The sequence below is a fragment of the Vulpes vulpes genome, chromosome 9 (assembly GCF_048418805.1).
Source record: "Vulpes vulpes isolate BD-2025 chromosome 9, VulVul3, whole genome shotgun sequence".
Lineage (NCBI taxonomy): Eukaryota > Metazoa > Chordata > Mammalia > Carnivora > Canidae > Vulpes > Vulpes vulpes.
In genome coordinates this window covers 104,134,805-104,274,339 of record NC_132788.1, presented here as the reverse complement: position 1 = coordinate 104,274,339, position 139,535 = coordinate 104,134,805, and the positions used below count along the sequence as shown (strand labels likewise).

Genomic DNA, 139,535 nt, shown 5'->3' with positions numbered 1-139,535 from the left:
TGGAAGGGGTCTTGCTGGGAGGTTGGGAGGGGCTGTGCTCCTTCGGGAGCTCCAGGGGGGGATCCCTTCCTACCTCTTCTGGCTTCGAGAGGCCACTTGCACTCCCGCCTTCTGTCTCCAAAGCCAACATCACTCTCTCTGACCTCCTGCCTCCCTCTTATAAAGGCCCTTGTGATGACACTAGGGAATCTGGGGTCAGCCCCCATCTCAACGTCAGCTGACCAGCAACCTCTACTCCTCTTTGTCACACGAAGCTCCAGGACTAGGATGTGGGCACCTTTAGGGGTCCTGGGTAGGCTTAATTCCACCTACCACGTTGCTGGACATCGGACATGCGGCTGCTCTGGGGACAGGCAGTGACCAGAGGGGCCCTGTGGGGTTGCCTGAGGCTGGCATGTTCTGTCTCCTGATCCAGGTGCTATTCTGGTTGAGAAAATTCACTGGGCTATGCATCTATGATGCGGGCCCTTCTCTCTGCAACTTAAAGCGTCTGCATTTTTATTTTTTATTTTATTTTTTTTAATTTTTATTTTATTTTATTTTTTTTTGCGTCTGCATTTTTAAAGTCTACAATTCCGATTCCATTTCCCACGGGTGGGCCTCTCCCCGACCCCACGATGCCAGCCGGCTGTCCTACAGCTCAACTCAGTTCTGACATTCTACCTGGACACAGCATGGGAGTCCCCAGGTTAAGGGCTCAGTCCTCTGTCACTGGCCAGCTGCCACTTGTGTCCAAATTAAGTCGTTGTCACCTATGTTTCTGACCAACTGGGTGTCAATCAGGGGTTCCCAGGACCCTCTCCTTGGGTTTGAGTACTTGGCTGGAGTGGCTCACAGAACTCAGAAACATTTCACTTACTAGATGATAAAGTTTTTTTTCTTTTTTTTTTAAGATTTTATTTATTTATTCATAAGAGACACACAGAGAAGTAGGCTCTCTGTAGGGAGCCTGATGGGGGACTTGATCCCAGGACCCCAGGATCACGACATAAGCCAAAGGCAAGACACTCAACCACGTTGCCACCCAGGCGTCCTGATCACAAAGTTTTATTACAAAAGGACACAACTCGGTCAGGAACAGCCGATGGAAGAGACGTAGAGAGCAAGGTGCAGGGGAGGGGTGCTACGTCCACACGTATGACTTGCCCCAAATTTCCATGCGCGCACCAACCAGGAAACTCTCTGAACCCTGCCCTTTGGGTTTTCAAGGAGGCTCATTACGAAGGCAAGCTTGATTCAATCATTGATCACTGATGATGAAGTCGACCTGCAGCCCCTATCCCCTCCCTGGAGGCAGGAGGGGGTGGCACTGACCGGTTCCACCCCCTATCCATGATTGCTTTCCCTGATGACTGACCTGCCCTCTTCCTCGGGTGACGCTGGGCCTTTCCAAAAATCACCACCTTGCCCTAACAAAAGACACCTTGGTCACTCTTATCATGGGAAATTCTAAGGGTTTCAGGAGCTCTGTGCATGACCAGGGACAAAAATGTATTTCTTATTCTACATTGCACTATCACAAGTCAGATACAAAAAAAAGAATTCCCAGAGTCCAAGTCTCAGAGCCAGCATGTGGCCGACGTGCAGGTCCATGGGGATGTGTGGAACGGCCCAGGGAAGCGTGGGGGTGAAAGAGCAGCCCGCAGACCATGCCGTGGGGCCTGTGGCAGTCAGCGAGGTGACTACAGTGGCAGCAGCTTGACAAATGGTCCAGGGTGTGTGACCGTGGCTCGTCTAGAGCCACAAGGCTCCGATGGCCCAGAGAGAATGGACAGATGGAAGCAGGGACTCCCGCCTGGGTGGTTGATGGCTCTAGGAGAAACCGTCCTCGCTAGCAGGCAAGGATGGCTTGATCCCATGTGCACACACACGCCCAGCCTGGCATTCCCGCCTCCCAACCAGAGCCCCACCCACTGCAGGGCATGTCCAGCCTCCTCCTCAGCTGCCCTCCCGCTCACCCAGCAGACCTTCCTTCCCCCTCCCCAGGCCCAGCGCAGATGGAAACACGCGGGGAGCCCCAGGAAAGCCCCCAGCCAGCCAGAGCCCAAGCAGGTCCCCAGGGATCCAGGCCCCCAAGCCCATGTTTGTCCCTCCAACTCCAGGGTGGTACTTCCAAATCATGATGAGCTTCAGAGACAGGAGGGAACACACGGGGGCAACGGCATCTTCCAATCTCGGGCCTCTGCTGATGTCACAGCTTCCAAGCCCACCATCTACGGCCTGACACCGTCTGCTCCCGCCACACCGTAGGGTTTCACACAGCCAGCTTCTCCAAGTGTGCCCTCTGCCCAGAATGCCCGTATCCAATATTTATTGTCCTGTGCTGGGTGCTGAGGACACTAAACGGTGAGGGCAGCAGGCAAGGGCTCAGTCTCCACAGGGCTCACACTCCTTCCTCGGCTGTCTGGCAAACTCCCATGCATTCTTCAAAACCCAGTTCATTTTGTCACCTCCTCCAGGAGGCACCTCCTGATTGCCACTACCTTGGATTTAGTTTAAAGCACACTCCCCCAGCCCTGCTTCACTCACCGTGAGGTTGGGAGTGAGTCATGAAGTCTTTTGTGGAGACTGTTGGGGGGGTGGGGGTGGAGAAGGAAGGAAGCATGACCAGCCTGGAACCCCAGTCCCCTCAGCTGAAGCAAGCCCAGCCCTTTCTGACATACCTTGACTGCAGAGATCTCAGCCCTGGAAGCTGTTCTCTGAGCTGTCTGTCCCCTTCCCAGCCAGTCACCCTCTTTTTTTTTTTTTTAATTTTTATTTATTTATGATAGTCACACACACAGAGAGAGAGAGAGAGAGAGGCAGAGACACAGGCAGAGGGAGAAACAGGCTCCATGCACCAGGAGCCCGATGTGGGATTCGATCCCGGGTCTCCAGGATCGCGCCCTGGGCCAAAGGCAGGCGCCAAACCGCTGTGCCACCCAGGGATCCCACTCACCCTCTTGACAAAGAGACACTACGGGGTGAGAAGAAAACGGGGTCTGAGGCCCAGCAGACAGGCCGAGTCCCAGCTGCAGGACTCCCAGTCCTGGGGTGGAGGTGGGCCTCACTTTCTCCACCCACATGTTGGTGGGACAGGTGCCTGTCCCCCTCACAAGCCAGAGGCCCTGCATAAGGAGCGCCTAGGCGAGGCCTGGCACACAGGCGGGGCTCAGGTGCGGCTGTCACCAGGCACTCATGGCCAGCCAGGACCGAGCTTCCCTTGCACGCCCATGTGACCCCCCAACACACTCCCCCCCCCAGGCCATGGGAAGGAAGGAGGTTCAGGGTGCCATTCCTCAATTTTCATTTTGCTCTTTGGAGGCCCCCAGCTCCTCTGCTCGCTTCCTGTGGCTCACTGCCACCCTGGGCCCTGGCGGCCCCGTCTGGAAAACAGGTACAGGCGCACCGCCTGTTTTTCCCGACTACCGGGTGGGCCCAGGAGGCCAGGCCAGCTCACGACACCGCACGCTGGCATCGCAACTGTGACTCCTGCGTCCCCCTTCCCTGCTCACCAGCCACGCAGCCTCAGGCAGGTGACCAGGCTGCTCCGGGGCCTCTGGTGCCTCATCTGTAGGTGGGATAACAATGACCCTCTCCCCATGGGGTGGGGTGCTGAGCACTAACTCAGACCCCACTTACATGTCGTCAGCAGCAGGGAGGGCAGGGTGGGAGGAGGGGCATCTGGGGAAGAGGGATGCTGGCCCGCAGCAGGTTCTGGATGGTTCTTCCCAGAACCTCCCTGACCTCGGCTGTAGCGAATGAACTCAGGCTGGGCTTGGCCAGGGCCACCGAGGGGTCGTTCGGAGAGTCCCCAAGTGTGTGAGTGGCTGGTCCAGCCCAGCCAGCCTGAGCCTGAGCCTACATCCCCATCACCCCTGCCCTGCTCCCAGTCCCCCTGCGAGGCCACTGTGTCTTGAAGCCTGGCTGGCTGGCCCCATGCCCAGCCCTGCCTCTGCCACCTGGGAGCCAGACTCTGATAATCCTTCCTAGTGGCTAAAAATACCCTCAGACCGGGAGAGGGAGATTAGAGCTTTGTGTTGATCTGGGGAGGGGGGATGAGCAGAGGATCGCTGTCCCCCTCAGGGGCCCGAGTGAGCGCGCTGGACCCCTGCTGCTCCCCGAATGCCCAGCGCTGCCACCCAGCGCTGCCGGCAGAGCAGGGCTGTGCACAGAGGTTTGTTTTATTTTAAATCTAGCTGGACGTTGCAGGCCTTGCCCGAGGTTGAGGAAAAAGGAAATAAATTCAGACTCCACATGTCTGGGCTGCCCAGGGACGGACAGGGACACACGCATGCACGCACACACAAGCACACACTCTCCGGGCTCCTGCAGCCTGGCCTGCTGCCGGGGGTCACCTGACTTCTGCGGCTGGAGGCCCAGGCAGGGAACACATGATGTGCTAAGTGGGGTGTGTGTGTAGATAATCACAGCCACCCCTGCACCGTCTGCCCCGGATGGCCGTGGCTCCTCCACCGAGCACCTCTCTGAGCAGAGGGCCGACGGGGTGCTAACGGCCAGAGACGCAGCAGGTCTGGGAGACGCTACCCTGCTGCTCCCTGTGAAGAGCCCAAGGAGGGCCCCGGGTCCAGGGCTCTGCCTCACACCCCCACCCCTCATATTCAGGCACACTTCTGGGGGCGTCTGGGTGGCTCAGTTGGTTACGACTCCTGATTTAAGGCAGATCATGATCTCAGGGTCGTGAGATCAAGCCCCGTGTTTGGCGTGGGGCTTGCTTAAGATTCTCTCTTTCCCTCTCCATTCTCTCTCTAAAAACACATATAAACATGTCATTAAAATTTTTTTTTAATTAGAAAAAAATAACTTAAAAAACCTACAAAAATAGACCTACCTCTGCCATCCATACTCTGGTTCTGCTGATAAACCCTCTCACACCCCACCAACTCAACTCACTGCAATGGCTGCTTGCTGGTCTCTTAATTCTCCGAGCTCATTCCTGCCCCAGGGCCTTTGCATGTGCTGTTCCCCTACATAGCCCTGTGCCTAGCTCTATCTCATTATTCACATCTCAGCTCACTCTTCGGAGAAAGCTTCTCCGATCACTACCAAAGTAGCCTGTGTATTATTCCATCTCCTCACTCTGTTTTTTTTTTTTTTTTTTTTTTTTTAAGATTTTACTTGTTTATTAATGAGAGACAGAGAAAGAGAGAGAAAGAGAGAGAGAGAGGGAGATTGAGGCAGAGACACAGGAGAGGGAGAAGCAGGCTCCATGCAGGGAGCTCGATGTGGGACTCGATCCTGGGTCTCCAGGATCACGCCCTGGGCCGAAGGCGGGCCCCAAACTGCTGAGCCACCAGGGATCCCCGAGGTCAGATGTTCTTTTTTTTTTTTTTTTTTTTTTTTTCAGATGTTCTAAAAGAAGCCACCACTGGGTCTCCAGTCCGGCTCAGATGGTGGAGCCTGGGACTCCTGATCTCAGGATTGTGAGTTCAAGCCCCATGCTGGGTGTGGAGCCTACTTAAAAAGGAACCACCTGGGCAGCCCCGGTGGCGCAGTGGTTTAGCACCGCCTGCAGCCCAGGGCGTGATCTGGAGACCCTGGATCGAGTCCTGCATCGGGCTTTCTGCATGGAGCCTGCTTATGTCTCTGCCCCTCTCTCTCTCTCTCCCTGCATCTCTATGAATAAATAAATAAAATATTAAAAAAAAAAGGAACCACCTGTCTTAACAGGCGACATCAGCTCGATCCCCATAAAGTGGATCCCCTGTGGCCCTGTTTCAGAACTGAGAAGCCCAAGGTTTAGAGCAAGAAGCCCCTGGTCATCCAACCGGCAAGAACTGGGAGCTCACCAGGGCAGAGAGGGGGCTGCTCCAGACCACCGGTGGGCTCAGGGCTCACAGGACCCGGTGAGCAAGCTCTGACCCCACCCCTCTATGCTTTCAGGGAGCTAGTGGCTCAGCCCAGGATTTTTTTTTTTAAGATTTTCATTTATTCATTTGAGAGGGAGAGAAATAGTGCTTGTGCATGTGGAGGAAAGAGCTGAGGGAGGGGGACAGACTCCACACTGAGTGCAGAGCCCGACACAGGGCTCGATCCCACGACCCTGAGATCATGACTGGAGCCGAAATCAAGAGTCGGAGGCTTAACCGATGGAGCCCCCCAGGCACCCCTCAGCACATGATTTCTTCACATCTACACCCCTTGGCAGACTCGGGGGCTTAGGTGAGCTGGACCAGGTTCCCCAGTATCTCCAGCCCACTGGCCGTGCTCTTTAGCACAGCAAGCCCCCCAAACCCCACTGGGCTACACCTTCTCAGAATCACCCCTGTCAGTGCCACCACCCCCCAAATAGAACACCCACCAGTGGGGCCATGAGGAGCATTCTGCAGCTGCCTTGGGCCCCCCAAAGAATCTGCTCCCTCCTGCAGCCCCACCGGGCCCCTGCACCATCCCACATCCAGACGCTGGGATGCACTGGGATGCGTGGGAGCCTCCCCCATCGGACCAGCCTCCGGGACCCCGCACCCGCCGTGTCTTCTGCCTGAAATGCCTCCACCTGCTTCTGTGAGTCCACTTCTACTGGTCTCTCAAGGCCTGGGTCAGATTCCACTTCCTCCTTAAGACACATGCTCCGCCTTTCCTGCACCCAGCAGAGCCCCCTCCCCAGCCTGGTCTGCTTCCCCACACCCCAACCCTAGGTCTTTCTTCAGCCCGGATCTTAGCGAGCTTGCTGGCTCTGAGTGCCCCCCTGGACAGGGAGGGACAGGGAGAACCAGGGAGAGCCCTCTGGGTCCCCAGCATCACCTAGTCTGGGAGCATGTTTCGGAGGGGTGTGTCAACCAGGGAGGTGTCAAGGACCAAGAAAGGAGAGAGGATCGGGTGTCTTGGAGTTTGAAGGGGAAGTGAGCAGTTGTCAGTCCCAAAGGCAAGCAGGGGCGGGGCGGGGCGGGCAGCAGGATCTGACTATTACCTGCACAGGGGCTGATCAAGCATACAGGTGGGGGATGAGGGGAGCCCACTAGGGCTATTACACTAAAAACAAAAATACAGCTCCGCGGAGGTCTCCTGGACATATAAGAAACAGCACGTCTAAAGTGCCTGATTCGATGTGTTCCCACATATGTCCATTCGTGTGAAATCGTCACCGCAACCTAGATAATGAACACGGCCACTCCTCCCTGAATTTCCCTTTCAGAGTCCATCCATCAAAAAAGAAAAAAAAAAAAAAAAAAGAGTCCATCCATCTCGATGTCCAACAGTTGGGGATCAGAAGGCTCAGGACTCCATACGACCAAATCTCACATGCCAGTCTGAAAGGCAGAGGGAGCTACACCACGATGGGCCCTGAGGACAGGACGTCCAGTTGAGGAAGCTAGTCCTGCACTGTAGGAGTCAGAGTCGGCTCCCGGGAGGTCCCTAGCGGAGCCCCGTCCATAGAGACAGGAAGTAGATGGTGGGTGCTGGGGGTGGGGGGAGGTGGAGGAGGAGTCTGTGCTGCCTGGGGACAGAGTCTCAGTTTGGGCAGCCCAGAAACTTCTGGAAGCAGATGCACAACAATGGGAATATATCAATACCGAACTGTGCACTTAAAAATGGTCAAGATGGTAAGTTTTAGGTTACGTGTATTTTACGACAGATTTTTTTTAACGGGGGGGAGGAGGGGGGCCAGAGGAAGAGGGAAAGAGATCCTAAGCAGGCTCCATGCTGAGCGTGGAGTCCAGCGCTGGACTCATTGTCATGACCCTGAGCTCATGACCTGAGCTGACATCAAAAGTCAGACGCTTAACCGACTGAGCCACCCAGGTACTCCTAGTTTTTTTATTTTATTTTTTTCAGTTTTTTTTTTTTTAATTTAAAAATTACCAAAGGGTGGCACAGTCAGTTAAGCAACTGACTCTTGGTTTCAGGTCTTGGTGTCGTGACATCGAGCCCCCCCATGGGGCTCTGCAGCCTTGGAGTCTGCTTGTGATCCTTTCTCACTCTCCCTCTACCTCTCCAGCTCATGCTCTTTTTCCCTCTCTCTAAAATTAATCAACTTTTTAAAATATTACCAAAGGGGAGAAAAGAGATGGAAATATTATGCTTATTGACTTGGGTGGGCGGGCCAGTGTGGTAACCAAAGAGTTAAAAAAAATAAAAGCAAATGCAGGAGCCACTAATGGCCTCATAGTCATTTACGCAATGGAAAACCACCAGGAGAGCTCAGCTTCCGCTGAAGGCAGGGTCAGCCCCGTCACACCAGCCCCCTCAGAGGCAACCAGAAACTGGGGACGACATAAACACAACTACCTGAAAGCCCCAGTGCTGTGATGTCCCACATGGTAGCCACCAGCAGCATGCGGCTATTTCCACTGCAATGAACTGAACTGAAATACAATACCAGATTCAATTCCTCAGTTGCACACGGCAAAATTTCTCTACTCAACGGCCACACGTGGCTTGTAGCCACCAGAGTAGCACAGATAGGGAACATGTCCATCCTTGTGGAAAATTCTACTGGGCAGTACTGCTCTGGGGTCTAGAGCGACCCCAAATAGGCAGTAGTTGGAGGGGAGTCTATATACCTGGCATAACGGAGCAATACAGGATGGGCTTCCCATTTGTACTGCTCTTTGCTGGAAATAGAAACTGGCTTGAAAAATGAGAAGAGACCAGAGAGATCACAATCGTTCAAGAATGGGACAGGACATGGAGGAAAGGAGAGAGCCAGAAAAAGGAAGTTCCAAATTCTACACAAAAACTCTGTGTATATCTCTTGTTCAGCCCTGAACCATGCGTGAGCAGGGTGGACTCCAACCAGCCCAGCTAAGGCGAAAAGAAAGGAAGAGAGATTTCACCTGCCACCCACCACGAGGAAAGCAGACTTTGGAACTTGAATCTAGACAGGTCAATTACCTGATTTATTTATTTATTTATTTATTTATTTATTTATTTATTTATTTTCAGTTACCTGATTAAAAAAAAAAAAAGAAAGAAATCAATCAGGGCAGCCTCGGTGGCTGAGTGGTTTAGTGCCACCTTCAGCCCAGGGTGTGATCCTGGAGTTTCCGGATTGAGTCCTATGTCGGGTTCCCTGCATGGAGCCTGCTTCTCCCTCTGCCTGTGTCTCTGCCTCTCTCTCTCTGTGTCTCTCACCAATAATAATAATAATAATAATAATAATAATAATAATAATATCAGAGGCACCTGCCTGGCTGTTGGTTAACCACCTACCTTCAGCTCAGGTTATGATCCTGAAGTCCTGGTTTTGAGCCCCACATCCAGCTCCCTGCTCAATGGGGAGTCTACTTCCCCCTCTACCTCTGCCCCTCCCCCTGCTCGTGTTCTCTCTCTCTCAAATAAATAAAATCTTTTAAAAAAAATCAGTGCTCTGCAGAGGAATACAACAGAATCCAGAGTCTCCACGATACATCTTGACAATGTCCAGAATACAACCTCAAATTACTTGATCTTCGGAGAAACAAGACCACATGACCCATACTCAAGACAGAAGGAAATTAATGGGGACTAGCCTGTGAGGTGACCCAGATGAGGCGACCCAGATGTTGGAAAGAGCAGCTATGGACTTTGAAGCAGGTATTACAGTCTATTCAAGGATGTGAAGGGGAAAAAGAAAAAAAAAAAAAAAGCTTCTATCGAACGAACAAATAAGAAACCTCAGCAGAAAAGCAGAAAAACAAACCAAATGTAAACTCTAAAACTGAAAAATATAATGCCTGCAATTACAAAGTCATATGTGGGCTTGATAGCGACTGAAGATGATGAAAGAGTCAACAAATTTAAAGCTATCTTAGATACTAGTAAACACTCCAATTGAAGAATAAGAAAAAACAAAGGTTGAATAAAGATGTGCCATCTGGGGGCAGCCCTGGTGGCCCAGCGGTTTAGCGCCACCTTCAGCCTGGGGTGTGACCCTGGAGATCTGGGATCGAGTCCCACATCGGGCTCCCTGCATGGAGCCTGCTTCTCCTTCTGCCTTTGTCTCTGCCTCTCTGTCTCTCTCTCTCTCTGTCTCTCTCTCTCTCTGTCATGAATAAACAAATAAAATCTTTAAAAAAAAAAAAAAAAAAAAGATGTGCCATCTGGGGGATGCCCAGCTGGCTCAGACAGAAAAGCCTGCAATTCTTGATCTGGTTGTGAGTTTGAATCCCATGATGGGTGTAGAGATTATTAAAAAAAAGAAAAAAATAAATAAATTGCCTTTGGGGTACCTGGCTGGCCCAGCCGGTAGAGCCTGTGACTCTTGATCTCAGGGTTGCAAGTTCCAGCCCCAAGCTGGGTATAGAAATTATTTAAAAATAAAACCTTAAAAAAAAAAAAGTACCATCTGGAAATAGACAGTGGTGATATTTGCACAACACTGTGAATGTACTCAGAGCTACTAAGTTGCACACTTCAAAATGGCTAAAATGCTGAATTTTATGTGTTGTATGTTTTACCACAATTGGGCCAAAAAAAAAAAAAAAGTGCACAGTCTCAGTAACCTTTGGGTTGTTATCAGAAGATCTAACAGGCATGTAATTTGAGTCCCCAAAGGAGAAAGAAACAAGATTGGGGCAGGAAGAATATTTAAAGTAATACAAAAAGACTGTAGTTTCTCCCACGTCTACATATATCCAAGAAAACTCACGGAAATTGGCCATAAAGATACAGTTGTGCTCAGGAGAGTTATTATATCAGGAAGTTGGGGGAGGAAGGAGCTGGTCTATTTGTTTTGTGATTCACTGATTTTTACGAGGAATGTTTCACAGGGACTTAAATTTTTTAATTGTGGTCAAATACATATAAATATATTGTCTTAATTATTTTTAAGTGTACAGCTCAGTGGTACTAACTATAGTCATATTGTTGGGCAACCATCACCACCATCCACTTTTTCATCTTCAAAACTGAAACTCTGTTCCTGTTTTTTTTTTTTAAGATTTTATTTATTTATTTATAAGATACAGAGAGAGAGAGAGAGAGGCAGAGACATAGGCAGAGGGAGGGGCAGGGGGGAGCCTGATGCGGGACTCGATCCCAGCACCCTGGGATCCCACCCTGAGCCAAAAGCAGATGCTCAAGCACTGAGCCACCCAGGTGTCCCAAAACTCTGTTCCTATAAAAAGCTAACTCCCTACTCCTCCACCCAGGACCCCTGGTAACCTCTACTCTGCTGCTTTTTTTTTCTTTCTTTCTGTTTTTAATATAGTATTTATCCTACTGTGGCTGGTGTCTGTCACTGAGCATAATGTCCTCATGTTGTAGCAGGTTATCAGAATGGCCTTCCTTTTAAGGCTGAAGAAGATTCTAATGAGTATATATATTTAAGGTGACTTTTTATTTTATTTTTTTTTTAATTTATCTATTTGAGAGAGAGTGGGAGAGAGCATGAGCTGGGGGACAGGCAGATGGAGAAGTAGACTCTCTGCTGAGCTGGGAGCCCGACCCGGGGCTTGATCCCAGGACCCTGGGATCCTGATTTGAGCCAAAGGCAGACACTTACCGGACCAAGCCACTCAGGCGCCCCTAAAGGTGACTTTTTAAATAGAAAATCATATTAGCACAAAAGGAAAATAAAGGTTTCCACTGAAGGGGTGGGTGGTTGGCAGAGGAGATATGGGCTTAGAGGGGGGCATTTCTAGCTGTCAAGGAGCTCCCCACCCTAGCTCATCATTAAGAAACCAATTCCCAATCAAGCTCAGCCCCTGCCACTACCCACCCAGTGGAGGGAACCGTGGGTTCCAGGTTGTACTCTGCTGGCACCCCTTCTCCACCCAACCTGGTCTAACATCTGCTCGACTTCTCCCACAGCTGGCCACTGGGCCCCTCTGCCACTCCCTGGTGACAGCGTACATGGACACAGGTGCAGACAGGGCTGCTTTCCGGGACAGCAGGCCTTGCCCATACCCATACCAGGGACTGCCCAACATACATGCGATGCTGGTACCATGCCAGGTGTTACCAATACAAGTTTGCCCAGGGCAGGCTCTGTGCCAGGTGCTCTGCCCTTCTATCATGGAAATGCTGTCAACATCCATATTTCCTTTTTTTTTTTTTTTTTTTTTTTACTGAGAGAGTGTGTGCATAGTGGTGGCAGGGAGAGGCGGGGACAGATGGAGAGGGAGAGAATCTTCAGCAGGCTCCATGCCCAGTGTGGAGGCTGGTGCGGGGCTTGTGATCACGACCCTGAGATCGTGACCTGAGCCCAAATCAAGTGTCAGAAGCTTAACCGACTGAGCCACCCAGTGGCTCAGTCACCAGTGGCACGAAAAAGCCCCAGCATCCCTTTTTCGTGGCTGAGTCTCAGGGACCCTGAGTCATCTACCCAGGGTCACACAGCTGGCACCTGAACCCTGCTCTCTATCACTGGGTGTTCCAGACGGGCGAGGGCGCACGGGACCTTAGCTCGTCAGCAGCAGCCCTGGCTTTCTTGGAAAGCAGAATCTGCCCCTGGGCCCGCACTCTACGCCATCTCCACCTCTCTACTTTGGACTCTGCCTAGGGCCCCAGGGACCCCCCCCCCCAACCACGTCCTTGGCCAATCGCAGTGGCCGATCTATATGTTCACGACCTCCCACTGTGTATGGGACCCTCCGTCTGCCCCTCCTTCCAAGCACTGTGGCATCCTGGCTCCCCTCCTCTCTGCTCTTCTGTCTCTAATCCACGCTGCCTTGCCTCCCCTTTGGCCCCAAATCCAGTCCTGGGCCCCCACGGTCATCTGCTGTCCCTGGACATTGCACTCACTGGGGAGCGGCGATCAGCACAGGCGCACTGTGGGTTTCTGATTCCCGGGGCTCCCAGGTCTCTCCCCCAACAAACCTGCTAGGCCAAGAGCACCTGACTGCTCCTTGCCCAGGCGCGCACCACGATCCTCCACCCCAGTGTGTGCTCTTCCTCCCCAGGATTCTTGGCCAACGTCCCACCTTCCACCCAGTCTTTGGGGACAGGACTCTGGGAGTCATCCCAGATTCACACAGCCTGGCCTCTGGGCCCCTCCTCTGGTCCTGCAACGGCATCTGTCTGCCATGTGACCATCGAGTGGGTCCCTTCCCACTCACGTCCCACAGCTACGCCCTCCTCTCTCATGTAGTAATGGGGCCTCCTCCCTGGGCTCCCTGCCTCTGGGTTTTGCCTAGGCCGCCCTTCTAATTTGGCCTGAAATGCCGCAAATGCTCCTGCCCCCAGCACTGTGCACCTAGGCACACCTCTGGGCCTTTGCACGTGCCGTTCCCCTTACCAGTAATGCCCTCCTTGCTGCCTGCCAAATGCCTTCTGCTTCTTCACGACTCTGCTCTCAGACTCGTCCACCAGGAAGCCCTGCCCAGCGTCCCTGGGCTGGACTGGGGGGCCCTCCCCTCCGTCCTTCCCACAGCCCTGTCATGCTTGGGCCCCAGCCCGCTCCCATCTGTGCATTATGCACTCGCCAATCTCCTTCAAAAGGCTCACTTTGTTTTTCAGTACATTTATTTTCAGAAGAAACTTTGCCTCCCTCCCCTGCTGAGAAAGCCAGCATCAGTGTCACATGCAGACAAGTGGCCATGAGACAGAGACAACGAAAACAAGACATTGAGTCCTGGCCAGTGCTTGACACTGGTGAGGCTGCCAGTCCGGGTCCTGGCTCTCCTCGTTCAAGCGGAGGGTGGCGAGTGCCTGTCACCTGGCCCTCAGTGATACAGGGGCAGCGTGGGAGGCTCGGGCTCGAGGTCGCCCCAAGGGAGCGAGCCTGTGACCCCCTCCTTGCAAGCGGGCTGTCCTTGGGGTTTCACAGGCGAGGGAAGTGCTGCCCAAGAGACCCTCAACAGCTGACATGTGGGACGTGACAGGGGCTGGGACAGGACTCGGTAGGGACGTCTTCAAAGAGTGGGGGGTCGAGGATGTTGGGGTGGGCAACCACCCCCCTGGGCAGGAATGTGGGGACACACAACCCAGCGGTGGGAGGGGACAAGAGCTGTTTCAGGCAAATTCCAGGCGCAGGACTCAGAGAAGATGCCTTCTGAGTGCACAACGGGGTGATGATGGGGAGGGGCAGGGCCTCGAGGCCTCTGGAGCCCCAGCACCCCCAGGCACTGCCTCCCTGCCCCGACTGTCTCGCACCTGAATGTGAGCTCACACACTTGTCCGGGTTCCAGGTCACCTGGGGGCGAACCGTGAACTTCAGAGCCCACATGCCTGTGCAGATCTGCTGCTCCTGCTGGGTGGTCTCAGGCCGGCAGCACCTCCTGTGAAATCATCACCACCCTGTCTGCCTGCCTAGGAAGGGTGGGGAGCCCGAGCAGGGCATGTCCTCTGGGTGCAGGGCTGGGCTTCCAAGCCCCACGGGGTGGGGCAGAGAGGGGTCCCCGCCGGAATGCCAGGCTGCCCATGGGCCCTTTAAGGACCAGAGGTGTTTGCGTAACTAGAGGCCAAGCTGCACTTCCTCTTAGATGACCGTTGAGGGCTCAGAGGGGATGCGCCCAGATGCAGGGCTGCTCACCGATGGAGGACAAGGCAGGGGTGGGGGATGGAGGGCATGCTGGGGCGTGCAGGCCGCTGCTCTTCCCCACCCAGCCCTCAGCAGCACACAGCTCAAAGTACAAGCCTCTCCCTCCCCCGTCCCGTCCCCCCTGGGGACCTCCTGCAGACACCACCCACCCCCACCCGTGGTTCTCAGCCAGGGTCCGTGGCCAGATTCCCAGGATCTGGTCAAATTTCAGAAACATCACTCTCATGCAATACCCGGATGTCCCCTCGGCCTGAGTCACTATTCACCATTCCTCCCACCCTTCAAAGTAAGCAGCGTGCCCTGTTGCTGCTTCCAGGAAGCCTTCAAGACTTCCAGGCTGCATCATGGGCCCTCCATCGGGTTCACTTTATTTTGCCTTATAACTGCCCAGGGGGTTATTGATCTATCTCCCCCAACGAACAGGGTGTGTGTGGGGGTTCTGGGAGGACAGTCCTCAGGATCCGATTCCTGCCTCTGTCCACTGTCAGCTCCAGCTCAGGCCTCAGTGTCAAAATTGCCTCCTCGGAAGAGCCAAGTTACAACAGCACAGGTAAGGCAACGAAGAGTGACTTAGCAGGCGACAAACAAGGATGCTGCTAAAATTTACAGAGGGTGATGCCTCAGTAATAATAGAAGCATCCAGGCTCCGCGTCCTGGGCGACATGAACGACTCTAAAGGAGAGCCAGTGGCTGCAAAGGTCCACGTCGTAATGGTTTCTAAACAGTCGGTGCCCGATCGGACCGGCAGGCAGTATTTGAGCAATGCTTGTGTGCAAGTGACTTATGTACTTGGATTTCCCAAGGTCCCAAGGCGCGACCTCTTCACCTATTTCCAGAAGTCGAATTGGTTGTGCTCACTCTGGGTGATTACTGTTCAAGGTTGGAACACGTTGAAACAGGTGAGCAGCTCCTGCCCTCTGGCTTGCTCCTGTCTCAATCCAGAAGTTACTGCAAGCATCTTTGACGTTTCATCAATGCAAGCGCCACGGCGCCAGCTGTACCTGCCCGCCCCCCACGCCCCCGGAAAGTGCTTTGAAAATCTTCCACCCTGGGACAGCTGAGTGGCTCAGCCGTTCAGCAGGTTCAGCATCTACCTTTGGCTCAGGCCATGATCCTGGGGTCCCGGGATCGAGTCCTGCATCCGGCTCCTCCATAGGGAGTCTGCTTCTCCCTCTGCCTGTGCCTCTGGCTCTCTCTGTGTCTCTCATAAATAAATAAATAAAATCTTAAAAAAAAAAAAAAAAAGAAAATCCTTCACCCTAACAGCCAACTTCACTGAGAAAGTAGGACCGGTAACTCAGGCGCCTAAGAGATTTTGTTCCCTGAGCTCGTCCTACAGGCTCTTAGGTTTGTACGAACACATCCTATTCCACAAATTTCAGTCTTTCTGTGGAGTCATGTACATTTCCTTGCATGAAAATGGTCACAAGCTTCAAAATTCAAAATCAGTCCTTTGCCAGTGAGAACTACATGAGGGGAAGCATGTTCCCATGCAGTCATGGGTACAGCCTGACACCCTCCCCCCCGCCCCGAGAAGCGCCCCAATCTGCAGACCCGGGGAAACCTCTCGACTCCTAGTGCCCGTGGAAACGTGACCTGGCAGCGGAGGAGCAACTGTACTTTATTGTTAGGCACGAGCCATCTGGAAAACAGTACTGGAAACACACATCCTAAAGGGTCAAGGCATTTTCCCAGGATAAGGGTCTATCAAAAAAAAATTTTTTTTTTAAGATTTTATTTATTTATTCATGAGAGACACAGAGAGAGGCAGAGACACAGGCAGAGGGAGAAGCAGGCTCCCTGTGGGGGAGCCAGATACAGGACTCGATCCCAGGACCCTGGGATCATGACCTGAGCCGAAGGGAGATGCCCAACCACTGAGCCACCCAGGCGTCTCCCCCCTAGTTTTATTTTTATTCAAAAGCGAAAGATTCGAAATCTATGAAGAGGGGAAAGAAGTGATCTCCTTAGAGAGGCTCTGGCCTCCCTTATGCTCAACATGTTTGTGGGAAATCCTAGGAACACGTGGGAAAGTTCTAAATGTCCTGACCCAAAGTCGAAATTGCCACCAACTGCTTCCAGGCTTTGGGGAGGTTCCCCAGGAAGCTCCAGCGGGCGTCCAGTGCCAGGTGCTTCTGTGATCCGCATTTTGCAACCGAGGCACAGGATCACCCAAGGGCACAGAGCAGGAGGCAGAGGGCTGGTATTCAAATGTGAGCCTGTCTCCAAAGGCTGCCACCTTGTCATCACCACACAAACGTTTATTTATCGTGTGCCAGGTGCTGGGGTCCTAGCAGGGGACAGACTGGTGAGGATTCCAGCCCTCGTGGAGCTGTGGTCCTGCAAAGGGGGAGGGTTGGGGGCAGCAAATACTCTACATTTTATTAATTTATTTCATTATGCTGAGTAGCGGAGAGAAACCTAGGGCAGGGCAAAGAGATCAGGAATCGGGCAGCGGGAGCTGCAATTTTAAAGAGGAAGGTCAGGATGGTCTCCTTAAGAAGGTGATGGCTGAGAAAAGGGATGAGGACTCCATGGGCATAGAGCTTTCCAGGCAAAGGGAACAGATCGTGCAAAGGCCCTGAGGCCGGGCCATGTTCAGTAGCTTCATGTTACGGGGACAAAGCCTGCGGGGCTGGAACAGAGGGGCCTGTGGGAAGAGGCGAGGGCAGGGAGGCGACCGCCTTATATTAGGGTCACCCCAACCAACCTCTCAGATGGAGAAATGAGATCCAGAGGTAGCCGTTTCCAGAGCTTGTCCTGCCCACGTTCCCCTTCAGTCCCTGTCCTTGTCCCCTGCCATCTCCAAAGAGTTTAGTTAGACTCACTCGCTCCAGCTGTAGCTCCCCGGCACCTGCCAGGATCACTGTCCTACAGGAGCCAGGGCCAAAAGGAGCTGCCCTCGGACGCAACCACCCCCAGTGTGGAGAGGGATGGGGGTGGGGAGGCCAGCTGCGGCCACAGGGTCCTGGCGCAGCAGGACCACCAATCGACGTTCGAGTCCAAGGGTCCGAATCCCCTCGTTAAAGCCTCTGAAGCTGCTGAGATGTGGGGCAGGCCTGGGTAAGTGGTGGGGGTGGGAGGGGTGACCAGACCCAGGGGACCGGGCCCCTGTCCCCATGCACTAAGGGAAGGGGGGCCGAGTTCTTTCTCCTCCGCCTGCAAAGGGAGTGACGGCAGGCTGATGGCGGGACCATCCTCAAAATACAACCTGCTTCGGTTTCTGCTGCCTGCCCTCCCGGATCTGGGTTCCCTCTCTCAGTGTATCCTGCTCACACCCAGCTCTGTGCCCTGCCTGACCTGCCCGCCCGGTCACTGCCACTGCTCACCGCCCCCCCCTGCCTCCTCCCTGCCTCCACACCCCCTATCTGTGCCGTCTCCCGGCTACTTCACTTCCTCCGGGAAGTCTTCCAGGTCAGCTGAGCCCCATCACATGCAGGAAGGCTTGCCCACCGGGAAGAGGGGTGGATTCTCTTCCTTCCTCCTGCCAGCCTCCTCGGCCATCAGGGTTCCAGGAGCAACCCGTGCACAGGGGACCAAGTACCCTGCCAACTGCAAGAGACCCAACAACCTCTTACCCTCCAACCAAGGAGGCTCCTGGGGGCTGCTGTTGTTGGACTGAGGGACCCTGAGAACCTTCGCTCTCTGCGGCTGCCCCTCTGCCCACTCTGTCTCCCTTGCTCCCTCGGAGCCAGCCACACTGGCCTCTGACATGCCAGGCCTGGTCCGGCCTTTGCACATGCTGGTGCCTCTCTGCTTGGAACGCTCCTCTCATCCTTTGGGTTGCACACCCATGGCCCGACTCCCCGAACACCAGCTCCGTTTTGTAGTGGGCAGCAGGGGAGCTTCCTTTCGTTCACCGCCCAGCCCAGATGCCTCCCACTGCAGGCACTTCATAAGTATGTGCTGGATAAGTACATAACAGACACGGGCGGGGGACGGGGGGCGACAAGCACAGGATAGAGGGGTTCTCCAGGCAGGGGCTTGGCCTCTCCTCAGATACACAGTCATGGGATCCTGGGGCAAAATATGGGGTTGGGACCCCACGATGGGGTGGGGAGAGAGCTGAGGTCCTGCCCATTCATTGCGGGGAACTGGTATGATGGTCTCATATTAACAAAGGTATGAAGCCGAGATCGAAGGAGGGGAAAGGCCTCCTTTATACTGCTCTGATCAGAGCCTATTCAAGTGTGGCAAAGAAGAGTCCATTCTGAATGGCTTGGGGTGGGGCGGGGGTGGGAAAGACAGCCACGTAAGGGAGTAAGATCCCTACCACTGAATTATTCAAGCAGAGGATTCAGAAACTCAGCAGAGCTGACCATTTCCCCCTGGCTTCTGGCTTGCCACCGACCCTGTTTCCCTCTGCCCTCTCTCTGCTCAATCCCCCCAGGTGGGGATGTCTCCCAAGCCCCCAACTTGCTTCTTCCAAGCCCACCCTGCACCTCGCCTTCACCTGGGGGTCTAGCAGCGTCCCAACTTCCAGATGCTGGACACATGGCCGGCTTGCACCTGAACCTGCTCCCCCAGTGGGTGGTTGCTCCACCAACCCCCCTTCAAATCTCTCCAGGGTCCATGCATTCCTCCCTCATCCCCACCTCCATCCAGGCTGGTCTCTTACTTAGCTCCTGCACCCTGCGGATCCTCCCCTCCACCTCTCCCTCCACCTCTCTGAGCACTGCTCTCTCCACCCTGTTAACTCTTCATCATCCTTGTTAACCCACCAATGATCACCTCCTCCAAGAAGCCTTCCCTGGGGAGGGCCCCAGGGTAAATCAGGCTGCTCCCCTGGGCTCCCTCCCCCCAGACATCCAGGCATCTGTTGTTTCACCAGGTGCTTATTAGCATCTGGGCGCTGTGCTCACCTCTGAGGTGATGACTGCTATTAGTCCCATTTTACAGGTGAAGAAACTGAAGCAAGAAGGAGGTGAAGTCACTAGCCTGAGGGCACCGAACTCCCAACAGGCAGGACAGGTCAGAGGCAGCCTCCAGACAGCCGGAGAGAGGGCAGCCCGCAGTGCCCAGATAACAGAGGAGCCTGTCCCCAGGCACCTGCTTTCCCATGGGCATCCCAAGGGGGGTGGGAGGCCCGTTCCTGCTCCCCCCTGCCAACTAAGGAGCCCAGTGGCTCCTGAGCGCAGCGATCGCTCCAAGCCAGGCACTGGGCCAACTAAACACTTTACACGCCTGACTCACTCAATCTGCAGAAGGCCCTGGGTCTGGAGGTGGGCACGGTTACGCAGCGCTCCCATTTCTCAGAGCTGGAAATGGGGGCTCATCACGCTGTGAACTCCCCCTGGCTCTGGCGTCCTCCCCCATCCCCATTCCCTTGGGCAGCAGGCTGGGATCAGCCAAGCCCTTTCCTAGCCAAGGCTTCCTTTGATCAGAACACCACTCCTAGGCATAGGTACTACTGATCCATTTTACAGATGGGCAAACTGAAGCTCAGAAAACTTTCCCTGGGGCCACAAGGCCAGTTCAATGACCAAGTCTCCCAGTTCATTTCCACCGCCTCTTCCCTCCCCTGTCAAGACGCGGCCGCTGGGAGGAGGTGAGCTGGGAAAGCAGGCAGCAAAGGTCCTGGCTTAGCCTGCCGGGGCTCAGCTGTGCTGAGTGAGGATCCTGGCATCCCCCCTGCCACCTCAGCCATGTTCATACGCAGCAGCTGCTCTTGGAAGGGGAATGAGTCCAGACTGGGGGCCTTGGGAGCTTCCAAAGCAACCCCATACTCCAGGATGTCTTTTTCGAGCAGCCTCCCTAGAAGAGATCCAGGTCACGGGAGTGGGGCGAGCTTGGCTCCTGCACTGAGCCGCAGGACACCCCGCCTGGGTGTGGAGTCAGTCTCCGGGAGCCTCCCCCATCAGGTGGTATTTCACGGTTTTGCAAGTCAGACTCAGCCAGACACAGCCCCACCCCATCTGCTTCTCCCTCAGTTTCCCCATCCCCGCAAGGAAAGGCCCCTGCGCACTCCCAGCCGCCAGCGCCAGAAATCTCCTCGCAGGTTCCTTTCACGCCCCACTTCTGAGCAGGCAGGGGAGGCAGACGACGTTCTTCTGCCAAAATGCACCCCCTCCTCCCCGGGTCACCCCGTTTTCCACCACCCCTTCCGGTGGGGTCCAAAGCAGCAGCCTCCTCCAGTCCCCCCATCCCGCCCGCGCACAGCGGGGGACCGTCCTAAGCCGCACCAGGGCCGGGCTACTCACTTCGGTCTAAGCCTCCCGTGGCCCCGCCAGGCCGGAGAATGGAATCCACGCACTCCCCGCCATCTCCGAGGCGCGGGCCAACCTCTCCCCACCCCCGAGCCTCCCCTACGGCGCTTCGGACACGCTGGCCTCTTTTCTGCCCTGCAAGCACACCCGGCGGGGCCCTGCCTCCAGACCTGGCTGCCGCGGGTGCGCTCGGGCCCGGAGGACCCCCTGCGCGAATCGCTCCCCGACCCTCACTTACTCCATCGCCCCGAGGCGCCGGCCTCCCGCACCGGCGCGGGCCGAGCGGCCGCAGGCTGCTTACGCGGTCGCAGCCGTCTACGCAGCCGGGCTGCGAGGCCGGGGCCCCGCTGCATCCCGGCGCGCGCACGTCGGTGGCGCCCCGCGGGCGCTCGGCGCGGTCTCCCGGGCGTCTGACCCCCGCCCCGCCCCGCCCCGCCGCGCCGCGCCGCTCGCGTTCGCGCGTCCGCCTCCCCCGCGCCCCCCGCTCGGCTGGCGGCGCGCGGACCCTCGGGGGACAGCGCTGTCTCGGGGCGGCGGCCCGGGCCTGGGACCGGATGAGGAGCCCCGAGAGGCCGCCCCGGGCGGGGGGATGGGGGCCGGGGCCGCCATGGCCGCGGGGGCGGGGCCGGGGCCGGGGCCGGGGCTCGCCGCCAGGGTGGCGTTCGGGGCGCGGGGCGCTCGCTTACCTGGGGGCGCGGGCGGCGGGGCGCGCCGGGGGCGGGCGGCGGACGCGGAGAGGGAGCACGCGCAGCCCGCACGCGGCCGCCGGACTCTGCTCCCAGCGCCGCCTCCGCCGTGGGGCTCGGCGGTAGGCTGGGGGGCCGCGGGGCGGGGCGGGCCGCGGGGCGGGGCCCGGGGGCGGGGCCGAGCCGGGGCGCGGGGTCCAGGCGGCGCCCGGCCCTCTCCGCGGACCGCACGGCTTCCTGCGGACCCCCGCCCCGCGCCGCCGGCCCGGCCGGCCCCGCCCCCGCCTGGCCCCGCCCCCGCCTGGCCCCGCCCCCGCCTGGCCCCGCCCCGGCCACACCCTGGCCCCGCCCTCCCGCGCCCAGGCCCCGCCCCCGCCCCAGGCCCGCCCGGAGGCGCGCTTGGCCTACATCCAGCTGCAGGTCCTTAGCCTGCGCCTTCTCTCTCGCGTCCGAACGCAGCGCGGCCGCGCTCGGTCCGGCCCGCGGTTCTGTTCCGTTCCCCGCACGTGCGCCCGGTCCCCTCCCGGGTCCCCTCTTCCGGCCTGGCTCCGACCCGCGCATCTGCATACCCACTGCGGGCGCCCTGGTCTGCTGGCGTCGCTGGGGAGGCCGGGACTCGGTGTCAGGCCTCGGAGGCCACCTCGGGTTGCCCCGAGCCTGGGGACCTGTCCCAGCTGGCACACCGAGCCGCTCCAGGTCGTGGTTGGGTGGGGCCGAAGCGCGCGGGAGCCGAGCGCCCGGTCGGCAGGTCGGGAGTAGTGGAGGGCGGGCGGGCGGAGGCTGCGATTTTGTGGGGGCCCGGGTCAGGAGGCAGAGCCGTGGAGGCGGCGGCGGGGCGGGGGCAAGTTGCTTCACATCGCTGAGATTTGATTTCCACACGTGGGAAGGGAAAGGGGCCAGAGAACCTGTGCCTCCCAACCCGGCTCCAGGGCTTTGCACCTGCTATTCTTCTACGAGACTGTTTTCCCTTTTCAAATGCGTGCATCCTTCTCCCTCAGACCTCAGGGCCCTCTGCAGAGCCCCCCTCACTCCTCTACCCCCAAAGCTCCTCTGTGCATGGTGGAGAAGGAAGATCATAAAGCCACTTTCTCGAGTATAGCTGCTAGGGCTGCATCCCCTTGCCCCTGGGGGTGCTCAGAGCATAGCAACCATTTGTATTAATAGTTATGGGAGACACTGGAATGGGGGAGACCAGGCCCCAGGGGAGAAGCAGCAGATCCCCCAGAGAAGTGGAGGGGGGGTGCCAGAGGATATGAGTGTGCCAGGGTCAGAGACAGATTTCAGGGGGGTAGGTGGGGTGGCTGGAGGAAGGGGTCAGCCTGGCAGGAAGAGATGCAGCTGAACTTTCTGCAGTTGGGCTGCTTCTTGGCTGCCCTCTGCCCTCCTTCTCCCGCCCCTACTCCCTGTGTGAACATGGGACATTCAGGACAGGCTTCCTAGAGGAGGTGACATCTGAATCTGAGAGGTGAATGGATGGGGGCATTAAGCTGAGTTAGGATCCAGAGGTGAGTGAAGAGCCACAGCCGAGTGGGGCCAGCCACTTGAAGGCCCTCCAAGGCTCCCCGGGGAGTGGCACAGACTTAAAATTAGACTCTGCATTGGGTTCTTCTGGAGCCTGGTGGAGGGGGTGCAGACAGGAGTGAAGGGAGGGACTCCAGAGGGATCTAGGGGTTATGTGGCCCAGCTCTGGGCATCAGGGGAGGCCAGGACCTAGCTGGTTGGTGGGAGTGCAGAGATGCAGTCATTTCTCAGCTGGCAAGCCCAGCGCAGACCCTAAGGAGGCCCAAAGCTGGGACCTGAGGGAGAGAGGGGGAGCTCCTTGCTTCTTCCTCCCCTCCAGGTTTTCACACGTTTTGTGCCCATAGGGGGGACACATTGTGCCTGGGGAGGCCGGTAAGCCCTGATCCAGGTGGAAGATGCTATAGTTTTGATTTGGGAAAGCGGAGATCAGGGGGCCAGGAGCCAAAGAAACAGGTGCCTCTAGAAGCCAGAAACACATTCTCCCTGAGAGCTTCCAGAAGGAATGAGCCCTGTGGATACCTTGATTTCAGTGCAGTGAGATCCGTGTTGGACCTCAGAGCTCCTGAACAATCAGATAAATAAATGTGTGTGTGTGTGTGTTTAAAGATTTTATTTATTTATTTATTCATGAGAGACACTGAGAGAGAGAGAGGCAGAGACACAGGCAGAGGGAGAAGCAGGCTCCACCCAGGGAGCCCGATCCCAGGTCTCCAGGATCACGCCCCGGGCTGATGGCAGGCACTAAACCACTGAGCCACCCGGGGATCCCCCTAAATGTGTGTGGTTTTAAGCCACCAAGTGTGTCATCATTCATTCCTGCAGAACGCGAAACTCGCACAGACCCCCCATCCTCCCGCCCAGACACCTGTTCGTGCTCCCGGGAACCCCCTCCTCACCCCCAACACACACATCCGGACCCAGTTTCCAAACCAGCAGCCGGGAGCCCCATCCAGGTCAGACCCACACCCCCTGCGGGGTGCCCCCCATCACCCACCCCTCCGGACCTCTGGCCCCCTCCCGTGGTCCCCGGGGCTGCTGCTCCCTTGTTCTAGCGGGGTGAGGACTGCCATCCCAGATGCTTGCCTGTCCCTGCCTCTCTCTGCCCAGCACTGCCCGGCTCACGCCAGGCCTCTTGTCCCCGACCTGTGGCCGACTGTCCTTCCTGGCTCAGCCTTTGCCAGTCAAGACTTCTGGCTTCATGGGGGTTGAGGGGGCTCCAATTCACAAAGACCTGGGCCTGTGTTTGTGCTGTGTGACCTCGGCTGTGTGACGCAGCCTCTCTGAGCCCCGTGGTGTCATCATCTGGGGAATGGAAGATAACCAGGCCATCAGGTGTGGGGGTTACCTGGAGGGACCTCTGTCTCCGTGCTTCCCCATCCAAAGGGCCTGAGTCAGGGCTGGGGAGGGTTGGGGCAAATAGAATGGGGAGTGGAGAAGCCTTTGCACTGGCTGTTCCTCCTGTCTGGGACTGTCTGCGAGTCCACGCGGCCCTTCCCCCATCCCTTGGGTCTTTAGTGAAAGGTTCACCCCATAGGACCCATTCTCCTCCCCCTGCCTGTCCCCCTCGCCAGCTCTCTCTCTTCAGCCCTCCTCCCTCTCGGTTTTTAGACCTGTGCCTGCCAGCCTCCCCCTGGAAGAAGTTCACCCCTCAAGGCTAGGGGGTTCCGCCTTGGTCCCCCAGTGACCCTAACACAGGAGACGGGGCCTGGTACACAGTGAGTGTCTCACGGATGTTCTTTAAGGGTGCAGAGAATGGGGAGAAATGAAGCTTGTCCAAGAAAGGCTCAGAAGAGGGGGCCTGCTGGGTATACCCGCAAGTCTGTATGTCTCCTTGTCGGGGTGTCTCCGGGTCCATCTGGGTCTCTGTGCATTTTTGTGTTCCTTAGTGTGTTTCTGGGGTGTCTGTGTGCAAGCATCTGAGCATGGACATGCGCAGCCTCAACTTCTCTGGCTGCGTGCAGGGGTGGGGCGGTGGGAGGAGGGTGCTGAGCTTTCCTCCCTGGAGCGGCACTGCCTCCCCCAAGGGCCCTCCCTGCTCCCAGTGGGGGCGGGCTAACCGCCTTGGGTGGACCATGCCCACCCCCTAGCCCAAGGTTCCCTGCAGCCCGGCAGGGCACCCACACTGGGAACTTTACAGAGCCCAACATATCCAGCCCTGTCTGTGAAGCAAGTGCATTTAAAATTCCCACTTCAGGGGCACCTGAGTGGCTCAGTTGGTTAAGTGTCTGCCTTTGGCTCAGGTCATAATCCCAGGGTCCTGGGATCAAGCCCCGCATTGGGCTCCCTGCTTGGCAGGGAGTCTGCTTCTCCCTCTCCCTGCCACTCCTCCTGCTTGTGCTCTCTCTCTCTCTCTAATAAATAAATAAATAAAATCTTAAAAAAATTAAATAAAAATGCCCATTTCATAGATGAGGACACAAGCCCAGAGGGGTGCAGTCAGCTGCCCAAGGCCACACAGCCAGAGAAGAGGCAGCTTTGAACTCAGCTCCTCCTGACCTCTCACCTTTTGTCAGCACCCTGCTTTCTTTCTTCTTTCCCTTTGCTGGATTGGGAGGCTCATGGATGGGGACACAGAAGGTCTGCACCTTCCCTCGGCCTTGGCAGACTCACCCCCCCCTTGCTCTGAATGTCCTTACTCACCTATCCCCAGGGCTGGCCTGGCCCCCCCTGCGGGTGATGGGAAAGGGCCCCGACACCTATTGTGCATCTGTCCCTACCTTCCTGCTCATAGGACGTCCTTCCAGGTTCATTGATTCCCGCCTTCCACCCCGACACTCCACAGGCCATCCGGGATGCTCTCATTTCTCCTCATCCCCACCTGCATGCCCGCGACTTCTGCACGATCTAGCAGACAAAACATCCGGGGCCTAGAGGTACCGTGACCTGTCATCCAATGTACCTGGGACATGGGACAGTCCTGAGCAAGCCATGGCAGTTGGTCATCCTAGCAGGAGGTAGGGTCACTTGCCCTCGGTGACACAGCAAGATCAGGAGCCCCCATGTCAACACCTGCTGATCCAAGATACCATCCCCTCTCCTAGATTTGACTAGGAGGATACTGGGTCCTATTTTTTTTAAAGATTTTATTTATTTATTCAGGAGAGACACAGAGAGAGGCAGAGACACAGGCCGAGGGAGAAGCAGGCTCCCTGCGGGGAGCCCAATGCAGGACTTGATTGCCATTCAATATCCTAATTTACAGTCAAGTCGAGGGTTTTTAAGATAGTCACAGGGTTGGGCAGCTCTCACCACCTTGTTTTTTGTTTTGTTTTTAATAAGCTCTATGCCCAACATGAGGCTTGAGTTCATGGCCCTGAGATCAAGGGTCGCATGCTCTAACGAGTGAGCCAGCCAGGTGCCCCACCTGGCTTCTTCTTTTTAAGGGAACCAGTCCCCTGATCTGAGGAACAGTGTAATGAACACCCTGGTGCAGACCCAGAAGTACAATAGCCAGTCACAGGGCGTGCACAGGTAGAGTGTTTTTTTTTTTAAGATTTTATTTATTTGACACAGAGCACAAGCGGGGGTAGGGGGAGTGGCAGGCAGAGGGAGAGGGAGAAGCAGGCTCCCCGCTGAGCAGGGAGCCCGATGTGGGGCTCCCTCCCAGGACGCTGGGATCATAATCTGAGCCAAAGGCAAATACTTAACTGACTGAGCCACCCACGTGCCCCTAGAAGCTCTTAAAACAATTTATTTAAGTAATCTTGACACCTGATATGGGGCTTGAACTTATGATCCCGAGATTAGGAATTGCACATTCCCCTGATTGAGACAGCCAGGTGTCCCAAAGCTCTTTTTAATATTAAGGAACTTACTTCTTATTCTCTGACATAAGCTGTAGTTTTCTCCCCCCTCCACTCCCACCCAGTTTGTTGTATTTTTACCTTGTTTATTATTGTTTTCTCCCCATGTGGATTTGGATTTCTAAAAATCCATTTGGATTTTTAGGAAGCTGGACTCCCCTTTTTCTTTTGTGGCTTTTATTTTTTTTTTTTAATTTTTATTTATTTATGATAGTCACAGAGAGAGAGAGAGAGAGGCAGAGACACAGGCAGAGGGAGAAGCAGGCTCCATGCACTGGGAGCCTGATGTGGGATTTGATCCCAGGTCTCCAGGATCGCGCCCTGGGCCAATGGCAGGCGCCAAACCGCTGCGCCACCAAGGGATCCCTTTTGTGGCTTTTATGTTTAATTATTTTTCTTAGGAAGACCTTAGCTATTCTCAAATTTTTAAAAGGCCTATTTTTAAAAGGCCCCATTGTGTTTTTTCCCCTAGTACTTTTATGATTTTATTTCTCACGTGTCAAACTTTGATCCAGCAGGAATTTGTATTGAGATAAGGTGTGAGGTAGGGACCTGACTTTTGTTCTTTCCGTTGTCCCAACAGTGTTCATTGCATCATCCACCCTTTAGATAGTGCAGCGCTAAGGCTGTCACGTCTACAAGGAGGGTAGTTGTAAGGTGTGGGGGGAAGCTAGACTTGACACAACATGAAAACTGTTTGCTACTAAATTGATAATTTAGGTAATAAGACCCTGCTTTAATCTCTGGGGTTGTTTCAGCACTGAGCTGCACCCATGGAACATGATTTTTTTTTTTTTCTTTTTTTGGATCCGTTGTTCTCTGGTTGTGGAATGTTGTAAACATTCTCCCAAAAACAATGTCAGCACAACGCAAAATGATTCTGCAAAATGTCTGTTGCAAAATGATACGACCAACCTGGAAACTTGGGGGATTTCATGTGATGGAAGAAAGAGGCTGTGGACAGGGACTAAAATGTGGGTGAGTTATGGACAGAGGAGGAACTGATGGTCAGTCCGAGGAATAGTTAGTTAAACATGGAGAAAGAGCCCGTTGGTCGAGGCAGGACAGGCTGCTCCAGGGACGGTGAGTCAACCATCAAATGGGTCAGATGCAGACCCATGTCTGGTTTCCTGGGGCCACCATCGCAAAATACCACAAACTGGGCACCTTGCACAAGTTCTGAAAGTTCTCACCATTCTGGAAGTTCAGTGTCCAAAATCAAGGTGTTGACAGGGCCGTTCTCCCTCCGATGGCTCCAGGGAAGAATCTTCCCTGCCTCTTCTGGCTTTCATGGCTGCCAGCAGTCCTTGGCATTGCTTGGTTTGTAGACACATTGTTCCAGTTCCTGCGCATAACCAATCTTCCTTCTCTGTGTGTGTCTGTGTCCAAACTTCTCTTATGAGGTCATTGGATTAGGGGCCCACTGTACTCCAGGATGAGCTCATCTTACTTTGATTGCATCTGCAAAGATCCTTATTTCTAGATAAAGGTCATATTCCCAGGTACTGGGAGCTAGGACTTCAACGTATCTTTCTGGGGGACGCAATTCAACCCACAATGTGTGTGTGTGTGTGTGTGTGTGTGTGTGTGTGTGTTTATTTTCTCCCCCAATGACTCCAGAATCTGATTGAAATATTAAATGTGAATTATTAAATACAGCTTGGTGGTGGTAGTGAGGGGGATAAGTGACCTTCCAACCCCTCCATGAGTTAATTTATTTTTCTGTTTCAAGAATTAGCCTGTAGTTTCAATGGCAGCTCACATCTTGTTTACTATAAAGCAGAATGAATTCCTTGTCATAGTTTGTGCTCTGTTTTCGAAGGACACGGTTCCTTCCAATCAACCCTTTTGTTTCTTGCTCTGGCCTTTCGCTGCCAATGTTAATTCGAGGGGCTTTTCTCTGGGACCAGTGAGCCAAAGCTGATGAAGAGGCCTCTTGGTAATTCCAGGTCAATGTGCTGGGCGTGTGATGAGGGAGGTTGGGTGAGCACAAGATGTTCAGGACGTGGGTAGGAGGTCAGGGTGATCTTCCCAAGGACAGAATGTCCGTCAGCTGCAGGGGCAAGGTGGGCAGGGATGCAGGGGGCCAGGGAAGAGGTGGGGGGGTCCCCTGAAACAAAAGTCCAGTGTGACCTAAGGGGGGGCAGCATGGCAGAAACTGTTCATTCAAGCCTGGGGGGCCCCGGGCTCACCCTTCATGAGTCACAATTGGGTTTTTATAGGAGAGTGTCATACTCTGATCTGCAGTCTGAAAGGTCACAGGGCCTGTGGTGTGGGAGGTGCAGGGAGGGAATAGGGAGAAGGAAGCTGGTTTCCCAGCCGAGGGTGTCTGGAGGCTGATGGGATGGATGGGGTGGGGGGTAGGGGGTGGGCAGGGGTGGAAGGGAAGGACAGGGAGCCAGCACGGAGGTCTCAGGGGCAGGTCTGCAGCGCCTCGCATGATGTCCCTCTCTAGCTGGGTGGCCAGGTGGGTGACCCTGAGTGGCGGGCATAGGGCAGCAGCAGGCTTGGAGGGACAGTGCCCGGTTGCACAGGAGATGTCCTGATGTCCGTGAGAGGCAAGCCCTGGAAGCTCATGTGTCTGTCTGGGCTGGGGAGGTGGGGTCCCTGGTGTCAGCCCCGGGTGGTGGCGTGGGGTGGCAGGCGGCCTCGTGGGTGACACTCCCCGTGGGTAAGAGTGACAGGAGGGGCTATGGGGAGAGGCTAGGCCAGACTGCAAGGGGGCCAGCCAGCTGGGGCTCGTCCTGCCTCTGCCCTCAGGCAGGTGCAATGGGCCTCCCTCTGCACCCAGGCCGCAGAGGCCACCAGCAGCCTTGCTGGAACTTGGCCTCTAGACCATCCTGGAGCAAGAGTGGGATGGAGGCAGTCCGAGGGGAGGAAGAGGACGAGGAGGGGAAAGCAGCATTTATTGACCACTTCCCACATGCAGGGCATGTCCTCGGTGTCTTGCCTATTAAAAGTAACAGCAGCCGCAAAAAAACTGTCACAGGGCGCTTCAGTGCCAGACAGTATTTTAAATGACTCATTCGACCCTTCCATGGCCCTGTGGGGTAGGCACCTTTATCTCCTTTCATGGATGAGGAAACTGAGGCACAGAGACCTTAGGGCCCCAGCTCAAGGTCACAGAGTGTGGGAATCCAGCGAGTCACCGGTGTCAGTGCAAAGCTGGCCGCCCTGCGAGAAGCCTGCGGGAATTTGTTTTGGGGAGGACGGGGCTGAGGCAGGAAGAGCTGAGACAGGCTGCACTGAATCCCCCAAGGTTCACAGGAGTGCGGGGTGGGAGCTGGGAGTGGGGCTGACCTGACTCCACCTCCCTGGAACCCCCCCCCACTTTCCTTTCTGAAATGGCTGCAGGATTGGGGGGGTTGGGGGGCTGAGTGTATTGGGGGCAGAGGCCTTTGGAAATGGGAGGAGCAGCAGGGAGCAAACACAGGCTGAGCTGGAGCAGGGGGCTGGAGGTGTGGGGGCTGCTCATGCTCTGGGGTCCCTGCCTTGTCCTCCTCCACGGGAAGTGGGCACAACCCTCCTGCAGAGACCCAGGGTTTCTCAGTTCTTCCCAGCCCTGGAGTCCCATCCCCCACCCTCCATGTGGGGGTGGCTCAGAGGATGGGGGGGCCTCCCTCTCCGAAGGAAAGGACCCTGGGGTGAGCCACTAAGCTTCTGCATATGACTCAAAGCCTTCTCTTATATTTTACAAAAACCCCGTGTGTGCGTTGGAGCTGAACCTCAGAGGCAAGAGTGCGTCACGTCACGCCAGCCAGGCGATCTGGCAAAGAGGAAAGCAGGTGCCAAGGCCTGGAGGTTTGAAGCAGCATATTTGGGGCTGAAGGTTAATTTGATGGTGCAAGGAACACAGAGGGTAGGTAGAGGTGAGGCTGCAAAAGAAGCAGGACCAGCGCCAAGAAAGTCCTTAAAAGGCTTGGCTCTAACCTTGGGGGCCACAGGGAGCCATGGAAGGGTTTAGAGCAGGGAGGACACAGTCTCACGTGTGTGCCCTAGAGATCCCCTGGCTGTTGTCTGCAAGCGGGCCGGGGAGAGGGGAGAGGTCAGAGCAGTTGCTCAGGGTGGAGTTGAGTAGGGCAGAGGGGTAGAAGGGGAGGGTTTTTAACTTTTAGGAGCTTTTATTTGAATTAGTGCACACACACACACACACACACACACACACACGTCACAAATGTTTGTGCTCATAGAGCCAGGATGCGGATCTAAGACGGAAGCTCACCAGCCCCTGGAAGCCCCTGCTGTGCCTCCTTCCTGTCGCTCCCACCCAGGGTAACCCCTCACTTGACTTTGAATAGCACACACTCTCCCTGACAATTGGACTTCCAATAAATGGAAGCCGGTGGGGTGTTCTTTTTTTTTTTTTTTAAGATTTTATTTATTTATTCATGAGACACATAGAGAGGCAGAGACACAGGCAGAGGGAGAAGCAGGCTCCCTGCGGGGAGCTCTATTTGGGACTTGATCCCAGGACCCCAGGATCACGCCCTGAGCCGAAGGCAGATGCTCAACCACCGAGCCACCCAGGGGCCCCAGTGTATGTGTTTTATATGAGTTATATAAATAGTATCACACTGTATTATTATTGCACGAGTATTTCACTCACAAGTATGTTTTTGAGACACATTTATGTTGAGATGGAGATGAGAGGGGAAGCTACTCATGCCTTCTTCACTCCTCTATAATATTCCACAGGACCATCCTCCTTTTCATTTCTCTACTCCTCCACTGATGGACATTCCAATGGCTTCTAACTTTTCATTCTTCACATTTCAAAATCCACTGTCCACTTTTCCGGCTGCCTCTGCTGTATATGGTTCCATTTCTTTCCATTGGCCATTTGGAGATGACCTTTTGTGAAGGGCCCATTTTTCTGTTGGGGTTTCTGCCTTTTTCTTTCTTTTAAAGATTACTTATTTATTTATTCATGAGAGATACAGAAGGAGAGAGAGACAGAGACACAGGCAGAGGGAGAAGCAGGCTGCATGCAGGGAGTCCAGCTTGGGACTCGATCCTGGGTCTCCAGGATCACGCCCTGGGCCGAAGGCAGCACTAAACCACTAAGTCACCGGGGCTGCCTGGTGTCTGCCTTTTTCTAGTTGATTTGTAGGAGTTCTTTATGTATGCTGAGTACAAGTCCTTTGCCGGATATTTTTACAGCAATTTTGGAAGAAGTCTTGGGAGGCATTCAGAAGGTAAGGTCAACAGATCTAGGTGGCTCAGTGGAGAAGAGGGAGAGGCGGGAGTGGAGAATGATGCCCCAATCTCTGGGGCCAAGTGTCAGAGTTGACTGATGGGGCCATTGCTGAGGTGGGATTCTAGGAAGAGTCACAGGTGAGGGAGGTGCTGGTGGATCTGCAGTCACCAGAATTTGTCCTGCAACTCCACCGACCATATGGGGCTCCACAGGGAAGGACCCTGGGTCAGCCACAGACCTCAGAAATCATGTTCAAGATAGGGAGCCTTGGGGCACCTGGGTGGTTGAGCATCTGCCTTCAGCTCAGGGCGTGATCCCAGGGTCCTGGGATCGAGTCCCACATTAGACTCTTCACAGGGAGCCTGCTTCTCCCTCTGCCTGTGTCTCTGCCTCCCTCTGTGTGTCTCTCATGAATAAATAAATAAAATCTTAAAAAAAAAACCCATAAGCATTCTTGTGTGTTTTTCTCTTCTTTTCTTTTTTAGAGTTTATTCATTTATTTAAGTAATTGCTACACCGTAGGTGGGGCTTGAACCCTCAACCCCAAGATCAAGAGTCACAGCTCCTCTGAGCCTCCTGTGGCTTGCAGCATGTCCAGGTGGACCACCTTTTGACTCGGAGCACCAAACAGGATGGGGTCTTGTGGGCCAGCTGAGGATGGCTGAAGATCTGACACAGCATTTTCTTTTCTTGCATTAAAAAAAATCAAAGAATAATTAGCATGAAAAACTACCTTTTTCCTTTGTTATGCAGCTCTGTGAATCTTAAGCTGTGCAGAGATTCGCATAACCACCAGACTCAGGACACAGAACAGTTCGATTCCCCCCCCCAATTCCCTCACCCTGCCCCTTTATGGACTCCCCCAGCCCCTCCCCACAACCACTGACCTGTTGTTCTGTATCACGACAATTTGTCCTTTGCTAAGACTGTTGTATATAAGTGGAAACGGTTTGTAGCCTTTTATTTTTGTTTTGTTTTGATTTATTTTTGGTTTGTAGCCTTTTTTTTTAAGATTTCATTTATTTATTCATAGAGATAGAGAGAGAGGCAGAGACACAGGCAGAGGGAGAAGCAGGCTCCATGCAGAGAGCCTGACGTGGGACTCGATCCAGGGTCTCCAGGATCATGCCCTGGGCTGCAGGCGGCGCTAAACTACTGTGCCACCAGGGCTACCCTGGTTTGTAGCCTTTTGAAGCTTGCTTCTTTCAGCATGAAGGACAACAGGATTTTATTATTATTATTATTATTATTAATTATTATTATTTTTTAAATAGACTTCATTTATTAGGTTCACAGCAAAATGGGGTGAAAAGTACAGGGAATTTCCCTTTGCCTCCTGCCCCTGCTATGCACAGACAGTCCCTCTATCCACACAGCAGAAGGGACCTTACTCACCATCAATGAACCCACATCGACACATCAGTATCACCCAAAGTGCACGGTTTACACTGGGGTTCACTCTCGGGCCTGCACGCTCTGTAGGTGTGGACAAATGGATCATGCATGTATCTGCCATTTTAATATGGCACAGAATAGTTTCACTGCCCTAAAAACCCTCTGCCCTCTGCCGTCCATCCCTCCCTCCCCCCTGGCACCACTGCTGTTTTTACTCTCTGTACTTCTGCCTTTTCCAGAATGTCACGGAGTTGGAATCCTGTGGCGTGTGTGGCCTTTTCAGACCGGCTCCTTTCACTTGGTCATATGCATTTAAGGTTCTTCCGTGTGTTTTCGTGGCTTGATGGCTCATTTCTTTTTATTTTTTTTATTTTTTATTTTTTTTGGCTCATTTCTTTTTAGCGCCCAATAATATTCCATTGTCTCGGACCTCCCATAGTTTATTTATCCAACCACCTACTGATGGACTTCTTGGTTGCTTCCAAGTTTTGCCAATTATGAATAAGGCTGTTATACGCATTCGTGTGCAGGTTTCCGTGTGGACATAGCTTTCAACACCTTTGGGTAAATACTGAGGAACGCAGTTGCTGGATCATATGGGACCCGTATGTTTAGTTTTGGAACAAACTGTCAGACTGTCTTCCCAAGTGGCGGCACCATTTTGCATCCCCAGCAGCAGTGAACGAGAGTCCTGTTGCTCTACCTGCGACTGAAATTTTTTTTTTTTTGGAAAAGATTTTTTATTTTTTAAAAAGATTTTATTTATTTATTCATTCATGAGAGGCACAGAGAGAGAGAGAGAGAGAGAGAGAGAGAGGCAGAGACACAGGCAGAGGGAGAAGTGGGCTCCATGCAGGGAGCCCAATGTGGGACTCGATCCTGGGACTCCAGGATCATGCTCTGGGCCAAAGGCAGATGCTAAACCACTGAGCAACCCGGGGATCCCCGATTTTTTATTTTTTAAAGATTTTATTTATTTTTTCATGAGAGACACACAGAGAGAGGCAGAGACACAGGCAGAGGGAGAAGCAGGCTCCCTGCGGGGAGCCCCATGTGGGACTCAATCCCAGGACCTTGGGATCACGCCCTGAGCTGAAGGCAGATGCTCAACCGCTGAGCCACCCAGGTGCCCCAGATTTTTTATTTTTAAATGATCTCTACACCCAACGTGGGGCTTGAATTCATGACCTTGAGGTCAAGAGTCATATGCTCTTCCAACTGAGCCAGGGGGGCACCCAGCAACAGGATTTTTTTAAAACAAGCTTTAGTTCACTTTTCTCTTTCTTCTTTCTTTCTCTTTCTTTCTTTCTTTCTTTCTTTCTTTCTTTCTTTCTTTCTTTCTTTCTTTTCTTTCTTCTTTCTTTCTTTCTTTCTTTCTTTCTTCTTTCTTTCTTTCTTTCTTTCTTTCTTTCTTTCCCCTTCCTTCCTTTCTTTCTTTCTTTCTTTCTTTCTTTCTTTCTTTCTTTCTTCTTTCTTTCTTTCTTTCTTTCTTTCTTTCTTTCTTTCTTCTTTCTTTCTTTCTTTCTTTCTTTCTTTTTCTTTCTTTCTTTCTTTCTTTCTTTCTTTCTTTCTTTCTTTCTTTCTTCTTTCTTTCTTTTTAGATTTTATTTATTTATTCGTGAGAGACACCAAGACAGAGGCAGACACAGGCAGAGGGAGAAGCAGGCTCCCTTGGGTGATCCTGATGTGGGACTCCATTCCAGGACCCCAGAATCAGGCCCTGACCTGAAGGCAGATGCTCAATCACTGGGCCACCCAGGCACCCCTCACTCTGTTTTTCTTGTATAAAACTACGTGGAGCCTGGCTCCTCTGCACAGAGACTGGTGTGGGTCCTTACAAGATGGTCGGTAAATTCCTGATAGGGAGGCTAGGTGAACACCGTCCCTCTCCAGGGGTCAGGGTGAGATAGCTGTATGTCTTGGAGACAGCATCAAAAGTAGCCTTGGCAAAGTGCCCCAGGGCAGCAGAGCAGCCCCTGGCCGAGGGGTAGCAGTGGTCAGTACCGGCCATCATCAGGAGCTTCTTGGGCACAGGGGCTGAGACGATGCCAGTGCCTCTGGGCGCAGGGATGAGACGCACCAGCACAGAGCCACAGAGGCAAGTCACCTTGCACCGGACAGCCTGGGACTTGCCGATCTCATCCCGCTAATAGACTCACCCACACGGGGATGATGGAAAGCTTGGCCAGGATGATGGCCCCACGGGTGGCAGTGGCTGCCTCCTTGGAGCACTTGACACCCAGACCGACGTGTCCATTGTAATGTTCGATGGCAACCAAGGCCTTGAACCTGGTCTGCAGGCCAGCACGGGGCTGATTTTGCACAGGCCTGATTTTCAAAACCTCATCCTTGAGGGATGCCCCCAGGAAGAAGTCAATGATCTCAGATTCCCTGTTGGGCAGAGACAAGAGATAAATCTTCTCCAGGGACTTGATCTTCATGTCCCTGACCAGGCGGCCCAGCTTGGTGACCGGGATCCACTCCTTGTCCTCTCTCTGCCTTGCCTCTGTGAGCTCTGCGGCCTTGGCATCATCCGCCATTTGGTGCTCTCTCAGAGAAGCAGCCAGCAGCAGGATTTTGAATCACAGAAAAATCCAGACAAAGAATTGGGTTCCAAGTGGGCTCCAAAGAATTGGAGCTTTTTCTTAGAATATTACATGAAAACACTTTCTACTTTGTTAAGGGAACCCTTCCTGTATCGTTAGGAAAGCCTTCCCATGTTGTTAAAAATGTTCAAAACAAAACAAAACAAAACAAAAAAATGTTCAAAACATTTTTGATGACTGCATAACAGATTTCATCGTATTATTTTTTAATTTTGTTTTTATTCTCATTTGCTTATTTTTAAAAGGATTCATTTATTTATTTGAGAGAGAGAGAGAGAGAGAGGGAGAGAGAGAAGCCATGAGAGGGGGGAGGGAGAGAATCCTATGCAGACTTTGTGCTCAGGGCAGAGCCCTACGTGGGGCTCAATCTCACGACCCTGAGATCATGACTGGAACCAAAGCCGAGAGTCCAATGACAGAGCCGAGCCACCCAGGTGCCCCTTTATCTATTTTTTAGGTTCAAGCCCAATGCGGGGCTTGAACTCACACCTTGAGATTCAGACCTGAGCTGAGATCATGTGTGAAGGGTTAACCGACAGAGTCACCCAGGCGCCTCTGTATTTATTTTTTAATTGAGCTTTTAATTTTAATTCCAGTACGGCTACCACGCAGTGTTATATTGGTTTCAGGGATGCCCCGTCACACCATTGTGCCGAGGCTGACTTACCTGTGTACCCAGGCTTTGTGCTACCTGAGTACTGAAAATAACACTACCACCGAGTATTGTTATGGGTAAATATTTGCCTACTTCTCATATTTCTGCAGAGTGAATTCTCAGAAGTGGAAATACAGGCTTGAAAGAGGCAAACAGTTTATGATTCTTGGTACACGTTGCCAAATGCTCTCCAGAAGGCTGCAATTTATGCTGAAAGCAGCAAGCCAAAGCGAGATTCTGTAAATAAATTTAAAAAAAAAAGTCACTATTAAAACAGACAACAAGCTGTCTCATTTTTTCACCAGCGCCGAGTAGCTGTGATCACTCAGTGGTTGGACGTGTTTTCCTCGTGTGTTGGCACAGCCGGTCCGCTTGTTTCACCAGGATATTTGTGACTTCATGGTCTTCTCCATCTCCTGGCTGGAATATTAATATGAATCGATTTGTGTGAGCTCTTTAAATTTTAAAGAGAGACAACCCAGTACATTCCTTTCCCGTTTCTTCCACTGCTCTTAAGCTTAGAAAGAGCTTGGAAATCCATTACTTTTATTCCTTTCTGTTTTCTTCCAGTCACATGGGAGTGTGTAGTTTGATATTTAGATATTTAATTCTTTTTTAAAAAAATATCTTATTTATTTATTCATGAGAGACTCACAGAGGAGGCAGAGACACAGGCAGAGGGAGAAGCAGGCTCCCTGCGGGGAGCCGGATGCAGGACTCGATCCCAGGACCCCAGGATCACAACCTGAGCCAAAGGCAGATAGATGCTCAACCACTGAGCCACCCAGGCGTCCCTAGATATTTAATTCTTTTATTTTTTATTTTTTATTTTTTTAGATATTTAATTCTTGAGACCACTTTGTATTTTTTAGCTATTGTTGCTTAACTAATGACCCCAAAACGTAGTGGCTGAAAAGAGCAACACTTTTTTTTTATTATTACTTTCCCGATTTTCTGCAGATCAGGGTGGAGGGGGGAGGTGGATTTAGGATCGGTTTGGTTGGGAGGTCCTGGTGAGGGTTTTCTCGGAAGGTTCCAGTCAGATGGCACCTGGGACAGGATTCATTTTGAGGATGGCACGCTCACGTGGCTGGCAAAGCTGGTGCTGGCTGTTGGCGGGGAGGCCTCAGCCCCCCCATCACACGGGCCTTTCCACGGCGCTGCTTGAACAGGTCAAGCAATCCAAAAACCAGGGGTGGTCAAAGCATAGGCCGTGGCTCAAAACTGGTCCATTGCCTGTTTTTATAAATAAGCTTCTGTTGGCACATGACCACGCCCACGTGTTGACACGTTGCCTGTGGCTGCTTCTGCACTGCAAGTGCAATGCATTAGCAAGTGGAGTCGTTGTGACCAAGATTACATGGCTCGTGACACATGAAATATTTACTGTCTGGCTCTTTACAGGAAAAATCTGCCTCGCTCTGCAAATGACCGAGGCAGAAGCTGCAATGACTTTCGTGACCTAGACCTAGCCGTGGAACTCACCTACTGCCCTTCCATGGAATCCCATTGAGCACTGGGGGTTAGACTATATGTTCGCAAATTGAATGTAAATTTAAAAATTTTAAAAAGAGGGATGCCTGGGTGGCTCAGAGGTTGAGCGTCTGCCGTCGGCCCAGGGCGTGATCCTGGAGTCCCAGGATCGAGTCCCACGTCGGGCTCTCTGCATGGAGCCTGCTTCTCCCTCTGCCTGAGTCTCTGCCTCTCTCTCTCTCTCTGTCTCTGTCTCTCATGAGTAAATAAATAAAATCTTTAAAAAAATAAATAAAATAAAAAATTAAAAAAGAAATTAATTAAAAAAAAGAATCCCATTGACCACACGGGTCACCCCATCTCTGATCTAATATAGGAGAGACTCGAATATCAGGAGGTGACATTCAATCACAGGGAGGCCACCATGGAGGCTGACCTGCCACATGCTTGGGATTTGTTTGCGGGTATTTTTTCAAAGATGCTCAGCTGCTTGCCTATTTATTTTCCCTTCTTCATTACTAAAAGACATCGATTTTGTCTGGGACAGCAATATGCTCAGTGTAAAACACAAGTGTCCCCGGATTCCTTTATAGTTAGAGGTGGCCACGTGACCTGTTTGTGGCCAATGAGATGCACAGGGACATTGACGATAGGAAGTGTCTGGAAAACTTCTGGAAAGCTCTTGTTTTCGATTAGGAGGGAAAACTTTTTTTTTTTTTTGAAGCACACAATCTTTCCTTTTTCTTGCTGCTTCCCAAAAAAATGGAAAAATGATCATGATGCCTGGAAGCACAGCAGCCACTTTGAGACCAGGAGGACAAAAGTCACACGGCTAAAGATGGTGATGGAAAAAGATAGAAGGAACCCAGGTCCCAGCAGGCATCACGGAGCCTCCAAAACAGTGCTGGGCTCCTTCCTGCCTTCCAGACTTCATGTAATATGAGCAATAACAAACTTCTCCCTCTCTATTTCAGCCAGGTTTTTTCTTTTTAATTTTTTTTTAAATTTTTATTTATTTATGATAGTCACAGAGAGAGAGAGAGAGGCAGAGACATAGGCAGAGGGAGAAGCAGGCTCCATGCACCGGGAGCCCGACGTGGGATTCGATCCCGGGTCTCCAGGATCGCGCCCTGGGCCAAAGGCAGGCGCTAAACCACTGCGCCACCCAGGGATCCTAATTTTTCTTTTTGATCATGCATAGCCGCATGCAATTCCAGTGTGATTCTGATGTAGCGTAAGGATTTTTTTCTCCTGGATAGTTAACTAATTGTTTTATCACCATTTACTGATCTATGATACCACCTGTATTATGCAAAACTCACACACGCGCGCACACACACACACACACACACACGGATTTGGTCTCCAATCTTACTGGCTAGAGCAATATTGTTTTCATGGTTCTCACTGTATGTTGTGTTTTCATGTCCAGTAAGGCTTCCTTCTTCCTTTTCATTTTACTTCAATTTGTCTTCACCTCTTTATCCTTCTTGGGAACTTTTTTTTTGTTTTTAAAGATTTTGTTTTTAGGGGGATCCCTGGGTGGCGCAGCGGTTTAGCGCCTGCCTTTGGCCCAGGGCATGATCCTGGAGTCTTGGGATCGAGTCCCGCGTCAGGCTCCCGGCATGGAGCCTGTTTCTCCCTCCTCCTGTGTCTCTGCCTCTCTCTCTCTGTGTGTGTCTATCATAAATAAATAAATATTTATTTATTTAATTTTTTATAAATAAATAAATCTTTATTTATTTATTTTTTTATAAATAAATAAATCTTTATTTATTTTTTTATAAATAAATAAATCTTTATTTATTTTTTTATAAATAAATAAATCTTTAAAAAAAATTTTTGTTTTTAAATCATCTCTATGCCCAAAGAGGGGCTCAAACTCACAACCCTGAGATCAAGAGTCATATGTTCTACTGACTAAGCCCACATTGAGCCAGCCAGGTGCCTCTCCTTCTTGGGACCTTTGAGTTGAGGTGTCAACGCCCCCACCTCTGCCCCACAATACTTTAAGTCAGTATTTAAGGACAGCTTCTCAGGTTTGGTGCAGGTCAGCTGTCACTTTCTCTCACTGGTTTTATTTTCTCGACTATTATGGTGTCTGCAGTGGATCATGCCAGACGCTGCGCAAAGGGTTACCCCACCACTGTCTGGCTTAATTTACCCAACCCGTGTTGGAAATAGGTACTACTATTTCCTCCCTTTTACAGATGGGAACCCTGAGGTCCCTAAGTTGCCCAGTGTCATGAGGCTATAAAGGGCCAGACACATGATTCAAACTTGGACACCCAACTCTGAAGACTAACTCTATGTGATCTTGCCTCCTCGTCATGGTGTCATTGCCCCAGGAAGGCAATATTCTCACTTAGAGTTGACTCGAGTGGTGGCAAACAGCTTCTGCCAGTCCTGGGAGGCTGCTGAAATCCCAGAGAGAATAATAATTCCTGTGAACCCCCTACCCTTCCCCAAGCAGACCGGAGGTGGCTCTGGCGGTGGCCAACGCTCTCAGATGGCCACGGAAGGAAATGCAGAATTTTCCTGGGCAGAGAGAAATGTCAGGATCCAGTAGGTAGACAGCAGTGGACAGGACCAGTGAGGGCCCTGCTCTCCGGAGCTGAGAGTCTAGAAGGCAGGGATAGGTAGCTTCCTCTCGCTCTGATCATTGTGGAGGCCTAGAGGCTCCCCTGGAACTTTCTCAACAGTGTGTATGAGACATACACAGGGTTGTATGTCACTGCTATCCTCTCTTGAGTTGGCTGAGTCTGGATCATTCCATCAATGCATCCATCAATGGGAGCATCTGGCAGGACTCGGGATCCCCTGAGGATGTGACTGTTGGCAGGTTGGCTGACTGCCCATCTGGTCCAGTCTCTGCCCAGCTGTGGGTCCCCGAAGGGGCACAGATTCTGGCACCGTGTAGCCCTCAGTCACCTGGATGGCTTTGCAGGGCTGGTCTGTCCCTTAGGCACTGGGCCCAAGGCCCATGATACTTTTAGGGGCTCATGAAAATGTTTTCATCTTCATTTTTTTTTAAAGATCAGAAGTAAATATGTGCATAGAAAATAATGAATACATAATAATGAATGTGGCCTGAATCACATTCATTTTTATACCCATGCAGGTCTCATTAGAATTACTACTTTTATTTATTTATATATTTTTAAAGATTTTATTTATTCATGAGAGACACACAGAGAGAGAGAGAGACAGAGACACAGGCAGAGGCAGAGGGGGAAGCAGGCTCCCTGCAGGGAGCCCAATGCAGGACTCGATCCCAGGGCTCCGGGATCACACCCTGGGCCAAAGGCAGACGCTTAACTGCTGAGTCACCCCGGGTCTCTAAAATTACTGCTTTTTTAAATAACGAAGGGACCCATGAGGGTGAAAGTGCCTATGACCCACAAGAGTCATACTACAACCCTTGGGCTCTCCTCCCAGGAAAGCCCCAGCCCTACCTGTCTCCCTACCCCATTAGGGGGACAGGGGCTCATCTTGCCCCCTGCTCAAAACCCTCATGTAGCTTCCCAGCACACTCAGAGTGTAGCCAACAAGGCCCCTAACACCTCCCTGCTACTCATCCCTTTGCTCTCTTTACTTCAACAACACTAGCTTCCTTGCTATTCCTCAGACACCCAACATCATTCCTGCCTCAGGGCCTTTGCACTTGCTCTTCCTTCTGCCTGGAACCCTGTTTCCTAGTTTTTTTTTTTTTAGATTTTATTTATTTATTCATGAGAGACACACACACACACAGAGGCAGAGACACAGGCAGAGGGAGAAGCAGGCTCCACGCAGGGAGCCCGATGTGGGACTCGATCCCGGGTCTCCAGGATCGCGCCCTGGGCCAAAGGCAGGCGCCAAACTGCTGCGCCACCCAGGGATCCCCTAGCCAGGCGGTTCTTGCTTGAGGTTTCTGACAGTCGGGGTGGTACTGGAGTGATTTCCAGGCTTCCTGGCTCATCTGTGTGGCTATGGATGCTGGCTGCCAGCTGGGTGCTCAGCTGGGGCTGTCGACTGCACCTCCCTACCTGTGGCTTCCCCATGTGGCTTGGGCTTCCTCACGTCATGGTGGCTGGTTCCCAGAGGGAGCGCCCCAAGGGGGACCCAGATAGGACCCGCAACACCATTTATGAGCCAGCCTTGGTACAGCGTCATTTCCACCACACTCTGTTGGTTGTGGTAGACACAGAGCTCTGCCCTGCTTCAAGAGGAGGAGACCTAGACCCCGGCTCTTGCCAAGGGGGTGTCAAGTTCACGCTGAAGAAGAGCAAGTAGCGTGGTAGAGATTGTTACAGCTGTTTTTGGAGAATTCAATCTGCCCCATCCGCCACCGGAATGTCATGTTCGAGAGGGTTTGAATGGTTCACTGCTGTGTCCTCAGGGCCTAGAAAGTGCCTGGCACACAGTAGGTGCTCAGCACACCAGGTGCTTCTATTGAAACATTCTAATGCTTTCCTGAAAAATCCTGTGTTCTGAAAACTCACATTTCAAAAATGACAGGATATTATGTATATATTTATATATTATACTATAAATAATATATTACATTACGACAGGATATTAATTACAATACATATATTAAGCATAAATTAAATATTTTTATTTTTTATTTTTTTAGAGATTTTATTTATTTATTCATGAGAGACACAGAGAGAGAGGCAGACAGAGAGAGGCAGACATACACAAGCAGAGGAAGAAGCAGGCTCCATACAGGGAGCCCCTGTGGGACTCGATCCTGGGACTCCAGGATCATGCCCTGGGCCGAAGGCAGGCACTAAACCGCTGAGCCACCCAGGGATCCCCTAAATATTATATTTCATAACAACAATAATTGGGGGGAAATGGGGTTGAGGGAAGAAAGCAAAACTCATGACACTCTGTACTCAGAGCGCTAATAAAACCAGCTGGCGTCCTGGTCAAACGCCTACCCCAGGGAACCCTCTCCTGGCATTTGAGCTTTTCCAAGCTCAAATACCCAAGGCCTGCTTCCTCCTTTGAGGTGAAGGCATTTGTTTCTAAGACCACGTTTAACCAAATTTAAATCTGATCTGACCTGTGGATGTCCTTTATTAATTTATTGTTTCAGAGTAGGGCAAAACGTCTTTGCAACGTCTTCACCTTGAAATTTCCCCAGGCAAGAGAGCAGAAGGCGTCAAAGTTCCCAAAGCCCTACCAAGCCATAGAACCAAGCCACAGAACCTAGCTGTGAAACATGGCCACAGAACCCAACACAAAACCCAGTCATGGAATCCAGCCATAAAACCCAACACAAAATCCAGCCATGGAACCCAACACAATACTAAGCCATAGAATCCAGCCATGGAACCCAACTATGAAATCTAGCCATGAAGCCTAGCCATGGAACCCAGCCATGAAACTCACCCACAGAACCCAATACAAAACCCAGCAATGGAACCCAAGATAATACTCAGCCATAGAATCCAGCCATGGAACCAACCATGAAATCCAGACATGAAACCTTGCCATGGGGATCCCTGGGTGACTCAGCGGTTTGGCGCCTGCCTTCGGCCCAGGGCATGATCCTGGAGACCTGGGATCGAGTCCCACATCGGGCTCCCTACATGGAGCCTGCTTCTCCCTCTGCCTGTGTCTCTGCCTCTCTCTCTCTCTCTCATGAATAAATAAATAAAATATTAAAAAAAAGAAAAGAAAAGAAATGAAACCTCACCATGGAACACAGCCATGGAACCCAACACATAACCCAATCACAGAATCCAGCTATGGAACCCAGCCATGGAACCCAGTGCAAAACCCAGCCATAAAACTTAGCTGTGGAACCCAACAACAACAACAACAACCACCCTGCCATGAACAGAGCCATGGAATCGAACACAAAACTCAGCCATAGAATCCAACACAAATTCATCCACAGAGTCCAGCTGTCGAATGCAGCCACGAACCCTACCCACAGAACCCAACACAAAACAGCCACAGAATCCAGCCACTACTTGCCGTGAAAGAAGGCATTTTTATAGCTCTTCAGTTTTTTCTTTTTCTTTTTTTTTTTTTTTAAGATTTTATTTATTCATGAAAGACAGAGAGAGAGAGAGGCAGAGACACAGGCAGAGGGAGAAGCAGGCTCCATGCAGGGAGCCTGATTCAGGACTCGATCCAAGGACCCTGAGAATCACGCCCCAAGCCAAAGGCAGACGCTCAACCGCTCAACCGCTGAGCCACCCAGGCGTCCCATTTTTTCTTTTTAAATAAGATCTTTCGTATATTGTTCAGACTTCTCTTTAACTGTGAAGAAGTGCTAGGAGAAAAATACACGTGTGAACCACCCCTGCTAGGTTATTTTGACACCAGCCCCCTCCCCATCAACTCAAACAGTCAATTCACATTTACGAAAAGCAAAGCCCAGGTAAGGAGAAGAAGCTGATGGTGTTGAGTCTGCCGCCAGGGACTGGGTGCCTGGGGGGACTGCAGGACTTTATTCTAGCCTCTCAGATGCAGCCCAGTAGGGCGCTGATGAGGGACAGGTGGCGGGGCTCTGTGGCTTCCCAGCTGGGTGCGCTCAGGCAAGTCGGCGCTCTCTGTAAACCCGAGATCACACACAGCTTTGCATGTGTGATCTGTGCGGTGGCTGACAGCCCCGCCGTCGGAAGGGCCCTGCGCTTGGTCTGATGCTCTGCAGGTGCCTTCTGGAATCCCCCACCCCACCAATTACTGAGATATAATCAGCACATAACACTGAGTAGATTTAAGGGGTGCCATGTGTTGGTTCGATACACGTAAACGCTGCGGAATGATTAGCAGCATAACCTTAGCTACCGGCTTCCATTGTGACAACAGACTTACCATTTCTTTTCTTGTGGTGAGAATGTTGAGGATCCACTCCTTGGCAACACTCAAACATATGCTAGCTGTAATCAGCCAGGTTGTACATTAGATTCCTCAAGCTTTTTTTTTTTTTTTTTTTTTTTTTTTTAAGATTTATTTATTCAGAGAGTGAGAGAGAGAGTCACAGACACAGGCAGAGGGAGAAGCAGGCCCCATGCAGGGAGCCTGACGTGGGACTCGATCCCGGGTCCCCAGGATCACACCCCAGGCTGAAGGTGGCGCTAAACCACTGGGCTACTGGGGCTGCCCTCCTCAAGCTTTTAAAATTGTAACTAGAAAAAAAAATTAAAAAATAAAAAATAAAATTGTAAATAGAAGTTTCTGCCCTGTAACCAATAGCTCATGACTTTCCCCATCCCCAGCCTCTGGTAACCACCACTCTCCCTCTGTTTTTTTTTTTTTTTTTTTTTTCTGACTTTTTAAAGACTCCATATATGTATTTATTTTATTATTTTTAAAATATTTTTATTTATTTATTCATGAGAGACACAGAGAGAGGCAGAGCCACAGGCAGAGGGTGAGGGAGGCTACTTGCAAGGAGCCTGATGTGGGACTTGATCCCTGGACTCCAGGATCACGCCCTGCACCAAAGGCAGGCACTCAACCACTGAGCCACCGAGGCGTCCCATATATATATATTTTTTTAAACACATTATTTATTTATTCATGAGAGACACAGGCTGAGGGAGAGGAAGCAGGCTCCATGCAAGGAGCCCGATGCGGGACTCGATCCTGGGACTCCGGGATCACCCTTAGCGGAAGGCAGGTGCTCAATCTCTGAGCCACCCGGGCATCCCAAGGCTCCATATATTAAGTGAGATCATACAGCCTATTGGTCTTTCTCTGACTTATTCCACCTAGTGGAATGCCTCCATCTGGAAGTTCTTAAGCATTTTACTTTTGAGCTTGCACTTTGGACATGAAGTGGGTGGGACAATGGAGCCCGCGCTGGCCGGGGAGGCCTGCTTCCAGCCCTGGCGACAGGTTCAGAACTCCGCTGACCCCACCGCATATGCCGACTCACCGACACTTCAAATTGAGCATAAAGGGCAGTACGGGTGGCTCAGCCGTTTAGCGCCGCCCTCAGCCCAGGGCGTGTTCCTGGAGTCCCAGGATCGAGTCCCACGTCGGGCTCCCTGCGTGGAGCCTGCTTCTCCCTCTGCCTGTGTCTCTGCCTCTCTCTCTCTCTGTGTCTCTCACGAATAAATAAATAAAATCTTAAAAAACAAACAAACAGATTGAGCATTAAGGGTGTAGGACTGAGCAAGGGGGGGTGCTCACCGCCTCCTGCTCAGCACCTTGCCTGCGAACCAGCACTGGCCTCCAACTCTGAAAGCAAGCAACCCTGTTCCAAGAAACAAGCACGAAACCCTAAAGTCTCCTTTGTCACCGGCATGGCTGCTAGCCAACGACTCATGTTGAAGATGGTGACACAGAAGAACAGAGACGAGGGCAAGCTTGGCTCCTCTCTGCCAGGCCGGGCTGCCTCGCTGGGGCTTGTGGGTGGAGGGTGTTAGCGGGACCCACGCCTGCAGCCAGGAGGGACCGGCTGGCAGGTGTTTCTGTGCTTCTGGTCAGAACGAGGTGCAAGGGGTGAACGCCCTCCAGGAGCCCAACCTTGTAATGTAGGGGATTTTGCGAACAAGCACCATGCTCTTCTATTTGCATTTAAAAATAATTACGTTGCTATCAGGCCATAAGAGATGAATTGTAGAATCCATGCTAAGAATTTAACGTTTTGATTGCCTGTTTACTTAGGATGGCGTGGGACATGCCAGGTACCATAAGTCGAGGGAGAGACTAGGGGAGGAAAAGGGGGAAAGCTTTGCATTTCCTGTTGTTCTTTTTTTTAAACTTTTTTCCTTTTTTTTTTTTATTGGAGTTCAATTTGCCAACATATAGCATAACACCCAGTGCTCATCCCATCAAGTGCCCCCCTCAGTGCCTGTCACCCAGTCACCCCCACCCCCCGCCCACCTCCCTTTCCACCATCCCTTGTTTGTTTCCCAGAGTTAGGAGTCTCTTATGTTCTGTTTTGTTTTGTTTTGTTTTGTTTTGTTTTAAAGATTTTATTTATCCATTCATGAGAAACACAGAGAGGAGAGAGAGAGGCAGAGGGAGAAGCAGGCTCCATGCAGGGAGCCCGACATGGGACTTGATCCCGGGTATCCAGGATCACACTCTGGGCTGAAAGCAGCACCAAACCGCTGAGCCACCCGGGCTGCCTTCATGTTCTGTTTTTTATTTTATTTTATTATTATTTTTATTTTTTTATTTTTATTTATTTTATTTCATTTTATTATTATTATTTTTTTTATCATGTTCTGTTTTTTAACAGAGGACCCCACATTTTCATTTCACGCCAGGGGCTGCAAATTATGTAGCTGGGCCTTGTATAGAGCCCACCCCATTAGTGGGGTTGTGAATGGTCATAAGGTGCTTGGCCCAGAGCTTGGCCCACAACAGGGCTTCCTAAAGCATGAGCCTCACCCTCCTCCTCATCCTTGGGCCTCAGGGACCCCCCTCCATGACCCCTCTGCCCATCCTGTCCCACCACACCTTACCTGTGTGCTGTCACCAGCCCTTCCATTCGGCCAACAGCTGCTCCGAGGGGCACAGTCTGGGTTGGCTGGACCCCAACCCTCTCCCTAATCAGATCTTCTACCATTTGCTCATCTCAGCACCCCCCTCCCTAAAATCTCACCATCTCTTCCCCTGGAGACCCAAAGTGAAAACAGACAAAAGGATTTCCAAGGGTCCGGAGAGTCAGCAAGGACGGGTGCTACAGAAGGTCCTTGCTGACTCTCTGGACCCTTGGAAATCCTTTTCTCTGAACATGTACCCAGATTTGTGTAACTGGGCACGGTGAGACATGGGGACAGGGAAAGGGAGAACTTTATATTTGCAGTCCCCTAGGAGTGGGACGCAGGGCACGCCCCACAGGGCCACGGGGAGGTGGGGGGGAAGCCCCAGGGTCGGGCAGGAGGCAGAGGGACTGAGGGGGAAAAGAGTAGAGAAAGCCTTTATTGCGATTTCCGAGGGAAGAGCAAGTCGGGGCAGGGGAAGATTTAGGGTTGGCTAGTTTGAATAATTTCAGAAGACTCCGGAGTGTAGGTGTTGTTTCTTGGTTGCCTGTGTACAGGGCCCTGGGGTGGTTGGACCAGGGGAATATTGGCCAGGGGTGCAGAGCCGGATAGAGGCGGGATGGGTGGTGTGAGTCCTACCCTGGCTGACCTGGGCAGGGAAGGTGAGCCCCGTGGGAGCCCCAGCACTGTGGCTGGGAAGGAGCTAATCCCGCCAGGGGCGGTGCCTCCAGGAGGAGCCCGTAAGGGCCCAGGATGGCAAAGCCCCAGAAAACACAGAACACAAAATGTCATGGTGAATATGCTCTTCCACCTTGTAACCTGCTCACCCTTTCCCCGGTATCTCCGCACTCGTCCCCCCGAGGCCGGCCTGTGCTCCCTGGCCCGGGTCCTGACTCATCACACCCATCCTGGGCCTTCTGTCTCCCTGTCGTGTCTGTCCGCAGCAGGGGCTTCTCAGCTCCCCCCGCCCGCGATCATGGGTCCATTTGCTCCCCTAGACATTTCCCCGGACCCCATCTGGACACGGTCCACCCCTCCAGGTAGGGGCCTGAGCAACATCCCAGATGCTGCTTCTCCCTCAACCCCTGCAGCCGGTTGATCATCCAGCTCTGATGGTTTCACCTCCTTAATATTTTCCAGAAGCCCCTCTTTGCCCACCACCCCCCAGCCGCACTGCCCACTCTCATTCACGCTATCGACAAACACTTAGTTTATTGTGCGCACCAGACCCTGGTGCAGCGGCCCGGTGTGGGTGATGCCCACCCTGTGGGCCCTGGGAACAATCTGGAGGAGGGCGGTTGGACTCCAGCCGTGAACCGGGGAGATGCGCCTGTCTTTTGGGGACCATATCCAGCTGAGAAACTTGCAACACAAATTCACTGGAGGTGGATCTGGGATCAGCAATGATCCTTGTGGCAAAACCTAAATGTCTCTCCCTCGGGAGCCAGCTAAATAAAACCTGTGGCCCCCCTCTGAGAAATGGGACCCTGTGTGGCCATTGTTGTTGATGCCACGCTTGAGGAGGCAGGTCGGGACTGGCTAATAAAGCAGTTTATCTACTTATTTATTTAAAGTTTATTTGCCAATCAAACATTTCTTTTATTTTTTAAAGTAATCTCCACACCCAGCATGGGGCTCAAACTCATCACCCCGAGATCAAAAGGGTCATGCTCCACCTACTGAGCCAGCCAGGTGGCCCCAAAGCACTTTAGGTGCACTGCACTGTGATGAATGCTTTACCTGCATTTATGCTTCATATGTACTGAAATGCCCGTCACATTTGTATCTAGAAAGTCGGTGCTGTCTCTCCCCTCTCCCTTTAGGACAAGGAAGGAAACTGAGGTGGTATTGAAGGGTTAGGTGACCCGGCTGGATTCGGGGAGGGAGAAGCCACAGACCCAGAAACTGAATCCAAAGAATCCCTGTGCTAGGATACCTCTGCCCCCTAATCTGGAAGGACATCAGCATCCATCGTTTGTTTCTTTTTTAATTTTTTTAAAGATTTTATTTATTTATTCATGACAGAGAGACACACACACACAGAGAGAGAGAGAGAGAGAGAGGCAGAGGTACAGGCAGAGAGAGAAGCAGGCTCCATGTAGGGAGCCCCACATGGGACTCGATCCTGGGTCTGCAGGATCAGGCCCTGGGCCGAAGACGGTGCTAAACCGCTGAGCCACCCGGGCTGCCCCCATTGTTCGTTTCAAAAGCAAGGAACACATTTGTAAGATGTTGACATTTAGCACTGGGTGTTATTCTGTATGTTGGTAAATTAATTGAACACCAATAAAAAATAAATTTATTATTAAAAAAAGCAAACAAAAACAAAAACAAAACAAATAAATGATAGTACAAATTAGAAAAAAATAATAACTAGAAACAAATTATAATGATTTTCATCCAATCTAACAGAAATAGGAACAATTGTCTTCTGAATCTATAGCTTGTTCAAATAAAATAATTTTGCTATAAAAGTAAAAAAAAAAATAAAATGGTACAGCCAAAAAAAAAAAAAAGATGTTGACATTTAGGAAAAGATGAGTGGAGGGGATTCAGGAACTCTCCTCACTGTCTTTGCACCTTTTTCTGTAGACCTAAAATTGTTTCAAAACAAAAAGTTTATTAAGAGGAAAAAATGTCTCTAAGAGACACTTGTACCCCTGAGTCCACAATAACCAAATAGCAGCAGTAGCCAAAGGCAGAGGCCACTTAAGAGTCCATCAGCAGATGAGAAGACAAAGAAAATGTGGTCCAGCCGCACCGTGGAGTATTATTCAGCCTTAAAAAGGGAGAGAAAGAATCCTGACACCTGCTACATGGATGAGCCTAGAGGACGTTATGTTCAGTGAAATAAGTCGGTCACAAAAGAACAAGCGCTGTCGGATTCCACTTCTATGAGGTCCCTGGAGGAGCGACATCCCCCAGACAGAAAGGAGATAGTGGGAGCCAGGGGCCAGAGGAGGGAGATGCTGCGGTAGTGTTGAATGGGGATGGTTTCGGTTTTGCAAGACCTAAAGAGCCCCGGAGACAGATGGGGGTGACAGTTGCACAACCGTATGAATGTACTTAGTGCCACACAGCTGTGCACTGAAAAAATGTTCCTCCTGCCCCGGAGTCGGCTCCATCCCTGGGAGCATCGGTCCATATTTGCCAATGACATTATCTACTAGGGCATCAGTGGGGGCGTTGTTGGTTGATGTTGGGGGGGTGGGCGGGGGGGGTGCTGGGCACAGAAGGGGGTGACTTCTAAGACACCGGGTTCATGCAATTCAGCTGGCGCTCAGGTCACACACACAGCTCTTTTCCCCGGGCACGGATTTGCCATGACAGAGAAACCTCAGTGTTGGCACAGCTGCAAGTAGCCTGACGAGGAAAGGAAAGCAGTTTGGGGTTCCTGAAACGGGGTATAAGGTGGACCCGGTCAGGGGATGCCTGGGTGGCTCTGTCGATTAAGCTTCTGACTCTTGATTTTGGCTTAGGTCCTGATCTCGGGGTCGTGGGATCGAGCCCTGTGTCTGGCTCCACGCTGAGCACAGAGCTTGCTGAAGATTCTCTTTCCTTCTCTCCCTGCCCACCTCTGACTCAAAAAAAAAAAAAAAAAAAGTGACCTGGTCAGAGGAAGAGCCAGGAGGCCGGGCCCACACTCCCAGGGAGGAGTTTTGCCTGTGACAGCTCCTCTCCCATCTTTGCCTTCCTTTCATCTCCCGCAGGGCAAACTAAGGAGAATTTTTTTTTTTGGCCAGAAAACCAACCCCCAAATCCCAAAGCCCAGGCACAGGTGAGCAAGTGGGCATGGCAGGGGGTGGGGTGTGGAAGGGCTGGCCCCCAGGAGCAAAGGGAGATCTCCAGAGACCAGAAAAGGCACCTGGAGCGAGCCCACAGGCTGGACCTTATCAGGGTCTATGGGAATTTAGAGCTAATAGTCCTCGACGACCACAATATGACTAGTGATAATGTACCCAGGCACCCCAGTGGAAGGTGCAAGAAGGCCCTTGCTCTAAGATAGGGTGTCTTTGGGCTGCTGGCTGTCTCTGTCCTAGAGCATGCGACTTGATCTTGATCTTTTGGTGGGTGAAGCTGAGCCCCACATTGGGCATAGACATTACTTAATAAAAATAAGTAAATAGGGAATCCCTGGGTGGCTCAGAGGTTTAGCGCCTGCATTCGGCCCAGGTGGTGATCCTGGAGTCTCGGGATCGAGTCCCCCATCAGGCTCGCTGCATGGAGCCTGCTTCTCCCTCTCCCTGTGTCTCTGCCTCTCTCTCTCTCTGTATCTCTCATGAATAAATAAATAAAATCTTAAAAAAAAAAAGTAAATAACCTACGGCAGCTTTGTGTAGGTTGCAAGAAGCTGTACCTCCCCAAAGGCGTGGGCTGTGGGGTTGCAGAACAAGGTTTAAATCTCAACTGTGCCAGCTGGGCTGCCTTGAGCGGGTTATTCAACCTCAGAGTTTGCTCTTATCCAAAACGAGAGTGACAGCAGTGTGTGGGGGCTGCTTGGGAACTGGATAATACATGTAAAGAAGAAAGGCAGTGCCTGGCATAGGAAAAGCATATTCTGACTCAACTGTTATTTTATAATTGTTTTTGTTTTTATAGGACATCCCACACTCATATGTAACCTCGAATCCCTACAGAGATCCTGGGGGCCACTGATTATCATTTCCATTTTCCAGATGGGGGATCAGAGCTCAGGGAGATTGAATCCAAGAGGCCAGAGCGATAGAGCAGACACTAATAGAGCAGAGACTTCATCCAGCCTGCGCACGTTTCCAGACTTAGGGTCCCTCTCTTCACCCCAGTTAAAGCCCCAGACACCAAAGGGAAACCAGGCATGGGAATGGTGTAAGTGGAGTAGAGTCCATTGGAGCAGAGTCCCAAGCCATGGCTGGGCCCCTTAATTCCAGTAAGAATTCTTTGCTTTTTTTCTGGGTTATGGGAAGAGGGTTCCTGGTGTCCCATGCCAGCACGTCAATGACCCCAGTAGGGCCACAGCTACTTTCCAATCCCACCAGACCCCATCCTTCCTGCTTGGGGCCACACACAGTCTCCAGCACAGGGGCTATGTTCCTGGCCAGTTTGTCTGCCACTTGTAGATTTTCTATTAAGTTTTCTCCCCAGGATGATATTTGACTTCTAGGGGCCTGCGAGACTCACTTGCTGGAGTCCCCACTTGGCCCGTCTGGGGATGGATGCTTCCGGAAGGCAACTGACAACGTGTATCCAAAAGTCTAAAAACTGGCCTTTGACCCAGAAATTCTACTTTTAGGTCTCAAAGCTACGAAAAAAATTAAAGACTTAAAGTTTTAGCAACATCTGTAATTTATAGAATATAGAATGTACAGTAATATACATATGTATATCACCTACATATAATGTATTTATATACTGTACATATATATAAAAAATATATCTAATGTAGTTATATAGCTATATAAAATTATATATAATAATATGTACAGGGACGTCTGGATGGCTCAGTGGTTGAGTATCTGCCCTTGGGTCAGGTCATGATCCCAGGGTCCTGGGATCAAGTCCCACATCAGCCTCCCCACAGGGAACCTGCTTCTCCCTCTGCCTGTGTCTCTGCCTCTCTCTCTTTGTGTCTCTCATGAATAAATAAAAATAAAATATTTTAAAAATAATATGTACACAGTATAGTTATATATAAAATATAGTAATATAGGGCAGCTGTTTAGCACCAGCTTCAGCCCAGGGTGTGGTCCTGGAGACCCGGGATCGAGTACCACGTCAGGCTCCCTGCATGGAACGGAGCCTCCCTCTGCCTGTGTCTGCGCCTCTCTCTCTCTCTCTCTCTCTCTCTCTCTGTGTGTCTCTCATGAATAAATAAATAAAATCTTTCTAAAAAAATCTAAAAGAATAGTAATATATATTATAATAATAGTAATAAATCAGAAGCCACTTAAGTGTCCCATAATAGAATATTGGTTAAGAATATAGTGCTACTGCTGGGGATTTACCCCAAAGATACAGATGCAATGAAACGCCGGGACACCTGCACCCCGATGTTTCTAGCAGCAATGTCCACAATAGCCAAACTGTGGAAGGAGCCTCGGTGTCCATCGAAAGATGAATGGATAAAGAAGCTGTGGTTTATGTATACAATGGAATATTCCTCAGCCATTAGAAACAACAAATACCCACCATTTGCTTCAACATGGATGGAACTGGAGGGTATTATGCTGAGTGAAAGAAGTCAATCGGGGAAGGACAAACATTATATGGTCTCATTCATTTGGGGAACATAAAAAATAGTGAAAGGGAATAAAGGGGAAAGAAAAAAAATGAGGGGGAAATATCAGAAAGGGAGACAGAACATGAGAGACTCCTAACTCTGGGAAACGATCTAAGGGTGGTGGAAGGGGAGGTGGGCGGGGGGGGGGGGTGGGGGTGACTAGTGACGGGCACTGAGGGGGACACTTGACGGGATGAGCACTGGGTGTTATTCTATATGTTGGCAAATTGAACACCAATAAAAAATAAATTTATAAAAAAAAAGAATATAGTGCTATGGCCAGTAGAGTACTAAATGATCATTAAAAAAAAAAGGGAGGAGCTAGGTATGTCTTTATTGACATGGGAAAATGTCTACTATCATGAAACAAAAAAAGTAGTTAGAAAAAGAGCCAAATAAAGATAAGGCTAGTTAATGAGAGATGAGAAGAATTACGGGAGAAAAAGTTCTAAGGGACTTGGAAGCTAACTGGAGGTATTTTAGTAGAGAAGTTTCCAGAAGGAACTAGAATGGTCAGTAGAGAACTTTCCAGGAGGAACTGGAATGGTCCGTAGAGAAGTTTCCTGAAAGAACTAGAGTGGTCAGTAGAGAAGGTTCCAGGAAGAACTCCAATGGGCAAGTTCCAAGTGGCCTGAATTGCCTGATTTGTTCAGTGCTATCAATGAGCCCTGAGTGTGCAACTCAGCGGTTTTTAGAATGGTGCTTCTAGGCACTGGCTAGAATGGTCAGTTAGCAGGTGCTCAGGAAAAGACTATTGAGGAGAAGAAGTAGCATTTGAAGAAATAACAGGTAGAAAGTTGGTTCTGTGGTGGAATTAGCTCCTACCCCAGAGGGAACCAACCGGGTGTGAGGAGGGAGGAAGAGATGCCACGTTGAGAACAAGGGATGGGAGAGGGGGTGCCTGCTGCTCAGTCGGTTAACCTCTGACTCTTGGTTTCGTTTCAGGTCACCATCTCAGGGTCCCGAGATTGAGCCTCACATAAGGCTACACACTCAGCAGGGGGTCTGCTTGAGCTTCTTTCTCCCTTGGCCCCCCGCAATAAATAAATAAATAAATAAATAAATAAATAAATAAAATCTTAAAAAAAAGACGGGCTCTCTGTGTCTCAAATAAATGAATAAAATCTTAAAAAAAAAAAAAAATAAAGGCAGAAGCCAGAATAAACATAGAAAAAACAAACTCAGGAAAAATTTTAAAAATATATATATAGAGAAAAAGCAATACAACCCCACAGTTAGTATCTTCAGAGACATGACAAAAGATCTACTGAGGAGATCAATAATGTAAGAACAGAATACTGGTTTAAAAAAAAAAAAAAAGAGGATCCGTCAAGTTCATTGCATCATGGTTTTGCTTGGTGGAGGCTTGGAGGGCCTGGGCTCCCCCGCTGAGGGAGTGGATGACGGGGTGATGGGAGGCAGGGCCAGGGGGCCTGTGGGCATCCGGGGGAACCGACCGCCCTCCCAGGAAGCCATGTGGGGGGATCTTCCTGACAAAGTGCCTCATAGCAGCTAAAACATGGAAACGACCCAAATGCCTATCAACTGATGAATGGATGACGCCGTGGGATCCACCCTTCCATACGCTGGAATATTATCCAGCCATGAAGGGTAAGGAGCACTGAGACATTTCAATGTGGGTGGGTCCTGAGGATTACAGGGGAAGAAGGGAGACCCCAAAACAGTCACATACTGTATGATTCCGTGTACATGCAATGTCCCCAACAGGCAAATCCATAGAGACAGAAAGATGAGTAGTTCAGGGGTGATGGGAAGAGGAGAATGAGCTTTCTTTTGGGGTGATGAGAATGTTCTGGAATTAGATCGTGGTGCTTTTTTTTTTTTTAAAGATTTTATTTATTACTGAGAGAGACACACAGAGAGAGGCAGATACATAGGTAGAGAGAGAAGCAGGCTCCCTGGGGGGACCCCGATGTGGGACTCGATCCTGGGACCCCGGGATCACTCCCTGAGCTGAAAGATGCTGAAGGCATACGCTCAACCCCCGAGCCACCCAGGTGTCCCAGATCGTGGTGCTGGTTGCACAACCTAGTGGATGGGGGTAAAAACCACCGAGTTGCACACTCACAAAAGAGAAACTTTACGGTGTGTGAGTTATACTGCAGGAAAATAAATAAATAAAAGCACGCAGCTTTTGAATCTCAAGAAAATAAATAACACGCAGGTTTGGGATCTCAAGAAAGTACATAAATAAAAACATGCAGCTTCTGAGTCAAACAAACAAACAAAAAACCCCAAATTGCCCGTTGAGACAGGAAGAAACAAGAGCTGGAGATAAAACTATCTGGGTCAGGGTAAAACACGGCGCGAAGGATGATTTGCATCTGGCAGATTCAGGAACAAAGAGAAAGATACACCCCAAACTCTCTGCAAGGGTTGGGATTTTTTTTTTAATCTTTAAAAATTTTTTTTTAATTTTTAAATTTTTAAAAAAGATTTTGCTTATGTATTCATCGGAGACACAGAGAGAAAGAGAGGCAGAGACATAGGCAGAGGGAGAAGCAGGCTCCATGCAGGGAGCTTGATGTGGGACTCGATCCCAGGTCTCCAGGATCGTGCCCTGGGCCAAAGACAGGCCCTAAACCACAGCCACCCAGAGATCCCCTGGGATTCTCCAGTGGAAGAGATAAAGTGGGTAAACCAAGGGAGAGCACCACATCCCGCCGCCCCATACCTTTCATGCCCTGCCCCCATCCCCTGGCCACCTCCCTTCCCCTAACCGGGCATACATGACCTTGAATGACAGAGGAAGCCAAGAGGGAACTTGTGAACTATTGAGAAAACAGTGAAAGGAACTGGTTTTTTTTTTCCCTAAAGGTTTTATTTTTAAGTTGCCTCCACACCCAGTACGAGGCTCGAACTCCCAAGCCCCCTCCCGAGATCAAGAGTCACATGCTCTTCGGACTTGAGCCCAGCCTGGAGGCCCTCAAAAGAACATTTGATATAGAAACCCCTGAAACTGATAAAACTAGCCTTGGAGGAATGTCCAGAGCCTCAATCACCCAGTTATTAAAGAAAGCAACCATGAAGGAACCACAGACCTGGCTGAACAAATCGGGCAAAGAACAAAAACAAATGTAGGAAGATGGATTAGAGGTGAGAAAAACCAAAATGAATCAAAGAGAGGAAGAAAGATAATAAGCACGTAAGTAAGAAAGTAGATGATGTGGGGACGCCCCGGGGCGGGGGGGGGGGGGGCTCAATGGTTTGTGATCCCGGGGTCCTGGGATCAAGTCCTGCTCAGCCAGGAGTCTGCTTCTGCTTCTCCCTCTCCCTCTGCCCCTTCCACACACCCCCTCCCAGCTCATGATTGCTCTCTCTCTCTCTCTCTCTCAAGAAAAAAGAGAAAAAAAAAAAAAGACAGAAAAATAGACAAGATTAGGAAAAAGGTCTCAGTCTAGGTGTAAACGGTTAAATAGGAGATCTCTACATGTAGCTCCAGCAACATCCTGAAAAGCCTAGAGGAAATGATTTCGGAGACAAAGTCACGTTCTGAACACTGACCCATTTGGAGCATCCGATGAGGCCAGCTACGCTCTGGGAGATCCCCTGATGCATCTGGGACATCATTTTATGAATTCCATTCCATGGCTTCGGTTCCAAAGCTTAGCACTGCCAGGACCGACGAGTACAGATCAGTCGCACTTAAGACCGTGGAAAAACTCTAAATGTTACCAAATATTGTCTTTTGATAGTAATGTACCCGAAAAAGAGCTGTGGTGAGACATAGCTTTATTTTCAGAATTCCAGACAGGTCCAATAAAAAGCACTCTACCTGGGGCACCTGGGTGGCTCAGTGGTTAGCATCTGCCTTCAGCTCAGGGCGCGATCCCAGAGTCCTGGGATCGAGTCCCACGTCGGGCTCCCTGCAGGGAGCCTGCTTCTCCCTCTGCCTGTGTCTCTGCCTCTTTCTTTGTGTTTCTCGTGAATAAATAAATAAAAACTTGAGGAAAAAAAAAAAAAAAACAGAGCATTCTATCAAATGAGAAAAACCACCCGGTCCTATTAGCATGGCCCAAAAAGCATTCAATAAAATTCAGCAGCCATTCTTTTTTTTTTTTTCCTTCAAGATTTTATTTATTCATTTGAGAGACAGAGAGAGAGAAAGAGAGAGAGAGAGCACACGCAGGGGGAGTGGCCAGAATCATGACCTGAGCCCAAGGCAAATGATTAACTCACTGAGCCACCCAGGAGCCCCTCAGCAGCTATTTCTAATAAAAGTGAAAAAAAATTAAAAAGAGAAAGAAACTGGGATCCCTGAGTGGCTCAGCGGTTTAGCACCTGCCTTTGGCCCAGGGCGTGATCCTGGAGTCCCAGGATCGAGTCCCACATTGGGCTCCCTGCATGGAGCCTGCTTTTCCCTCTGCCTGTGTCTCTGCCTCTCTCTCTCTCTCTCTCTCTCTCTCTGTGTGTGTGTGTCTCTCATGAATAAATAAATAAAATCTTTAAAAAAGAGAGAGAGAGAAAGAAATTGAGGGTGCATAGTTGGCTTAGTTGGAGGAGTGAGTGAGTCTTGATCTTGGGGTTGTGAGTTTGAGCCCCTCGTCCCGTGTAGAGATTACTTAAATAAATAAACTTGAAAAAATAAAATATAAAAAGAGAAAAAGGGGTGCCTGTGTGGCTCAGAGGGTTAAGTGTCTGCCTTCTGCTCAGGTCATGATCTTGGGGTCCTGGGATCGAGTCCTGCATTGGGCTCCCTGCTCAGCGGGGAGTCTGCTTCTCCCTCCACCTCTGCCTCTCCCGCTGCTTGTGCTCTCTCTGTCTCTCTCTCTCTCTCAAATGAATAAATAAAATCTTAATTAAAAGAGAGAGAGGGAGAGAGAGAGAGAGAGAAATGGCTTAAATGTAATAAAAGCAATTTCCCTAAATCAACAGTAAACATTAGCCTAAATGAAAATTGGGAAATAACCAACACGCCAACTATTACTGTCAGCATCTAACTTTGTCTTGAGGATTCCAACAAATGCAGTAAGACAAGAAAACAATAAGACTAAGACATTTGAAAAGAAGAGATAAACCCTGCTTGTCAATCAAGTGCTTTTAGCAAGAATTGAGCAGGATGACTGCATAGAATAGAAATGCTGTGCCAAAACATTGAATTTCTCTAATATTTAAGACTTGGAAATGAGGGAACAGTACATTTACAAATGGCAAACTACCTGTGAATGAATTTAATGAAAACAGTGTGCTGTTTTCACACAATACAAACAAAATTATAAAATCTTATTGAAAGAGATAAAGCAACATGTAGAGCAATGGAAAGACACTTTGTTGGGTTGACATAAAAAAAATAGGAATTACCCAACAGTCTAACTTACAAATTTAATGCAACAGCATCAGCATCCCACCAGAGAAAGAATAATTATTTTTCTTGAAATGTCAAGACAAATGTAAAAAAGAATTTAAAAAATTGAATTGATAAGGTATTAGAATGGAACTGGTTAAGTAGCTCAGTAGAAAAAGAGCAGAAATCCAGGAATGTATTCCAGCATATATGAAAATCTATATATGAAAAAAGTGGTATTTTAATTCTCAAGGAATAGGGCAATTTTTTAAAAGATTTTATTTATTTATTCCTGAGAGACACAGAGAAAGAGAGGTAGAGACACAGGCAGGGGGAGAAGTAGGCTCCATGCAGGGAGCCCGATGTGGGACTCGATCCCAGGACTCCAGGATCACGCCCTGGGCCCAAGGTAGACGCTCAACTGTTGAGCCACCCAGGCGTCCCTAGAAGATTTATTTTAAGAATGATATTGGCCCAATTCTGAACATTCATTTGGGAAAAAAAAAGTCAAACCTTAGTAAAGCCTCTGTTTATTGTTGATACAATAAGCAAAAATATATTCCGGGTAGATGCAAAACTCAAATATCAAAGAATAAAAATCTTGCTAGGAAATCTAAGTGGCTACATATACAATCTGAGAACAAAGAGAGTTTCCTGGGATCCCTGGGTGGCGCAGCGGTTTAGCACCTGCCTTTGGCCCAGGGCGCGATCCTGGAGACCTGGGATCGAATCCCACGTCACGCTCCTGGTGCATGGAGCCTGCTTCTCCCTCTGCCTATGTCTCTGCCTCTCTCTCTCTCTCTCTCTCTGTGTATGACTATCATAAATAAATAAAAAAAATTTAAAAAAAAAGAGAGAGTTTCCTTAGTAGGAATGGGAACTCTGAGGGGTCAAAGATACCACGAAATTTTAAAGTCAATAAATCAGATGGCAAAGAGCACGAATAAATTGAGAAAAAGACAATTCAAATGAAAAAAAAAAGGCGACAAAGAATGTGAAAAGCAGTGTGAAGAGAAATGAAGTCAAGTCATTCAAAATCATACGAAGAGGTGTTCAACGGGGCTGGGAGTCAGAAAATGCATATTGAGGTAACGGTGAGATACTGCTTTCTTAAACTGGGAAAAACTTTAATTTTTAAAAAAAAATTTAAAGATTTTTTTATTTATTCATAGACACACAGAGAGAGAGGCAGAGACACAGGCAGAGGGAGAAGCAGGCTCCACGCAGGGAGCCTGATGTGAGACTCGATCCCCGGTCTCCAGGATCACACCCCAGGCTGCAGGCTGCGCCAAACCACTGCACCACCGGGGCTGCCCAGGAAAAACTTTTAAAAGCGCTAATACTTATTGCTGGTGAGGCTGTGGGGAAAAGTGCACTGATGCATGGTGGGCGGGAACGTGCTCCCCAAAAGGATTTGAATTCTTCACCCTGACAATATCAATTTTGGATGCTAATTCTTTCCATTTATGGCTTGTCAAGGGCAGCTTCCACAGAGCAGAAATGGTGATTTTTTTTAAAGTAATCTCTATACCCAATGTAGAGCTCGAACTCATGACTCCAAGATCAAAAGTCATATATTCCGGGCACCTGGGGGGCATATGCAGTTAAGCAGGTGACTTTTAATTTTGCTCAGTAGTGATCTCAGGGTCATGAGATGGAGCCCCGCATCCGCTGCATGCTGAGCACAGAGCCTGCTTAGCTTTCTCTCTCCCTCTGCCCCTCCCCGACTCCGAGCTCACTCTGTTGCCCTCTCTTTCCCTCAAATAAATAAATAAATCTTAAAGAGAGTCGTATGCTCTACCAACTGAGCCAGCTAAGCACCCCTCCAAATTTTAGTTTTACTAAAGTTCAACTTAATTTTTTATTTGCTTTAATGGATTATACTTTTATTTATTAATTTTTTAAAAAGATTTTTAAAAATTATTTATTCATGATAGTCATAGAGAGAGAGGCAGAGACACAGGCAGAGGGAGAAGCAGGCTCCATGCAGAGGGCCCAACGTGGGACTTGATCCAGGGTCTCCAGGATCATGCCCTGGGCTGCAGGCAGCACTAAACCACTGCACCACTGGGGCTGCCCTGGATTATACTTTTAATGTTGAATCTAAGAGCCTATTGCCAAACCGAAGATCACTTAGATTTCCCCCCATGTTTCCTTCTACAAGTTTTATAGATTTGTATTTTACATCCAAGTCTATGATCCTTTGTGTGGTCAAATATATATAATACACAATTTACCATTTTAACCTTTTGTGAGTGTACACTTCAGTGGCATCCAGGACATTTGCAAGGCTGTGCAACCACACCACGGTTTATTTCCGGAACTTTTTGTCATCCCAAACAGAAATGGTACTCAGTAAATAATTCTCTACCCCCTTCCCCCTCAGGCCCTGGTAACCTGGATTCTACTTTATGTGTCTGAATTTGCTCATTCAACATACTTCCTTATGATCCATTTTGGGTCCACTGTTGTGAAAGGTGTAAGGTGTGTATCTAGGCTCATTTTTGTGCATATGGACATCCAATTCTTCAAGCACCATCTGTTGAAAGGACTGTCCTTAAAGACCATAGTCTTTATTCCTGTAGCTTTATAGAAAGTCTTGACGTGGACAGCCCCTGTGGTGCAGCAGTTTAGTGCCTGCCTGCAGCCCAGGGCGTGATCCTAAAGACCTGGGATCTAGTCCCACATCGGGCTCCCCACATGGTGCCTGCTTCTCCCTCTGCCTGTGTCTCTACCTCTCTCTCTCTCTGTATCTCTATGAATAAATAAATAAAATGTTAAAAAAAAAAGAGAAAGTCTTGACATTGGGTAGTGTCAGTTCTCTGACTTCTTTAGTACTGTGTTAGCTAGTCTAGATCTTTGCCTTGCTCCATAAACTTTAGATTCCATTCGTTGATATCTGGGACCTGACAACATCTATTAAAATTAAAAACACACAAGCCCTTCACCTAACATCTCGCTCCTCGAAATCTTTCCCTTAGAAATAGAATCATTGGGGCACCTGGGTGGCTCAGTGGTTGAGACTCTGCCTTCTGCTCAGGTCATGATCCTGGGGTTCTTGGATCGAGTCCCGCATCAGGCTCTATCCAGGGAGCCTGCTTCTCCCTCTGCCTGTGTCTCTGACTCTCTCTCTGTGTCTCTCATGAATAAATAAATAAAAATCCTTTAAAAAAAAAAAGAAATAGAATCACTAGCACATATAGGCATAGGTATAAAATTATCTATTGCAATGGTTTTTTGTTTGTTTCTTTTTCTTTTTGATAGCGATGGGAATAAAACCCATAAACCAAAGAGAGACCTGTCCATGGGAATGTGGTTAAATAAATTATAGTTCATCCACATTGTGGAAGATTATCAAGAAACTAAAAGGAGTGAATTAAGACCTTCACAGGGGGTCTGAGAAGTTTCCATAGATATCTTGGGGAAAATAGTGTATCCAATATGATTACATATTTATATGACCCCAACTCTATTTTTGGCCTATGAATATGGACTTTTACTCGGTGAGCAAGGAGAACAGCCTAGTCAGAAACACTGTAGATGGTTAACTTGAAGGATGACTAGCATAAGAGGAAATAAGAGAAAAAGAGGGTAATTTACCCCTTACCACAGTTAAAAATAATAACTTCTCTCTAAACAGCTCCAGCCAATAGAAATATAAATGTGACTCGTGTATACAGCCTTATATTATAAGAAATTAAAAGGACATCTGGCTGGCTTAGTTGGAAGAGCATGTGACTTTGATCGCAAGTTCGAGCCCCGTGTTGGATGTAGAAATTACTAAAAAAGTAAATAAATAAATGTTTTAAAAAGTAAAAAAGATACTGAAGAAACTTTAATAATGTAGTTTATTTAGCCCAATGTGCCCCAAACATCTTCATTTTAAAAAGCATTAATGAGGCATGTTACATTCTTTTTTTTTTTTTTTTTTTACAAAGTTTTAGGAATCTGGTGCATATTTTACACTTACATTTGGATTCGGATTGGCCACATTTCAAGTGCTCTCATGCCACCTGGGGCCAGTAGCCACCATCTGCACAGTGCTGCTTTGAAGACAATCTGTAGGAAGACTCGAGTGCCCCCTAGTGACAGATTCGATTAACACCACCCTTCTTGGCAATTTAATCCTCAAAGCCGATCGTGTGGCTCCCTGCCTGGAACCCTCCATGGCTCCCTGCTTCCCTCCTCGTCCAAGTGCCCAGGTTTGGCTTTCCAGGCCTCTCTTCCTCAATCTGAGTCCAGCTCACCTCTCCACAGGCAGCATCCTCTCCTTCCCCTCCAGCCACATAGGACTTGTCCACCATTCATTCATTCATTCATTCATTCTACTCATTCACTTATCCATTGATTCAGCAAATGTTCACTGAAGACCCAGGGGCTACCCTGGCACATGCATATCTTGACAGTCAGTGATGCTTGAGTTTCTGGGTCTACCTTTCCTTTGTCTCAATTTAACTCCTCCTTGTCTGGCTAATCTCAGAGCAAATGTCACTGCCTTAAAGAAGCCTCTCCTGACCCCCACCCAAGCTTACGTCAGGTTCTGGGCACCCAGGAACCTCCCTTCTGTGGCACTTACCGCTACTAGAATGCGAATTCCAGGAATCTGTGCTTTGTTTGCACTTAGAACAGGGCCTGGTATACAGTAGGGACTCAATAAATGTCATTTATTTAAATGAATGTTTCCCAGGCTCTGCAGGAGGTCAGGGTCTGAATCCATTTCTGCTTGTCTTCCTATCATCAGTGCTTGGTACACAGTAAGCGATCAAGAAATGTTTGTTGCAGAAGTAAATGCCAACCTCGGGCCTGGATCATTGGTCACCTGTGTCTTGGGTTGGCCATGTGGACACTGCACATTTCCACCTGCTTGATTTCACCTGATATTTGCAGGGAAATGACCACAAGAGAGATTTTCTTTCCCATTTTGAGGACGAGGGAAGCGGGGTCTGCAGGTTGAGAGGCACAGCTTGGACACACAACTCAGACTCCATGTCTTGCTCATTCCTTGGAGCTAATGGTGAAGTTTCTTCTCCATCAGGGAAGCTCACTGTGGTAGGCTGAGGGATGCAGCCCCCCAAAGATGTTCACATCCCAATCCTTGGGACCTGTGGATAGATCACCTAACAGGGAAACACACTTGCCGATGGGATTCAGGTAGGAGTCTGGAGAAGGGTGTAGATCCTGGATTACCTGGGGGTCCAATGTCATCACAAGGATCCTCAGAACCAGGAGGTGGGGGCCAGAGAGAGATTGGAAGGTGACACACTGCTGGCTTTGAAGATGGAGGAAGGGGCTATGATTCAAGGTCTGCAGACAGCTTCTAGAAGGTGGATAATGCGATTAAAGGGATTGTCCCTCGGAGCCTCCAGAAGGATTGCAGCCTAAGGACACCTTGATGTCAGCCCAGTGAAAGCCATTTCCGACTTCTGACTTCCAGAACTGTAAGATAATAAATTTGTGTTTTCTTAAAGCCGTCAAGCTTGCCACAGCATCCACAGGAACCATATATACCCTTCAACCTGAAGGGAAGGTTCCAGCAGGTCAGCAAGCAGAAGGCATCAGACAGGTGCTGCGTGACCGTCCACTCAGCCTTCTAAGCCCCGCGTTGCGGGTACAACCAGCCCTGCCGCTCCAATTGCCTCCCAGAAACCAATGGCCAAGTCTGTCCCCCCTGGCGGCAGAGAGGAGATCGTAACTTCGAAAATGTGACAATTGTCAGAAGTACGGGAAATGCATGATCTGTGAAATAGCAGCCAGCAACTGTTTGTCCTACAGCTTCATAAAACATCCAGACTTTTCTCTCCAGTGAGAAAAAAACAAAAAACAACAAGAAAACCTCTGAGCCCTCAGTGAATTGGCGTGACTTCATGCTTCTGAGCCTGCCCTGGGGAGCGATGGTGGCTGAGGGACAAGATTGGCCAGCTCCACCCCTCCAGTGACAGAGGCCGCAGGTAGGGAAGGATGCTCGTGTCAGACGAGGTTTGGAAGAGCCCAGAGGTGAAACTGCGGCCTCCACATTTTATTTAAAAATATTTTATTTATTTATTCGTAAGAGACACACAGAGAGAGGCAGAGACACAGGCAGAGGGAGAAGCAGGCTCCCTGCAGGGAAGGGAGCCCGATGCGGGCCTCGATCCCAGGCCCCCGGGAATACTCCCTGAGCCGAAGGCAGATGCTCAACCACTGAGCCACCCAAGCGTCTCTTCCTTGTTTTTTTTTTCTTCTTTTTTTAAAGGTTTTATTTATTCATGATAGAGAGAGAGAGAGAGACAGGCAGAGGGAGAAGCAAGCTCCATGCAGGGAGCCCAACGCGGGACTCGATCCCTGGTCTCCACGATCGCACCCTGGGCCAAAGGCAGGTGCCAAACCGCTGCGCCACCCAGGGATCCCTCTTCCTTGGTTTTTAAACAGCCCTCTTCACGGGATGAGGTGGCATCTTATTGGCATCATCCCTGCTTGCCTCTCAAAGGCGCAGAGCAGCTGTCTGTTGTCTCCTAGCTTCTGGCAATTTCGGATGAGAGCACTCTCCTGGGCCTTCCTCTTCATCTTCCGAGTCATGACATTCCAGATGTGGCAGGTGTGTGTCTCTTCTCTGGGGTGTGTAATGGGGGAGTCTGAGAATCAGGAGCTCTTTCCTTTGGAGACACAGGTCTGTCTTCAGCTCAGGAAATGCTTGCCCATGACTGTCCCACGGCTCTGTCTGCTTTGTCTGTCACGGGAGCGTCGGAAAGTGTTTCTCGCTTGGAAGTCCCTGCCATGGACCTCTAAGTGTCTTTGCAGGGCGGCCTTACTTCCACCTGTCACCCCCTGGCCAGCAGTCTGGCATCAGCAGTGGCCATCCTTCCTTCCTCTGGGCTGAGTGACAGCTCGGCCACACGATGGCTAAGCCGGGTCAGCAGCCCCGAGATGATTCCTAATACTCTCCGTAGAGCTCCTCATCCTGCCCCGTGGACGTGCTGTTCCCGTCCTGTCACCCTGGCTTCTTAGCAGTTGCCTGGGACAGGTGTCCCGGGTGCCTCCTGGGCTTCTGCTCCCCGATGGTTGGTCCTGTTGGGATTTGTCATCTTCCCAGGCTTCTCTACTCTGTCCGTTGTCCCTTCAGCAGACAGGCTGGTTGTCCCTTCAGCAGACAGGCAGACAGGCTGGTGGAAGGTGACAATGGTGATTATCGAAGCTGAACGATGAACCCATGGGGGTTCACCACACCGTCTGTATAGTCTCTCTACTTTTGCATGGGCTTGACATTTTCCATAACAAAAAGATTTCTAAAAAGCCAGCATGACATCTTGTGTGACATGACACCTGTGCCAGCCTATTTCCGGGAATGCTGTCTGAAATTAGTTCCCCACATGTCCATCAGTAGGGAACTAGCTAAATAAATGACAGCTTAGCTCATCCATGGAGCCCACTGTAGACATAAAAAAGGATGAGCAAGTTTTCTCCAAACTGACACAGAAATAGTACCAAGATGTCTTAAGAAGTGAAAAGACTGGGGGCGCCTGGCTGGCTCAGTCGGTGGAGCATGCGACCCTTGATCTCGGGGTGGTGAGTCGGAGGCCCATGTTGGTTGAAGAGATGACTTAAAAAGAAAAGCTTGAGAGGCCCGGGTGGCTCAGCGGTTTGGCGCCTGCCTTCGGCCCAGGGCGTGATCCTGGAGACCCGGGATCGAATCCCACGTAGGGCTCCCGGTGCGTGGAGCCTGCTTCTCCCCCTGCCTGTGTCTCTGCCTCTCTCTCTGTATCTATCTCTCATGAATAATTAAGTAAAGTCATAAAAAAAAAAAAAGAAAAGAAAAAGAAAAGCTTTGGGGCGCCTGGGTGGCTCAGTCAGTTAGGCATCTGCCTTCAGCTCAGATCATAGTCCTGGGGTTCTGGGATCAAGCCCCTCATCAGGCTTCTTGCTCAGTAGGGAGCCTGCTTCTCCCTCTCCCTCTGGCTCTCTCTTTCTGTCAAATAAATAAAATAAAATCTTTATAAAATGGGCTTCTGGGTGGCTCAGTTGGTTAAACGTCTGCCTTCGGCTTGGGTCATGATCTCAGGGTCCTAGTATCAAGCCCTGCATCGGGCTCCCTGCTCACTGGGAACTCTGCTTCTCTCTCTGCTCTTCCTCTCACCCATGCTCTCTCTCTCTCTTTCTTGCTCTGCTCTCTCTCAAATAAATTAAAAAAAAACTTTTTAAAAAAATCTAAAAAAAAAAAAAAAAGAAGTGAAAGAGCAAGTACATTCATTGCAGCAGCACCATTCACAATCATCCAAAGAAGGAAACAACCCAAAAGTTTGTCAAGTGGCAAATAAACACACAGACTGTGGGCCACACATACAAGAGAATATCATCTAGTCATTAAAAGAAACAAAACACCCTTATTTGCTGCAATGTGGATGAACCTCGAAATCATTCTGAAGAGGGAAAGAAGCCAGATTAAAAGACTACATTTTGTGTGATTCCATTTATTTGTTTATTTTTACGATTTTTTTAAAAAGTAGGCTCCACGCCTAGTGTGGAGCCCAACACAGGGCTTAAACTCAGGACCCTCAGATCAAGACTTGAACTGAGATCACGAGTCCAACAGTTAACTGACTGAGCCACCTAGGTGCTCCTTAAGATTTTTTTTAAAGTCACCTCTAGGGCAGCCCCTGTGGTGCAGCAGTTTAGTGCCGCCTGCAGCCTGAGGTGTGATCCTGGAGACCCAGGATCAAGTCCCACGTCGGGCTCCCTGCGTGGAGCCTGCTTCTCCCTCTGCCTGTGTCTCTGCCTCTGTGTGTGTGTGTGTGTGTGTGTGTGTGTGTGTGTGTCTATGAATAAATAAATAAAATCTTTAAAAAAAATGTTTAAAAAAATTAAAAAAAATAAAGTCACCTCTAGACTCAATGTGGGATTTGAACCCACGATCCCAAGATCAGGAGTTGCATGTGCCACTGACTGAGCCAGCCAGGAGCCTCTACAAAGGTTAACTTTATGTTATGTGAATTGTACCCTAATTAAAAAAAAAAAAACAGTAGAAAAAAAAGATAATCATTAGGAAGCACTTAGTTTACAAGTAAAATAAGTTTTTACAAAGAGGAAAAAAAATCAAGGACAGAATGATGTACATAGGGGCTAACATTTGTGTTTCCCATTAAAGGAAAAAGAACATAAGTCTATGTGTCAGAGACACAGGACTCGGCTACCTCCCCTTGCCCAGCAGACTGAGGTTTGGGGCTTTGTGACCTGAGTTCAAATCTGCCTGTGTTCTTTATTGGCTGTGGGGCTGGGGTGAGTGACCCGGGGACTTTGTGCCTCAGTTTTCCCACCTGTGCAAAGGGGGAGATAGCAAAGCCGCCTTGGGGGTCTGTTAAGAGGGTCCAGCCAGGCACACAGTGAATTGGGGGGGTCTTGTCATGTTCAGAGAACCAGATGGGGAAGCCCTCGGGATCCAGCTGCTTGCTCTCTCTGCTCCTCCTGGCCTGGGTCTGACCTCTTCTGGGCCTTCCCCTGGATCTCCAGGACCCACACCTCCCAGCCTCATTCCCAGGCATCTGGCCAAACTCCTGGCCCATGTGCTCCATCCTCCCTGGCTCAGCTGCTTCCTGTGCTCAGACAAAGAGAGCTCTGTCCCCAGGTCACCCGGCCTGGGCAGGCGCAGCGCCCCACACAGCACAGACTGCAGACACCCCCCTGCCATGTGTCTTTGTCTCCAGCCTTGGCCCTGTGCTCCTGGGCATGGTCTGCCCACCCTGTCTCCATCCCTTCCTCAGGCCTGAACTAATGGACCTCAGGGTGGGCGGGGGGTCTTCTAGCCCAGGACACACACACACACACAGTGGGGTCATGTCTGCAGGAGGGGACTTCAGGACTGCACAGAAAGTCACAGGGAAGGGTATGTGTGGGAAGAAAAAGAGTGGGGCTGGAGGGACTCAGACATTTCATCATGACCTCAGCAGGGGACAGCAGTGTGGGGTGCTCAGGGTAACAGGGACAGGTGACAATAGGAACTGGGAGTGATGGACGGACAGCATGACAGCAACAGGTGACAAAGAGGACACAGTGTGACAGCAACAGGTGACGAAGAGGAGACAGGCTGACAGTAGCAGATGACACTGAAACAAAAGAACCCCCCCCCCCTGGAATGTTGGTACGGAGGCTGGGATCCGGGGGTAAAGGACAATGAGGCAGTGTGTGAAGATGACAGGTGGCAGTGGGGAGGCAGTACTGCAGTGAGAGATGACAGCAGTAAGACAGTCTCTGAGGGAGTCGGAAGGTGTGACAAGAATGTGGCCGGTGACAAGTTAGGAGCAACACAGCATACAGGACCTTTCCCCCTAGTTGGCCAGCAGGTGACTCAAATGACCTTTCCCTGGGGCTGGGAAACGCACCCCTCACAAGACAGTTCCCAGGACAGGACCTCGAGACACTGCATCCCCCATGCCTGACCCCCTCATGGCAAGGTGGGAACACACACACACGCACATACACACACACATGCACACACTCCTCCAGCCAGGCACCCTTGCCCCAAAAAGTGACAGATGCTGCTGGTGGAAAAAGCTGGGGCCCCTTGGACTCCGTTTTGCCGAGGGTGGCACTGATTTCCGGCGTCTGGGATCATAAGCATCATCTGAGCCCAGGGAAGAGAGAGGGAACGGAAGGAAGGTGTCTTTGTGAGCCCAGATCTGCGGGTGCCTTGGGAGTCCCCCTGCCGGCTGCGGCCTCTGCAGCCACGAGCCCCCTTTCTGTGGAGGGTGGTTTCTGTCACTTGCAGTTTAAAAACCCAGGCACTCTGGGTCACAGTACAATCCTTCCCGGGTGACACGTTGTAGCAGCAAGGTGAAGGTGTAAAGAGGACAGGAGACAACATGATGTGACAGGCGGCAGAGTAACCGGAAAATGACAAGGTTTCCGTTGATGGGTGACAGTGACAGGTGACCTTGCAATAGGGATTTGGGGCTGCTGCCCTAGTGACATCCTCTGGCCTTATGACAGTCTCGCGTGGCACTGGGATGCTAGGGGGCGGGTGACAGCCGACCTGCCCCTTCAGGACAGCGTGATGTAATGGAGTGACAGCAGAGGTAACACTCCCGGCATGACCACATGGGTAACGGGCAGCCGCATAAAAGATCCAGGCGGTGGTGCCACCAAAGCAGGACGGTGTGGCAGTCGTGGGGGGCAGGCGCGGTGACAAGCTGTGCTTGCTCTTGGCTGTCATTGAGAACTTCCACCCAGCTCCCCAGCCTCCTCTGTCTCACCAAACCCTACGGATTCCTCGTCCACGGCCTCCAGAGAGCAGACAGGGAGATTTCTAGAACTGAATCACTCACGGCCTGACCCACCAGACTTCCTGCGGGCTGAGCCATCGAAGCTCCGGCCACACTGCCTTCCTGGTAGGGGACTGATGCTCCCCACCTGCACACACGCAGGGCTGCTTCTGGGGCACGTGGTGCCTATCCTGGGTCCACGTAAGACACGCTTGTTGGCTGAAGAGCAGACCAGGGTGGGCCTCGCCGGCAGAGGAGCCTGGGACGGGGTGACAGGAGGGTCCCCGGAAGCTGGCTCATCCATGACAGCCCCTGGGCCCTCCCGCACTTGAAGCCCACCTGTTGCTGTTGTCCTGATTGATCCTGGGGTTCCTTCTCTAGCGCACCCTCTCCCCGGGGAACCCCATTCCCTCTGCCAGGATGACCTGAAGCTGGTTCCCGAAGTTTCCCTCTGCCTCATGCTCCCCCCCGCCCACCCCTGGCTGCTCTCAGACTCAATTCCAACGCCCACAGTATAGGCTCTGGAGTGATTCCCTTTCCTGGGAGTGGGCCTTGTTGGGGGGGAACCTCCTGAGGGCTCTGCTTACCTGGCCAGACCCCCTTCTCTCCTTTTTTCTGCTCCCCCAAAACTCCAGCCTCATTCAATTCCTGCATTTCCCATACCCTCTTGTCTCCAGGCCTTTGCCTGAGCTGTTCCTGCTGCTTGTCCTTCTCTTTTTCTGATCTGCAATTTTCTGCTGAATCCTCAAGCCTCCCATCCCCGGCCCCCAACGCTACTCCTCCCCCCTCCCCCCTCGGGGAGTCCCTCTCTCCAGCCCAGGAGTGTTGGAGTCCAGGTCTGTCTCCTGGCAGCACCCACATCAGATTATGAGTATCTCCCTCATAGGGTTTTTAGTTATTGAGTGAGAGAGGAGTGGGTGTGACACCCTTAGCACCAAGCCTGGCACATAAGCAACCAATAAATACTAACTCAGAGATGATTTTTACATTTATTCATTACATTCCAGAAGTGCTGTGATGGAGGCAAGATCAGTACGATCAGCTCTGGGAATTCAATAGGGTAAACTAACAATTTGGCAGTAGGGAGGGGCTTTAAAAATTTTTTTTTAAATTTTAAGATTGTATTATTTTTTATTTTTTTGTTTTGTTTTGTTTTGTTTTTTGTTTTTTTTAAATAATAAATTTATTTTTTATTGGTGTTCAATTTGCCAACATACAGAATAACACCCAGTACTCATCCCGTCAAGTGCCCCCTCAGTGCCTGTCACTCATTCACCCCCCCCTCCTCCCCTTCCACCACCCCTAGTTCGTTTCCCAGAGTCTTCATGTTCCGTGTCCCTTTCTGATTGTATTATTTTTTTAAGATTTTATTTATCTGGGAGACAGCATGAGGAGGGGAAGGGCTGAGGGAGAGGGAGAAGCAGGCTCCCCGCTGAGCAGGGTGCTCAGTGGGGGGGGGAGGGGCTCCATCCCAGGACCCTGAGGTTATGACCTGAGAGCCCAAGGCAGACGTCCAACCAACCCAGGTGCTCCGGGGAGGGGCTTTTTAGAACTGGGTTTTGCCAGGTGCATAGGAGTTTGCTGGGTGGAATAACTAACTTTCAGGTCCAACAAACAGCTCAGACTTGATGCCCACCCTAAGGGCCACTGGTGGTGTCTGTTCTCCGAGGTGATAAAGTGGAGGATGGAAGCTAGACAACTTCCCTTGGGGTGTACAGTCCAAACTGGGAGCTGAAATTCTGAATCTGGTCCCTGAGAGAAACTGAGGCCCAGAAGCTCCAGACCTTTGGGATTCTTAAACGCTTCATTCTGAGCCTCAGATGAAAAATGCAGACCTCCTCCCCAGGAGAGGCAGCTTTGCCCCAGGTTCTGCCTACATTCTCTGGGGCCTCCCTGGCTCCGGGCGCCGCCAGGTGAGTTTCCGACGTCACTCCCGGAGTTCTCTTTGCCCGGAGGAGAGGCAGGGGGCTCGGGGGGGACCAAGGGGGGCCTCGTGGGGGAGCCCCCGGACCTCCGGGGCCTGGCTTTCCTCCCGGCCGCCCCAAATCGGAGCCCCACCTCAGGGCTACCTCCAGATCAGTGCCTCTCGGAAAACGCGCCCCCCGCGGCCCGCCCGCCCCTCCTCCGAGCGCCCTGCGCCCCCGTCCCGCGGCTCGGCCCCGGCCCAAGCTCTGGCCCCCCCAGTCTCCCCCGCAGCCCCAGCCCCTCCCCCGCCCCGGGAGCTCCGAGGTGCAAACGCGCCCTCCCCCAGCTCCCCCCGCCCCCCGCTCCCCCCGAGCGGCGGCGGCGGCTCCGGCTCCGGGCTGCGACCGCGGCGGGGTCGGCCTCTCGGCCCGCGTTCCCGCCCCGGGCGCCCGGCGCCGCGCCACCGGCCCTGAGCGCGGACCCCGTGCGCCCGCCGTGCCTGCCTCCACGCGCGCCGCTCCAGGTCGGGGAAGCGCGGGGCCCGCGGCGGGGCGGGGGCGGGGCGGGGCGGGGAGGGGAGCAGGGGGCGGGGGAGGGGAGCAGGGGGCGGGGGAGGGGATTCCTTTGTTCGCGGCCGCAGCCCCGGGCCCACCCGCTCCCCTCTCGGCGCGGGACGCGGGCGCGGGCACCGGCGGGGCGCGGGCGGCGGGAGGGCCCGACCCGCAGGTGAGGGCGGAGCCGAGCGCGGTCGGCCCGGGGCGCCCCGGCCGTGGGCGCTGCGGGGTGGAGAGCGCGGCCCGGGGCCCCTCCTCGTCCGCGGAGCCCGGGACCCTCGCTTCCCGCCCGCGCCGCGCGCGCCTTCCCCGCTCATTCATTCGAGCGCCTCCCGGGCGCGGGGCGCGGGGCGGGCGGGTGGGGGGCGCCGGGTCGGGCCCGGCCGGGGCCCCCGGAGGCTGGAGGAGGCGGGGAGGGAGGCTGCGCGGGCCCTGCGGCTGCCTGGGGAAGGCGCCCTCCGGGGCGCACACCGGGGCGCAGACTGGCGGGGAACAGCTTCGGAAGCCAGAAAGGGGGTGCTCCTCCCCAGTCGGGCCCACTGCCCTCTGCCTCTCCGCCCAAGTCGACAAGGGTCTCCCCTCCCCGAGGACCTTGGAACCACCTGGCCAGGTTCTCATGTCACCCCAAGGCCCAGAGAGGGCAGCCGCTTGCCCAGTGGCGCACAGCATATTCCCTGCCCGTTGGCTACCTAGGCCCAATTCTTCTCCCTGGTCTGGAAAGTAGGACCTGAGAGGGCCCCCCAGAAGGCCATTACTCTGCCTTCTGTCCCCCAAACATTCAGCTTCCTTCCTCCTGCCGTTCACCTGGTCATCTACACCCGGAGTGGCCCTGTCTCCATCTCCTCCCTCCCATCCTTCAGGTCCTGGAGAGAGCCAGCCACCTCTTGGGGGGAGCACCCCCAACCTCTCCCCCTCCCTTCCCTCTGCTTAGGCTTCAGCACTCACCCACTGCCAGCCCCTCACTGCGTGGTGGCCTTAGTTTGCCTATCCATGGAGTGGGCACAAAAGCTATCCGTTCCCTGCTGGGTGGAGGGAATGCCCCCCCCTGGGCTGTGCACCTGCCACCTGTCTCCCCACCCATCCCATCCCCCTCAGTCCTCCAGCCAGGACTCTGGGAGTCTCTTCAATGCCTCCTGCCTCCTTTGGAACCAGCTTCCAACTCCCGGTGACTCCACCTCCTCATTAACCCCCGGTTTCTGTCCTCAGCCCTCTCATCTGGACCCCTGCCCAGGTCTCCTCATCTGCATGCTTCCTTCCAGGCTCCACACTCCAAACACCCGTTCTGCTCTTGTTCCTCCTAGTTGGAGCCCCCCAAGGGCTCTCCATCACCCTCGATCTGCAAGTAGAAGCTCTGCGACACAGTGTGCTCCTGCGACCCCCCCCACCCCGTCCCTCTCTCCCTCTACTCAAGGATCCACACCCCTCCCTGCGCTCTGCCCAGGCACCCTACTCTTGGCTAACTCCATCTCTGAGACATCACACCTCCTCCAAGAAGCCTGCCCTGGCTGTTCACCTGCTTCTGGGTGAGGGCTGGATGCCTCCCTGGGCTCCAGTGGCGCCCCCACCACCACCTCCCTGGGCTCGCCCCCTCCCCTGTTTCCCCCAGCCCTGCAGCAGCTGTCCGGGTGCTCCTGGTTCTGAGTGGTCTGTGGCCAAGAGCTTCTGCTGGAGTTGACTCTGCTTCCTCTTTCCTCTCTGCAGCCTCTGAGGGACACATCATGGTTCTGAAGGGTCTGTGCTTGGCAAGGAGAGGGGCTGGTGCTTTCACCATGGCCTGGGGCCCCCTGGCTAGGCTCCTGCTGGCCTGGATGGCCCTGTTGTGCGTGGTGCATGTCCAGGGCCGTTGGGACAGGGCCTTGGAGTCTGCGGGCCCCGGACGTGTGCGCAGGCGTGGCAGCCCAGGCATCTTGCAGGGGTGCGTGGTACAGGGCATGCTGAGAGGCTCTGGGGTGTGGGCTGGGCCGGGCTGGGCTGTCCTACTGGGTGGGGGAGGGGACAAAGCCCAGGGAATGTCCCGCAAGGCAGGGGCTCACCAGCTGTGCCATGCTCTCCCCAAGGCCGAATGTGTGTGGCTCCCGTTTCCATGCCTACTGCTGCCCTGGCTGGAGGACACTGCCAGGCGGGAACCAGTGTGTCGTCCGTGAGTGCCACTGCCATCTGGAGGTGGGGGGCTCAGGCAGGGGACGCTGGGACAGCTCTCTGGCCCGCTGGCAAGTCCAGCCCTGCTTGCAAGTGAATTTGGCCAGGGACATCAGGTTGAACCATAGGACTGGCCCTTACCTGTCCTCAGGCTCCCAGGCCACCCTGCCACGTTCATTTCCTTTGCCCTTTACCTCCCTGTCTCTCTGCCGGCCTCTCTGTCTCTCTGTCAGCCTGTACCCCCCACCTCTGGGGTCTAGAATCTGACCCCACTCCCAGGAGAGCCCTCTACCCTAAGCACAGTTAGGACCCAGCATCTTCAGCCTCTGTCCTTGCTGCTCAGCATTTCTGGCCCAAGGAGACCCTCTCCCCATGGCCCCAGCAGAAACCCAGAGCCTTGCGTGGGCACTGAGGGGTGGGGATGGCGCGGGGTTCAGGACCTGGCCCTGACTGTCACCTGCTCTGCCCATGCCAGCCGTCTGTAGGCATGCCTGCGGCGAGGGCTTCTGCTCCCGACCCAACCTGTGTGCCTGTGCTGATGGGAAGCTGGCCCCCAGCTGCGGGGGGAGCCGAGGTGAGCTGGGGGGGATGACCCCAGGGACAGGAGGAGAGGGTTACAGGCTTCCAGATGTCACTGGGGGCCCAGGCTGGTTTTGGCACAGGGTGGAAGGACCAGAGCTGGGCCAGGTGGGCCTACTCCTGCTGCTGTTGACGTGCATCGCAGGGCTGGTCACCACTTCCCCGTGTGTCCCCCCTTCTCGTCCGTAGGGTCAGGGTGCAGCGTGAGCTGCATGAATGGAGGCAGCTGCCGAGGGGAGTCCTGCCTGTGTCAGAGGGGCTACACAGGCACTGTGTGTGGGCAGCGTGAGTATCCCCCGGCACACCTGGGCCTAGGATCCCAGAGGGCGGGTCTCGACTGCCACCTGCCCGCCACCCACAGGTCACTCTTCTGGGACCAGGGTTTGGAGGGATGTACTTATCCCTAACAGTGCGGATTCCTGGGTGAAAATGGGCTTTTCTGAGCCTCCCCAGCTCCCTCTGCTGCTAGGGGACCTCAGGCCACCCTCCCCTCTTCCGCAGCTGTCTGTGACCGTGGGTGCCACAACGGGGGCCGCTGCATTGGGCCGAACCACTGTGCCTGTGTGTATGGCTTCATGGGACCTCAGTGTGAGAGAGGTACCAAGCTGGGCATGGGGGAGGGGCCTGGGTGGATGGACAGGGGCTTCCTGGCAACCAGGCCCTGGAAAGCTCCAGCTGGCCCTGATGCTGGCCCTACTGCTGTGAAGGGCAGAGAAACTGTTGCTCCAGGCAAAGGCATCAGGAAGGGCTTCCTGGAGGAAGTGATAAGTCAGAGTTCATGAGAGGAGCAAGCCTCCTTTTACTGCACCCCCCCCTCCCAGTTTCAGAATATTCCCCACAGCTGAGGTGGGTGGGGTCACCTGTTGGGAGCTGTTGGCCAAAACTCAGATGACGGAAGCGACGGCGTTTTGTGGAAAGTTGATGGGGGGGAGGTGGAAACAGCTGGACACCCAGGCCCCATGGGGGGGCCCATGTGTGGGCCCGAAGCTGAGCGGGTGGTTGAGGTTCTTGCGGAAGATAAGGGAGGGCGGCTCAGGGTGCACGGGCATGGAGCCCACGGGAAGCTGGGGAGGAGAAAGCCAGCAAGAGTGGGCAGTGTGAGGGCCATCAGACCGCCCCATAAGGCCCAGGAGCCCAGGTCGGGGGAGATGGGGGGACCCCGGACTGACCTCAGTGTTGGGAGGTGCTGCTGGGGGTGGAGGCCCATCTGTGACTGAAGCCGGGGTGAAGAGGGTGTAGCTATGAGTCAGAAGCTGGGGCTGGGAGGGCTCCCCAGCACGAGGGAGGTGCTTTTAGAAAATGGAGTTTGGGCTGATGGAAGGGGAGCAGCTCAGGGTGGCTGAGCGGGAGGCAGGGGAGGCAGGGTGAGAGGGGTGGGGGATGGTGAGGGCCCTAGAGAGGCAGGAGTGAAGGGGATTCCAGAGTTCTGGGTGAATTAGGTGAGATTCTGGGATCGTTTGGACTCAAGGGAGTCAGGACCCTTGTGGCTGTCTGTGTGCCTCCTCCTCCACACAGTCTAGGGGCTGGCCTCGGCTTCTCCTTCTGGGAGGGGCTTCCCTTGGTCCACTGCCAGCCCCTAGATTGGAACCATCTGGAGGAGGGAGCCAGGAAGCCACATCTGAGCCTGTGTCCAGAGGTGGGAGCACCGAGGAGACCACCTTTGGCCGGGTTCAGGGTTCAGGGCTGCAGTGTTGTGGGTTCAGAGCATTCGGGCGGACGCGCGGTCCCTCCTTGAGTCTGGGAGACTTGGCAGGGCCAGACGGGCGCGCACGGATGACACAGGCTCTCCTGCTGGGTGTCTCTGGTCTCTGCCCAGGCCTCAAGGGCGGGTAGGCCTGGGGAAGTGGTCGGATCCTGCAGACATGCCCTTCCTGGGCTTTGTGAGCTTGGAGATCCTGGCCTCCTTTTTGGAGGCTGGTTGCAGAATGCTTTGGGGAGAAGGGGTTCTGAAGGGTGAACGGGAGGTTATCCGATTAGGGATGGGGAACAGCACGAGTAAAGGCTGGTGTATTGGTTTAGGGAGGCTGGGAAGGAGGCTACTGCCGTGGTCCAGGCGAGAGAGGTAGAGGCCAGAGCTGGGGCTGCAGAGACGGAGACGCAGAAGGTTCTGGGGCGGGGGTAGGCAGCTTGAGGCCAGCTGCCCCAATCCGTCTGTCTCACAGACTACCGGACGGGCCCCTGCTTTGGCCAAGTGGGACCTGAGGGGTGCCGGCAGCAGCTGACAGGCCTGGCGAGCACGAAGGCCCTCTGCTGTGCTACCGTGGGCCGTGCCTGGGGCATCCCGTGCGAGCTCTGCCCCGCACAGCCACACCCCTGCCGCCGAGGCTTCATCCCCAATGTCCGCACAGGGGCCTGCCAAGGTAAGGGAGTCAGCGTGTCGGAGGGAGGCCCCGGGACCCAGGGCCGGGTGGGAGCCCTCGCAGCCTTGGTTCTTCCCTCCGATGGGCCCGACATCCCCTTGCAGATGTGGATGAGTGCCAGACTGTCCCGGGCCTGTGCCAGGGGGGCAGCTGCATCAACACGGTGGGCTCCTTCGAGTGCCGCTGCCCCAGTGGACACCGGCCCAGTGAGAACAGTGCCAAGTGCGAAGGTGGGCGCAGGGGAGGGGGAGGACTAGTGACTCCTTTGTGCTCTGGGCAGCTCAGGCCCCCCTGCGAGGAGAAGGGGTGGGGCTGGTGGCGGCCGCCCTGTGACGGGGCATCGTCTCCACAGATGTGGACGAGTGTGTCAGCGTGCTGGGCCTCTGCTCTGGGGGCGACTGCAGCAACACGGTGGGGAGCTTCGTGTGCACCTGTCCGCGTGGGTTTGTCAGCAGCCTGGACGGCTCCCGCTGCCTCGGTGAGCTGGGGCCTGAGGGGGGCCCTTGGGAGACAGGCCCTGGCTCCTCTAGCTTTGCAACCCTCTGGCCTGTGGGCTCCCCTAGCCCTTGGGGCTCCGTGTCTTTCCGTCGTCGTCTCTGGAGCATGGTTTCCATCCCCTCTGGCATTCTCGCTCCCTACCCATCAGCCTTTGTGCCCTCCGGACCCCAGTTTGCAAACCCCCCCCCGTGGCCCCCACCCCTCCCCTCAGCCCCTGGGACCCGGCCCTCCTGGCTCCCTGGCCCCCTGCTTCTCCAGCCTCTATCTCTGTGCCCTTATGGTGTGCATTTATTTTTTTTTTAGCTCCCTGTCTGTATTCCTCTTAACCCTCCCAGACACTTTTTTCTAAAAGATTTATTTATTTATTTGAGAGAGAGAGAGCGCGTGCCGGTGCGGGAAGGGACAGAGGGAGAGGAAGAGGGAGAGAAGCCCACTCTCTGCTGAATGTGAGCCCAAGGGGGGGGGGCTCCACCTCACAACCCTGAGATCGCGACCTGAGCAGAAACCCGAAGTCTGATGCTTAACTGACTCAGTCACCCAGGTGGCCCTCCCACACTTTAAGAGCACCCCACCTTCCCCTAGATCCTCTGTTTGAGATAGGGAAACTGAGACCCAGAGAGGGGAGGTTTGCTGGAGCCAACTCGGTAAGTTCAGAACAGATCCTTGCCCATACTCAGGCCCTACCCAGACCCCCTGCCCAGCCAGGAGGAGGTGCTCAGGGCCATGCCTCCCCCTGGATGCCCACCCTCCTATAATCCCCACACCCCACCCAGGAGGCAGAGGATCCCGGGCTCTCACTCCCCGCCCTGCTATGTTGATGAGCTCGTCATTAGACTCTAGCCGTGGCCAGTGGCTAACGGGGCCGGTCAGGAATATGGACCCTTGTGGCGGGGGGTGGGCAGAGTCCTGGTTTGGGGAGGAGAGAAGGGGCTTGGCAGTTCCCCAGCACCACCGGGGGGCCCCTCCGGCTGGGCCTCTACCAGGCAGGGCTGGGAATATTGTGTTTGGAGCTCTGCCAACGTGCTGTGGCCAACGCTGGGCCTTCTGTTGCTCCACCCCTGGGGGCCACCGTGACCAGCACGGGAGATACCTCGGGGCAAGTCCCCTGGAATAAGGGGGCCTCTCCCGGCTACCAAGCAGTGGAGCCTCGATGTGAACCAAAGTCAGGTTGCCTCTGAACATGGGCTCGGGATTCAGTCCTGGGTCCCAACTACTGCAAACCCTGTGGCCTCGGGCAAGAAGCATCTTAACGTCTCTGTGCCCCAACTTTTGCATCTATAAGTTGGGGATCGTGGCCATGCCTACTTCTTGGAGTCGTGGAGAGGATTAAGCACAATTTTGGAATGATTTGCCGGAGGCTGGACTCAGTGGACGCTCAGGACTCATTCACAAAGACAAGAGAGTGGTGCGGTTGGGGTGCTTAGCAGGGCCTGATCACAGTGGGTGCTTTATAAGCAAAGGCAGCATCATTTTTGTTAGAATTCTAACATTCTGTCTCCGTCTTGAGAGGCAGCTGCTTGGCCAGATCCCCCTGGGGCTCGGGGATCTGAGTTCCTATCCCCTCTCCCTCTTTCGTCCCTGGGTGACCTTGAATGAATCTATCGACCTCTCCTCATCTGGGCAGGCCTGGCCACCGCGGAGGGCCTGGGATGGTGCTGGGGGTACAGAGCCCCAACCCCTGCACGTGCACCTGGAGCCCGGGTGGCTCAGTTGGTTGAGTGCCCAATCGTGATTTCGGCTCGGGTTGTGGTGTCAGGGTCACGAGATCAAACCCCACGTGGGCTCCGCTCTGCTTGGGATTCTCTCTCTCCCCCTGCCCCTCCGCCTGCTTGTGCACGTGCTATGCGCTCTCAAAGAGAGAGAGAGAGAGAGAGAGAGAGAGAGAGAGAGAGAGAAATGTTTGCATGTTTTTTCAGCCCGGGGCAGAGCAGGGCAGGGGCTGCTGTGAGGGGCCCTTCCAGCTGGTGGGAGAGGTTTCATTGTGGGCCACTGGCCAAGATTTGTGCATTTTTAAGCTAAAAATACACTCTTTGAGCCTGAGAAATCTGATCACTGCATCAAGCTGTTAGACGCAAGAGCAGAGTGGGATGTGGAGGGGTGTCCGTGGTTCTTGTAGCTGGGGAGCCTCTGCCTCAATTCCCGGGGACTGTAGTCATCAATCCAGCCATCTGCTCCTTGGCCCTCTCCTCAAATTCACAGCCTCTTAGGTGTCCCCAAATGCCCAGAGCTGGCAGATGGGGGCACATAGCTACAGATACTAGTGTCCTTGCTTGAGCGTCCAGCCTGATCTCCCGCCAGGGCAGCCCCCAAAACCAAGGGGTCTTCCTAAGTGTGGTTGAATGCCCAGAGTGACAGGGAGCTTACTACCAATGCCAGCCATAAGTGTTGGAATGAGCCCAAATCTGTCTCCCTGGGATCATTCTCCCTGAGAATGGGCCATGTCCCAGACATCGTGTGCTTCACTTATTTATTTATTTTTTTTATCTTGGCAACATTCTTCTGAGGTGAGGTGAATGCTCTGAGCATTTGCATTCCAACGGATGGGGAAACTGAGGCACAGGGCGGCAAGGAATCCTGTCCTGCCGCCAGTGTTGGTGGAGCTGGGATTTGGACCCAGGTCTGGTAACTGATCCTTCCCCTCCCTGTCGCAGACCACCGGGCTGGCACCTGCTTCTCTACACTGATTGTGGGCCGCTGTGCTGGAGACCTCGCTGGCCATTACACTCAGAGGCAGTGCTGCTGTGACAGGGGCAGGTGCTGGGCGGCTGGCCCAGCCCCTGAGCCGTGTCCTCTGCGGGGCTCTGGTGAGTGGCCTGGGATTGCCCCTGCCCTCCTCTCCCCCGCAGAACTCCCTGCATAGGAGGGGTCCTGGGGCATGACGGAGGGCCTGGCCTCAAACCCTGCTTCCTTGCAGATGAGTTCCAGCGACTGTGTGTGCAGGGGCTCCCACTGCTGCCCCCCTCCTACCCTGGCCCCTTCCCTGGTCTCCCTGGCTTTGGGTCCAATGGTGTGGGTCCTGGCCCTGGGCCCGCTCGGCACAGCCCCCATGGCTCCAATGGGCGTGGTGTTCCCAGCCTGGGCATCGGCAATGCCCACATTGGTGAGGCCTGGGACTCGGAAGGAGGGAGGGATCCATGACCTGAGTGAGGGGGTCCAGGCCTCAGAGGGAGGGTCAGGGCTTTGGAGTGGGGGCTCTGGCCTGGGCAGCAGAGATGAAAGTACTGACAGTGGTCTGGGGGTGGGGCTAGATTTGGGATCTGGGTCTCAAAGTCAGGGATTGGGCCTCAGGTAGGGGTCTGGTGCTGGGGGGTGGAGGTCTCACCCCATGGTGAGGGTCTGGGCTTCTCTGGGCCCACAGTGGGGTCTCAGCCAATGTGGGCATCTGCAGCTCTAGGGCAGGACTCCAGGCTGAAGTGGGCAGGGTTCTAGCCTCAGAGTGGGAGTTGCAACGCAGAGGTAAGGCCTCCGCTCAGGTGCACCTGTTGTCCCCGCGCTCAGGCACAGCCACCTTGAACCAGACCATCGACATCTGCAGACACTTCACCAATCTGTGCCTCAACGGCCGCTGCCTGCCCACCCCTTCTAGCTACCGCTGCGAGTGTAACGCGGGCTACACTCAGGACGTTCGGGGGGAGTGCATCGGTGAGCAGGGCGGTGGGCGGGGCCGCGGGGGCCGCACCTGCACCTGCCGGGCGGGGGCTCAGGGTCCTCTGCCCACAGACGTGGACGAATGTGCCAGCAGTCCCTGCCACCACGGAGACTGCGTCAACACACCTGGCTCCTACCACTGCCGGTGCCACGACGGCTTCCAGGCGACGCCCGCCAAGCAGGAGTGCGTGGGTATGGCTGTGCATCCGAGAGGGGGGACGCCGGGCTGCCTGGCCGGGATCCACGGCCTGAATCCCCCCCAACCCACTGCCCTCGTCCCCCCGCTGCAGACGTGGACGAGTGCCTCGTGGGCAGCAGCCTCTGCCATCACGGCCGCTGCGCCAACACCGAGGGCAGCTTCCGGTGTGTCTGCAATGCGGGCTTCGAGCTCGGCCCCGGCGGCAAGAACTGTGTGGGTGAGTTGGGGGGGGGTGGGCGTGCAGGGAGCCGGGGGGGTGCCCAGTGGCTGAGGGCCACCTTGCCCGTCTCCGCTGCGGCATCACCCACCTCTCTCCCGAAGATGAAGCCTCTGCTCCTTCTCCTGAAGCCAGCCCACCTGTCTGAGATCTTCTGGGGCTTTGTTGGCGGGACTCACTCCTTCATTTCCCCCCGAACCCCACCCCCCGAGTTCATGCCATGAATCCCAGCAAGAGCTGTCTGACCCGGGACCTAAGCCCGTCCTGGGAACTGTCACAGGACAGCGAGTGTGGCCGAGCGTGTAGGAGGATCAGGACCGCGGGAGGTGGGGGGTGGGGGTGACCTCTCAGGCTCCCTGCGGGATTTGGGGTCTTCCACCGCACAACATGTGTGGACACCTCGCCCCTGTTGGTGGCCGAGGACTCCCCGACGGTGGCCGGAGGGCCACATCTTGTTTCCTCACTCCTCAGCCGATGGACGTTTGGGCTGTTTCCACTTTTCGCAATTATGGAGAATCTCGCCATGGACATTCATGTGCAGATTTTTATGTGCATCATTCATTCATTCATTTCTTTTTTTCTTTAAGATTTTATTTATTTATTCATGAGAGACACAGGCAGAGAGAGAAACAGGCTTCCCGCGGGGAGCCCGATGAGGGACTCGATCCCAGGACCCCGGGATCATGCCCTGAGCCCAAGGCAGATGCTCAACCGCTGAGCCAGCCAGATGCCCCTCATTCATTCATTCATTCATTCATTCATTTCTTTTCCTTCTTTGGGTGCAGACCTTTTAGTGCAAAACTGATATTTTGATACTCATTTCTGTGCCCTACCACTTCCTTTCAGTTAGACTATCTTCTTGGCAGCTGGTTTCCCCTTTTCTTTGTTTTCAATGGAGGTGGTCAGGCCCCCGGTCCCTCGCTCTGCTGCGCCCTGTAGAAGTGAGAGGGAGGGGCTGGTCTGCAGGCAGGGCTGGCCCAGCAAGGGACCGGAATGGGATCCAGCCTCTCCGGTGTCCCTAGATCACAACGAATGTGCCACCACCACCATGTGCACTAACGGGGTGTGCATCAACGAGGATGGCAGCTTCACGTGTCTCTGCAAATCCGGCTTCCTGCTGGCACCCAGTGGCCGCTACTGCGTGGGTGAGGCCAGAGGCTGGACAGGACGGGTGGGATGGAAGGGACGGTGATGGGCAGGGAGGGGAGGGGCGGGGGTGGTGGCGCTGGGACCTGTTGCACAGCCCCTGTGTCCTGCCGCACCCAGACATCGATGAGTGCCAGACTCCAGGCATCTGCGTGAACGGCCACTGCACCAACACTGAAGGCTCCTTTCGCTGCCACTGCCTGGGGGGGCTGGCCGTGGGCACGGACGGCCGAGTGTGCGTGGACACCCACGTGCGCAGCACCTGCTATGGAGCCCTGGAGCTGGGCTCCTGCACCCGCCCCTTCCCTGGCGCGGTCACCAAATCCGAGTGCTGCTGTGCTAGCCCAGACCACGGATTTGGGGAGCCCTGCCAGCCGTGTCCTGCCAAGAACTCTGGTGAGCGTCCTGCTGCCTGGCCCTACCTGCCTTTTTTGTCCTGTACACCCTCCAGCTCATCACCCTGGGGGTGGGAAGGGACAGGGCTCTTGGCTCCCATGGGGTGGTAGGGGGGCATCTCTCCGCTGGTGACTCTCCTCGAGAAAGGACCGTGGAAAATCACTCTCTGCACTGGGGGAGGGAGGATCCTGGTCCTAGACCCTTGCTCAGCACCAAGGGGCCAGCCACGTCCTTGGGAGTGGCCGAGGCTCCGCAATGCCCACTGACCGCTCCTCTCCCCGTCCCTGCGCCCCCAGCCGAGTTCCAGATTCTGTGCAGCAGCGGTCTGGGCATCACCGCGGATGGTAGAGGTGAGTGGCAGCCAGTGTCAGGAGAGGGCTGCGGGGGTGCAGGGGGCGGACACTGTGTCAGTTTGCTGAGGCTTCAACAACAGAAATGTGCTCTTGCGCAGCTCCGGAGGCTCGGGGTCTGAGATCAAGGTGTAGACAGGGTTGGTTTCTTCTGAGGCTGCGAGGGAGAAGCCATTCCTTGCTTCTCTTCCAGTTTCTGGTGGTGTTCCTCGGCTTGTAGAAGTGTCTCCCCGATTTCCGCCTCCATCGTTACGTGGGGCCCTCCCGGTGTGTACACGTGTGTGTACGTCCAAATTCCCCCCCTTTACAAGTGTACAATCGTCGTATCGGAATGGGTCGGGAGGCTCCCCGAATGACCTCGTTTTAACTGGATCAGCTCTGTAAAGACCCGATCTCCACGTGAGGCCACGTGGTTAGGACTTTAACATATGACTTTGGGGAGGACCCCCTTCCAGCCGTAGAGCTAGAGATGGTGGACGTGTAAAGCTGTGCTTTCTCCCACGGCCCGTTTCCCTCCCGAGCTGCGTTTTCGGCCCCACTCACTCTGCAACCTGAGTGATTCTTTTTTTTTTTTCTGTGATTCTTTTCATTCCCCCCGCCAGCCCCCCATGACCAGACAGTCCCTACCGTGGGATCCCTGGCTGGTCTCCTGTGGCCACCGGGTCTCGGCCCAAATTGCCTGATCTGTACAGTTGAAACTTGAAAGGAAATTCCCCATGTGTGCATCTCCTCATTTGTTGGCTGAACACACACACACACACACACACACACACGCACACACAATCAGCCTTTCTGCCTGAGTGGAAACAAAAGGACTTAGGATGCAGTTGATTTTCCACTGACTGCTGGGCCATCAGGGGAGGACAGATGTGGGCACGACCACGCCCTCACCTAGTTAAGGGCACAGGTTCTGGAGCCAGACGCCTGGGTTCCAATCCTGGTCCCACTGTTTACTGCTTGAATAACCTGGGGCAACTCACCCTCTCTGCTTCCGCTTCCTTGTCTGTGAAGTGGGGATCATAGAGGACCTGTTTCAGGGGTGTTAGAGGATCAGATGAGTAAAGATGGAATGTTAGCAATTACGATGGCTCTTATTTTTACTGTGTTGCTGCTGTACCAATTTTTATTCCGTGGGCTCCAAACTGAGGGCAGTTTTGCAGCCACCCTCCCCATCCAGGTGCATTTGGCAATGTCTGGAGAAAAACTGGGAAGGGTACTGTTGGCGTCTGATGGGTAGAGGTCAGGGATGCTGCTCAGCATCCTACAGTACATAGGACGGACTCCACGGCAAAGGATGGCCCCAAAGGTCCACTGTGCCCAGATGGTGGGTTTAGAGGGAAATGGGGCAGGGTCTGGGCCTGAGCTCTGGCCCCAGGGGGCACCCGGCTTCTGGAGCCTCGGCAGCCCGCCTACACCCTCTTCCTGCTGCAGACATCAACGAGTGTGCACTGGACCCCGACATCTGCACCCACGGCCTGTGCGAGAACCTGCGTGGCTCCTACCGCTGTGTGTGCAGCCCGGGCTATGAGGCGGGAGCCGGTGGCAAGGAGTGTGTGGGTGAGCGTGCCCAGCGGAACCCCGGCAGGTGCACGGGCCGCTCCCCTGCACAGCTCTCACCCCCCTCTCCCACCCCCACCTTCTAGATGTGGACGAGTGTGCTCGCAATAGCCTCCTGTGTGACAACGGGTGGTGCCGGAACAGCCCGGGCAGCTACAGCTGCTCCTGCCCCCAGGGCTTCAGCTTCCGGCAGGACATGGAGACCTGCGAAGGTACAGGGTCCCACGCACACACACGGGCGTGCACACAGACACACCTGTGCTGTCCCCGCACAGGCACACACACATTCCAGCACTTATGCATTCTGTACCCTGCGTACACACTTGCACTCTTAGACACATGCATGCTGTGTGTGCACACACAGTGCATGTTACATGCACACACACACCTTACACACTGCACGTGCTGTGTACTGCACGGGCAGACACGTGCGCATGTTGCATGTGGTGTGTATACTCATTCACACACACATTCACACTCACGGACATAGATTTATTCACACTTGGTCTCACACGGTTGTGCACACTCACCAGCGTGTGCGCTCAAACCCACATATACCCACATTCCCACACCCACTTATTCTTACACTTTACCCACTCATACTCCCAGCCACACACAGTCACACACTTACTCATGCATTCAGACCTTCAGCCATTCACACGTGTGTGCATACGATCAGACACTCAGTTACACATATTGGTGCTCACTCAATACACACATACACCCCCATATTCACACTCACGGACATGTCTACATGGTCACACACACTCAGGAGCACACCCCCAAAGAACTGTGTGTGCCCACATTCTCACATTTTCATACTTAAGCTCACAGCCACACACTTAGATGTGTATTCACACACCTGTGCCCTTGTGCCTGCACATCCATGGATACACGCACACACGTGTTCAGGCACACACACACTTTGCAGCAACATCCTTGTTCCCCAACACTCAGGCACCCCTGCTCCCTCTGCATGACTCCACCTCTGCCCGGGCCTTTTGTCACCTCTCCCTCCCGTGACGGCCAAGGCTCTCCACAGCACCGTCCTCACGCCCACCGCTCCCTACTCCTGAGCCACCTCTGTCCCCCACGTGTCCCTCTCAGGCCCTGTTCTGGTCAAGGCCCTGCAGCTGCCTGCCGCCCGCTCCCCAGCCACATCCAGGCCTCCATCTCCTTGGGCTTCCCTCCTGCCTCTCACTCTCACCCTCTCTCATACTGTGACCCCCTTGAGGGTCACTGCTCCCCACTGTGTCTGTGCCCCCCCACATTGGCCACGTGTGCATGCTCACAGGATCCTGTGTGTCAGTGCACTTGCTTGGGTGCCCAACACAACTCCGTGCAAGCACATGTGCATGCCCATCTGCCCACTCCGCTCCTATCCACCCGGCCCACGTGTACATGCCTTGTCTGGTCAAGTACACGCGTGGATATATGTGTACACCTGTGTGCAACTTTTGCCACTGTACCCCAACAGCCCCTGGGGAGGAGGGGGCCCTGGTCAGCTGGGGCTCCGCCTCCCACAGCTCAGGACCCAGTGGGGGGCTGTCTTTGCAGACATCGACGAGTGCCTGTCCAACCCATGTGTAAATGGTGCGTGTCGGAACCTGGCCGGTTCCTACGCCTGTGAATGCGCCCCGGGCAGCCGGCTGGGGCCCTCCGGCACCATGTGCCTAGGTGAGAGGGCCCCGAGTCCCACGGAGTGGCAGGGCCCCTGCTGCCCAGCCCTGCATCCCGCCCTGGGGAAGGCTGGGTCTCTGTGGGCCAGCGCTCACGTGGGGGCTGGAGGTGACACGGGTGACCCCCTCCCCTGCAGACAGCATCAAGGGCACGTGCTGGCTGAAGGTCCAGGATGGCCGCTGTGAAGCGAACCTGCCCGGAGCCTCCCTGCGGTCCCAGTGCTGTGCCACCCTCGGGGCTGCCTGGGGGAGCCCCTGCGAACGCTGCGAGCCCGGTAATGCCCTGGGAGCTCCCCGGTGAGCTCTGGGGGACCTCCCAGGCTTGGCCACTGCGGCTGCCTGGGCGCCTATTGAGAGGACGGGGGTCTGGACAGAAAGCGTGGCTCCTGTGCCCACTCTGGTTCTCTCAACCCCAGATCCTGCCTGTGCCCGTGGCTTTGCCCGCATGACAGGGCTCACCTGTGAAGGTAACTCCCTGCCCCGCTCTGTGGTTCACTCCTCCCTCTGAGCTGCATGCGGACAGGTGCATGCCATGGGGGATGCCCGGGGTCCTGAAGTCTTTTGAGGTCGAGACAGAGATTCCCCCTCCCTGATACCCGGGTCATGCCCGAGACTCCCCGGCCTCTGGGGCTGGCACCGTTCCTTCCCGCCTCCCCAAGGACAACTGTCTCCTTTTCTCACCCTGCCCAGATGTGAACGAATGCGAGGTCTTCCCCGGGGTCTGTCCCAATGGACGCTGCCTCAACACGGCTGGCTCCTTCCGCTGTGAGTGCCCCGAGGGCCTGACGCTGGACGCCACGGGCCGGCTGTGCGTGGGTGAGTCCACGGGGCCACCTCGCCCTCCCTCCACTGCCCCTGCCCCAGTGCCTGGAGACCCCTCCTAGGGACAGAAGGGATTTGGGGAGACCTCTGGGACCCTCTCTACTTCTGCACTCATTTCTTGCTGACATGTCTCAAAAGAGGGCCTTGTTTGTTTTGGGGGTTCACCCTTTCACTTTGCTTTAATGAGGCTCGTTGCGAACAGTAAGAGCTTGTGAAACACCATCTGCGACTTTTTTTTTTTAAGATTTTTATTTATTTATTCATGAGAGACACAGAGAGAGAGAGAGAGAGAGAGAGAGAGAGAGAGAGGCGGAGGGAGAAGCAGGCTCCATGCAGGGAGCCTGATGTGGGATTCAATCCCGGGTCTCCAGGATCAGGCCCTGGGCTGAAGGCGGCGTTAAACCGCTGAGCCACCCGGGCTGCCTGCGTCTGTGACTTTTATTTATTCCTTCTCATTAAGTGGAGAGTGTTGACACGGGGCGGATCTGCTCACCGGGCACCCCTAGCATGCCCGGGAATCTCCCTCAGCATCTGGGGCTCCAACATTCCCTCCGAATGGCTCTCCCCTCAGGCTCAGAGATCTGAGATGTTTTCCCTGCTGGATGAGGGCTCCCTGGTTTTGCCACTGTTAACATCTTTTTAAATTTTTTAAAGATTTTATTTATTTATTCCTGAGAGACACACAGAGAGAGGCAGAGACACAGGCAGAGGGAGAAGCAAACTCCAGGCAGGGAGCCTGATGTGGAACTCGATCCCAGGACCCGGGGATCACACCCTGAGCGGGAAGGCAGATGCTCAACCACTGAGCCACCCAGGTGCCCCTGCCATCAGGTTGTTCTGAGGGAGTCTTGATGTTACTTTGAAGATGAAGTAGGTTGAGGAGCTTAGAACGGCACCCGGCACCTAGCAAGCACCTCAACAGGGCGAGTTATTGTCACTGTTGGGTGACGTCAAGTGTCAGCACGAGGAAGCTCGTGCTCCTTCCTGCTGGGGAGGGCGGTGTGGACAGATGCTGCCAAGGGAGACCACGGCAAGGTGGGAGGGGGCGACCTGATGACTGTCCCTCCGTGTAGACATGCGCCTGGAGCCGTGTTTCCTACGTTGGGATGAGGACGAGTGTGGGGCCGCCCTGCCCGGCAAATACCGGATGGACGTTTGCTGCTGCTCAGTGGGGGCCGCCTGGGGGGCCGCGTGTGAGGCGTGCCCAGAGCCGGGGTCCCCCGCATTTGCCAGCCTGTGTCCCCGGGGGCTGGGCTTCGCCAGCCGGGACTTCCTGTCTGGCCAGCCCTTCTACAAAGGTGTGTTGGGGCGCTGGGAGCCTGGAGGCCGGGGAGAGGGCACAGCACAGCCGGGGCCCCGAGGCGGGGAGTGTGTCTGGGGGAGAGCGGAGGGTGTGCATGCAGTTCGAGGTGTGAAACCTGGGGAGCAGACCCAGGGACAGCGGACGCGTTTGACCGACAGCGTTTTCTGCTCCTGCCGCAGATGTGAATGAGTGCAAGGCGTTTCCCGGCCTCTGCGTGCATGGCACCTGCCGGAACACGGTGGGCAGCTTCCGCTGCTCCTGTGCGGGGGGCTTCGCCCCGGATACCCAGGGCAGGAACTGCACAGGTATGGGCCCGCCTTGACCTCTGGTTGGGGGGGCGCCTGAAGGGACGGGGGCTTCGAAGCAGACGTGGAGTCAAGACCTGTTCCGCGGGCCTGTCTTGTCCTGCCTGCCAGCCGGCTGTGTGACCCAGGGCAGGTTGCCACCCTCTCTGCCCCTTAGGGGACCCCTACCGTAAAAGGAGGGGCTGAAAAGGTGACCTCCAGGGAGGAAACTCCCTGCTCTTGTCTGGGGTGCAGTCACAGCATCTCAGCGCCCCCTGCCTCCCCACCTCACCCCTGACCCCTACCCCTGACCCCTTGCCCACTTCAGCATCTCAGGCTCCTTTGAAGTGTCTACACATATGGAGGCCGACCCCTGCCCCTCTCTCCCCAGACATCGACGAGTGCCACATCTCCCCTGACCTCTGCGGCCAGGGCACCTGTGTCAACACCCCAGGCAGCTTTGAGTGCGAGTGTTTCCGTGGCTATGAGAGCGGCTTCATGCTGATGAAGAACTGCATGGGTAGGTGACCACTGGGCCATTGTGTGGGGGACCCCCAGCAGGGTGATGCCTGGTGGGTCTTGGAGTTGAGGGGAGGGGTGGTGGGGATGTTGCTTTGATGGACGGTGTTGGAGGGGCAGGTGTGGGGAGAAGCCAAGACCCAGCAAATCCGCGTGCTGTGGGGTGGTGTCCCCAAAGGCAGCCGGACGTCAGGTCTGTCCTGCAGAATGGAGGCCTAGGGACCAAGGTCTGGGTGAGTTCTCCCAGGGCAGGCGTAGCGGTAGATGAAGAGAAGGGCCTTGGAGAGAGGAGCTCCCCTTCCTTCCTTCCTTTTTTTATTCATTCAGCAAACATTTTATGTCCCGTTATTGAGGGAACCGCCAAGAGCTCATTCATTAGCAGATGACCAGTCCCTCTGAGCTCATGACCTGATGGGGAGACAGGCGTTAGTAAGATTAATCCCCAGAGTAATGCAAAATGGTCACTGTGAGAAGCGCTTTGTGGAGGGGTGGAGTGTGGTCCCCGGGGATGTCCTGCGCTGGGGGGCTTGAGGTTGTGGCTGAGGGACTGGGAGTCTATGTGGTGCAGAGGGGCTGGAAGATCAGCCTGAAGGGAGAACAGCAGGTGCAAAGGCCCCGGGGTGGGTCAGAGGGGTGGAAGGAAGTGAAGGACATGAGTTCGAAGAGGGTGTTGGGACAGCCTGCTCCCCACACTGATGCCTGGAGGCTGGACCTTGCCTTTCCCCTGTGTCCTACAGGGTTGCTTCTCAGGGGCTCCCTCAGTGACTCCAGGAGCATCAGCCTGGTGGCCCTGATTCCCCTGAGAATTACAGCTTCCTTCCTGGGTTCACTTGTCCCTGCTCCTTTCAGCTCAAGTTCTGCTCCTTGGGGTCATCTGAGCCCCAAGCCTCCAGGCTCTCATGAGTGGAGCCAGGGGGACAGGCCGGGGACCACAGGGAGCAGCTTCCACACGAGCCACAGCACAGCCACCCCGGCCAGCGTCTTTACATCTGCTCTCTTCCACGTGCCCAGATGTGGACGAGTGTGTGCGGGACCCGCTGCTGTGCCGGGGAGGTACCTGCATCAACGTGGAGGGGAGCTACAAGTGTCAGTGCCCTCCCGGGCATGCGCTGACAGCCAAGGGCACTGCCTGTGAGGGTGAGTGTGCAACTGGTACGCGAGTGTCAGGTGTGTGTGTCTGGGTGTGGATGTGTGTCCACCAAGGGTGAATGTGTGCGTATAGGGTGCATTTGTGAGTCTTGTGAGTGGGCAGAGGGATGTGAGTGTGTATTTGAGTGTGTGTGTTTGTGTGTGTGTGTGAATGCATCGGTGTGCATGTGTGTCCGAGTGTCTCAGGGACACGTAGATGGCAGAAGGGTCCCTGTCACCCGCCTGCTCACACCCGTCCCCCACCATCCACATGCTCCCCCCACAGATGTCGATGAGTGCTCCCTGAGCGACAGCCTGTGTCCCCACGGCCACTGTGTCAACGTCATTGGGGCCTTCCAGTGCTCCTGCCATGCTGGCTTCCAGAGCACACCTGACCGCCAGGGCTGCATGGGTGAGCCCGCGCCCCCCTGCCACACACGGGGCCAGCCCGCCGTCCCCTAATCCTGATGGGGGCCCCAGCCTCAGTGGCTCGTCCTCTCTGCCCCCATCAGCCCCATGCCTGGCCCGGCCCTGCCCCTCGGCCCTGCTTCTCCACCTCTGCCCTGCCCCCCGCAGACATAAACGAATGCCGCTCTGGGAACGGTGGGTGTGACGTACACTGCACAAATACGGAGGGCAGCTACCGGTGCGGCTGCGGACACGGCTACTCTCTGATGCCCAACGGGAGGGCGTGTGCAGGTGTGTGGGACGGGGGAACCAACCTCACCTGGCCCAGGTGAAGCCAGCCAGACCTGGGACAGGCCACTGACCCTGTGGCAGGGTCCCTGGGGCTCCCCCTCTGTCCCTGCCTGCTTACAGCCCAGTCCCCTCCTCTGCCCCCTACCCCCAGACGTGGATGAGTGTGTGGAGAACCCAGACATCTGCGATGGGGGCCAGTGTGCCAACGTGCCAGGGGGTCACCACTGCCTATGCTATGATGGCTTCATGGCCACACCGGACTCAAGGACATGCGTTGGTGAGGAGCCGGGACTGTGGGTTGGGGGTGACAGCATCTGAACTCACACGACAGACCTTCTGCAAGGAGGCACATGGGCAAGACAGACACCAAGCTCCTTCCCTGTCACACGTGGGCGAGGGAGACCGGCTTTGCAGCAGTGTGGCAGTCCGCCCATGGCCGCCAGTGCCCTGAACGGACCGCCATGTGCCAGAGTCTGTGGGGTCTAATTCTTAGCGGCAGATGCCCTGAACCTTGTTCTTTAAGCACGTCCACCCAACGCTCACCGTGTACCTGATGCACACACAGATTCACACCCTGCTCCCAGGGCTACATGTTAAGATTACTGCACGCCGAGGTGTTTTCTGCATAAGAGGCTGAGCAAGACGGGAAAGGCACTCTGGACTGTGTTACCTGAGCCCTGCTTGGGGACCCTGGGATGTTCAGGCCATGGTCACTGTCCTGTCCTGGCTGCAGGGCGTCACAAGGCCCAGGGAGCAGATGTGTGCTGGGTGCCGCATCAGGGCAGAGCTGGGGCCAGAGTGGGGAAGTTCGAGGAAGTAGAAGCGTGACTCCCAAAAGACGTATCCAACTCCAGAGACGCTTAGCCTTCTGGACCGCAGGAGTCTGAGGGAGTGAGTGCTCAGCGCCTCAGATCAGATCAAATAGGGAGCTGCTTTATCTCTCCATCCCCTTCTTACAGATCCACATTGGCATAAAGGCTCAGATAAGGTCTGTAAGAGAAAAACCTGGCTAGCTTCGCTTAGCTCCGTGTGGTCTAAATGCATTCAGCTTCAACATCCTTTTGGGAACACATGCCTGATACATACCACAGAATATGGGCTGTGAAATGTTGACTTGATGCTCCTGGTCGCCCAGTGGTGGAACCAGAAGGAGCTTCCCCCGTCCTGGAGTCGGGCAAAGAGAGCCTCAATGCGGGGTGCCTGCACTGCAGGGCCGAGAGCCATGCTCGCTTGCATATCCCCTCCACCCTCACTTGCTCCCTCCCCTGTCATCCCACAGATGTGAATGAGTGTGACCTGAACCCCCACATTTGCCTCCACGGGGACTGTGAGAACACAAAAGGTTCCTTTGTGTGCCACTGCCAGCAGGGTTACGTCATCAGGAAGGGGGCCACGGGCTGCTCTGGTGAGCTGGCGGTCGGCGGTGTGGTGCTGGTGCAGGGGGCTCTGGGAGCCAACTCAGGGGTCCTGGGGGCCGCCCCATCCCTCAAGGCTGAACACAGCCAGACCTCATTCTTCCAGATTTCCACAGGTGGGGTCTTGTGTTAAAGTGGGAACAGGACCCCGTCAGGTGCCGCTGGGGCTCCTCTCAGCACACAGCTCCGCAGCGAGACCTCTGCACCCCAAGGCGTCCATGGCAGTGTCCCCAAAGCATGCCAACCTGATGGCTTTAAGTGATACGGGGCTGAACATTTCAGCAGTCGTCGGCTAGGGTTCCTAGGGCTGCCATAACAAATTCCTCCCAGCCTGGCGGCTCACAACTGCAGAAATGTATTTCCTCTCCAGAGCGGTCTGGAGGCCAGAAATGCAATCAGGGTGTGTGGGCAGGATGGGTTCCCTCCCAGGGGCTCAGAGTGGGAATCTGTCCTTCGGCCTTCTGGTGACAGGGCCATCAGTCCTCCATACTTCTTGGCTTGTAAATGTGTCACTCCACTCTGTCCTCACGTGGGTTCTGGGTCCCAATTCCTGTCTTACAAGGATGCCAGCCATTGGATTAGGGCCACCATAGTCCAGGAGGCTCCTGTCCTAACTAACTTGGTTTACATCCACAAAGACACAAAGACCTATTTCCGGGATCCCTGGGTGGTGCAGCGGTTTGGCGCCTGCCTTTGGCCCAGGGCGCGATCCTGGAGACCCGGGATCGAATCCCACATCCGGCTCCCGGTGCATGGAGCCTGCTTCTCCCTCTGCCTGTGTCTCTGCCTCTCTCTCTCTCTCTCTCTGTGACTATCATAAGTAAATAAAAATTAAAAAAAAAAAAGACCTATTTCCAAATAAGGTGCTGTTTGCAGGTTCCAGGAATTAGGGCTGGAGCATGACCTTTTTGGAGGATGCAAATATACAGTTAGGCGGTTTATTTTAATGGGTGTGAGGGTCATACGTCGCAAGACAGCCTCAGATCCATGACTTTTTAGAGACTGTCATTGACGTAAGATTAGCTTGTAAAATAACATTTGGGCGAGTAACAGTGGAAGTAGTGTGAAGAAATGCGCAGTGCCCAGTAGCTCACTTAGGCGGTGGGTGGGCACTGCAGAGGGTATAAGGGTGAAGCCGACTTCAGACTCGCCTGAGGATCGGAAACTCAGGTTTAGGAGAAATCCCGCTTTTCAGAGCGAGGGCATATGCATTAGGACGGTTATGCTTAAGGTCTACCCTGAGCCTCTCCTGCTGCTATCTCAGACCACTTCAGAGGGCTGCTGGGAGTCATGCCTTTTGGGGTTGGGGGTGGGGGTTTTCTCCTGGGCCCTGGGTGAAGGTGGAAGCTACTGGGGGGGGGCGGGGCTTTCTGGGCCAGCCCTCCCCCAGGAGGCTATACTATCTCCCCACTCTGCTCCTGGGGCCCCATCTCTGCTAGGCTCCAGCCTTGTGGGGGTGCTGTGTCCGCCTTCCTTCTCCTGGTCCCAACCCTTCTTGCGACCGGGGTCCTCTCCTTGCAGATGTGGACGAGTGTGAGCTTGGGGGACACAGCTGTGACAGTCACGCTTCCTGCCTCAACGTCCCTGGGAGTTTCAGCTGCAGGTGCCAGCCAGGCTGGGTGGGGGATGGCTTCGCATGCCACGGTGAGTGCCTGGGGGCAGGCGGCCTGGGCAGAGCAGCTGAGGTAGGTCGGGTCAGGTGGGGGGCAGTGTGGGGGTGGCCGGGCCCAGGGGTGTCTGTGGGGGCAGGGTGGGCACCGGTCAGGGCCGAGATCGGAGGGTCTGCCTCCCTGCAGCCCCCCAATGCACACACCTGGGGGCCCTGGGCTCCGTGTCCTGCAGACCTGGATGAGTGTGCCTTCTGGGAGCACGGGTGCAGCCTGAGAGCCGACTGTCTGAACGTTCCCGGCTCCTACCGCTGCGTCTGCCGCCAGGGCTTCATGGGGGACGGCTTCTCCTGTGAAGGTGAGAGCGGGAGGGCCCGAGAGGGACACCCCAGGGGCTGGATTCCGAGGTGGTTACGGTGGTCAGCTGGCTTCCCGACTTGCCCCGATCCAGCCCGCACACCACACCCTGGGGTGCTGGAGAGGACGCACTTCTGGCCCGCGGGGCCACAGGCCAGGCCCAGAGCCTGGGGGCAGGCTTCTCCCCTGGGCTCTGGAGTTGGGGAGCAGGAACGCTTGCTTGATTCCTGGGGGCCCTCCACCCGGGGCCTGCGTCACCCGGTCCCCTGTCTACCCGAGTCGGGGTCTGAGTTGCCAGCGCTGCTCGCCCGCTCCCTGGAGCCCTGGGTGGTCACGAAGTGTTTGACTGCCCCCCCTGCCCACCCTGCGCGGGTCCTGGCCAGTGGGGCCCCCAGCCCCCTGCCTCTTGGGGTCCTGCAGACAGGGACGAATGTGCTGAGGACGTGGACCTCTGCGAGAACGGGCAGTGCCTCAATGCCCCTGGCGGGTACCGCTGCGAGTGTGAGATGGGCTTTGGCCCCACGGAGGACCACCGCGCCTGCCGGGGTGAGGCCCGGGGCTGCGGGGCTGGGGGACGCCGCAGGTGGGTCCCAGGGTGGGGGGCGCGGCAGGAGCAGGCGGCTGGGCGAGGCGGGCTGACCTGGGGTCCCCACAGATGTGGACGAGTGTGTTTTCGGGAACCTCTGTGTGTTCGGGAGCTGCGAGAACCTGCCCGGGATGTTTCGCTGCGTCTGCAGTGGGGGCTACGAGCTGGACCGTGGCGGCGGCAACTGCACAGGTGTGTGGGCAGGGCGGTGGGTACGGGAGGGCGCCAGGCTCGTGGCCCCCTGCCCTTGGACCTCTTCCCGAATGCCCCATTCCAGGGGGTAGGGGGTTTGTCTGACCCCCCATCTCCAGCCGCACCCCCATTGATCCCTGTTCCCCTCAACCTCCGCTCTTATCGTCTATCGTCTCCTGAATAAATGCGGTGAATGAACGCAGCTGTGCTCCCTCCAGTACGATCGTCAAAATGATCTACTTACGTATTTAAAATGGGGGTCAGGAAAAAATAAAAATAAAAATAAAAATAAAATGGGGTCAGCAAACTCTTCCAGCAAAGCACCAGATAGAAAATATAGGGCCTTCCAGCCTCACAGTCTACTGTACGCAAGTGCCTTGTAGCCTGGAAGCAGACACAGGCAGTATGTAAATAAGTGGGCGTGGATGTGTGCCAATAAAACTTTATTTACACAAACAGGCAGGGGGCCAGATTTGGCCCACAGATAAGAGTCTGCCAACCAACCCCTGGTTTGAAAGCACGACCTAAATGTTGGCTTTGTGTGATAGCTGCGTGGAACCCAGGGCCCGGGAAACTTTCAAGGGGCAGACGTCTGTGCCAAGTGGAACAGAGCCCGGAGGAGATGGGGTTGGTCAGGGCAGGGTCGCCCCTAAAGGCTGCTTGGGTGTCCCTTGGGTGTCTTCCCAGGGGAGGATATGGCCTCACCCCAGGCCCCACATCCAACCTTGAGGGCTTCAGCTTTCCAGGAAGAAGGCGGGAGGGAAGTGGGTCAAGGGAAGGCTCCCCACTGATGGCGCCCCCCCCAATTCCACAGATGTCAACGAGTGTGCAGACCCCGTGAACTGCATCAATGGCCTGTGTGTCAACACCCCCGGCAGCTACCTCTGCAACTGCCCCCAGGATTTTGAGCTGAACCCCAGCAGGGTGGGCTGTGTGGGTGAGTAAGCCTCGGCGCCAGCCGGGGTTCTGATGGCAGGTGATGGGCGGAGCTGTGGCCTGTTCACAGTCACCTGTTCCTGACAAACAGGACGCGCACTGGTCCCTGGTCAGAGCCGCTGAGCCTGTTGCCTGTCGGGACGCTGTGCTCAGTGCTCTTGCACACCCTTCGACTCTCGGGGTGCACACCCACAGCTCCCCTCCCTGTCCGTCTCCCCGGACGCACCCTTCTGTCTCGAGGCTACACACACAGACACACACAGTCCCATGTGTACACAGATACGTGTGTACAGGGTTTCAGACGTGCACACGGCCGCACACACAGTTACCCCCACAGTTACACACGCAGGTGCAAACACACACGTACCATTTCTCTCCTGCCACTTGCTAACCGCCCCTTTTTGCCTGCTCAGACACCCGGGTCGGGAACTGTTTCCTGGACACGCATGACCGAGGGGACGGCGGCATTTCCTGCACTGCTGAGATCGGGGTTGGCGTCACCCGAGCATCCTGCTGTTGCTCCCTGGGGCGTGCTTGGGGCAACCCCTGTGAACTGTGCCCGATGGCCAACACCAGTGAGTCCCTGGGTGGGTGGGGGGGGGGGGACACAGGCAAGCACTCCCCAGGACTCGGGGAATCGTCTTTGCTATGGGAGGGAGCCTGAGAACCAGAGAGGGAGAGGGGGTGCCCTGGGTCACACAGCATATTCTTGGCAGTTCATTGCCTGTGCCTGAGGGTCTCTTTCTGCCATCCCTTCCTGCACATTCTCGGTGTGTTCCGATCAGTCCCTTCCTCAGTCAGTCAGCAAACACTGAGTTCCTCTGTGCCCTGTGCAAGGGGCTGGGGGCCCAGAAAAGGATGAACCACAGCCCTGCACACTGCCTCTCACCCATAAACCAGTGGTCCCTGGACTGTGGGAGAAGAGCGGTCCTAAGGGTTTGTTTGAGGCTCCGTGATGGCCGTGGAGGGGAAGGGGGTAAGGGAAGCCTTCCCGGGACAAAGGGCTTGAATGAGGTTTTGAAGGATGAGTAGGAGTTTTCCAGGCAGATCAAGGGGATGGTTGTGCGATTCCAGTGGGAATAGCATGTGCAAAGGCTTCAGGTTCACACACCTGTGACCTATCCAGGTGTGTGTGTCTTTGTGGGTGTGTCAAGTCCAGGGTCTTTCTTTCAGTGGGGGAAATTTGCAGTCACACTGGTCTGGTTTGAGGATAGAAGAAATTGCCCTTCTCAACCCCCAACTACTAGCGCACAGTCCATCTATTCACATGTTGAATGTGAACATGTTTACTCGCACGTGCGCACGCACGCACACACGCACACATGCACACACGCACACACACACACTGCCCCCTCCTCCCAGATTGGCCAAGGTCTCTTGGCCCCAAGAGGCTGAGGAGGTAAGGGGATGTGGTTGGTGTGGTAGAGGGATGCAGGACCCATCCTGGAGCCTTTTTAGGGGACCTCGACCCACCTGCCTCCACTGGGCTTTACCTAAATGCCCCCATGGCCCCTCAGAAGAGCCTGTTTCCCTTGCAGCCGAGTACAGAACCTTGTGCCCGGGTGGTGAGGGCTTCCGGCCCAACCCCATCACTGTCATCCTGGAAGGTGAGTCCCTGCCAGGCGATCCACCTGCGTACCCACTGGTTGAGCTTTCTCTCATCCCTGCCTCACCAAAGCACAGTTGCAGGGGGCTCACATCTTCCTGCCCAGACGCCAGGCAGTGAGACCAAACTGTTCTTAGTTTGTGGTGAATTTTTTGGTTTTTCTTTCATCCACCTCTTCTTCCATCTGTTGGTTTGTTGATCCATCCTTCCATGAATCCCCCATGAATCCACCCGTCTATCCATTCGTCACTCATCCATCCACCCACTCATCCATCCATTTGTTCACCATCCCCCATCCACCCTTCTTTCCCTCCATCCATCCACACACATAATTCCCTCCATCTGTTTGTCCATCCATCCATCCATTCCCCACTCATCCCACTCATAAGTCTTCCATCCTCTATTCCTTCCTCTTTCCTTTCCTTTCTCCCTCTACCCTCCCTCTCCCCCTTCCTGTATTCCATGCATACATACATTCATCCATCCACTCATCTACCCATCCATCTGTTCATCCATCTACTCACCTATCTGTCCATCCATCCATCTACCCATCCATCCATCCGTCCATCCATCCGTCCATCCATCCATCCTTTTTTAAAAAGTAAGCTCTATGCCCAAGTGGGGCTTGAAATCATGACCGCTGAGATCAAGCGTCAGTGCTCTACCATCTGAGCCAGCCAGGTGCCCCTCATCCCTCCATCCTTTTAGGTACAGGGAGTAGTAAGATTGGAGAATCCATTCAGAGGGAACTATGTGATGGATGGATGGGAGGATGGACTAGAAAATGAAGAGATAGGGGATGAATTCAGGGTGGCCCCAAAGAGTCTAGGTACAGCCTCCAAGGTAGGCCCTCCTGAACCCTCCAGATAGCCAATAGCTCTCAGGTATTCTCGACGAAGCAGGACTGGCCCCTCCGGGACCCTGGAGAGCTCAGGGCAGTGTCCGTGTTCCCAGAGTCCTCTGTTGGGGCTTTGTTTCTAAGCACGGCTTCCTCACTTCCTGACAGACATTGATGAGTGCCAGGAGCTGCCCGGGCTGTGCCAGGGGGGCGACTGTGGCAACACTTTTGGCAGCTTCCAGTGTGCATGCCCCCCCGGCTACCACCTCAATGGGGACACCCGCACCTGTGAGGGTGAGTATGTACCTGGCCCATCCCCCCTGCCTTCTTCCCTAGTCGCACCTCTTCCTCAGGTACTGGGGCCTGACGTGCCCCTAGGGGCCAGCCCATCTGCTTTGCTGTGGGGGGCGAGCAGGGGGTGCATCAGAAGCCAGAGAAGGCTTCTCTGGCTGCCCTCTGCTCTACTACCTCGCTCTGACTTCCTCCCCACTCAGAAATGGCCTGGCTTTGCTAGAGAAGCCACGTTCTCCCTCCTTTGGGCAAATGCTGCTCGAGGCCCCATGCTGGGAATGGGAAGGGACAGACACAGAGGGAATAGCCACACCGTTCCTTCAGGCAGCGCTTCACGTGCCTCCTTCCTGCTCTCCTTTGTGCATCGTGGTTACAACCAACAAGTTCCTGGTGTCTGTGACTGTCACCACTGCACCAAGCACCTTCCGTTCTCATCTGTTCATTCACCACAACAGCCCCATGAGGGGCCTGTTCCTTTTAAGAAACGGTTTTTCAGATGCAGAGTAAGGCTCAGGGAGATTAAGTGACTTGTCTAGAGGCACCAGGTAGTAAGTGAGGGAAACCCCGCCATTCTGGTCCTTGAGTCTGAGCTCTTCCAATGCACTATACCAAGTCCGTCTGTCCACCCGTCCATCCATCCACATCCATCCATCCATTCCTCTATCCATCCATCCACCTAGTCATCCTCCATCGACCTAGTCATCCATTCTTCCAGCTATCCACCCATCCACCTATCTATCCATCCATCCATCTATCCATCTACCACCTATTCATCCATCCTTCCCTCTGTCCATCCATCCATCCGTCCCCTATTCATCCATCCATTCATCCATCCATCCATCCATCCATCCATCCATCCACCTAGTCATCCATCCTTCTGTCCACCCATCCACCTATCTATCCATCCATCCATTCATCCATCCATAAATTCAATCTCTCTCCCCCTTTCAACATTGTTAATTGAACACCTATATGCAGCCAGACACCGACACCGACACACAAGGACAGAATCTTTTCCTTGGAGCAGCACTATTTAGAAACTCAAGGAAATGGGGAAGGAAGAGAGAGGGATCTCAGATCAAAACACCAATTTCTGTTGTACGTGGAGGTGGAAGCAGTCGCACCAGAATCAGAACACAAATACTTGAAAGATACTTGAAAGATTCCTCTCTGCCTCCCCCACCCCTTAGGATATCAAGGGAGAAAGAGCAGGTCCTATCAATAAATACAGATCACAGGGTAGGGAGACTTCAACCTGAATGTTGACCTTGGATGAGCAGCCTTTCAGGGCCAGCGGTGCTCTTGAGGGCTGCAGTCCTTTCAGCCCTTCCCAGCAGTCACTCTGGGGATGGGACTTGTGCAGTAGCATAGGACCCTGTTCTCCAAAGGGCTTACCTGTGCCTCAATATTTTGCTGTTACCATCTTGAAAGTCTTCACGTATCTTGAATAAGGAAGCCCCAGTCTTCATTGGCACTGGGCAAATTCTGTAGCGGTCGCTGATCCTTGTTGAATGGCTTGTTTCACTGCTGGAATCGCTGGGTTGTGTGGCTATTTCTTGACTGTTGTATTTTGTTTGAGGAACTGTCAAACTGTTTTCTGCAGTAGCTACAGCACTTTATGTGCTCACTAGTGGTGTGCAAGGGTCCCAGTTTCTCCACATCCTCATCAACAATAGTATTTTCCGTTGCTCAAAGTTATACTGTCTCGTGGGTGTGAGGTGGCATCTCATTAGGGTTTGATCTGCACTTCCCTGATGACTCATGACTCATGAGCATCTTTTCACGTGCTCGTTGGTCATTTGTATGTCACTGGAGTAGTGTCCGTTCATATCTTCTGCCCATTTTTAAATGGGGATGTTTGTCTTTTTGTTGTTGATTTATGAAAGCTCTTTATATATTCTGGATACAAGACCCTTATCAGACTGTGATAGTGCCTCCCATTCCTGTCACTTTCTTGATAGTGGTCTTTGATGCCCAACAGGTTTTAGTTCTGATAAGGACCAATTTATCTTTATTTTTTCTTCCATAGCTGCGCCCTTGGTGTCATCTAGAATCCATTGCCAAATACAGGATCATTAAGATTTACCCCTACGTCTTTTTCTAAAAATGTTATCATTTCAGCTCTTACATTTAGGTTTTCTATTTATTGTGAGTTACTGTTTGTGTAGGGTGTCACAGAGGGATCCAGCTTCATCCCTTTGCCTGTGGACATCCAGTTGTCCCTGCACCATTTGGTGAAGAGACTCTTCTTTCCCCATTAACTGGTCTTGGCTCCCGTGCCAAAGCTCATGTGACATATGGTTTATTTCTGGACTCTCAATTATATTCCATTGATTTATATGTCTACCCCGCTGCTAGCACCCCACTGTCCCGATTACTGGAGCATTGTACATTTCAAAATTGGGAAGTGTGAGCACTCCGACGTTGTTTTTTCTTTTCCAAGATGGTTTTAGGTAAGCGGGTTCCCTTGCAATCCCATATGAATTTAGGATCAGTTTTTCCACTTCTGTAGGTTTCTTTAAATTTTTTTTTTTTTTTTTTGCAGTTATGTTTTTAGTTTTTGGTATTCAACTCCTGCACTTCTTTGGCTAAATTTCTTCCTGAGAATTTAATTTTTTGGACACTATTATAAGCACAATTTTTTAAAAAAGATTTTATTTATTTATTCATGAGAGACACAGGGCGGGAGAGAGAGAGAGAGGCAGAGACACAGGCAGAGGAAGCAGGCTCTATGCAGGGAGCCCGACTTGGGACACGATCCCGCCTCTCTAGGATCATGCCCTGAGCTAAAGGCAGGCGCTAAGCCGCTAAGCCAGCGGGGCTGTCCTAAGCACAATTTTTTTAAGGTTTATTTTTGATGGCTCACTGGCAAGACACAGGAATACAGCTGATATTTGTATGTTGGTCTTATATGCTGCAACTATGCTGACCTCACTTATTAATTGGCTCTAACAGTTTTGGTTTTGTGGATTCCTTTGTTTTTTCTTTTTTTAAGATTTTTTTTTTTTAAGTCATCTCTACATCCCGCATGGGGCTCGAACTCACAACCCCGAGATCAAGAGTTATGTGCTCTACTGACTGAGCCAGCCAGGCGCCCCTTTGTCTTGTGCATCCTTTAGGAAACCTCCCATATCAGATTCCACAGTTGTTTTAAGTTCCTGACTGGAGTCCAGAGTTCTGCAAAAGTTGATTTTTGTCAGTTTTTGCCAGCTCAGTAGTTTTTGTGGAGGAATGGAGGCTGGCGTTCCCTACTTTGCCATTTTTGGTGATGCCGCTCCCAGCACGCTAATATCCCACCACCTGTTTTTGTGCAGCCCACTGGCTAAGAATGCTTTTTACATTTTTTAAATGATTGAAGAAAATCAAAAGAAGAAGAAGATTTTTGCAATATGTGAAAAATACATGAAATTCACATTTCCTGTCACCTCACATTGGGAACCACATGGCTGCCCCACTCCTGGTGATAATGTAATTGACTCATGGGCTGAGGTCATGTTTTTTTCTTAATAGAAGTGAGATCATAGTAAATTTTCCCCCCACTTAGCTCCACGTCAGATCTTTCCATGCCACTGAGATGCCTGCATGTTTTTAAATTTTTATTTATTTACTCATGGAGACACAGAGAGGCAGAGACACAGGCAGAGGGAGAAGCAGGCTCCCCGCGGGGAGTTATCCAGACAACTCCTGGATGCTGCCCCTCCCTCCCCTGTAGACATCGACGAATGCTCTGCACACTCGGGCATCTGTGGCCCTGGTACCTGCTACAACACCCTGGGGAACTACACCTGTGTCTGCCCTGCAGAGTACCTGCAAGTCAACGGTGGCAACAACTGCATGGGTATGAAGTGTGGTGACTGGGGAGACAGACAGTTGTGGGAAAAGCACTTGGGTGTGGAAGGGACTTCTAGGGGTCTCCGTGCCTTGGAAGAATGTGGAGGGGCGTGTTTAGGGGAGTAGAGAGAGGGAGGGTATATGTATTTGAGTTGCTGGTCAGAGTAGAGAACAAGATGCAGGATTCGGGGACTCAGGGCTGCCATGAATGGTTGTTCAGGATGTGCACTGCCCAACAAAAATTTGAAAGTAGATGGCACCCCATGTGTCTTGGGACGGAATCATCAAGCCAATTATTTTCAAGTGGTTACATGAATGAGTTCCCATCCATCTGGCTCTCTCTTCCTCTGGCTAACTATCTTTTATCCTCCCTCCTCTTCCTAACCCAACTGCAGACATGAGGAAGAGCATCTGCTTCCGGCACTATAACGGCACGTGTCGGAATGAGCTGGCCTTTAATGTGACCCGGAAGATGTGCTGCTGCTCGTACAACATCGGCCAGGCCTGGAACAGACCCTGCGAGGCCTGTCCCACCCCTGCCAGCTGTGAGTGCACCCCCCCAACCTTCTTTCCAGCTTGGTCCTTTTTAGTGCAATATTTAAGAAGGTACACCCTGCTCAGGGCACCCAGATGAGCTCTCATCCTACATTGCTCTGGTGAGGTCTGAGGGGCTGAAGTTATGTCCTTGTCGATGTACGGAAATCATCACTCTTGGGGTGGGCAAAGCTCCCTTTCTTCTATTTTGTGGATTTGGGGAATTCAAAGTGGGTCAGCGAAGCTTGTATTTGTGGTAAAGATCCTTGAAGACTCACGGATTTTTTGGGGGGAGGGGGGCAGGGTCAGTGAGTGCCTGGGGCCAGGAAGGAAAGCAAAACTGGTCAGAGGAACCAGGGGCCCCATGAGCAGGGGAAGGAGCAGACTCGGGAAGCTCTGGGGAGGACAGCTAAAGTGTTGTTTGGGATGAAGAAGGGGTTCCGGGCAGGGAACAGCATGAGCAAAGGCCTGGAGGCAGCACTGAGCCCCAGACCAGGCTAGGAACAGGCATGAGAGCCACCCCCACCCCCACCCTGGTCTGTGGCATTCTGTTATAGCGCCCGAGCTGGCTAGGACAGTTTGTTTCCTAGGGCTGCGGCAACAAATGACACAAACTTGGTGGCTTTTTAACCCCAGAAATTAATTTTCTCCCAGTTCTGAAGACTAGAAGTCAGAAGCCAAAGGGTCAGCAGGGCCATGCTCCATCCAGAGTCTCTAGCTTAGAATCAGTCTTTGCATCTTCCAGCTTCTGGTTAGCTCTGGGCCATCTTTGTGTCCCCCAGCTTGCAGCTCTGTCCCTAATCTCTGCCTTCATCTTCCCATGCGGGCTTATCCCCGAGTGTCTGCATGTCTCTTCTTTTCTTAAAGGACACTGGTCATTGCATTCAGGGCCCACCCTAATCCAGGATGACCTCATCTTTTCTTGATGACGTCTGCCAAGATCCTATTTCCCCCAAACGGTCACACTCGGTGGTTCTGGGTGGACCCCAGCTTAGGGGGTGGTGAGCGTCCATCCGGTGCAGGACGATGGAGCAGGGATCACTGTTGGGCTTTTCTGGGGGAACAGGTGAGCCTGTTCTGGGTTCTAGGAAACAGAACTGGACAGACCCAAGCTTGGGCAGGCTGGGAGGAAGCTACAAACCTCTAGCTCTGGCCAGGAGATTGTCGGGACAGATCACATGTCACCCTTGGGCTGGACGCTGGGACTTAGGCACCTGCCCAGATCTCATGTACCTGAATCTGAGGTACATGTAGAATATGACAAGGTGGAAATCCACACCGGCCAAGGGGCCATTCTGATCACGATGCAGACAGAAGAGCAAGTGAGAGCCAGGGCAGGCACCTTGGGGAAGGTGACAAGGGGGCACTGCCTGAATGTCTGCCTGTGTCTGTCCTGTGTGCCTGGAGACACCTGGGCTGCCTGGCAGCCTCTCAGTTGCAGCCAACGGGATGCAACAAGCATGAGGTGCCCCGGAGGACCCCAAGGGTGATGGCATCAACTCTCTGGTAGCAGTGTGATGGGTCAGCGGGGAGCCCAAGGGGGCCTTCCCCGTGGGCTTCTGAGTCCTCAAGGCTGAACCGGGCTCTGCTAGGAAATAGCAAAGGGAACAGCATATGCGAAGTTCTGGTGACAGGATGGAGCAGGGCCTCTCCAGACATATAATGAAATCGGTGTAAGGCGAGGGCGGGAGTTGACTGCTGGAGAGGTAGGGCCAGGGGGCAAAGGTCTCAAGGTCCAAAGTGAGGAGTCTACCTATTATGGTGAGGGCACGAGTGGTTGGTGGCACTCGTGTAGCCAAGAGATGAGAGAGGCTGCATCTCTGCGTCTCTGTGTTGGAAAATCACACTGTCCAGGTGGATGGGCTGCCCGTAGCCCTTCCGGTGCTGGTCAAAGCAGAGGGAGGGAGAGGGACTAGTTATCGGGAGGCCACATGCAGGCTGGGCTGCGAGGGTTGGAGGAGGCGATGAGTGGGGACCAAGAAGAGGAGGAGGTGTCCTCCCCGGGAGTCTGCAGCCCCAGCACCCTCTGCCCTGTTCCCCCTTGCCCAGTGGACTACCAGATCCTGTGCGGAAACCAGGCCCCTGGCTTCGTCATTGACATCCACACTGGGAAGCCCCTTGGTGAGTGACCATGTCCCCATGTCCCTCTGTCCCCAGAGCCTTGACCTCTCCGTTCCGTGCACCCCCACCCCATGCTCCGGCACTTCCAACTCCCCAGACTGGTCCAGGAGTCCTGTTGCCAAACACTTCCGCTTTATTTTTTTAAAAAAAAGTATTTTTATTAAGTTGTCATTCATTTTTAAAAATTCTGATAAATACACATAACGTGAGATTTACCATCTCAACCATGTTTAAGTGTCCAGTTCAGTGGCATTGAGCAGATTCATGTGGTTGCACAGCCACCCCCACCACCCATCTCCAGAACCTTCCATCTCCCCACACAGAGACCCCATCCCCAGGAAGAACTGACCCCCCCACCCCCTGCCCCACTCCTGGCTCCCACCATCTCCTCTTTGTCCCTGTGGATGGGCCTCCTCTCGGGACCTCCTGGGAGTGGGGTCCTGCAGGAGGTGTCCTTATGGGTCTGGCTTTTTGTACTGAGCGAGATGTCTCCCAAGGTTCATCCGTGTTGCAACATGGGTCAGAACACTTCCGTTCTAAGCTAAGCAAGGTTTTGTTCGATTTGATCCTTGTGTGCCACATTTCAGCCGGTGGCGTTGAACTAAAGAACCCATTTCCAGGTGTTTTCCCCTCACGGGCATGTTCTCCTTCTTTAAAACAAGCATGGCAAAAAAAAAAAATTAAAATTAAAAAATTTTAAAAAAAGCATGGCAGAAAAAAGGGGGAGCACCTACGTGGCTCAGCAGTTCAGTGCCTGCCTTCGGCTCAGGTCGTGGTCCCAGGGTCCTGGGATCGAGTCCTGCATCAGGCTCCCCTGCAGGGAGCCTGTTTCTCCCTCTGCCTATGTCTCTGCCTCTCTCTGTCATGAATAAATAAATAAAATCTTAAAAAAAATAAAAATAAAATAAACAAGCACAGCACTTAAGATCTACTCCCCCTGCAGTCACCGTGTCCAACTGAAGTCCCCTTCACTCTCCCAAGATTCCCATGCTGTCCCAAGGATTTCTGGATCCTTCTTTGTGCATTTCAGTACATGTAGAGGTGCCTATTGAAAACGTATGGCACTGTTTTCTGAGGAGTTTGAAACTTTAAAATTCTCTAATTCCCTACACGTTGGCCTGCAACTCCTCTTTTTTTCAGCCAGCAACAGGTTGTGGAGATCCGGGCAGGTTACTGCTTGCCGTGCTATCCCTCTTGCCTTGCTTTATAGTATATGTACCGCATGTGGACCCGTCCTGGTCCCCTATGGCTGGACACTGGATTCCTTTTTTTTTTTTTTTTTTTAGGATTTTATTTTTTTATTTGAGAGAGAGAGAACAAGTGGTGGGGAAGGGCAGAGAGAGAAGCAGTCTCCTTGCTGAGCAGGGAGCCCGACTTGGGGCTCGATTCCAGGACCTCGGGATCATGACCTGAGCCGAAGGCAGACACTTAACCACCTGAGCCACCCAGGCGCCCCTGGATTCCCTTTTTATTTATTGATTTATTGATTTTTTGATTTTTTGGATTCCCTTTTTATACAGTTGACCCTTAAACAGCATGAAGGTTAGGGGCACTAAACCCCGTACGGTCAAAAAATCTGCATAAAACTCTTGACTCCCCCAAAACCTAACTAGTAGTCTACTGGCAGCCAGAAGCCTTACTGAAAAGGCAAACTGTAGATTAACACAAATTTTACACATTGTGTGAATAGGAGGCTGCATTCCTAACAATAAAGTAAGCTAGCGTCAAGGAAACGTTAAGAAAATCATCGGGAAGCTACACCTAAGGAAAGTATTTATATTTTTATATAAAAAATAAATATAGATGCCTGAGTGGCCCCCTGCAATTCGCACCTGCGCTGTTTAAGTGTCAACTGTCTACATAACAGCTCTCCCGGGATCTAACTCACATCCACACACTCCGCCCGGCTCAGGTGCAATGCCGTGGTTCTTCGTGTGCTCACGGAGGGCTGCAGCCATCCCCGCAGTCTAAGTGAGAGCATCTGCATCACCCAAAAAGAAACCCGGTCCCCCGTGAGCAGTCACGCCCCTGACGACCGCTGTTCTCCTTCCAGTTTCTTGCTCCGCGTGGTCCCAGGACCCTCCACGCGGCTCCCTGCTCTACAGCAAACCCCTCGAGGCACAGGCAGCCTTGCTGGGCCGAGCCAGTGGGTTTGCAGTGGAGACACGCCCGCTCCCTCTGCTCTTTGCCCTTCGTCCCGCATCCCCATCTCTTCCCTGGTGTCAGAAAGATTTTGGCCACCGCAGAATTACTCAAGCAGGTGCTCGTCTGCGGCCAGACTGCATGGCCCCTTGGCTCAGTGTCCCCAGATGCTCCCTGGGGCTGGGCTGTCCCGCTGACGGCTGACGCCCTCCCCAGACATCGACGAGTGTGGAGAGATCCCGGCCATTTGTGCCAGTGGCATCTGCATCAACCAGATCGGGAGCTTCCGCTGCGAGTGCCCCACGGGCTTCAGCTACAACAGCGTCCTGCTGGTCTGCGAAGGTGCCGCCTGCCCGGCCTCCCCAGCCCTGGATGGGAGGCTGTTCCCCCACCCCGTGCTCTCTAGGCAAATCATTTCAGCGCCATAGGGCTCAGTTTCCCTTTCTGTACAATGGGGCTAATGCCTTTCCCACATAACTGCTCACCCTCTAGTTCCGGCTTTTCCCAGAGAGACTCCCTGCTTTCAAAGGCTGGGGCAGGGTTTGGGGTTGGATTCCGGCAGGGGAGCCTCCACTGCACTCCTGCCCGTTGGCTGTGTCCCGCAGACATGAACGAGTGTGCCAGCGGGGAGAGCCCCTGCCAGCAGAATGCCGACTGCATCAATATCCCTGGCAGCTACCGCTGCGTGTGTGCCCGAGGGTACAAGCCATCGCCCGGCGGGGCTTGCGTGGGTGAGTGGGGACCCCAGCAGGGTGCAGGTAGGGGGCTGAGGGTGTGGGGTTTGGGGCAAAGCTAGGCCCTGTCCCCTGTGACTTGAGTAGGGCATGGCTCTGTCTGGGCCTTTCTCCGTGGCTGTGGGGTGCCACATCCATGGGGTGGTGGGGGTGCCGAGCACCTGTTGATGGGGATTGGGAGAGGAATGAGATCATGTGCTGGCAGCAGCTTGAATACGGAGCTTCCAGGCAGCTCTGGCTTCCCCATCACAGCACGGAAGGGCTCAGCAAACAGTGTGTGTGTGTGTGTGTGTGTGTCTGTGTGTGTGTGTGTGTCTGTGTGTGGAGGTGGGGTCCCAGGGACGCCACACTGCCTGCCCTCCCCCAGGACGGAACGAGTGTCGGGAGATCCCAAACGTCTGTAGCCACGGTGACTGCGTGGACACAGAGGGTAGCTACACGTGCCTCTGTCACCGTGGCTTCCGGGCCTCAACGGACCAGACCCTGTGCATAGGTGAGAGTCCCTGCCTGCTTCCTCCCGGAGAGCCAGGCTGCGAAGTGGGGGAGAGGGGCACAGTCTACACCTCCCCTGGGGTGATGACAGTGCTTTCATCCACCTGGCTCACAGACAGACCAGGTTTGAGTCCGGGCACTTAAGGGTAAGTGGGGTAAATGCCTTATTCACCTCCTTAAGCCTAAGTTTGCAAAATAGCAATAAATAGTTGTGGGGCACTTCTTAGCCACACCCCCACACCCCCCACCCTGGGTGTCGCTGCCCATCCACTTGGCCAGGGCTAGATGCAGGGGAGGCAGGCTGGGTCCAGCCAGGCCTTCATTCCCTGCGCTGCCCGATGCCCTGGGTGAGCTGGATGGGGCTTGCGGGCTTTGCTCCGGCAGACATCGACGAGTGTGACCGGCAGCCGTGCGGAAACGGGACCTGCAAGAACATAGTCGGCTCCTACACCTGCCTCTGCTTCCCCGGCTTTGTGGCAACGCACAGCGGAGATTGCGTGGGTGAGCCCCCTGGGCTGGCGGGAAAAGTGTGTCCTTGGCTTGTCTTGAGGGTCCCTCTCTGAAATAAAGGATCTGGCCTCAGGGATCCCTTCAGTAAAACAACCCCAACGGTTGGTGCTCCCTCTAAAAAATGCGTCAACCACAAAAGTTCCCACACCTCTTCAATTGTCAGCTGCCAGGGGGTCTCTCACACTCAGGTTGGTGGCAGCAGGTAGACAGTGCAAGGAGGGCGACGAAGATCTGGGTGATGCTTGCAGTCGAGTGCAGTGGTTGAAAGCATGCATTCCAGGGTCAGGCGGCGAGACTCCAAATCCCCGCTTTGGCACCTGCCAGCTTCGTGACCCCGGACAAGTCATCCACTCTCTAGGCTTCAGTTTCCTCCTCTTCAAAAAGGGAGATTAGTAGTAGTACCTACCTAATTTATACGAGACCAAATAGACTGTAATAACAAGGAATATTACCAGAAACAAAGAGATATCACATACTCAGGGGGCAGTTCTCTGAGAAGACATGACGACCATAAATTCATATGCATCTAACAACAGAGCTTCAAAACAGATGACATAAAAAATGGACAGAACTATAAAAAGAAACAGATAAGCCCACAGATATGGTTGGAGTCGTCAACACTCCTCCCTCAGTAAGAGAGGGACAAGGAGAAAATCAATCAGGCTGGGGAAGATCTGAACCACACTGTCAATCACGTAAGACCTGGTCAGTATTTATAGAACATTCCAGAACACACGTCCTTCTCAAGTGCACATGGACATTTACCAGGAAAGCCCATAGCCTGGGCCATAAAACAAACCTTAACAAATTTAAAAGAATTGAAGTCACACAAAGCGGGTCCTCAGAATGTAAGGGGATTAGAAATGAGTCACAGAAGGACATCCAGAAAAATCCCCAAATATTTGGAAATTAAATAACATACTGCTATAGAAGAATCCAGAGCGCAGGGGAGAAATCATAAGGGAAATCAGAAAATATTTTGAGTTACTTAAAAAAAGGGCGGGGAGGACGCCTGGGTGGCTCAGGGGTTGAGTATCTGCCTTTGACTCAGGGCATGATCCTGGAATACCGGGATTGCGCACCACATCGGGCTTACTGTGGGGAGCCTGCCTCTCCCTCTGCCTGTGTCTCTGCCTCTGTGTGTGTGTGTCTCTCATGAATAAATAAATACATAATCTAAAAAAAAAAAAAAAGAAAAAGAAAATATTTTGAATTAGATGAAAATGAAAACAGCAAAATTTGTGGGGTTCAGCTAATGGAGTAGCCAGAGGCAAATTCATAGCATCGAGTGCTACGATACTGGCTGGGGCGCCTGAGTGGCTCAGTCGGTCAAGCGTCTGCCTTCCGCTCGGGTCATGGCCTCAGGGTTCCTGGATCGAGCCCCTCATTGGGTTCTCTGTTCAGCGGGGAATCTGCTTCTCCCTCTTATTCTCCTTCTGTGCTCTCTCTCTCTCTCTCTCTCTCTCAAATAAAAAAATTGTGTGACAATTTTAAAGTGTGACAATACTGGTATCTGCCTCCTTGGATAGTTAGTGCACAGAGCCTAGGACATGGGTATATGATAAATTAAAGTCACTACCGTCAACGTCAGGTCATTGTGGGTGGAAGGGCAAGGGAGGCTCAGAGCCCCAGGACCGTGGGTGACCCCGCCTGCCCGTACCCCCTCTGCAGACATGGATGAGTGCCGCACTCTGGCGGGGCAGGTGTGCCGATTTGGCCAGTGCCTCAACACAGCCGGCTCCTTCCACTGCCTCTGCCAGGATGGCTTCGAGCTCACGGCCGACGGGAAGAACTGCGTGGGTGAGTCCCGCCTTGCGGTGGGAGCCGTCTCTGCCAGCACTTGCTCCGAGTTTACCTGCGGTTGGTACTTCCAAGTCCTCACGGTTCCGTTTCGTAATCGTGCATTTATTTTAAGGTATAAAAAGAAAGAAAACTAGCGCGTCACACCCAGGCTTTCACAGGGTTTGTGGTGTAGGGGTAAGGCTGTCTTTAAAAACCTACGTTTTCTGAAGTGAGGGTGCTGAGACCCCTCCTCTTCCTCTCCACAGACACCAATGAGTGTTTCAGCCTCACGGGAACCTGCCTGCCAGGCACTTGCCAGAACCTCGAGGGCTCCTTCCGCTGCATCTGTCCTCCTGGCTTCCAGGTGCAGAATGACCGCTGTGTCGGTGAGTGTCCAGCCCCAACTCCCACTCTGGGGCTGGGGAGACATCTCCGGGCCTCTGTTTCCCCATCTGTAATATGGGAAGGCCAGCTGGGGTCATGGTGAGGGTGGAGGTGTACTCAGCACAGCACCCAACACGGCTCCATACACGATTACTGCTGTTAGGATCATTTTGGCCACTCTCTGGGGCCCACAGGCTTCCTCATGACTCCTATAAAAGGGGCATGGGTGTGGGGTCGTGGTGAATCTAGAACTCCTTACTCGATGAATGATGGTCAAGGACCAGTCTGGCCCGAGCTCCACTGGCGTAATTGCGCATCTGGGTGACTTTGTACCGTGTTGGCTAACCTGGACCAGTCTGGCCTGAGCAGATGGGCTGGCCCGGGACCAGGTGCGCTAACCTCGATCGGCCTGGCCTGGCCTCCCCTGGTCTGCTCTCTCTGGGCTACCACTTACCTGGAGCTAACCTCATCCAGCGTAAGCTAAGTGTATCCGATCTTGGTTAGCTTTGTACAAAGTTGGTCTCTAAAGAGGAACTTTCCAAAAATAAAAATAAAAATAAAGATGAACTTTCCCTGACCATGATCCCTGACCTGGAGATACCTTCTAGGAAAGACCCCCACCACCCCCACCACCACCACCACCACCAACTCACTCCGACACAACTCACCTGGTGCTCCAGCTCATGCTGAGTCCCAAGGGCACCTGTCCTGCCTCAGTTGCTGGACCCTCCCGGGCTCGGCCCCCGCTCTGTCTGCCCCTCCTGACAGCCGAGGCTGTCCCACTCTGGCGGAGGTCCTGCATGCCCTCCACCCAGCTCATGTCCCTGCCCCTCCAGACATCGACGAGTGCTTGGAGGAGCCCAACCTCTGCCTCTTTGGCACCTGTACCAACAGCCCCGGGAGCTTTCAGTGCCTCTGCCCACCTGGCTTTGTCCTCTCGGACAATGGGCACCGTTGCTTTGGTGAGTGTGTGGCCCAAAGAAGCACACAGGGCTTAGAGAGGGAGAGAAGAGTCGGGTCACCCAGATACGGGGGGCTGCAGGTTCCTGTATGGATCTCCAAGAGCTCTGTCTGGGCTGAGATGCTTCTCTGCGTTAGTGGGGTTAGTCTAGTCCAGGCAACCTGTTGGCCAGACTCGTCACTTCTACAAAGGGCTATCCCGGTCCAGTCTGGGCTAACCTGGTCCCCTGGGCTTTGCTCGCCCTGTAGTGGCTGCAGTTGCCCTACCTGGGCTGGCTTCGTCTCCTGGTTAGCCTCCACCAGTCCGAGCCAGCCTCTTCTCTCCCAGGTTAGAGGCAACAGTGGGGGAGGGCGGGGTAACTCCACCAGTATTTGTTGTTCAGACCCTAACCTGCCCTGGAGGACTTCTCAGGTTGATGAGAGGTCCGGGCTGAGGACTGGGGGCTCAAGACAAGGATTTGGGGTCCAAAGTCCCAGGTCCTCTGGCTCTCTAGGATCAGATGCTTCATCTCTCCACAAAGGGGCTACTGAGCCAGGAATAACCGTGGCTGAGTTTGCTCTCCCTGCCTCGGGGGCACCCCCACAGCTGTGGATGTGGGGCATTACTGAAAGGGGTGTCTGGGGGTCCAGCAGAAGCCCCGAGGACTGACCCGCATTGGCCCAGGGTGGGTCACATGTCCATCTCGGAGCCAGTCACCACGGTCAAGGGCCTGCACTTGGTTCTGATTGGCCACTGGTAGGGTCGGGGCACCCCGTTCTCGGGGACCGGGTGACCTTCAAATGTTTCCCCGGGGGTCGCCCCACAGACACGCGGCAGAGTTTCTGCTTCACCCATTTTGAGGCTGGGAAGTGCTCTGTGCCCAAAGCTTTCAACACCACCAAGACCCGGTGCTGTTGCAGCCAGAGGCCTGGCGAGGGCTGGGACGACCCCTGTGAGCTGTGTCCTCAGGAGGGCAGCGGTGAGCGCCCCGCCCCGCCTGTCTAGTCTCCCCTTGGGTTTTACCTGCCTGCCTGCATCCCTTTGGTTTCCTACACCGGCTCAGGGGGCTCCTGGGGGCTGCACCGGCTCCCAGCCCTCACCCCCTTCCCCTCTTGATGTCCAGCTGCCTTTCAGGAGCTCTGCCCCTTCGGCCACGGGGCCGTCCCAGGCCCGGATGACTCTCGGGAAGGTGAGCCCCTCACCCATGTGCTAAGGGCCCCTCCCGGCCACCACACCTGCCTCCCCGGCCACCCAGCCCTGTCTGTACTCTGCCCCCGTTCCCAAGTGTCAGGCTCCCTTCTTGGCCAGTGGGTGGCCCTGGACCGCACGGGGCCCCCCGGAGGGAAGGGAGGCAGCCTGGGTGTGGCTGGGTGTGACAGATGCCGTGCCTGCAACCCCTGCCTCCCGCAGACGTGAACGAGTGTGCGGAGAGCCCCAGCGTCTGCACCAACGGCCTCTGCGTCAACACCGATGGCTCGTTCCGCTGCGAATGTCCCTTTGGCTACAGCCTGGACTTCACGGGCATCCGCTGCATCGGTGCGTAACCAACTCGCGTCCTCTGGAAGGAGGGATTGGGGTGCCCACCCTGCATCCAGTGCAAAGGGCCACCGGACCTGGTCCTATGAAGCCAGGGGCATCATTTGAGGGGGGGGGGGCTCTCTGTGGGCCCTGACCACCCTCCCCTGACCCCAGACACAGACGAGTGCTCCGTTGGGCATCCCTGTGGCCAAGGCACCTGCACTAATGTCATCGGAGGCTTCGAGTGTGCCTGTGCTGATGGCTTTGAGCCTGGCCCCATGATGACCTGTGAGGGTAAGACCCTGCCCGCCCAGGAGCTGGGCTGTGCACTGGTGGGGGGGCCCCGCCGGGGGCTGGCCTGGGGGGCGGTGGGCATGGACCCCAGAGGCCGACCGGCCCAGCTGGCCTCTGCCTTGGCCTCCCCAGACATCGACGAGTGCTCCCTGAACCCCCTGCTCTGCGCCTTCCGCTGCCGCAACACTGAGGGCTCCTACGTGTGCACCTGCCCAGCCGGCTACGCCCTGCGAGAGGACGGGGCCATGTGCCGAGGTAGGACGGGCAGGGGCAGGGGCAGCAGTGGGTGCTGGGCAGGCCCCGGGGCTCCCCATCCTGGAGAAGGCAGGGACATAAGAGTAGGGGTCTCCCGAGGGTGAGATGAAGTGAGCGGAGCCCTGAGGCCCGTGAGGTGCAGTGGGCGCCCTTCTGTGACAGGTGCTTCTGTTGAAAACGGGGTCCCGAGTCTAACAGGTCAGGTGGCCCCTCCAGAGCTGAGTAGGACAGTGAGGACAGCAACTGTGGCCCCCAAGGGGAGGTGGCAATGTCTGGAGACAGTTCCTATTGTCACAGTTGGGTGCAGGATGGGGGGTGCTACAGGCATCAGGTGGCCAGGGATGCTGCTAAATACACCACAGAGCGTGGAATGGTGTCCCCCACGAGGGGTTCTTGGGGCCCAAATGTCCTTAGTGTCAAAGCTGAGACGCTCTGGGCTGGGACTTGGGCCCTCCAGGGCTCCTTTGGGGTTTGTGCTCCAGGGACCGTGGTGAACCAGACAGGTTCACAGACCCTGATGTGGGCAGGGGACGTGGGTGTGTGGACAGTCCTGACCCCTCAGCTCTCAAGACGCCTGGGCGGGCGTGGGGGGGGCGGCGGCTAGGCATGTGCAGTGCTGCGTGGACCTCACCCCAGCCCCAGGTGAGGCCCCAGAGGGAGGTGGGATCCAGGCCCCACAGCCCGGGGCCAGGCCATGGGGCGCCTGACCTTGGCCACCCTCTATCCCTGGTTATGCACAGACGTGGACGAGTGTGCGGACGGTCAGCAGGACTGCCACGAACGGGGCATGCTGTGTAAGAACCTCATCGGCACCTTCGCCTGCGTCTGCCCCCCAGGCCTGCGGCCGCAGTCCAACTCCAGGGACGGCTGCACAGGTATGGGGGTGCTTTGGGGGTGCAGGGACCCCCCCCCGGGGGCGGGGAGGGAAGTCAAAGCAAGAGAATGCGGCGGGAGGGGACTCTCCAGGGCAAAGGGAGGCTGGCTCGGGGAGGTCTGGCCTCCCCGGCACCCTGCCTCATCCCTCCCACCGCAGATGAGGATGAATGTCACACCCAGCCCAGCCTGTGTGCCAACGGTCGTTGTGTCAACACCGTGGGCAGCTTCCAGTGTGACTGCGACGAGGGCTTCCAGCTCAGCCCTGCCGGCACCGAGTGCCAGGGTGAGTGTGGCCAGGCACGGCGGGCACAGCCACCCCCACTTGCCAAGGAGTTCCGAAGCCAAGCCCCCCGACACAGCTCACCCCAGAGCCAGCTCAGCCTCTTGCCCCACAAGCCCTGTCTCCGCGATGCCCCAGCGCCAGGCAGGGCCACAGGCCAGGCCCCTGGAGTCGCCAGCAGCCTCCTCTGCACCCCGTCCTGTCCTCTCTGCTTCCCACCGGCCCTGGGTATTGTCCCTCTGCTCTGTCCCCACTGTCCGGCGTACCAGCACCCCGTGCCCCCTCCCCGGTGTTCCCTGGCTCCCACGCTGCCCTTTGACCTCAGGCAGCCACCCAGCTCTGCAGCCACAGGGCCTGTCTCTGACCCCGAGAGGGCATCTAGCAGGGCCGGGTGACGGTGGTTTGGAGGATTTCACCCCAGGGCCCCGCAGAGCCGTGTCAGAGACATGTGGGAGCCCTCGGGAGACAATCAGTGCCGCCGGACGCCAGGGGCCAGGGGCCCTGGACGGCGTGTTTCTCCCGCCCACCACCCCCCACACGTCCTTCGCAGACGTCCGGCAGGGGCCCTGCTTCTCCGAGGTGCTGCAGGCCGTGTGCCAGGCTCCGTCGAGCAGCGGAGAGGCCGTCACGAGGGCCCAGTGCTGCTGCGGGGGCGGCCGGGCCTGGGGGCCCCGCTGCGAGCTCTGTCCCCTGCCCGGCACCTCTGTCCACAGGGCCCTGTGCCCGCACGGCTCGGGCTACACCGCCGAAGGCCAAGGTGAGGGGGGAGTTTGTTCACGGTCGTGTCCTGTCCCAGAGGGTGCTAGAGTGTGCGCACCGTGTGCACCTCTGTGCAGGCTGGCGTGTGCACACCAGTGTGAACCAGAGCCCATTCGTTCCTGCGTGTGCATGAACTTGGGTGAAGGGGTGAGCAGGTGTGCGAGCCGGTGTGCGTCCTCCTTGTGTGTGAGCGTGTTAGTGAGCATGTGTTGTGTGTGTGTGTGCCAGTGAGGGGAGGGGCTGGTGTGTGTTTTGTGCATGCTGGCTGCATGAGGGGTACATGCCACGTGGCTGAGGGGGACTGAGCCCACCTGCGTGTTTTGGAATCTAGCAAGTGTGTCCACCAGGGTAGGTGCGTGTGTGAGGGAGAGTGAGTGTCTCTCTGCATGAGTGCGTCTCATCCAGCGTGTCGGGGGGGTGAGACAGGTCATCCCAAGTGAGCCGCCATGACATCAAGGACTGAGGAGGAAGTGCCTTTGCCAGGCTGTGTCTGGGGGGACAGAGGAGCCCGTGAGCGTGTGTCCTTGTGATTCTGTGCGTCACCGTGTGACTGGTGTGCAGTGCGTGTGTATCTCTGTCTGTGCTTCCACGCCTGTGCATGGGTGCCCTGGTGGGACTGTGGGGAGGGTGTCCCCCCTCCCTGCCTGGCAGGTGTTCTCTCTACATAGTGGAAGGAGCTTCGCTAGTGTGTTCTGCCAGGAGAGCTAGGACTCACACCCAAGGGTGGGGGCTGCGAGGTCAGGAAGGGGAAGTCGAGGCTGGCCTTGCCCCATGCAGAGGGCTGGTGGGCAGGAGGGTGTAGGTGTGCCCCAGTGACCCGAGACAGCCGGCGCGGCTGAGCCCCGCTTATCCCCAGATGTGGACGAGTGTCGCATGCTCGCTCACCTGTGCCCCCACGGCGAGTGCATCAACAGCCTTGGCTCCTTCCGCTGTCGCTGCCAGGCGGGGTACACGCCGGACGCTGCTGCCACAGCCTGCCTGGGTGAGCCTCCCCACCCCCATCCCTGGCCCGGCCCCGCCCCCTTTGTGCAGCCTGCAAAACTGGAACAGAGCATCCCTGGTCCTGCCCCTGCCCCTACCCTACCTGGGCAACTCTCCTCCTGTTATTTTGTGCCTCCTAAGATTTTCAGTTACACTGGGTCAGAGAGGTTCATCCAGGTGAGGGGTCAACAAGCCCCCGCTCAGGGGCCTAGTCTGGCCCTCCACTTGTTCTTGTTAATAAAGTTTTATTGGCACACGGCCCTGCCTACTTGTTTTCCTTCCCTCTGCGGCTGCTTTCCTGCCACAAAGGCCAAGTTGAGTAGTTTGAACTGAAACCACGTGGTCCACAAAGCCAAACGCGTCTATTCTCTGGCCTTTTACGGAAAAAGTGCCAACTCCTCATGGAAGCCCACAGAGTCTGATTGGTTAGGACGTGGGAAGGAGGCTGCGGCAGGGCCTGAGTGGAGACCGCAGGCCCTGAGCCTCTGGGAACATCTGTCTGACCCCCTGCATGCTGCCGACCCTCCAGATGTGGATGAGTGTGCCCAGGCCCCCACGCCGTGTGCCTTCATCTGCAAAAACACCGAGGGCAGCTTCCTGTGCGCCTGCCCCCGAGGCTACCTGCTGGAGGAGGATGGCAGGACCTGCAGAGGTGATGTCCCCCCCAGGCCCTGTGGGGCTCCGGCCCCCCAGGGATGCCCCGGGCGCGTCCCCAGATGCTCACCCCCTCCCCAGTGCGTGGCGTCGGACACCATCCCTGGGGTCTTTCCCCTGGGAAGCCCCCAGCCCCGGGAGGCCCTGCCCTGAGCCCGCGGGGACCGTCTGTGCCGCAGACCTGGACGAGTGCTCCTCCAGGCAACATAACTGCCAGTTCTTCTGCGTCAACACCATCGGCTCCTTCACCTGCCACTGTCCCCCCGGCTTCACTCAGCACCGCCAGGCCTGCCTTGGTGAGTCCCCTCCCCGCTCCCAGCAGCTGGCACGTGGCACTGGCCTTCACTCGTTTCCCAAATAAGTAGCAAGTGCCTGGCGTGTGCCAGACATTGGGGACACAGGGGTGATCAGAACAAAGTCCTTGCTCTGTTGGTGCTCATGTCCTGGTAGCAATCTCCTTCCTTACCCTGGGGACATGGGGCCCTGCCCTGAGGACTCCCTCTGACCTTGGCCCAGGACACCTACCTTTGTCCCTGCCGGGTCTCTCTCCTAGGGTCTCCCCAGGGTGCTCCCGAAAGCCCAGGGGCTCACAGGGTCCAGAGGGGGAGTTGGTTCAGAAGCCAAGGCTACAGGGGCATCAACCACTCCCATCGCTTTTTAGTGTCTGGTGGCCTGGGAGAACCAGATCTCCTCTGAGGGCCAAGCACAGCCACGGGTGGCCCCACTCAGGCTCCCACTAACCCACTCAGTCAGTACTTCCTGAGACCTACTGTGCACTAGGCAGGGCTCTAGGCCAAAGGTCTGCAGACTCCAACCCCTAGGTCGGGCCCAGCCCCCTACTTGCTTTTTGTTAATAAAGTTTTATTGGTACACAGTCACGGCCATTCGTTCACATAGGGTCTGTGGCTGCTTTTGCGCTACAACAGCAGAGCCAGAGCCAAGTAGTTGCAACAAAGTCACACATATTTCCTAGCTGTCCCTTTCTATTTTTTTTTTTTAAAAGATTTTATCTAATTATTCCTGAGAGACACAGAGGGAGAGGGAGGCAGAGACACAGGCAGAGGGAGAAGCAGCCTCCATGCAGGAAGCCCAATGTGGGACCCGATCCTGGGACTCCAGGGCCGAAGGCAGGCGCTAAACCACTGAGCCACCCAGAGATCCCCTAGCTGTCCCTTTCTAGAAGCCATTTGCCTTGCCCTCTAGCAAGAGGCAAGCTTGCTATTGTCGCGGACAGTCCCCGCCAGCAGGGAATCCAGACAGAAGCAGACAACAAGGTTACACTATAGCGTGTTGGAAGGTGACCTGTGGCGTGACAGAAAGAAAAACTAAAGCGGAGCAACGAGATTGGGAAGGCTGCAATTTTTCACCCAGGGATCAGGAGAAGCCTCATCAAAAGAGACATTTTACTAAGGGCTGAAGGAAGTGAGGAAGCGAGCGGTGTGTCCATGTGGGGAAGAGCCTTCTGAGCCTTGAAACGAGATGCGTTTCCCTTTTTCTGCGCAGTAAAGTTATTTACCCTGTCTCCGAAGAGGAGCACACCTAACGTGGCATTGGCACGTGTGCACTCACCCCATGCACCCGGCCAGCTCACGTGGGTCTCCTCTCCCACAGATCGAAGGCTCCAGATCACCCATAAGGAACACCTGCATAGCCTGCACTCCTCGTGGGTGGGCTTGGGCTAACTAGCTCAGAGGTCGGCAAATTTTTTCTATAAAAGGGCCAACAGTAGATATTTTCGGGCTTGCGATTCATGCAGCCTTTGTTGAAAATCCTCAGCCTTGCATTCGTAAATCAAAAGCAGCCATAGACAGTGCATCATCATAAATGAATGCGCGTAGCCACGTGCCAATAAAATTTATTTACGACAAACAGCCAATGGGCCAGACTTGGGTCTCAGGGCCTCTGTTCGCTGATGACTGAACCAGAAGATCAAACTGACAGGACCACTGGAGGCACCCGGCCACCTGACGCTTGGTTTGCTTTGCTGCGTGCAAGGGAAAGAAACCACAGTAGAGCCAGATGCTGGTCTCTGTGGCCCCTCAAAGGACAGCTCAGACAGGAGGGATGAACCCATGAGCAGATACAGGACCCCTCTGGCTTAGAAGCCGCACGCCAGTGTTTTGTACCCAAGAGAGATTTCAGGAGGTCCCCAACGGGAAGTGTCTAGTGTCAGGAATCTTCATACTCTAGAAGGCCAAAGCTAGGGTCGCCCGCCAGGAATGTGTGGTGCACCCCTCCCACCCCCACCCCGCAAGCCCCAGCTTGGGCCGTTACCACCGTAGCAACGTTGTGGGGTAACCAGCCTTGTCTCTGCTTGCCCGGCTGGAACAGAACACCCTAGACCAGGGCGCTTAAGCAACGACACGTAGCGCTCACAGTTTGGGAGGCTGCAAGGCCAAGGTCAGGGGGCCAGGACGGTGGGTTTCCGGTAAGGGCTCTCCTCTTGGCTTGCAGACAGCTGCCCTCCGCTGTGTGCTCACATGGCAGAGAGCGCACAAGCTCTCTGGTGTTTCTTCTTACAAGGGCACTCACGCCATCCTCAGGGCCTCACCCTCACGAGCTCCCCTAAACTTGCTCTAAAGCACCTCCCAAAGGTGCCGCCTCCAAATACCATCACTGTGCGGTTAGGGCTTCAACATATGAATTTGCGAGGCCTTCGGCGGGGGGGGGCCACATTCCATCGATAACTCGGGTCAACATCTCATGATTGTTGAGTTTCCAGGAGGACAGAGGGCACTGGTAACCCCAGGAAAGGGGTTTCTGTTCATCTTTTACTCCTGTGCTCGGTGCCATCCCAAGTCCTTTATGCGATGACGTCAATGTCACGGAAACGCAGCCAGGAGAAGCCGTAGCTGGGGCAGCAGGCCCGCAGAGGGCCAGTCAGCCCCCCCACCCCCACCCCTCCACTCACACAGCTCTGGAGGTGGGCAGGAGCGATTCAGACGTGAAGTCCTCAATGTGCGTCATTTCACCCATTCAGGGCAGTTCCGTGAGGTGGGGACAGTTACGGATCTCATTTCACAGAAGGGGAAACTGAGGCACAGAGAGAATCAGTGACTTGCCCAAAGCCACACCATCCATCAGGCAATGGGCCAGACACAAATCCCCTAACCGCCAGGCCATCCTGCCCGTTCTGTGTCCCCTGCAGACAATGACGAGTGCTTGGCTCAGCCTGGCCTGTGTGGCCCTCGCGGGCACTGCCACAACACGCCAGGCAGCTTCAGCTGCGAGTGCCACCAAGGCTTCGCCCCGGACAGCTCAGGCCATGGCTGTGAAGGTAGAGCTGGGCTTTGGGTGGGGTCCAGACCCCCGGCTGCGCTTCAGGGTGGGGGGTTGCCCGGCGAGCCCGCTGGCCCTGTCTGTGTCTCGCAGACGTGGACGAGTGTGACGGGCCCCATCGCTGCCAGCATGGCTGTCAGAATGAGCTGGGGGGCTACCGCTGTGGCTGCCCCCAGGGCTTCACCCCGCACTCCCAGTGGAGCCAGTGTGTGGGTGAGTGTCCAGGACTGGGAGGTACCGGGGGTGGGGAGGGCATCAAAATCCGTCGGGGCGGGCAACTGGGATCCACTCCCACCCAGGACCCCGTGACAGGCACAACTACCTAGAGGACAGATGGGCCGGCCTGGGAGGTAGCGCGTCCCCCAGCCCACTGCTGGGGAGTCCGGGGGCCACAGGGCAATGGCAAAGTTCAAGTCCGGTTCGTAGGGAGTGGTGGCCAGGAGGGCTCAGCTGCGAAGGATTCTGAGTCAGCGCCAGGATCGATCAGCGATGCCTGCCATGAGCGTGGCAGTGGGCGACGGGAGCGTGCGTGCCCGTCTTTGCCACGGCCGTTGCAGAGGCCCTCAGCCTGGGGGACTGGCCTTCTGCACCCCGTCTTCTCCATCGCATGCTTCTCTTTGTGCTCCGGGCCCTCCGGAGGGCAGCCTCATCCTTACCACCTCTCTCTGCTCCTCCCCTGCAGTCTGGCTTTCACTCTCTGCCCCTGTGGGGCCTGCTCTCTGGAGACCTCCCCACCTCCCCTGCCCCGGGCACCACCAGGGCACTGGTGCCTGCTGCTCCCAGACACCCTCCTCCCTCCGCCTCTCTGGGGCGGCTGTCCCTGCCCTCCAGCCGCCTCTCTGACACCGCCTTCTCTCTGGTCCCTCCTCCTGCCCCGATGGTGGGTCCAAGGCTAAGTTGTCCGTCTTTCCCCTGCCCTCTGGCGTCTGGCCCCCGGGGAGGGGACCACGCAGACCTTGGCCTCCACGCCCGTCCCTCCTGGTGGGCAGGCCTCCCCCGCTGCACACTCATCCCTCCCTCCGTCAGCTCTGGCTTGCCTGGGACACGCCTTGCATCAGGCTCTGAGGCTGCAGAAGTGGGCCAAGCAGCAGACGCCAGCCCTGCTCTTGGGGTGTCTACCCTAGTGGCGGGGACAGGGGTTAATCAGGCCGGTCGTTCTCATTGGGGAATGGTTCTGCCCCTTTGGGGACACGTTGAAGTATCTTGGAGACATTCTGCTCATCACGACGGGGAGGGGGGTGCTCCTGGAACTGAGTGAGTGTGGGCCAAGGATGCCACGCAATGTTGAATGGTACACGGGACAGCCCCCACCATAGAATGACCTGGTCCCAAATGTCACTAGTGCCAAGTAAGAAACTGCGTTCCAGATCGTCCCACCATTTCAGATTTCTGGGAAGTTTGGAGAAATGCTTTGAAGGACAACTATAAGGCTGGGGGAGTAAAGGAGTGTAGGGGGAGAGGCCGACCTAGTCCGCCCTAGACCCCCCCCCCCCAGGCTGGTGGAGAACCTGATGGAGGTTGACGATGACCCAGGGCTCTGAAGGAGGAGCCAGAGTTAACTGAGCGTGGACTGAGCTGCGGGAAAGGGCTCTGGGGGTGCAAAGGCCGCCCTCCTGCGCCCCACGTTTTCTCTCTGTGGCTCTCTCCCACTCAACAGACGAAAACGAGTGTGTGCTGTCCCCTGCGGCCTGCGGCAGCGCCTCCTGCCACAACACGCTGGGTGGCTTCCGCTGCGTCTGCCCCTCTGGCTTTGACTTTGACCAGGCCCTGGGTGGCTGCCAGGATGTAGACGAGTGTGCCACACGGGGCGGCCCCTGTAGCTACGGCTGTGCCAACACCCCTGGCGGCTTCCTGTGCGGCTGCCCCCAAGGCTACTTCCGGGCTGGGCAAGGGTAAGGGGCTTGAGCAGGGTGGCCACGGGTTCCCAAACCCTGCGAGAGCACGCACACACACACATGAACCCATGTACTCATGCATTTACACACATGTGCCCAGAGACCTGAGCACAGAGCCTCACGGCACTTGTATCGGTGCACACTCAGGCTCACACCCGAATTTGGTGTCATGGCCTTCATGGTATTCCTGTATACTTGCAGGTGCCCAGTGGTAGATGCACACTTCTCTGCAATACCCTTGAGCACATGCACGACTCACACCTATGCCAACACACCTGGGCACCCTTAGGCACTCTCAGTGGGCATGCATCCGCATCCTGGGGTGCCTGCAGGTTCACATCTGTGCCCAGTAAGCTAAGGGGTTCATGCACATATACACACATCTCTTGTGTCGGTGCATGCAAAGGCACACCTGCTCATTTACACGCCAGCACCCGTCCCCACAAGCAGTGTGGCTCTGAATGGAGAGTGGGGGTCGGAGAGGGTGGCTGGGGAGACCCCACCAGCCTGCCCCTGAAGACCCACCACCCCCTTGTCCTGGCCCAGGCACTGTGTCTCTGGCTTGGGCTTCAGCCCCAGACCCCAGGAGACCCTGGATGAGGAAGAGCTGCTCTCATCCGAAGCCTGCTATGAATGCAAGATCAATGGCCTCCCTGCTCGTGACCGGCCACGACGCAGCACCCATGGTGACCACCAGGTGGGGCAGAATGAAGGCAGGAGTGAGACAGGAATGGTGGGTCTGAGGAACTCTCATTATTAACGAAATATGAGTCTATTACTTTGCCTTCTTTTCCTTATTACTTTTGCTTTTTTTCCCTTTTCCTGGAAAAGAGTGGCCGTATCTGTAACCCCATCGTTACCACTGTTTTCTGTAAGCTGTGTCTGTAGTGAGTGAATGCAGTGGTTGTGGGGGCTCCTGGGATGGGCGCCCCCCCAGTGAATATGGGCTGAGGTGGGCTGGCCCTGGGGCTTTGCCTGCAATACCCACGAACTGCCAGCAGGTGTCAGCAAGAGCACACGTCTGAGCAACACTCCCTGGGGCCAGGGCCTAGGCCCCTGAACCCAGGGGCAGGGTAAGAGGAAGAGCTTTCACAGGAGCCCAACCACCAAGCACTCCTCACCATGTAAATGAGGCAGGGAACAAACCCAGCCCTGCCCAGAGCCAAGGAGAAAACAGATCACCTCCTGTAGGACTGGCTACGTCACCCAGCCTGTCACCCAGCCTGTCACCCAGCCCGGGGCCGGCCTGCCATTGAGGCTACTGGCTTATTCAGGGCCCTGTCTGGCTGCCAGGACCAGGAGCGCACTCAGAGCCGCTCGCATAAAGAGGGGTTTGTCATCTACACACAGGGTGCTCTCAAAGAGCCCAGATGCAGGAAGCGTAGTAACCCACCCCCTCCCCCACCCCGGGAACCGGAAAGCTATCGAGCAGCTCCTCTGGTCTCTCTCACTGTGTAGGCCTGAGCGTCTACCTGCCCATCTTTGCTTTCCACTGGGGGACCAGCCTCCACCATCCTCATGCCTCTGTCTGTGGCCCAAGCTAAGGCTCGGCCTGCAGATGGAGGCCTAGACAGAAGTCAGGGCAGAGAGGGTTCCAGATTGTCCTCCACTTGAGAGACTGGCTGAAATCTCCCCTTGGCTGTGACCCCGTGGCCCCTACCCACTGCATTCCCATCCTCCCCGCGTGACCATCACCTGCCTGGTCTTTGCCCACAGGTGAGCCTGGCCAGCCTTGACTCCGAGGCCCCGCTGACCTTGGGCCTGAACCTCTCCCGCCTGAGCCCCGCTGGGCACATCCTGGAGCTGCGGCCAGCACTGGAGAGCCTGGGGGGACGGGTCCACTATGTCATCGCCCATGGCAACGGGCCAGGTTTCTTCCGCATGCATCACCTCCAGGGCCTCAGCTCCCTGCAGCTGGGGCGTCGCAGGCCCGGGCCTGGAACCTACCGGCTGGAGGTGGTGAGCGTGGCAGGGCCCTGGGGCACCTGGCCGGAGGGGCAGCGGGTGCCCAGCGGCGGGGCCTTGCGGCTAAAGGTACAGCTGCAGCTGCTGTAGCTGAAAGGAGCCCGCACCTGCCGCCGGACCCAGGCCCCTCCCGCAGCCCCCTCTCTGGACTCCCTGCTCAGGCACTGCCCCATCCTTGCCTCTTCCGGCGGGATTTTGGGGAAACTGAGGTCACTCCGCTCGCTGCACATCTGGTGTGGAGGTGTGCCCCAGGGCCCCTACTCCTCCTCCCCTCCAGAGTGCCAGATTCTGGAGTGGAGGGACTGATCCCACCGGCAATGGGATCGCTGACCAGGTGAAACCCCAAAACTCAGGAAGAGTAACATACAATTCTGCAACCTCAGGCGAACCCAGCCGCTGCCCAGGGGGACCCCTACTTTCAGTCTTCCCTGGAGACCGCCGGAAGCTGCAGCATGCACCTTCCCCCGCCAACCAGGGGCAAGGAGGGGCCTGAGATTCCCTAAATCTTGTCAATCTCAGGCGTTCACTTCTGCACTGCGCCGTGGCTCTTCCGCAGGGGCCAGTGGGCCCCGGGAACGGGCGGCTGGGTGGGCCTGGGGCTGGACCCTCGGAGCCAAAGAGCCCGTGGGGCCCCGGCTGGGGTTGGTGACACACAGTCATTCCCCAGGCCCCTGGTCAGGTGGGCTAGGATGCCGGGTTGCTTTTATATCAGAAGCAGAGACGACAATAAAGTTATTTTGGGTTACGTCGGCCTCTTTGGCGTGTTCTGGAAGTCAGGAGACGCTGCCGTCAGCAGGGCCAGGTTGGGCCCCTGGGTCAGGGAGCAGGAGGCCTCAGGGGTAGGAGCTTTGGAAAGCTGGACTTCAGCCCGGGGCTCTGAGGAGAAAGCGGGCAGGTAAGACACGGGTGAAGGTCACCTTCCACCTGAGGAGGTGGGGGACACGGTCCCAGGGTGCAGGCAGGTTCTGCGGACTTGCCACCCATGAGTGGCACAGAGCCAGGCTGCGGGTGGCCACCACCGCAAGCCCTCGTGGGTCTGCTAGTACTGACGACAACGACAACGGCTCTCAGCTCTTGCTGCCTGACCACACACGACGTGCCAGGTCACCATTCCTGCCGAACTGGTTTAGTTGTCATCACAACTGTGGGGAATAGGGGCTGGTATGCTCATCCCCACTTTACAGACTGGAGAACCAGCTCGCAGAGGTTAAGCAAGCTGGCCAAGGGGACTACAGCTTGCAGGTAGTAGAGCCGGGGTTCAAAATAGGGCAGCTGCGCCAGCCTCGCTGCTGTCCCCCGGCCGGGCCATCCTGCCTGGTTCCCAGCTGGGCTGCATCTACCTGACCCGGTGGCCCAGCTCAATGCCAGGAAACCGTTGATGTGTGGTCCACGCATGCGCATGCTGTGCGTGGCACAGACGGTAGTACTTAAAAAATAATAATAATTAGTTCATTTTTAAAATAATCTCTATACCCAGCGTGGGGCTGGAACTTACGACCCGGACGTCAAGGGTCACATGCTCTACAGACCCAGCCAGGTGCACCCTGATCCTAGCGTACTTAGTCCCCAATAACTTGTATGAGAAAAGCAGTGATGTCACCCATTCACAGGGGGTGGAAGCAAGGCTTAGAGAGTTTGTAGAATCAGCCCGAGTCGTCTACAGAGCCCAGTGGGGCGCAGGTGTGACCCAGTGACCCCAGACCGCCTCTTATCCTTTAGAGATGGAGCATTTGGTTTTCATCTGGAATGTTCTCTCATGGTGGAGACAGGCTGCCTGAGGACAGGACAGTGACCTGGCCCCTGAAGTGTGGCCCTGTCTCCCCCTGCAGACTGGTCACTAGAGTCTGGTGCCGGGGCTCTATTCTCAGCCCAGTTCTGGTCCACTTGACTTAACAGGAGCTTTTCTGGACTCCTGTCAGGAGCTTGCAGAGGGCTCCTCTGCAGCAGCCAGTCTCACTATATATAGCCCAGGGATCTGAGCAGAACAAGCGCAGGGACCCCTGGTTTAGAGGCGAGGAAAGAGGCGCCAAGAAGAGTGAGCAGTTTGCTCAGGGTCACCAGCTGGACTTGCACCTGGGCCTGCAGCCAGCATGCCCCCCAGGAGCCATTAGCTGTGAGGACTGCCAGCTCAGGTCCAGGGGTGGGATGGTCCCGGGGGCTTCAACACAGACTGGGGCAGCACCTCACACCCCATAATGAGACGCGACAGACAGGAGTGGCATCTCACCAAATATTTATTTAAAAACCATAGAAAATCACGGCCTGGGAGGAACAACCCTGAACGGACTGGTGCTCTGCAAGGACCGAGAGGGACACAGGCAGGCGTGGCCCAGGGTGGGTGGCAAGGGGCTACAGGTGGGCCATGTATTGCCGATGATCCACGGCAAGACCCCATTGCCCTGCGCTGACTGGTTCCTGGAGCAGGCTTGAGGTAAGTAAGGTCAGCTCCGTCCTTCCAGCTGCCCAAGGAGCAGGATGTGCCAGGGGTGACAGCAGGGGGAGCCAGCTGTAGGCTCAGGCACAGGCCACGGAGATCTGGCCCGAATGACAGGGAGGCTGGGGTACCGGGAGCCCCAGAGGACAGATGCGGTAGAGAGAGAAAGGTCCAGCCCATCTCATGTGGGGCTAATCCTGAAGACGCACAGGCTCACGGTCCTGCAGGGGGGATTGGAGAGGCCGGCAGGTGACCGGGATTGCAGTGAAGCTGGGTTAGGGTAGTGAACAGCCACCCAAGTGTCGGCCTGCAGGGCTGACCCCAGACCCAACCTCCTTGGTCCTGGAAGGGAGTCCAGGTGCTCACCCAGTCTGTGCTGATCGGAAGCTCTCATTCCTCAGCAGGGATGATCAGAGTCCTTACCTGGATTAGCCATGTTCAGGAAGGAAGTTTTCTTCTTGTTGCTTCTGGTGGACCTGCTGGACTTGGACTTGGAGTGTGCTAGCCTGGACATTCCAGTGTTCGACCTCCTACCTCCCAGATGGGAGTCTGTCCAAGAGAGAAAGAAATAGATGAGAGCTCTACCCATACCCTTTGAGCACCTGGATCCACCCAAGCCTGAAGCCGTTGGCTGGTTACTTGAGCCGATGAGTTTCCCATTTGCTTGAGTTTGCCATCTCTAACGATTAAGAAAAAGTCTTGGCTAAAAAAGTCGGTCATGCACTCAGTCTCCACTCACCAGCCATTGGCCCCCTTTGGGGTGGAGGCAGCTGTCGGCACGCTGGACTGCAGTCCCCTCCTTGGGGGTTGAGAAGCCCAGGAGCCCACAGCAGGGAGGGGTTGGCCTCTTAGATGCTGGGTGTGGGTGTCACCCACCTTGGAAGTTTCTCCGGGAGCCTAGGTGCTGCTTTGAGTGGGTGTTGTTCCGATTATCCAGAATCTTAAACACATCTGGCAACCAGTTGACTCTTGGGTTCACACACAGCATCTTGTTTTTCGGGAAGAAGAATCTGTGGGGGGAGGGGGCGAGAGGGTTCCCAGGTTAGGGTGTGAGCAGGGAGCAAAGTCGTGGACGAGACACACACCCCAACCCCACCCCCTCCACACGGGCTCCCACAGTCGTACTCACATCACAGCAGGCAGGTTGCAGCTCCCGCTCACTTCCTGGCGCTGGTAGCCCTGGGCACGCATGAGCAGGCGGGGCCTAGCACGGTGGTGGTAGGCTAAGCAGCAGTCCTCGGAGACACCTGCAAGCACGACCCATGGGCTTGTGTCTCGCGTGCACGTGCACGTGCGCTCCGCGAGGACGGCCACAGACGCAGGCACCCGCAGACATACCACAGCCCTCCCAGGCCCAGCGGAGGCCAAGAGACAGCCCAGCTGATAAGGAGGCCAGTTCGGCTCACCTTTGGCCCCTGATAGGGGGGCAGCTGGCAGGAGTTGGAGGGGATCCATGGGCTGTGAAGGGCCCAGGACCACAAAATGAATGAGGGGCCAAAGCCACTCCCACTCCTGTGCTAGGGCAAGGAGCATAGATGTAACCCCCTGGCGGGGTGGGAGGGGCCAGCACTCCCCACCCAGGCCCTTCTAAAATGAACCATCTGCCTCTGCCTCTCTTCCCCATCAGAGTGACCACTCAGTCACCAGGCCAGAAACCAGGAGGTCTCTGTTCCTTTAGGCATTGGTCGAAGAAAGCATTTCGAGTTCCTGCTGGGTGCTAGATGTGTAGACAGACTCAGAGGGGAATTGGACCCAGGGCTGTCATGGGGATCTCCCAGCCTGGTGGGGAGACCCAGAGGTCGATCTGTGCTGGGAGGGGGAAGAGCAGGGACCTAGAGCAGGATATGCTTGGAGGAGGAGCTGCTGGTGTCAGCAGCCCCCCCCCCCCCACCGGCAGGGTAAGCAAGTGAACCTGAAGTGGCAGGTGGTGCAGAGGCCTTCAGGGCTCTCTGAGACCCATCCCTCTGCTGACCCCTGAGTTCTGGCAAGGATGGGGGAGCAGGAGGGCTTGAGCACTCCCCTGCATCTCTAAGCCCTGGCCCCAGAGGGCAAGGGGCAGTGGTGTCAGAGGGACCCTGGGCTGCACTACCAGGCAGGCCAGGGGGCCACTCTGCCCCCAGGATCAAAGGGCCCCGGGCTGGGCCTGGCTCCTGGGATGGGTCTCTGATAGCAGGACAATGGGAAAAAAGCCCAGCCCTATCCTGGGCAAAGGTAAGGTTAGCTGGAAGCAGGGCTAGGGCTCTCAGACCTGGTGAGGGGCAGGTGGGGCAGGCAGGGCAGGTGGGGGTGGGGTGGGCTATGGGGCTTTGACCAAGCCAGGGACCCTGCTCAGCCAGTGCTGGGGCTCAGCTGCCTCCCCTGGGACCCTGTCCTACATCCTGGGCACATAGGACACAGTGGCAGGGCTCTTGATAGACACCCAGAACTGGCCTTTGGTCACCAAATCCTCATATGCCCAATAGAGGGAGAAGAGAAGAGACTCCCTGTTAATAACAGTAATGGTTATCATTGTTGTTGCTGGGCCCTAGGCCAAGAATTTTGCAAATATCAGCCCATTGGATTTTCATGTCCCGTCTCTGCAGCGGGAATTCAGAGCCCCACTTTGTAGATGGGGAAACCGGGGCTCATAAAGACTGAGTAGTAACTCTCAGCCAGACCACAGGGTAGTCTATGGGGGTGGAGGGGGACTTACTCCTGTCGGGTCACATCACTGCAGTGTGTCCCTGGCCATACCCAGCTATGCCACCCCTGGGAGCTGTCTCTGCTCCCCACAGTCCCTGGTTGGGCTAAGTCCCGGCAGGGAGGCCTTGGGTCACGGACCGTGCAAGAGGCATCACAGGGTCTCTGGAAGAAGGGACTAGGGGGAGTCTGCATCCCCAGGGAGCTGCACAAATGCCAGGAGGTTCTACATCCCTGGGTGTGGGGGGGGTTGTCCACCAGAATTCAGTAGTGGAGCCGGAATGGGGGAGGCTTCTGGAGGAAAGGAGGGACAAATGGAGGAGGGCAGGAAGGATGGATGGGGAGAGGAGGGCTCCGGGGAGGCAGGGTAGGTATGGCTCAAGACGTTACCTTGAGTGTGGACAGTAGACCAGGCACCCATGAGGCTGGCCACCAGGCAAACCAGGAGCCACAAGTTCATAGCGCAGACTGATCCTCCTCCTCGGGTGTCTTGAGGAATATGGGAGAGGTAGGGGTGATGAGGACCCCAGATGGACAGCAGCAGGCAGTGGGGATACCCCCACTGCCTCAAGTCCAACCCCAGGGCCCTCTGCAAAGGAGATGGGCAGCACAGAATAGGGTCAAGTCATGCTGGTGGGGCGCACGGCTCGTCTCAAGCCAAGATGGGGGGAGGACTCACCAAAGCCTCTTGGGGTCTCAGGAGCTGTGCCTGCTGGGGATATCCAAGCTCTCCAGCCCAGCAGGGCAACAGGCTTCACAACCTTTATAGATGGGGCCCCACCCTGTGGCCTCCTGCTCTCCTCCACCCTCCCTCGTCCACCCTCCCCCTTCCCTCCTCCCACCTCCTTTGCTTTGGGCTTCTCCGGTTTTTCTCTTTCTAGCTCCTCTCTCAGATGTCAAGGTACACATGGAGGGAGTTGTAGGCACCTGGGGACAAGGGGACTTACTTCAAAGAGCTGGCAGGAAACACTGGCTCTCTTCTCTCTCCAGTGCTTGGATGTAGACAAGGGTTGGCTCCCTCAGTGATTAGAGGCAAAACCACACAGACAGACAGACCCAGGCCACTTGAAGGCTGGCTGCCGGAGGACCCCCTCCCCTTGACTTCTTCCCTGGTCCAGTCCTCTCAGCGCCCCTGCTTTCTCCGCAGAGCACCCTCTCACCTCCCTTCACTCCCTCTCCTGCTGCATACCAGGGCCTACATCTGCTTTGCGCCAAAGGCCCCAGGCTGCCCAGACCCTTTGCCTTGCACAATGGGGAGCCTTACAGCTCTACAGAAATGCCCTGGTTTTGAGAACCAGCAAATCCACAGAAACAGAAAATAAAATCAGTCTTTGCCATGGGCTGGGAGGGGAGAGAACAGGGGTTTGTAACTGCGAATATAGTAAATGCTCAAACCTTACCCTTTCTTTTTTTTTTAAGATTTTATTTACTTAGAAAGAGAGCGAGCACGAGTAGTGGGGAGGGGTCGAGGGAAAGGGAGGAGCAGACTTCTTACCCAGCACAACTCCCACCACATGGAGGACTGGATCCCGGGACCCTGGGATGATGACCTGAGCCAAAGGCAGATTGGGCCACCCAGGCACCCACTTTCTTCTTGCCTTTTTAATATTTTATTTAAAAAAAATGTATATATGTATTAGAGAGAGAGAGTGCAAGTGGTGGAAGGGGCAGAGGGAGAGTGAGGATCCTCAAGCAGACTCCCCACTGAGCACAGAGCCCCAAGTGGGGCTGATTTCAAGACTCTGAGATCATGACCTGAGCTGAAATCGAGGGTCTGACGCTTAACTGACTGAGCCAGCCAGGAACCCACCAGCATGGAGCTTGAATCTGCAACCCTGAGACCCAGAGTCCCAGGCCCCACCCACTGAGCCAGCCGGGGGGGGGGGGGGGGGGGGGGGGGGGGGGGGGGCCACAACCTTAGACTTCCAAGGGGTGCAGTGTAAGGTACGTGAATTTTCTCCAATATTCTCTTGAGAAAAATGCTAACAACCACCCCAACAAAGAAATGCTCGCCCCGGGTAAGCACGGAGGCACGAAGCAAAGCCCGACCCATCTAGCAGGCACGGTTTTCCTTCCCCGGGGTCAGCGTGGCTCACGGAGCCAGGGGCGCCGCGGGTGGGAGTGGGCTGTCGCTGTCGCAGCAGGAAGGGGGCTCCGCAGAGACCTCACAGCCGACGGCTCTGAACTTGTACCTTGTTATCGCTTGCAGCCGTAGCTACACCGCTAAGGATATCCACTGCCCGCTCCGCTGCGCGGAATCGCGAGGCTCTGGGGGCGGGGCCTTAGCGCGGGGCGGGGCCTTAGCGCGGGGCGGGGCTAAGCAGGGGGCGGGGCTTGTTGGCCCCGCCCCTCCCTCGTCCCGCGCGACCCCAGTCCCTCGACCTCTTGCTCCGGGTGGGGGCGGCGGGGCGGGACGCGGCTCCGCGTGGCTGGGGGCGTGGGGACGCGGCGTGGCGGGCCCGGCGGCCTCTCCGCTCCGGCCCACTGCCCCGGCCTGCCCGCAGCCGCCCAGACGTGGCGTGACCCAGACCTGGCCGGGCGCGGGCGGACAGGTGTTGGCGCGGTCTTGGGGCCGGCGCAGGTGTCAGGGAGGCGGACGGGACGCTCAGGCCCTGGGTCCTGACGACCGCAGCTGCCGCGTGTGCCGGCCAGGTCCTCACGACCGGGGCTGAACCGGGAAGGAGGGCGCCCCTCTGTTCCTCCAGCTGCTGGAGGCGCTAGGGGTGGACTCCTACAGGTGTGACGCGAGCGCAGCTGGGGCGCGCCGGGGTGCGGGGTCCGAAGCCGCCTCCTGCCTCCCGGTCCCCCGGTCCCCAGCCCCGACCGCGAGGGCCGTTGGGGGTGGTCTCCAGCCTGCAGCTGAGCCAAGCTGAGGGACTGACCACCTGCCAGGGCCTGCAGGTTGGAAGGGCCCGCGAAAGCCTTCCTTCCGTGAGCCCAGCTCAGCTCTGGGGGAGTCCTCCTCGGGAGGGAACCGCCAGTGAGTGCACACAGGTGGTCCAGGCAGAACCGGGTGGGGGAGGATGGGCTCTGTGGTGGGGAACCGAGTGAGGCCCTCTGGAGGCCGACTCCCATTTCTCTGCTGGAGAACCCTCCCAGGTGTCCAGCGTTGGCCCGCTTCACAGAGGAGGAGACAGAGGGTCAGGGAAGCTCTGAGAGTCATCAGAAGGCACAGGGGCACTGGCCAAGTGCCACCAGCTGCAGGCTCCTCCTGCAATTGCTGTTGCGTATTAGATCCCTGTGCTGCCTACAGCTCTCCTGAACCTCTGGTGCCTCCAGGTCCCTGCTCAGGTGGCCTCTGAAAGCAGCAGCCAGGGGCCCTCTCCCCCTCACCTCCCCACTGCCCCACACCTTGTGGTTGTGCTAGGCCTGGACTCCTGCTGTGCCTAGTGGCCTCTCCCTCTGGCCCAGATGCACAGTGGTTACCAGACAACTGGAGGGAGGAAAGGGGTTTTTCCATGATGTCTTGCAAGCCTCTGGCTGGCCTTCAGGGACTTAATTTATAGACTGTCCCTGTGTGACCCCTTTCGCTGTGTTCCTGATGTGGTTGACCCTGCTGCCTCCTGGAAAGCTGGCTTTGAGGGGCTTCCCCTCTCAGGCTGACCAGGGGTCTCTGTGTTCCATGGGGTAGCTGCAGTGACTATCCAGATGGGGGCCAGGCCCTCTAGAGGGACTTGGGCCACCAGCACTGATTGTGAGCAGCCTTGGCCTCTGTCCTGGTGCTCTTCCTGCTCCTACTGGACGTGTGGGGGACAGGCCAGCTGGACTGCCCCAGCTAGGAATGTGGCCTATTGCCGAGCCTGTCAGGCTAGGCTTGAGGCAGAGGTGGTACGGAAAGGGTGGTGGGCTCTGAGGGGAGAGGCCCACAGTGCCCTCCAGGAGACCCTCTGTGAAGCTGAACTCCATTCACCTCTTCCACGCAGATTTTCTGGGTGCCTCTTCCATGCCAGCCATTTGCTAGGCCCCGGGGTGATAGCAGTGAGTAAGCAGATATGTCCCAGCCATGAAAGATGACAGTGATGTCACGGATCCTCACTGAACATCTGTTGGGGGCCATTTGTTATCTTATTCATTCAGGAAACACTTAGCAAGTGCCTACTGTATGCCAGGCACTGGGCTGGGAGCCAGGGAAAAGCAGTGAAGGAGACAGATGGTCCCAGGGTACAAGAGACAAGACAAGCTGCAAATATGAAGCAAGATACCCTGAGATTAGGAACACTGCTACAAATCCTGGTGTGACAGGAAAACACTGGGGATGGGCTGGGTTCCTCAGAAGAAACTGGCCTGAGATGACAACCGCCCTATAGGATTAATATTCATCCCCATTTTACAGGGAAAACACAACCAACTACAGCTCAGAGAGGCTAAGTCATCTCCCCAAGTAAGCAGGGCCGGATTCCAAGCTCAGCTCTGACCCCTTCATTCTGCATGTACTGATCGGGGGCTGGATTAAGCATATCTTGGGGCACCTGGGTGGCTCAGTCCATTAAGCAGTTGCCTTCAGCTTGGTCATGATCTCAGGGATCCTGGGATCGAGCCCCAGTTGGGGATCCCTGCTCAGCAGGGGAGTCTGCTCCTCCCTCTGCCTCTCCCCCTTGCTCTTCCTCTCTGTCAAATAAATAACTTTTTTTTTTAAAAAAAAGCATGTCTTTAAAACAGTTTTTAATATTCTATTTTATATAACCCTATCTATAACAATATTATCATTTCCACATGTTAATATGATCCATTATGATCAAATAAGAACAGTTAATCAGATGCCCCGACCCTTTTTGGCATAGTAAATCTTGATTGTACATTTTGCAGCCCATTAGCCACACGTGGCAGCTAGTGTCTAACCTGGTGGGCTGGCCAGTTCTCGCCACAGATGCCTGTCAGTTCATAATTTTACACTGATTCTTTTCAGTTTTGTTTTTGTATTAAGACTTATTATTATTTTTTTAGAGCAGTTTAATCCATCCAGTGACGCTGAGGGGAAGATACAGGGATTTCACACCATACCCTTTGCCCCACATATGGACAGCTTTCGTTATCAATATCCCACACTGGACGGTGCATTTGTTACTATCAGTGAACCTGACTGACAAATCACTATCATCCAAAGTCCACAGTCTACCTCACGGTCCACACCTGGTACGGTACATTCTACAGTACCATTGATGGCCATCGTCTCCTGATCTGTTAGTACGTTTCAACAAACACGCATCCATCTTTATGGTACTATACAGAGTATTTCACTGCCCTAAAAATCCTCTGTGCTCCAAGCATGTCTTTTTTATGATGTTTTGATAGCCAGGGTCCACTTGATGATAGAAGGACTGCCCCTCCCAGGGCTAGCAGATTCCTAGAGATAGTAATTGTCTCATGAGTGCGCCTCCCATATGCAAACCAGCAGGTCCAGAGCCCACGCCTGAGCGCCCTCCTTTATGGATCTCACTCATAGGATGTCCTCACTCACTCACATCATGGATGTCCCCTGACCTGATCATCCCAGAACCAGAGACTAGACAACTGAGGGACGGCCCCTATACCCCAGAGCCTGCTGAAGTCATGCGAACCAGCCAGGCCTGAGCCTGCACGTGCTGCCTCACCCACTCCCTCTCACAGAATACAGAGTACAGGCTCTTACCCACGTTCTTTCCTCACCCCTTCTGCCTCCTGACCAACTCTGTTGTGTCCCCATGTGGCCCTGTGTGGCATGGTGTGCCCCCTCCTCTTGAGATCTGAGAGTAGCAATCGATCCTTTTATTATTATTTTGAGAGAGAGAGAGAGAGAGCATACGCATGTGAGCAGGAGGTGGGGCAGAGAGAGAGAGAATCTCAAGCCGACTTCACACTGAGCACAGGGCCCAATGTGGCACTTGATCCCATGACCTTGAGATCATGACCTGAGCCGGAGATAAGAGTCAGACACTCAGGTGACTGAGCCACCCAGGCGCCTCCGCATTCTATCCACCCCCCCCACACCCCGCATTCTATCTTTTTAGTGGCCATCGCCCCCTGATCTGTTAGCCTCACCATATCTGAAAGGGAATAAAAGCTATGCTTTAAAGCGGGTGCCATGGGATATGCAGAGAGCTGGAGAGAGAACAGATAATCGACGTACCACTCCCCATGTGAGGCTCACAGATGGTGGGAGGACAATCACAGGATGCATGGTCCACATTCTAGAGGGATGTCTGCACGCAGGCTGTGGGGATGCAGAGGGCACCCCACCAGGTCTCCAGAGAGAAGAGCTACTGAATGGAGACCTGCAGGGCAAGCAGGTGTTAGGCAGACGTCAGACAGAGCACGACGCCAGAGGGAACTGCTAAGTGCAGGATGGCTGGGGCGGGAGATGGGGTGGGAAGAGATGGTCTATTCAGGGCCTCACCTACTGAGCCAAGAAGGGTGACCTTCATCAAAAGGGCGCTAGGGAGCTGCTGACGGAGTTAGCTGGGGGAGGGTTGCGGTCAGTTCTGTCTGTATCTGAGCTCTGCCAAGGTCATGAGAAGATGCAGTGTGGGGACATTAGCCCAGGCAAGAGAAGACTCAAGAATAGTAGCTTGTCTTCCTACGGGGGCTGTGAGGAAGGTCCTTTCTTTTTTTTTTTTTTGGAAGGTCCTTTCTAGTCCCTTTCATGCTCTACAGCAACGAGAAATAATTCAGGAAATGTTTACCAAGATCTACTATGTGCCAGGTTGGGTAGTTACAACACAGCAACAAGACAGATTTAGTCCCTACTGTCATGGAGATATTTTAGTTTTATTTTTCTAACAATGGGCTTACAATAGCATCTGATGAATGCTGAGATGACATGAAACAGGGACCCAGGAAAGAGAAAAAAAACAAGTAACTAAACTCAGAAATGAAAATGGGGGAGGGATGCCTGGCTGGCTTAGTCTGTAGGGCATGCATCTCTTGATCTTGGGGTCATCAGTTCAAGTCCCACACTGGGCAGAGAGATCACTTATAAATAAATAAATAAATAAATAAATAAATAAATAAATAAATAAATAAATAAATATTTTTTTAAAATGTGAGGCATAACTACTGCCCTTACAGAAATTTTTTAAAAAGATTAGACTATTATGAACAGTTGCATACCAATTAATTAGATAATCTGAATGAAACTAGCAAACTACCAAAATGGACTCAGGAAGAAATAGAAAATCTGAAGAGGGCTATTGAAGGTAAAGAGATTGCATCGGCAATCAAAAACCACCCAACAAAGAAAATCCAGGACCAGATGGCATCACTGGTGAATTCTACCAAACATCAAAAGAATGAACACAAATCCTTCTCAAACTCTTCTCAAAATATAGAAGAGGAGGGAACACATCCTAACTCATTTTATTCTATGATATCAGCAGTACCTTGATACCATAGCCAAGCAAAGACATGGCAAGAGAACTATAGACCAACATCCCTAGTGAAGAGGAAAGCAAAAATCCTCAACATATACCCCACAAACTAAAAATACATTATATGTTCACTAAATTGAATTTAAATTAAATTTAAAAAATCCTCAACACAGAGTTGCAAGCGAAATCCAGAAGTATATTAAAAGGATCACATGGGATGCCTGGGTGGCTCAGCAGTTGGGTGCCTGGCTTTAGCCCAGGGCAGGATCCTGGAGCTCCAGGATCAAGTCCCACATCGGGTTCCCAGCATGGAGCCTGCTTCTTCCTCTGCCTCTGTCTCTGCCTCTTTCTCTCTCTGTCTCTCATAAATAAATAAATTATCTTAAAAAAATAAATAAAAGGATCACAAAACATGAACAAGTAGATGTGTCTTGGGAATGCAAGGATAATTCAATATTTGAAAATCAATTTAAGATGGCACATTAATACAATGAAGGAAAAACTACACGATCACCTCAACTGATGCAGGAAAAAGCATTTGACAAAATCCAACACCCTTTCTTGATAAGAGCACTCAACGAATTAGGGACGGAAAGAAACTTCCTCAACCTCAAATGGTAAAGGGCACCTACAAAAAGACCCACAGTGGGCAGCCCGGGTGGCTCAGCGGTTTAACGCCACCTTTGGCCCATGGCATGGTCCAGGAGACCCGGGATCGAGTCCCACATCAGGCTCCCTGCATAGAGCCTGCTTCTCTCTTTGCCTGTGTCTCTGAGCCTCTCTCTCTCTCCCTGTGTGTGTCTCTCATAAATAAATAAGTAAATAAATAAATAAATAAATAAATAAATAAATAAAATCTTTA

General features: G+C 54.3%; 3 protein-coding genes and 1 pseudogene across 15 annotated transcripts in view; 1 reads left to right on the top strand and 3 right to left on the bottom strand.

The window, feature by feature from the left end:
- The window catches only part of CERS4 (ceramide synthase 4), a 32,546-nt gene extending 10,490 nt beyond the window's left edge, over positions 1-22,056 (bottom strand). Inside the window, exon 1 of one of the 6 annotated variants that reach the window (XM_025985650.2) lies at positions 21,866-22,056. Coding sequence is in view for 1 of the 6 variants with exons in the window: in XM_025985649.2 (XP_025841434.1) it covers positions 20,849-20,853 (5 nt within the window). In the remaining 5 variants the exon portion in view is untranslated. Of the gene's footprint in view, positions 1-13,159; positions 13,273-14,016; positions 14,142-20,848; positions 21,019-21,296; positions 21,487-21,865 lie in introns of those variants that run through there. The other 5 variants (XM_072721579.1, XM_025985649.2, XM_072721577.1 and 2 more) reach the window with 5 other exon arrangements.
- LOC140594019 (small ribosomal subunit protein uS5 pseudogene) lies at positions 20,926-35,752 on the bottom strand (annotated as a pseudogene).
- Positions 35,753-72,502: 36,750 nt separating this feature from the next.
- Positions 72,503-126,962, top strand: FBN3 (fibrillin 3). Of its 6 annotated transcripts, none has more exons than XM_072721575.1 (65): positions 72,503-72,609; positions 73,942-74,163; positions 74,342-74,555; positions 74,698-74,780; positions 75,255-75,353; positions 75,548-75,643; positions 75,860-75,955; positions 77,521-77,718; positions 77,823-77,948; positions 78,071-78,196; positions 80,868-81,020; positions 81,131-81,316; positions 81,715-81,858; positions 81,937-82,056; positions 82,155-82,280; positions 83,303-83,425; positions 83,547-83,822; positions 84,119-84,172; positions 85,604-85,729; positions 85,816-85,941; positions 87,287-87,406; positions 87,546-87,683; positions 87,825-87,875; positions 88,099-88,224; positions 89,304-89,528; positions 89,713-89,838; positions 90,209-90,337; positions 91,348-91,473; positions 91,751-91,876; positions 92,041-92,163; positions 92,315-92,440; positions 93,443-93,568; positions 95,100-95,543; positions 95,963-96,088; positions 96,198-96,320; positions 97,135-97,257; positions 97,670-97,831; positions 98,795-98,863; positions 99,869-99,994; positions 103,704-103,829; positions 104,218-104,367; positions 106,406-106,477; positions 108,836-108,961; positions 109,225-109,350; positions 109,721-109,846; positions 110,230-110,346; positions 112,027-112,155; positions 112,404-112,523; positions 113,358-113,483; positions 114,288-114,440; positions 114,585-114,650; positions 114,872-114,997; positions 115,154-115,273; positions 115,406-115,528; positions 116,269-116,403; positions 116,562-116,687; positions 117,235-117,441; positions 118,300-118,425; positions 118,954-119,076; positions 119,258-119,374; positions 122,227-122,355; positions 122,451-122,570; positions 124,015-124,249; positions 124,799-124,985; positions 125,969-126,962. In XM_072721575.1, the coding sequence occupies exons 3-65, from the start codon at positions 74,359-74,361 to the stop codon at positions 126,305-126,307; spliced, it is 8,820 nt and encodes a 2,939-aa protein (XP_072577676.1). In that variant the 5' UTR covers positions 72,503-72,609; positions 73,942-74,163; positions 74,342-74,358; the 3' UTR covers positions 126,308-126,962. The 6 variants fall into 6 exon arrangements, with proteins under 6 accessions (XP_072577676.1, XP_072577672.1, XP_072577673.1 ...); XM_025985663.2 differs by lacking the exon at positions 72,503-72,609 and having other exon boundaries at positions 74,075-74,163; positions 95,100-95,222; positions 95,421-95,543; positions 124,799-124,949; XM_025985661.2 differs by lacking the exon at positions 72,503-72,609 and having other exon boundaries at positions 74,075-74,163; positions 95,100-95,222; positions 95,421-95,543.
- Positions 126,963-128,433: 1,471 nt separating this feature from the next.
- Positions 128,434-137,571, bottom strand: CCL25 (C-C motif chemokine ligand 25). 3 transcript variants are annotated; one of them, XM_072721570.1, is made up of 7 exons: positions 137,437-137,571; positions 132,278-132,322; positions 131,721-131,819; positions 129,781-129,898; positions 129,528-129,661; positions 129,075-129,200; positions 128,434-128,872 (listed from the first exon to the last, which is right to left on the bottom strand). In XM_072721570.1, the coding sequence occupies exons 3-7, from the start codon at positions 131,788-131,790 to the stop codon at positions 128,865-128,867; spliced, it is 456 nt and encodes a 151-aa protein (XP_072577671.1). In that variant the 5' UTR covers positions 131,791-131,819; positions 132,278-132,322; positions 137,437-137,571; the 3' UTR covers positions 128,434-128,864. The 3 variants fall into 3 exon arrangements, with proteins under 3 accessions (XP_072577671.1, XP_025841443.1, XP_025841442.1); XM_025985658.2 differs by lacking the exon at positions 137,437-137,571 and having other exon boundaries at positions 132,278-132,368; XM_025985657.2 differs by lacking the exon at positions 137,437-137,571 and having other exon boundaries at positions 131,721-133,600.
- Between the last annotated feature and the right edge of the window lie 1,964 nt (positions 137,572-139,535).

Excerpts from the sequence above, each read along its gene's own strand:
- CCL25 (XM_072721570.1), bottom strand. The coding sequence starts at position 131,790 with ATGAACTTGTGGCTCCTGGTTTGCCTGGTGGCCAGCCTCATGGGTGCC. Across the intron at positions 129,899-131,720 it reads GTCTACTGTCCACACTCAAG|GTGTCTCCGAGGACTGCTGC; the intron begins GTAACGTCTTGA and ends TCGTGCTTGCAG. Across the intron at positions 129,662-129,780 it reads TGCAACCTGCCTGCTGTGAT|ATTCTTCTTCCCGAAAAACA; the intron begins GTGAGTACGACT and ends CTCCCCCCACAG.
- FBN3 (XM_072721575.1), top strand. The coding sequence starts at position 74,359 with ATGGTTCTGAAGGGTCTGTGCTTGGCAAGGAGAGGGGCTGGTGCTTTC. Across the intron at positions 82,281-83,302 it reads CGGCGGCAAGAACTGTGTGG|ATCACAACGAATGTGCCACC; the intron begins GTGAGTTGGGGG and ends CGGTGTCCCTAG. Across the intron at positions 116,404-116,561 it reads CTCCAGGGACGGCTGCACAG|ATGAGGATGAATGTCACACC; the intron begins GTATGGGGGTGC and ends CTCCCACCGCAG.